General features: G+C 42.9%; 2 protein-coding genes and 1 long non-coding RNA gene across 5 annotated transcripts; 1 reads left to right on the top strand and 2 right to left on the bottom strand.

Annotated features, from left to right (window-relative positions):
- Positions 1–64,662: 64,662 nt before the first annotated feature.
- On the bottom strand, positions 64,663–71,111 carry C13H5orf15 (chromosome 13 C5orf15 homolog). Its single transcript, XM_056501999.1, has 3 exons — positions 70,673–71,111; positions 67,286–67,872; positions 64,663–66,251 (listed from the first exon to the last, which is right to left on the bottom strand). The coding sequence occupies exons 1-3, from the start codon at positions 70,773–70,775 to the stop codon at positions 66,120–66,122; spliced, it is 822 nt and encodes a 273-aa protein (XP_056357974.1). The 5' UTR covers positions 70,776–71,111; the 3' UTR covers positions 64,663–66,119.
- A 739-nt stretch (positions 71,112–71,850) lies between these two features.
- VDAC1 (voltage dependent anion channel 1) lies at positions 71,851–143,278 on the bottom strand. Of its 3 annotated transcripts, none has more exons than XM_056501997.1 (9): positions 143,165–143,278; positions 80,823–80,892; positions 80,228–80,277; positions 79,869–80,021; positions 79,726–79,778; positions 77,307–77,534; positions 74,192–74,342; positions 73,619–73,676; positions 71,851–72,788 (listed from the first exon to the last, which is right to left on the bottom strand). In XM_056501997.1, exons 2-9 carry the CDS (start codon positions 80,887–80,889, stop codon positions 72,697–72,699), a joined length of 852 nt encoding a protein of 283 aa, XP_056357972.1. In that variant the 5' UTR covers positions 80,890–80,892; positions 143,165–143,278; the 3' UTR covers positions 71,851–72,696. The 3 variants fall into 3 exon arrangements, with proteins under 3 accessions (XP_056357972.1, XP_056357971.1, XP_056357973.1); XM_056501996.1 differs by lacking the exon at positions 143,165–143,278 and adding an exon at positions 87,221–87,350; XM_056501998.1 differs by lacking the exon at positions 143,165–143,278 and adding an exon at positions 87,221–87,342 and having other exon boundaries at positions 73,615–73,676.
- On the top strand, positions 110,948–118,018 carry LOC130258532 (uncharacterized). The gene is made up of 2 exons (XR_008841519.1): positions 110,948–115,428; positions 117,510–118,018. It is a non-coding gene; the product is annotated as an uncharacterized LOC130258532 (long non-coding RNA).
- Positions 143,279–144,179: the final 901 nt, after the last annotated feature.

The raw sequence follows: 144,179 nt of genomic DNA, 5'->3' as shown, positions 1-144,179 counted from the left end.
GTGATGCTGAGGCTGCACAAGCCTTGGCACAGATTGCAGGGAGGTGGGAACTGGGTGATCCTTAAGGCTCCTTTCAGCCCAAACCATTCCATGATTCCACAATTCTCTCCTATGAGATGAGTACAAGAGCACTGAGGAGTGCCAGGAGGGCTGGTGGCTGGCTCCTGGCTCCCACAGCTGCAGCATCCTTGGGGACACCCAGCTTAACTCAAGGCAATCACATCCTCAGCTGAGCAATCACAGTTACTCACCAGTGGCAGCAGATAAACCCACCAACACATCCCCAAATCAATGGATTTACTGACAGCTGTGACTAACACAGCTGAACTCATCTGGGATATGTATTTGGGAGGTCTCCATGCAGAGGGTCACACAAAGAGCACCTGCACTGCCCTTTATTCCCAGATTGCTCCCAAGTCAACAGCCATCAGTGCTGGAGTTGGAAACAGAACCAGCTGGAAGAGCAATGATGCAGTCACTGGGAAATGCCAACCCAGTCAGAGCAAACTGCAGGTGAAGGGTTTGTTATTGCCAGTGGGGTGTTACCAAGGCAGTCAAAGACAATGAAAACACAAAATTCAAATAGCCTGTTTCCCCACAGACATGAAAATCACTCCAGTTCCATTATTAATGCACTTGGGCTCATTTATCAAGAATTTCAGAAAAATGAGTTCAAAACCAAGAAAATCTCCAGCATTTTTATGATAATGTCAGTAAAGTCTGTGGGATGGAAGATTAGGCTGCACACTGTGCTTCTTTCCCAGAAAATCCCTCCCCATCATTTTAGATTTTTTAAATCAAAATGAGGAGAAAAATGAGCTGTTGAAAGCATCAGTAAACAAAGGCCTCTACTAGTAGGCCTTTATCCACAATTTATGCCAATTTTGTATTTTATTTCATGTGGAAATGTAATGCCTTTAGGCCTCCAACTCTGCTACTGCTGCTTTTTACACTTTTACCCATTCAGACAATCATTTATTTACCATTTCCTTTTTTGTTTTCAATTCAAGAAGAACGTGTTCTTTTATCAGTTATTTGTTTAGTGTTTCAGTAAATTGATTTTTCCCTTTTATACGCACTGCACAGCTGAAACATGCAAATAGATGAATCCCATTCTGCTCATTTGTTTGATTTTCTCTCTCCACTTATCTAAGTTTCCAAATTCTCTTTCTGCACCTGGCAGCTCTCCTGCACCTCCCAATGCCCTGTGCCACGTGAGACCATCCAATTTTTTATGTACCATCCTAATTGCAGCAATGAAGAACGTGGATGAACTTGCACCTGCACACAACAGCACAATTCCCCCAGCCCAGAGAACTCAAACTGGGTGTCCAGAGAACTCACACAGCTCATGTCCTCAGCAATTTTCCCAGTCCAGCTCACCTCCTGAGTCTGAACCTGCCTCAAAAGCTGAAAGGTCAGAAACCTTAGAGGTGGAATTCTCCCTGAGCCCCACAGAATCAGCTCTTTATTTCCCTGCAGGAAAACAGCAAACTGCTATTTTTTCAGACTTTTCCTCCACCCATTACAGATGGAAGCACATATGTGCTCCTCTCTCTACTTTCCTCTCCCTGAGCCTGGCAGGTACCCAAGGGACCAAGAGGAGAGACTGGTACAGTGTGCTGGAGGGGAGGAAATAAGTGCATCAAGGAAAGTGTGATAAATCCACAGCTGTCAGGGAAAGGGTGCCCACAGCAACACACCACACAGGAGCAGACTGTTTCCATCACTTTCACAAAACTTGCCCCAAAGTGATAGAAAATGAGATGGAAATGGGCAAATTACAAAGCAAAAACTGGAATGCAAATGTCCTGACACTGTTCTTCACTGGAGTTTTCCTACAGATTTTCTCCACAACCTCAGGAGAGCTTGAGGAGAGAGCTGTTGCTTTCTTTTATTTCCTTTTATCAGCAACTACACTGGCTCAGGTAGAGAAGTCTCCATAACTCACAGTCTTGCTGAAGGCACCAGAGACACAATGGAAGCTAACAGGAGCCCAAGCCAAAAGGCTTTTTATATTTAATTCATCATCACCAGGTTGAAAAGCAAAACTGAATGCACACCCAGCACCTGCAGGGGTGGCCTTCATAAGGCCCAGCTCTGCACCACAACTCAGGGCTCACATCAGTGCCCATCCCTTGGTGGAAGCATCATGTTCTCCTCACCCCCCAGGAATCCAGTAGTGTGTGATGCACTTGGCAAAGCTGAGAAGCCACTGTAAAAATCCCCTTTGTAATTTTCCCCACTGAAGAGCTTAAGTCTCTTCATTCTGTTTTAATGGAGTAATTTGTCACCTGATTCCTTTTAAAAGTAACTAATATAGATAGATGGATTAGATGGTATGATGTGATACATAAAGAACAATAGTCCATTATTAACAACAAGTTTCCAATATATTATAATTTTGTGTGATTGATTAGAAAGTCCATTGTTTTACTCTAACATATTTTTAAAGACTTCTCAATATCAGTTCAAGATTAAAAAGTTAAAGGCAGCTTAATAGTCACTTCTAAATGTAACTTGAAGAGTACTGGGTTCAGGAGCACTCCAGATTGTTGCCTTGCTTCTTGACCATGAAAGAAAGAGCATTTTATTCCACACCCCATTTCAGTGTCACTCTATCCCAACTGCTTAGTCATCTAAAATCTTTCCCTAAGAACAGACAAAATAATCCATTTAGGAGTTAAATGGGTAGGACTGATCCAGTTGTACAATTTCTTCATTACTCTTTAAAGAGCAAATCTTTCCATTCTCTGTTACATTCAACAGAGATTCACGGTTTGAATCTGGTTTATAGATATTTTTAAAGCACACATTTGATCAGGATACAGGTAGCATTCCTCCCCCAGGACAGAAACACCTGTGCATCAGTGAACTGGTCACAAAAAATGGAAAGATAAATTCATCTGCACCAAAATACAGTCGCCTTGCCCATAACCCAGCTACAATCCTGAGCCACAGTTTTCCAGGGTCTTTCAGAAAGTTATTTATCCTACTGCAACAAGTCAGTTAATCTTTGTGACATATCAGCCCAGGTATTCAGCACATGCTGCACATCTGTGTGAAGAACCTTGTAGCAATTTCTGCTTCCAGACAAAATTTATGAACAAATTCAGCCCTGTCATTGTTCTAATGACCTTGATTAAACCTAAAGGAAATTGACTCTCTGGCAAAAATAAACATGTATTACAATAAATACTTTTTAACCTCTATTCTAATTCTGGCACTTTTAAATTTCAGCCTGAAAACCATCTCCAGTCCCTTTCATGAATTATGATTCAGTGGAATAACACTGCAAAAACAGCCCTGCACCTGGACATGATTATCTCTCTGAAAATTTTCAACCAACAACTCTCAATAAAAATTACAGAGCAGTCAGGAGTTTAAGGAGAGAAACGTTGGATAATGATTTTATATGATAAGCAGGAGCAGCATGGCTGCAAAAACCTCCTTCTCTCATGGATGTGGGACCCTGCTGAGGTGAACTGTGCATCTCCTGTGCTGCCAAGAGGCCAAGAAGGGTTACCAACCAAAACTCCAACAGGAAGATCACTCTGTTCTCTCCCCTCCTCTGCAGTGATGCCTTGGGTTTTAGCTTTTATATTTTTCAGAATCTCTGCTGTTTAGTGTGTAACTCAAACTTCATAGCAGGTATTAGTAAGTTCTCTTCACAGGGTAGTTGGACAAACCTATTCCTTTCTAGCCAGAGAATCAAGGACAGCTGGTACCCAAAAAGCAGAAACAGCAGCGAGGGAAAGGGGGCTGAGACTTCATAGCCTGGGGCTGTGGTTGGATAACTGACCCCAAGATGTAGATGAACCAAAACTTATAAAAGTGTAAAACTCATGGCCAGGATCCATCTTGGATTTGATTTGGGTGCAGCCCCAGCCAGGCTCTTGCACTGCCCAAGATGAATCCTTTCAATAAATTCCTATTTTATTCCTTTTGCTCTGTCCAGTCTCTGATCCAGCTCAGCCTTTCCAGGCAGCAGCAGGGACAAGGAACAGACCTTCCCAAGTGCCTTGTACCTGCACATGCACACACAGAATACCCAGGGCAATGGCAGAAAATGAGCTCATGTTTCAAAAGATGAAATTAATACACTGCCAATAGAATATGCAATTTCCTTGTTTATTGCCTTTCAATTCAATGCCATTGCCAGAGGTTGTCATTGTACCAACAGGCAGAAAATTAATTTGACATAGTTTCAAAGCAGCACACTATTAAGTCCCAGGGACCTCTCAGCTGTGCTGTTGTAGCCCAGAAGAGGATGAGCCCTTTCCTTTTCTGGCCTTTCCCATCCTCTCTCTTGCAGCAGTACTTTTCCCAGGACACTCAAGAAACAGGGACCAAGCAGACCTGGGGAAAATAGGTTTTCAGGCAGAAAAACCCAGAAGTGTGCAAAAAAAGGGAGAAAATACTTTCATCATGATAATATGCCAGATTTCTCTTCTGTCAAAGAATAAACAAAAATGTAGTTTATAGTCAGAATGTCTCTTTCAGTTCCTCTCATTTAAAACAAAAATCTGTATACCAATTAAGGCTACTCTCAAATCATACTTTTGGAGATAGAGAAACCCTTTGTTTTGGAAATGTCAAATGGGATATGTATTATTCTGATTAAACTTTTATTCTAAATTATACATTACAGATTTCCATACTCCTCACTTGGGCTTTAAATCATAATTTCATCCAAGATTAACTTCTCTCTGGAATAGCAGAGTGGGAATCTATACAACCTGTCTGCACACTTAGATCAGCATCACAGCATCTCTTCCAATATTAACACCCATTTCAGTCAGCTCAGAAATGTTCTCATTAGCAACAAAAAAAATCCAAAATATTGCTCAGCTGCTGCATAAGCTCCATGTTCTCCTGCAGTGCCCATCCTGGGTACCCACCAGCAGCTCTTAGGGGAAGGGCACAGCTGGACAAGAGAACTGTGTCTGAAATCAATGGCCAGATAAAGAGTCCTCTCTTTCCTGGTAAGTGCACAGATTACACTTCCAAGCATTACCATCAACAAGGAGAAATAAAAAGGAGTGTTGGGACAAGAAAGCCATGCTGAGCAGGAGGGGCTTAATTAATAGCCAAGCACAAAATTATCTCAGCAGATTTCAGCTCATTTCCATAGAAAATGCAGATTCTGCAGAAGATAAATAAATATAAAAAGCAAGTTTCTTTCTACCAGCCTGGTGGGGAGGGGTGTCCAGACCACCCTGCATGGGCAGCTCTACTCAGCCCTGCTTGACTCACAATCCAACATCAAAGCTCCTGTACTAAAAAAAAGAAAAGAAAACAAAAAGGGAAAACCACCCAGAGATGAAAGCTGATGTGATACAAATCTGTTCAACATTTAATGTTATTTTCCTATCTCTAAAATGGAATAAACAAGTATTTTGCAAACTCTGTGCAATCATGGTTGACAACAAAGATGAGGGGAAATCTGTCCTGAGGGATGATGAATATTCTGCCCCAAGTCTGTTCTCAGTACACAAAGCATTGCCAGTCACCATGAGCAGCAGTGATGCCCATCCTTTACTTGCTGCAGTTGCAAACATTTTGTCCTGGGTCACAGTCATTCAGACTTCAGGGTTCTCTTCCTTCCTATTTGGATCCTATTCAGGAACAAAAAACCTGAATTCATCCATGTTCAGACCAAAAAACTCCATCTTGAACCAAACTTGAAATACAGGGCAAAATTTTTCCTGCTGGTGATCACATTCAATATATATTTGTATCAAACTATTTATCTTCATTACAAAAACAATAAAATCCCAAACAATGACAAAGGCAAGAGCAGTGGGTTACAGTTTCTTATTAGAAGTTGAGCTTGGCCATAATGTTATTCATATGAAATCTGATATGAAACCACCTGGGTGTCATGATGTTCTTTATATTACAGTAAATTCAATACATTAAGGATGCAGAAAAATCTCATTTGGGACTGAAAAGCAGCCAAAAGTCTTTGCAGATTCCCCAGGAGCCAGGAAAACAACAAATCACAGCAGCTCTCCCAAGTGATGCAGAAGTTAAAATAATTCTGTGTACCAGCACCAGCATCTGTTTGCAGCAGCAAAGATTGCTTTACAAACTTTAATAAATGTAAACCTTACAAATCTCTCCTTATACAGATGGTTTATGGTTATCATTCCTCACAGGGGAGAGGGAAGGTGCCAAACACTGCATTGTGGATGTGGCACTGCCCTGCTGCAGCCAGGATCTGGACACAGCAGGGTGTGTGGGTGCAGAGCCCTGCCCCAGCTCTGCCAGCACCGTGTCCCCCATCCCTGCAGGGCCAGCAAGGCCCCTGACACAGCCAGCACAGAGTCAGAGCATCTCTTTGCAGAGCCATGACCACCCCAGAGCCCTCTGGACTCACCCCAGCACAGCAAGGGCCAGGACATGCAGCCTCTGGTACCAAAGACCTCAACGTGCAGCTTATCAATATTCATTATCAGCACACAGCTGACCCTAAATGACTGACTGCAGTGTCCAGCAGCCCAGGCTGCCTCCCTGCTGCCAGCCTGGAACACATGTCCCCTCACCCATGCCACAGGGGCAGCAGGGCAAGGATCCCATTGCCCCTTTCTTTGTGCTGCAGAGATTCTCATCAGCATTAAACTCACAGTGTTGTATTTGTCCCTCTTATCAAGAATTAGGGAGTCCAGACAAGAGGCTTATGGGCAGAACAACAAATCCAGAGCTGGCTGAGCGAAATGTCTGCCACAAGAATCCTTAAATCATCCAGCTTTCCTGAGGCTTTACATGCCAGTCAAATGCCAGCCCTCTCCCTTCCTTATTCTGTTCACAGGCAGAGAAGCTGTGCCTGCTCTCCTCTGCTCCAGGGACCACTGGTGCTCAGCCTTTTGTTGCTGGTGGGGAGGGTCTCCCCCCAGGGAGAAGGAACTCTACACACATGGATGACAGTGAAATGGCTTCAGCTACAAAAGGCATTTCCTTAGCACACTGGATTTCTTGGCAAACAGACAGTATCTCCAGGCAGAAGGAGCCTCTGGGAAGGGGTTCACTTGGGAAGAGCCCCAGCACAGCCCAGTGTGACATCACCCAGCATCCTCCTCCTCACAGGCCTGCTGTGCCAGCTTGGCACAAAGCACCTCTAAGGAGAGGTCATAAAATCCTGGATGCTGTTATACTTTCAGTTATGAAACAAGGACAAGATTTATACACCCAGCTGACCCAGGCCCATCACACCAGTTACATCCACCATGTACAGACTCCATACCAGCAAATTTGTGTAATAATACACAAATCATCTCTGCAGATGCCACATGATACACACCACAGTTGGCACAGTGTGGAGGAGAGGGGAAAATACAGTACAGAAGACTCTTGTTCAAAAGAATATTCTATTTTCTACATTTACACCCTTGGAGAGTGCTGAAGGAATGGATAAGCCACCTCTGAGGACTCCAATGAAACCTGGGGCTCTGAGGCAGCTGATGCCACCACCAAAAGCTGTGGCATCATTGAAATGCTTTGTCTGGTTTTGCCAGATATTCACAGGAAAGGAGAGTTGTCAGAAACATCTCAGCTGAGCCCTGCTGCCATCATTATCTGAGAGGAGACAGAGAGGAGGGGAAAAGCTTCTTTGCTTTCTTTGAAGCTTATTTATTCCATTGGTTATCTTATTAGAAAGGATAAATTTTTAAGCCAGTAAAAGCAGCTCCTGCCCTCTAATTTCATCCTCACACATGCCAAGTGCTTCTCTGGACTATAAAATCTTAAGATTTGGGGGAAGATCTTGAATTCTACATGCCCAGCCTATGCAACAAGCAGCCCCTGCCTCAAATTCTACCTGGTCCATGTTTATGGCATTAACAGCCCAGTGTTCACACTACTGCTAGTTTGGGATAGACATACAGCAAACACAGGACAGATTCCTATCATCTCATGTTCTCATCAAAGCTTTTGTTCTTCTTGTCATAGACTGAAAACCAGACTGAGAAATTCAAACTTTACTGGAGTTCTTCTCCTGGAGAATATCCATCCCTGTAAAACTGAAAATATATACAATACCTCCATCCTGGAAAAACAGAAAAAGTCAAAGATAAATGTGAACAAAACTCACTGTGTTCTGAAACACAGACCCCAGTATTTTACCTGTTATTTCAATTAATTCAATTTCAAATTTTGTATCATGCTGAAATATTAACTCAGTTTCACTTATATATGCTTAAGGTACTATAATATGTTTTCAAGTAATTGAAATAAAATATTTCATCATATTAAAATTTCAGAAATATAGAAAGGTAATAACATGATCTTATTGAAATAATAAAGAAGTTGTGAATAATTCACAAACTTTTCTTTAGTATTTGTCTTTCATCACATAATTGCATCTTTTAATTTCAGTTCTAGTTGCCTTGAAATGAAAAGATTTCCCACCAAAAGAAAATTCAGGTTCTGACTGGTTCTATAAAATTCATCTTGGGCTAATTTATTAAAAAAAAAAAAAAAAAAAAAAATAGAAAGTGGATCCATGTGAGCAATTATCTACATCTATGAGGCTTTTTGAGTGCTCAATGCAATTTCAGAGCATTAATTTGTTCAGCAATTACAGCAGGAAGATGTTGTCAGACCCCCACAGCAGGAAGGGACACAAAATGTATCCCTTTTTGCCAAATGCTTGTCCCTGAAATATCTGCTATAAATTATCCACTGCTTCCACAGTGAGCAACACCCTTAATAAGTGCAGAAAACCTGCGAAGGTTTTCAAAACAGAACCATTCAGAAATTAATGGGACTGCATCAAAGCCTCCTCAGTGGCACAGACATCTTTCCAGTGCCTAAAGGGGCTACAGGAGAGCTGGGGAGGGACCTTGGACAAGGTCAGAGAGTGAGATAACAAGAAGGAATGGCCTCACAATGACAGAAGTCAGGGCTGGACCAGGTATCAGAAATTCCCTGTGAGAAGGGAGAAGCCCTGGCACAAGCACAGAGAGGCTGAGGCTGCCCCATCCCTGGAAGTGTTCCAGGCCAGGTTGGATGGGGCTTGGAGCAACCTGGGACAGTGGAAATTGTCTCTGCCTATGGCAGAGAGGTGGAACTGGATGAGCTTCAAGGTCCCTCTGAACCCAAATCATCCCAAAGAGAGCCCCATCACTGTCCTGCACCCCCTGGCAATGGACTCAGCATGAACACCCCAGGTGGGAAAGGGAGATTCCTCCCTTCCTTTGAACCCACCCCACAGACAGGACCAGGCTCCCTGCCCAAGCCCCACAGAGACATTTCCTGAATGCTCACCAGCTGCCCAGCACTCCAGCACCACAAGTCCTGGACATCAATTTGGGTTCTTGTCCAAAACTGGACAAGGTAAATTTGATAATTTTGTCTTGTACAGACCAAAAGTTAGACTTGATGATCCTTTGGAGATGCTTTCAACTCAGGATATTGTATTATTCTGCAAACATTAACTTGCCTCAATATATTAATGCATGTGTTCTGTGAGTCACCTTGAAGAAATACTATGTTTGCTCTTACATATTTTTCTTTGGCATAAAATCCTCCACTTCTTACTCACTCAGCCTTGTCTGCCTTGCTAAAACATTATGTAGCTGAAATGCCTTTTGCTCAAGCTTTTGCACAAGTAATTTTAGTCATCTTCTTCCATCAGGTGGTTTTGTTTAGCTGGTGTTAAAAACTCACTCTGCAGCAGGGGAAAAATTCCTTCAGCAGAAATTAAAGCAGGAGTCTCTGAAATGTACCTTTCGTAGAAAAAAAAAAAAAAAAAAAACTAGACTTAGTGATAAAACATAATTCAGACAATTTTTGCTACTTTCATTAACAGGACAAATCCCAGTCCAGCAGTACAAGGTATCAAAGGGAAATTCATGGGAACTGTGGCAGAGAATGGAGCTGATGTAAAAAGCTGTTCCAACACAGAGAGGATATAAAGAAAAGTTTAATATTCCTTCTGTACCCTTCATCCTTCTTCTAAAGCATACCTGTTATCTCACAGCTGTAGAGTTCCCTGCCCCAGGTGCCTCTTCCATCAGGATTTGATGAGCAATAGTCCACCTTGCAAAGCCTGGCCATGGAAAGCATCACTGCACTGTTACTTGCCTTTCTCCCAGATTTATGGTGAAAGCCCAGGAAAAAAATATTAAGAGGCTCTAAAGCTTTATACAAATCACCTGAGGGATTCTGCATTTTGTTATCTAGGAATTAAGACATTGCTAGAAATTATTTTGTCTGGCCCTGTTGCCCACTGCGAGTCAAGTCTCCATCTCCACCAGGATGAGGATAAATAAGATCTCAACAGACAGCAGCCACCCCTTCACTTCCTGAGGAATTTTAGATTTATCATTACTACTTTTTTCTTGCCTTTGTCACCAGAGACTCATCCAGAAGCAGGGCACATCTCCAGGACCACACATGACAGGTTAGCATAGCAGCAAAACCAACAAGCTGTAAAGCCAATGCAGTAATGACCTCATTACAATTATTACACAGCATTACAATGCTCACTGTGTAATAATGCCACGTATAAATAACAGACTGCAAAGATCATTAAAGCCAATCAAAAGTATGGATTATCCCATAAAATCTGTTTAATGTCTCCTATATTCTGATACACTGTGAAAGAGAAACTCCAGTCAGCAGTGGATGCAGGTACTGGGCTTTCAGCAGCCTCAACTCAGAGGTTTCCCTCCACTCTTATTGCAATTTTTTACATCCTAAATCCTCCACGAGGAGGGGTGTAGCTGATGATTGTGGCTATATTTCTGCTGTAATCTCCAAAAAGTGTCAGATCCAGCACAGCTGCTCTGCCAGCCCCAGTCCCAGCACCCCAGTCCTGTTTGAGGAGCCCTGTGGCTCCCCCAGCCCAGCCTGGGAACAGCACCATGGGGATGTCTCTGCAGTGCAGTGGGAATGGACACAGTCACAGAGTCACCAGGGCTGGGAGAGACCTCCAAGATCTAGTCCAACCATCACCCCAACCCTACCATAATCACCCCTAAACCATACCCCAAGTGCCACATCCAGACTCCTGTTGAACATTTTCAAAGATTGTTATTCCACCACCCAGGCAACTTATTTGAATGCCTAATCACTCTTCCACTGAAAAAAAAAAAAAAAAAAAAAATCTTATATTCAATCTGAACCTCCCCTGACACAGCTTTCTCCACTGTTTCCAAGTTTCAAGGATAGAGATGAAAAGTTTTCATGATAATGCCCCTCTTTAGCAAAAATCTTTATCATCTAGGGGGAAAGCAGCTGCTTTTCATGTTCTGCATAACAGACTGCCAAGGGACACCAAGTTCCTAAATGGCTGTTCCTACCTAACCAACCCAAATCACACGTGCTCATTTTCTGCTTCTCAAAGACGTGCTTCATGATTATGTATCATGCCTGATGTTTCTATTTACAGTATTTCCCAATTAGATTTTATTTAGGTTTACTTACCCAAATATAATTATGTTTTTGCTTTAACTAGATGTGTTTACCCTGCCAATATGGTATTATGCATGCAAGAGAGATGGGCAAACAGGTGAAGAATAACTTGCCTCCATCAGCATTTGGCAAATCCTCTCCTACATCCACAAAACCTGCTACTATAAACAGATGGCATATCCTTCCTGCTTGAAGACAGACACCAAATCCTGCTCTGAAATGCCATGTTTGTGGTCTCACTTCCCATTTCACAACAGAACAATCTTTAGAGCCCAGAAAATTCTATTCTTTGCTCACATATTCTCTAAATGAGGAACAGGTTCAGCTTGCCTACCCCATTTCAAAACATCTGCACTAGCAAGAAGGCTAAAATGAGAATCTTCCAGGAAATATTTCATGTTTCACCTTGCAGATCAGACAATTTAAGCCATGTAGTATATGCTAATAAAAGCAATTTCTTAAGTTACCATTTAGTATAAGAAGCATCTGCTACAGGAAATAAATTCAGCAATTAAAATTGGCCATAATCTTACTATTTTTTATGTAATTTCTTATTTTGTAAGAACCACAACTTGTGCTGAAAACACATTTGCATTTTATTACCCCTAAATGTTTAACTACCATAACTAATGCTTGATTAATAAATGACTTGCTTCTGCTACTACTTGAAATCTCAATTTAGATATGGCAAATTATTTGCCAATGAATATTGGTCCTTCTCAAGCAGCAATACAGGGGGGAAAGAATCAAAAGAGGAAAACAGGTTTAATTCATAGTGTCTCTTAAGCCTCAGTCTATTGTTCCATTAAATGCTGGGTAAATCTATAATATTTCTAGGTCTTATTTAAAAGTGAAATTGTGGGACAAAAAAATCTTATCAAATTTATGTGACCAGTCTTCCACAGTTCAGATCTCAGCTGGACATATCCCTTTCAGAGGCTTCCTCAAGGCAGCAGAGAATTCATAATGCTTTTGGGGGTCCTGGAGGAACCTAGCCTACATTCAGCACCTAGAATCAGCCTCCAAGTGAAAGGAGTTTTTTTGTTGTTGAATTTTGGATTTGTTTGGTTTGGAACTTTTTGGGAGGATTTTCAGGTTTTTGTTTGGCTGGTTTTTCTTTCTTGATGTGGATATGTGGGGTTTTTTTAAAGACTCAGACACTATTTTCCCTCTTAATTTTTTTATTTATTAAACATGCCAATAACTCACCAAGTTAGTAGCTACAGAAGCATGAAGACTTTGGGACTAATTTGAATTAAAATGAAATATTTTGGTTAATACTTGTTTGCTTCCAACCCTTCACAATGGAGCCTTCAGAGGAAAAAATTGCAAAAAAAATTATGAATTGGACTTCAAAGTGTTAAAACAGTCTCTGGCAAAAGGCTTTACCTGGGGCTGCAGCTTTTTTCAAATGCAAATATGTAAGACATTTAACTATGCATGAAGCAGATCTCAAGTGCTTTCTTTTGCTTCAAATGTTCCTCTCCCCACATCCCATTTCCTAAATGCTTGTGCCTTTTAGGTGGCTGCTGATTTAGCAGCTTCAATTTGCTTTTTTTGGAGATAAGTGATACTCTGCCTGGGAGCTGCAGCACCACACCTGAGAACCAGCCCTGTTTCCTCTTCATGCTTTGGGTGGTCCACAAAGCCCAAAGAAGTAAATTTTCCCCAGGCCTGATCCTGTGCTATGTCAAGTTTGACTTTCAATTAAAATTATTTCAGCAGAGCTACATGGCAATATAGAAGAACCAGTGGAATAGGACTGAAGAAGCAGAATAAGAAATCTTAGGAAGCAGCAGAATAAATCTTCCAGTCTAGACAATTTTAAAGGAAAATAGTGCAGTTAATGGAAATCTCACCATGCAGCCAGAAAGAAGAAAGCAGAACTGACAGCTAGGAATCAACTATTGTTGTGTTTTTTCAAGGCATCAACAAAGGTTACAGCCTGCTGCACAGCAGCTGTGGACACAGCTGTCATTTCAGATTTGATTTCATAATATCTACTTTTGAATTAGACAGACTTCAACACTGATTAGGAGCAGGCTTTTCTTCTACAAATGCTTATAAGAAGTGCTTTCTCACAAATCATGCAGCCCTACAACCTTTTGGCTTGCTCCAGAGATACATCAAAAATATTCAGCCCCAAAATCACAGCCTTTTTATCTTGGCAGCTCCTTCCAGGTGCTCAGTACTCTGAGTTTTCCACCACTATCAATAGTGTTAACAACTAATACTCAGTAATTTTTCAGAGCTCCTTTCAAGCACTTCAGGAACTTACTTGTATGAAATATTAACCAAAAAAAAGTGTTCTGAAGTACTAATAAATTTGTCTCTCTCCAGCCTCTAACTTAGATGAAGAGCTGTACAGGGAATTTTCAGGTTCTCTTTAGGTCCTGAGGGTTCTTTGGGGTGTTGGTTGGTAACATCATCCCACAAACAAGCACCCTAATCTCACTGAGCCAACACAAGGAATAGAATCACCAGGACAGCCCTGAGCCACCACAAGTCATGGACATTCTCCATCCCAATATCCAGGGATATCCTAGCTCTGTGTTTAAGCCAGTCACTTCTCAAAGCAAACAGCCAGGCTGATAAATGTATTTAACTGCCTAAAGATGGAGAAAAGCACCCAGGGAGAGCTGCTGAAATCCTTCCTTTAAGTGAGTGATTCCAATTTAATCTCATCTGTGTGCACAAACTGAATGCCAGAGCCTGGCAGCAAAACTGGTCTGAAACTGAGAAAACCAGAATATTTCTGCTTGTGCCAAGAGTTTCCCTTTCCATGCAGGGCACCTTTGTCCAAGGTTAGAAAAGCAGCTCCATGTGCAGGTGATGCAATTTCAGTCACAATACAGACCATCCATTTCCCATTGACAGGGCACCAAGCTAAGGTGTCTGCACATTTAATTGAGATTAGGGTGGGAATTAATTATAAGATTAACAATCTCCAAAAGTGATGTCACAGGACAATACCCATAGCTGCAGTAGAGCTTACAAAGGACAGTAAGATAATAATAAAAAATGTTATTGGAGTATATGTGGATGAAAAAAAAAATGGCATGTGGTGCTTCTGGTATAGTCATAGTATGTTTTTTTAGGGATCAAAAATTCCTTTTAAGCTTAAAAAAGTGTGAAATATTTCAAAATAGGTACAAAAAAATTAGAGTGAGATTAATCTCAGGCAGACAGAAACAAGAGAAGGAAAAGAGTCATCAGATGTGTGAAGAGCCAATCCCACAGGAACAATGACAAAGAAAATTAGCAAGTAAAATTCCTCATAGTTTGTGCAAGTTCCTTTTTGTAATTCAGTAGGAATTATTACAGTACAAAATTCAAGGGGATAAAAATCCATTACAGCTCTTCTCTATACCCTGCTCCAAGGACTCTTTGTCAAAAAGAACTGTATTTTAATCTGTTTGCCAAATGTTGTCAATACAATCCTTTAATACAATACTGTGTGGAGAATTTCATGCTAGAAGGAATGTCTGGTGCATTATTTCTACTGTTTAGTTCTACCCCTCTTACACCTATGCACACATAATAGAGCACAGGAAGATAGCCCTACAAGTGTTAATAAACTTTTAATAATAAAGCATTTCTCCAGGCATCAAATCCTGTCCCTGCTGAAGACACTGGAGTTTTACCATTAACTTCAGTGGAACTGAGACACAGTCTCTGGCTATATATTTCATCTAAATTGCATTGCTGTTAGACTTGATTCCCAACAGAAATAACATTCATAAAACTCTAATACTCATGACCTCCAAAATAAATCCAAATACCTTCTTCTTGGGTCCACACACTTTTTTTTTTTTTTCCTCTTAAAGTACTACAGCAATTAAGAAAAATTATGGAGATTAATTTTTCTTCTTTTAGGCTTCCATCAGGAGTTCCCCTCTATTTTGAAAGCTAATCTTTTTCTTTCCAAGCCCAGTTGCAGGAAGGTGCAGTGAGACATGAGCTCAGCAGTGCCATAGTGGCTGCTCCAGCCTGGAACTTCCCTTCTTGGAGGAGGCTGAGCACATCCTCAGCTGGCTTGATACCAAAAAAAGCATTTTTTGTGCACAGAGCTGAAGTGCATAATAAATCATACCTTAGTGTTGCCTACATGCCAGAAGGTTGGATTTCCCCTTCTCAGTCTGCCTGCTTGCCTTGCCTGCTCCCCACCCACAGCAGTGCGGGGAAGCCAAAGCTCCAGCCAACATCAGGTTGTGTTTATGTCATACAAAGCACACAAGCTCACCCAAATTCAACACAACAGCCAGCACTTCTCTAAGGCAATGGCCATCCTCACCACCCTCTGTCCAAGCCACCAACCAGAGCTCCCTGACTGTAACATGAGAGACCTCTTGGGCTCTGTGGAAGCTACACACAGGTTTTGGGAGCCCCAAGAGCATGTCTGGCATCTCCTGATCCTCACCAGCTTCAAAGATTAAAGGCATTTTTAAATGTTTTTAATTGTGTGGAATGATGGGTCTATCCAACAGAGAAGAGCCATGACCAGGGTGTTCCAGTGTTGTGTCCCATCTCTCTGGTGAAGCACCAGCCCGTCCAACTCGCAGCAGGCAGCAAGCAGTGTTGGGTGAGATATTTTTTTAACAGGTTTTCTTTTGAGTTGTTGCTTGTAGGTGAATCCTAACTGCTTGCTTCAATTGTTCCTTTTACCATAAACCAAACCTTCTGGTCTGTTAGAAAATATTCTGAGTTTATATTCAAGACATTTGGAAATCCAACACATTTTCACTCTCTGGAAAAGAGTGAAAACCAGCTCCCCAACATGCAGAATTTTGCAATTTGCATATGAAATTAAGTTTTCATATCAAGTGAAATCTAGTTTTATATTTCATTTCTAAATCACACTTTCCTCACCTTCTATTCTCCCAAAGTCAGCAAGGACTATGTTCCAGACACCCACAATGGTGAATGATTACTCACCAGGCAACCCAGGTAAAGAAGGGAGTCTGGCAGGGTTGCAGGATATTGTGGGAGGCTGTGGATACCAACAGCAGCTTTAAACAAAGTACTAAGTGCTAAAAATGGTGAATTAATCTACATTAGTCTCCCTGCTTTACCAGCTAGACAGGTCATTTAAAGCTGTTGTATCTTCACACTACACTGCCAGCAGCACTGGAGATATTTTCACAATTCATCCAGTAAAGCAGTTGTCTTAGGTTGCAATAGAGGTTGTGACCAAAAGTATATATTCTATCACCATCTGTTAAACCAGGTGGGGCAGTGATCCTTATCTCTTCCACCACCCATCCTTCTTTCAGGAGATATCTCCTGTTAATGGCCATTGAGTCCCAGTGCATGACTGATAAAATTACATCATCCCACTGGGAGATGCTCCAGCCAGGGGAGGAGCCAAGCCTTTCCTACCCAGATAATAACTGAGATTTGGAACATCAAGGCAGCCTTTTTCCACTGGATTCCAGAGGAAAATCAGACCCTTTTACATCATCCCTGGAGCTTCAGAGGAAAACTGCACCTTCTCCAGGAGCACTGCTCCAGCTGAACCACATCTGCCACTGCAGGAGGATGCAGCCACCATTGAATGGGACTGTGCCAACACCCTGACTGACTGACGGGTGTCAGCTTGGATTCTGGCTCTGTCTGGGTTTGGTTTTTTTGGTTTTTGTTTTTGTTTTGTATTACTGTACTTTTATTTTAATATTTTTCCTAGTAAAAAACTGTTATTCCTATCCCCATATCTTTGCCTGAGAGCCCCTTAATTTCAAAATTATAATAATTTGGAGGGAGGGGGTTTACATTTTCCATTTCAAGAGAGGCTCCTGCCTTTCTTAACAAATACCTGTCTTTCAAACCAGGACAGTAGTACGCTCTAATTAATATTTCTTTGTCTTCTGCCTAGGCCTTTGCCCATTAGGTGGTGGGAAATCCAAAGGATATATGCAATGGTTATTCTTTCATTTTCATAGCTCCTAAACTGCTTCTCTATCTTATGTCAGTGCATAGGTAATTGTGCCAACATCTAAGTATTTATGTGCTTAACCAAAAAGAACATTTTAAAACAAGAATGCTGTTGTTTAGATGGCAACTAGAGATGCTGTGATCTGCAGATATTTTCCTGTTTTTTACAAGTAAAAGGATTTATTCTGATTTTATACACCCTCCCCACCTCACCAAACCCATGCACTCCCATAGCTGGCTCATGCTGTGGTTCTGTCTCCTCAACAAATTCACCCTTATTGTGAGTCATGGGCCTGGTTTATCTAACATGCAGACAGACAAACTGCAGATGGATCTACATTATCAGAACAGCCTTTTCCTCCCTCCATGTCCTCTCAGCTCCAGCAGTGGTAGCACCCAATGGGACCTGTGGATGAGCAGGACACCTCCTCTGCTGTCATAACACCTGGGCTGTGCATGCAGCAAACAAGGAAACCAATTATCTTGGGAAATTTCCTGCCCACACAGCTCAAAGACATCAACTGGGGCAACCTGCAGACTCAAACAAAAGCTGAATTCTTGTTTTCCCTCCTGAGGCCACTTTGCTCTCTCATGCGGGACACACCTTTTGTGCAATGTGCCCCTGGGGGCTGCAGTGATGGGTTAGCCAATCATACAGAGAGAAGAGGAATTTGATGAATGGATCATTTTTGGTGCACTCTGCACTTTTGACTCATAAATTCCGCAGAAAACAAGGTAAATGGAGCATAACTTATTAATGAACAGAGCCCTAAATATCAAATGGTCTGCTGTGAATCATCAGCACGAATTGCAGGGCCTTCACATCATGTTGGTTATCACATGCTGCAGTGGTTCTGTGATGGACAAACTCTGCAGCCTGGTGTTAAGTCATACAAGATAATCTAGGAAATAACACCCTGCTTTCTATAAAGCACATTACAGAGCCTTGTTTGCCCGACCTTCAGACTGTGACCTCCAGAGACAGCGACCCTGCAAGCCTCACCTTGCATTGCAAGCCTGAAAGCACCATTAAACCCATGATGAATTGTGAGCCTTGGGAAAGGCACATGAACCCTAAATCTCTCCAGAAAGCTGGGGGAAATTCAGACAGCTCTGAAGAGGAACACCAATGAAGTTTTTGTGTAGTGTCATAAGTTAGGAGCAACAGCTTTCTATCCTGCATCACTTCTACCCCTTCACTGATGGGTAAAAATGGACAACCCCTCCAGGTTTGAAGGTCTGCTGAGGTACAGATTAAGAAAACCACACTGACTATTCTGAGAGAGCACCATAGGCAAGGTAAAAACATGAAGAATATTCAATTTCCTCCTTTCTAAAGGTCATTTGTTTTTTTTGAGAGTTGAGAAAACAAAAAACAAAGAAGGAAAGAACAAGGAAAGTCATGCACCCAAGTAACTTCTCAAATTACCTCTATGAGCCCTAGATCACTCACAGAGATAGGTGTGAGCACACACATGCTGCACACACACTGACTGTTCACTGGCACAATGAAATACCTGGTCTGGTACTTTCCTCATCACCATTCTGGTTTGAATTAATGAGCTTGTTTCTGTGTTTTTTGGTGTCCTTGTCTGTGGCAGGGAGGTTGGAACTAGGAGATCTCTAAAGTCTCTTCCCAAGTCATGCCATGATTCTTCTTTCACACTATTGTCTCTGAATCTTCTGGAGTTAACTTTAGTGCTGTTACCCAATTTTCTTTCCTGCCTAATTTTTTCTTAAGAGTTTTCAAGCATTTCAGTGCAAGTCTGCCTCCTGGCACTGAGCTGCAGTTACCTGTGTGCTGTGAAACTATCTTTAAAGATTTCTTCTCATTTGTATTGACAGAAGCAATAATGATAAAAAGTGTCCACTGCTTTTAAAGGCCATTTCTCCCTGTATGTGTACAAATATGTCATCTTTCAACTGTCCAACCTCTAAGTAGGCTTGAAGTGAGTTTCTCCTGCAAATGCATCTCTTTTTGCAGGGATGGCCTATCTGTACTTTCCTTTCTTTCCTACATTTTTGCACGTTATCTTGTTCAAACAACCTGCCAATATTTCAGCCAGCAGATAGCAATTAGTACATAGAAGCAAAATGAACCACTACAGCTGGTTGCTGTGCTATAGGCAAAATATGCAATAGAAAGCTACTTTAGCTGAAATTGGTATTTAGAACATTTCTATAAGAAGGCTACAAAACTACCCTTTGATTAAGTACCCATAAGGCTTCAGTTGTACCTGCCAGGTAGAGCAATTTTCTAGAGACTATTAAGTAAAGCAAAAGCAGCTAGGCAGATTATTGCAATCTGACTGAAAAAGCAGCCAACTGATAAAAAAAAATACCATTGAAATCAGCAGAAAAAAGGATTCCTGTCAGAGGGAGCTGGGAAAGCACATTCCAAAGTCAGAACACAGTTACTCAAACCTACATCTCCCCCTTACTGATATAAGGGCATATTAGTAACTAATAGTGAAAAACACAAAATATAAAACAGCACAAATAATTAAGAGATTAGCAGCAATTAACTTACTATAGAAAGACTTTACTGCCCAACTTAGTGACTTTTATACAACACTGACCTTAGGTAGATCTCCCTGGAGATATTGTCACCACTAAAAGAAAAAGGGCCCTGCTCATTTTGTCATTTTCAAGTGAATTTCTCACAGGAGCCTGAGAAAATACAGTTTTCCTTAACTAGCTTGGCAGATGAGCAAGATTTGCTGCTAATTCCCAGTACTGAGGTACTGAAAGTGTTTTCTGCTGGAAAAATAAAGGAGCAAGGTAAGACTAAAAGTACTCATCTGCTTGAATAATGTGTCCTGTTTACTTTGGTATCCCCTTCCACAACTGTCCCTGCCCTCAGCAGCACCACCCTGACAGAAAGTAAAATGCTGTTAATGCATTAAATCAAACAGTGAGATTACACAGGCTGCCTCTCCAAGACAAAGTGCATTAACTACTGATAAATTCTACTTCCCTTCAAAATTAGAATGAAAAAGTCACTAGCCAATACTTTCAGGAAACAAATTACATCCCCAGAGCTATCCAGTACCTGTGCTCTGTCCACAAAACCCAAGCAAGAAACTGGATGTCATCAGCAACTGCTCAGTTTAGAGAGAGGAAACAAAGACTCAGGAAGACAAAGTACTCCCAGTCCCAGACAAAACTCTCTTTTAATGATAGCTGTTACCCTTAAATATATCCCTCCTCTCACACCTAAAGGAGATATATGCTTGCTCAGGAGCAGGGGGTTGGAGGAAGCCAGCGTATCAAGAAGGGAAAAAAAAAAAACCAAAACCAACACCCCAAAACACAACTGATCTTATTGCAAGTGATCAATCATCTTAAAGATCTCTTTGGAGATGGCAAATCATCAGAGGTGGCACCAGGGATAATTTACCATTTCTCCTCATGTATATTTCGGTGATTTTGGGAGCAGTCAGGTATGCCAAGATACATCACCGTGGTCCACTCTAAGGATTACCTTCATTCACTAGATCATGTCTAAAACACTAAAATGCAGATTTCAATAGCAGCAAATGCTGCCTGGATAGATGTGAGCTGCTGAGAGCACTCCTAACACAGGAATGTGGCATTCCTCTCCCCTTCAATATTAGCAAAGGTTTCACCACTCAACACAACAAACAAATTTTGAAAAACACTATTACTTTTCTTCCCCCTTTTGTATATAGAATAATGGCTTTTCAACAGGCCAAATGGGAAACTGTGTTAATGTGTTTCCATGGGCAAAGCTTGAGAACACTGTAAATTGCCTTGCTTAATGGACTTAGGAGTTCAGCTATCCATTCAGAATTTCCACACTGAATCAAATGGTTCAGGAAGTGCACACACACTTCTGGAGCTCTGTGGGTGTCATTATTTATGTCTGCTGGATTTGATGGAGAAAATGTCATTTGGAATGAAGGAGGACCTGTATCCAGCAGCCCTCTGGCAGAAAGGCACTGAGAGCCCTTCTCACCCCAGGGGACTGTGCAGATGGCCTGTCCCTCAGGGCTGTGCACACTCTCAGTCAACACAGAAAAAGCAGCAATCTAAAGCATCTGCAGGCACCCTCATCTGGCTCTAAACATACTGGAATGGCCAACAGCCTGAGTGCTTTTTGAAGAAGAAAATCAACTCATTTAACTGTTTCCCCACCACGGGCAGTGACTGCTCAGGACAAGGCTGAGGATGCACAGGGTTGTCCCTCACCCTTCACACTCGTGCCATGAACTCCTGGCCTGGCAAAGCCACTGTGAGCAAGGAGCCTGATGAGAGCAGAGGTTGTGCTGGTGGGGGATGTGACCCTGCAGAAGAGAAGCCCCTGGCACTAACACCTCTCACCCCTCTCTAAGCTGTTTGCCCAGGAGGAGACAGCCCAGGTGACAGCTTGTCCTCAGCCCAGGCTGGCAGAGGGGAACAGCCCTGGCCACTCATCCCTGCTCCAGGCAGCATCCCTCACTCCTGTATGACTGGGATGAGCTGGAGGTGAAAATCTCAGTTTGCTGTGTCTGCTTTGGGCTCAGAGCAAAGCAGGGTCCAAAGGTGATGTTCTTCTCTTAATAAATAAATAAAAGTGGATTTTTACAATCTGCTTTTATTTATTTATTAAGCACAAAAGTTGACATGAAAGCCCATGGAAAGTCATTGTGGCTGGCACTAGAAGGGATCTTCTCAGTTCTGTACATTCCAGAAGATGAGGGTATGAACTGGTGTCCATAGGGGGCTGCTCCCCAGTCTCCTCCACTTTCTGCTTCATGTGCTCAGGCTTGGAGAGATTTAGCACCACTCAGTGTCTTTGTCACACTGTGGGACAGCCAGGCACACACCAGCCCTGGGTCAGAGCAGCACAATCTGCCTGACCATGGGAGAGAGGCTCAGCAAACACCCCAAACAGTGGGATCACTTTGGGAGCTCTCAAAGAGTGCAGGAAAAACAAGGATATTTTGATCTGCATGCATGAATCCTCTGGGAAAGGAATATAAATAGAGGAAAGGAAAAAAAAAAATAGGTGAGCTAATGTCCTTTTCAACTTTTGTAAAGTATAAAATGCATCAGAGAAAGGTTCCAGGTCTGATTACTCCTGATTTAGAGAAATGTGCAGCCATGGGGACACATATGCTATGCTGATAATAAAATATACATGTCTGCAGCTGGGACCTACAGCATAACTAAAAGAATACTGAGAATACTCAAATCTTTTCCCTCCTGTGTACCTTAGCTGTTCAGAGGGATTTTTTTTTCACTCAAAATTAAAATGAAGGGGGAAAAAAAAAAAAAATAATAACACTTCTAGGATTAGATCCTAGAAAAACAGATTCCAGCTGGGAGCTCAAGCACCTGCAGAGACATATTTATAAATGAAAGGACTGACATGACTTTAAATACAGTGTCATCAGAAACTTAATTATACAGCAGCAAGACTCTAATTGGAAGTCACAGAGCAATATATTGGCTTTGTCATGTGGTTTGATCCTCTCCAAACTGCTTTCCCACCGTTGTTTGTGTTATCTGTCTCAGGTTTGAACAGAGTGATTGTTTGCAGGCTATGCTGGGATTAACCCTATTTATCTTCATGGGCTTTGTTTCCTCAAACACAGACTGCATTCTCATGGATTTGTTTCAGTGCTCCAGGAAATCCTTGGCTTTGCCTTACCCAGCCACAAGGTGTGTGTGTGCTGGCTGGAGCTAAGTGTCTTGGGCACCCAAAAACTCCAGGTTCAAGTCAGCATGTGTATCCCACTAGCAAGAGGAGGGGAAAAAAAACCACCTACCTGTGATAAATCAGGTAAATCAGCTTGAAAGTTCTAACACCTGTGTAGTTTCACACTGAAACATTAATTTCTGTAATTACATTTTTACAGAATAATTGATTTTAGTGTGTTATTATTCCAAACTGAAAATAAATGCTTCTGGAGAAAATCTTGAAATAAATTACTGAAAGAACTAGAAGTCCATCCTCAATGCCCTCCACATAGTCACATTTTCATTTGAGGGAACAGACAGAGTTATGCAACATCTTTCTCCTTTGGACTGTCTTGGCTCCTGATCTTTGACTAAAAATACAGTTGAGTTTTCAAATTTAATTCCTGCTTTAAACTGAGTGCATATGATTTAAACATCATTCATGTTCCACCAACTTGTGTTTTCTTAATCCAGGTGTCCTTTTAGTATCACTGACAAGTAGATACAAACATTCCAGATGGAGAGGACATCTATAGTTTTCTGACATAATTTTCTGATTGCTCAGCCTGATGCACCTGCTGCCTGGGAAGTTCTCCCACTGTTTTCCCTCCCGTTTTCCTGCCCTTGCCCTCCCTCCTGCTCACCCACTGCAGAGCTGCCACCACCTCTCCAGCCAGGGCCCAGCTGTGCTCCCACTGCTCCCCTAACACCTGGAGGCTGCTGCCTGTAACACCAGGTTTGAAACAGAACTGCAATTACTTGAGCTGGAAGCTTGCAGCCCAGCTGATTTGTCCTGTCATTTAGAAATCTGCTTGTTTCCAAACACACAACCCTCTGGCAGGGGTCCAGGCAGCACTGACACTCCTGTGCTGCTCACAGCATCTCAAGTGAGATTCTCCACTGCTAGAAAAAAACAACAGTGAAACTGATATTACATTTTAACCTAGGGGTCATGAAAAGATGAGACAATATATTCACTCCATTTCAGATAGCCTGAAGGAATGTGACCTTTTCCCTATCATTTATAACCCAGACAGCTGAAACGAGCACCAAATCCAATTATGGTGTATTTTTATTTGCCTAATCTGCCAGCAAATGGCCTTTAATTTTAAATTTTCTTAATTCTGGAAATCTGCTCAGGCAGAACTGGCAGCACAACTCACGTTCCCTTCTGCACAGGGAAGGGTTTAATGACAGCCCCATGCAAGCTGCCACTTGGTTATTGCCCTCCTGGGCCTCTGCTCATCAGTCCCTTACTTTGTAATTAGATACATATATTTTCTTTGTCTTCCTATTGGATTATGAGGCATTTAAGGCAAGTATCTTCTTTCTGAGCTATGAATGTACAGTATCTGGCAAAAGCAGAGGCTAACCCTTAGCTGGAGCTCCTAATCACCACAGTAATGAAAATATTTCCTTTTCAAATGTAAATTGAAGACTCAGCTCTCCAGTACCTGCAATAACCAAAGGATATATACCTCAAGTATAGCACAAATGAGTTTAAAAGTCAGGTAATTTAAGCTAAACACAATATGCTTTTATAGTTTATGTATAAAATTAAATCATTGATAAAACCACACTCCTTGGTTGTGTCAGCTTTACTGACCACATGCCCATGGAAAGGCTCAAGCTCATGGCTTGAATGGAAAGCATTTCCTTTTGTTTCATTTTTGTAGACTTCTTTAGGAACATTTTTGGATGGGATTCCCTGCCTTTTTCCAAGAGAAACAAACAAAACCAAAAAACCCACACCCCACAACAAACAAAAATCCCCAGTAGTGATGGAAGATGGCCAAGACAAGAAACATTTCAGGCTAGAGCTGTGTAACCCAACTGGCCTGGGATTATAAACAGGTTTGCATCCTCCTGCTAACAAGTGCTGTCCTAAATTTATCAAATCAGGGGCAGCAGCTTCCTGAAGGCTTCTCTCCATCTCCTCTGTACATGGCTTAGCCATGAGCAGGAGGGAGAGCCCCAGCCCTGCAATACCAACAAACTGAAGGATTAACCCCTCTGTCATCAACACCTTGGGAACTGCTTCCTTCATTTCACAGGGAAGTATTTTAGGCTCGTGCCTGAAGACTTGAGGTGTACATGTAGATGTTTGCACTGTGCCAAAGCCATAACATACTAAGCAGGATGTGAAAGAATATTAAAGATACACTGAACCAGATATACTTTGTGATTTCACAAGATGCAAGACTACTTAAACCAAAGTCAAAACACAGCCAACATTGGAGCAACAGAAACTAACTCAGGCTCAGCTCTGGGTTCAGATGCACCAACAGCTATCTAATCAAAGAGGGGTTTTCCCCAAAAAGCAGCCAGCAAAAACTTTGCACAGATTTTTGCCTCTAGCCCTTGGTTAAAAAAAAAAAAAAAAAAAGGAATTATGTAGTCTTTTAAAGCCATCCATCAAACCAAGTCTCATGAAGGGAAATAAATATTAAGGCTTGGGAGTTTTGCTCAAGCAGGGACTAATACCTGTCAGCTTGGACAAGCTTTAAACACCTCATAAAGCACCTAGCAGCTTCAGATACATATTTCTGCTTTAGAAAACAGAAAGTATTGGATGCAAATAATATTAAAAAAAAAAAAAAATCGAAAACCATTTCAGCTCACCAGACCAATGCATTTGTTAAATAGCCAGATAAGTTACACAAACAGGGAGACATATGTGCTGATTTGTAAGGTAGGACAAAATTTACCATGTAGTGATTATACAGCTGGTTAATTTTAGGGAGAAATTAACTTCAAGAACTTCATCTTCTTATTAAGAAAAAAGAATGCAATTATAACTTTGACATGAAACAATTTATCCCATACTTGGTACTTCTTTCTGTTTGTTGGTTTAATGCCTCAAAATTATTTATCTTATTATTCACCTCTATGTTTATTTTTGAAGAACATCTTTTTGTGCCTTCAAGCCACTTTACTCATTAGTTCTCTGGAGTTCATGTCCTATTTCATTATGTTTTAATCTTTACAGTTGTTAATTTGTATTTCATTTCCTGTACTAGCAAAAAAAATTACTAACAAAAAAAGATTATAAATATTAATACAAGTCAACTGATAGTCATCCAAGAAAACATCTTGCAGCAGGAGCAATTACCTATGTTTGAGGAAGAAAGCAGCAATTCAAGTAGCTACAGAAACAAAGCACTTCAAGTTGAGGGCACAGCACCTTCTCAGAAGTGGAGACTGGGCCATCACAGAACAGCACTTTCAATTAGCAACGACTTGCTGAAAAGAGAAGCTGCCCAGAGCAAAAACAACACTTGTTGGGAAATCAGGAGTCTAAAGCACATCAGAAGTTGGGTCTCTGCATCATCTGTTAAGTGCAAACAACTGCTTAACACCACGGCCATGACACTGGCTTACAAATATTTAGAAAACATAAACCAAGTAAAAAAAAAAAAAAAAAAAAAATCCTGCACCAGAAAAACCAGCAAAGCAGGTAGGTCCACCTTCTCTTTCATCCCTGGCTCCTAGCATTGCATCACAGCAACTTCAGTTTCCACTTTAGGAGAGTCACACTCAGCTCAGAACAAGGGAAATCCTTTCAACTCACACAGATCTGGACCACTGTTGTGCAGGCTTTGAGCTTTGCTTTTGCTTCCCCAGGCCAGTTCAACCACCAGCAGAAAAACAAATCCTTCCCCAGCTCCAGAAGTTATCCCTTAGCACCAGAGGATGGTGTGGTTCTGACCACGGATAATTATCCTTGTTAGATAAATAAAAGGCAGGATTGTGAATACACCTTGGTTTTAACAGAAGAAAGCACTTAGTGACTCCTAATGCATGAGTGGGACCCCAGCTCTGCCTGGCTCGATCATTAACCCCCTGCAGGTGCTGCAGAGGATTAGAAGGGAAGAGGGCAGCAGGGGTTGCTCCTTAAAAAAGCTCCACAAAAGAGAAAATGAAAGCTCAGGGAGTGCCATTTGAACTTGCCCCGTGTAACTCTGCTTCCTGGCCTCACACAAAGCCCCTGGTTGAGAAAAGGTTGAGTGGCAGAGAACCCCATAAACTGAATTTCCTGGCTTGGTTACTGTTCCACGTCCCCAGCACACAGTGATGGTATCAGTAAAGAAACAGCCACATGGAGTGATGAAGCAGGATTTTGGGCAGAGCCTTATAAAAGTTTGGTCCAGGCTTTCAGCTCCTCAGTGTTTGCAAGAGGATTGACTCTAATTCCTCACACTTGTGAATTTGTAAAAGCTCCACCAACTTGCAGCAAACTGCCCATCTAAAGCCATTTCTCTGAGCAGCTCCTGTCCATCTGTCACACCAACCTGCCCTCCCAGACATGCAGCCTGCAGGCAAAGTATGACAGCTAGATGGACTTAATACTCATAAAAAAAATAAATTAGGCTGCTTTTTTTTTTGTTGTTATTTTCCTGTCCAGTTTCTCAGCTTTTCTGTGTTTCCACAACTGTTTTGGTAGGGACCAGAACCCTCCCACACTCACACAGGGGAGCTCTGCATCCACAAGGAGATATGATCAGGACAAAATGTCCCTACTAAAATTCTGAGGACCCTACAGGATTGATCCTTGCAATAAAAAATTAAGAGTTTAAACCTGGAATAACAGAGCTTTTCTTGATGAGAAATTTGAGATGATTTATTTCAGTCATTAACTTAGATAAACCTTGGAGGTGACCTTTTAGATAAGCATAGTCCTCACAGAGTTCCCTCTTGCAGGAACAGGAAACCATTTCACAGGCATTTCAACATCAAACTTATTCTGTTAACTCCCCCTGCCCCCATGACTGGGAAGAAAAGAGAGGGTGAAAGTGGGCAGGGAAGAAGTCCTGCTGTCCTGCAAAGCCATGGAAAAAGACAGAACAAGTGTGCTGTGCCAGTGGTGCAATTTTCCAAAGAATGGAAAAAACAGGGCTGGCCCAACAGGGACAATAGCAACCTCCCATCAGAAATACTCCTTATATCTTTAAAGGAATTAGAATTGACAGCCACATAGTGAGAACTGCTGCTAATGAATTCAAATAAGGAAGCACCCAGGAATTAACTGGAATTTTACAGCTGCAAATTTCCTGCTGAGCAAAGTTAGTCTCACATCTGCCAGCTTCCTACAGATAATATTCCCTCCCTGTAAAACAGGATCTGTACCCAGCACATCTTCCAGACAATCTGGCTTCCCCCTGTGCATGTCCAGTGCTACAGCCTGTCCCAAGGGTTGTCACCCAGCTCCACTTCTACCAGCTTTCTCAAGGAACAGCCCATGTGTGGGGAGAGTCTCAGCAGCTTTAATGAATTTTCACATCCTTTAAAACAGATTATCTTCTTCTTGCCAGAAGAACTGAACAAACTCTCCTCTTGCTGGACAAAGTGTAGAGCAGCCTCTTTACACTCGTTTGAGTTTTGCTGGGGTTTAGAGTGATGCAGCCAGAAGCAGAGAGGCTTTAGCTGACACATTAATTTTGGCAGAGCTGTCCCAGATTCTGCAGCAGCTGCTCTGATCCACGTGTGAGAAAAACACACAAGAAAAAAATGAATCAAAAAGGTAAAGGTGTCAAACAAGATGAAACAAGAACTAAACAGAATCACCCATCCAAGGTTTAGGCAGCAAATCACACCATCCCTGATTTATGATTTCTGATCTGTGTTAATTCTTTTTTTGCCCCTTCCCAAGCTCTTTCAAGGAAACCTGGCACAAGGCATGATGCAGTAGTGCCATGCACAGACATAACACTGAGCAGCAAACCAAGGCCCCCTCTCTGACCAGTTTAAATATCAAGAACATCATCCATCTTGATCACACTCCTTTTTTCTTTCTTCCTGCCATCCTCTCTTTTTTCCTCCCTATTCAATCTGTTTCCATAGAGTGGGATTTTAAGCTGCTGACAGCAGTCCCAATCCTTCTTAACCCCATCCTTCCTTTGTTTCCTGCTGGCTCAAACCCATCCCTGACTGGCTGTTGTCACTTGTCTTGCTGTTGACTGCAGGCTCTCCAAGACAACTTTCCTGACCGTGTACTGGGCTTAGTGAAGTCCTGGATCATGGCTAAGGCTTGAAACACTAAGGGACTCTCAACTAGAATAGATTTCTGCAGTCATAACTTCTGTCATAAAAAGCACCTATTTTGTAATCACCATGAAATTCTCCTTTTTCACTCCTCGCTGCCATGATAGTGCAGAATAACACCTCACAGTGCAGAATTACACCTCTCATAGTGCAGAATTATACCTCAGCAGTGCTTTTCTCTGCTCAGGGTTAAAGTCTAAGTTGAATTCGCTTTGAACCATCTTCCCTGCAAGCTGGTGGGATGATGACCATGATCCTCAGCAGATGGTGTGGTTACTGAGGTTGGTAGGAAGCAGCTGCAGTCCCTCCCCATCAATAACAGTCAAGCACACGGCTCGACTTTGGCTCCCAAAACAATCATTAGTAATGATGCATCAAAAAGTTTTTTGATGAGTGAATGATAAAAGTAAACAGGACATGGTAATAATCAGGCTTTATTTATAGCCAGGTAAAACACCGCTGTTGTCAATTTTACAAAGTGACTTTGAAGGAACTTTCTAAAGGGGATATTGACACTGTTTTCCCCCCCCCACCTGCAAACAACCATAACCATTATTGATAGCATTTCTGGAATGGCAGGTACGGAGAAACGGAGACTGTTATTTTGTGTCAAAATTGGTTTATGGTGCCATATTTTTCCCTTGTTTAAGGCAGCACCACTCATTCACAACATTAAACAATGTGATTTATGGACTTTAGCAGAGCTTACTACATTTAAATGTTTTAGGCATTTCATTTTTACAACATACCTTGTTCCAATACAATCAATGTGCTTTTTTCTCAGGCTGTGATAGGAATGCAGTTTATGTTTTATAGCAAAATCAATATAAGAATTAATGGGTGACGAACAAAGTAAATTGTAAAAAGTGCAGCGAGGTTGTGAGATCTCTTTTGCTATATTGATTCCATTAGCATGAGGTTGCCTGGTTGTACGCAGTTTCATATTTGATAAGCAAGCAGCAGACCTCATATTCTGTGGAAGACAAAATGGGCAAAGTTCAGCACTGGAATAACTATTCCAAAGTCATTGAGGTTAAAGCAATAATGGAGACGAGCCAAGGTGGTTGCTGAAACACAATGAACTTCAGAGGCAGCAGCCATAAACATCAGATGGTCACAAACGGTGCCACTGACTTTTATTAAAGGCTGTGATACTTGAGAGATGACATTCTTGGCTGTTTTGTGCTGCTGCGTTCTATGTGTTTTAATTAATTCCGAAAAATGATGAGAAGAGAATGTTACGCTCAAGTTTTTTTTGCTAATAGATGAAAAGCAACATTTTTTTAAAAATGCATGCAACCTAGATTTCTTGTTAGAGACAAACAGGGAGGAGCTGCAGCAAGCTACAAGCAGTGTAACCTGGAACTGATTTTTTTTTTCCTTTGACGTCTTTTCACTTCTGAGGTTTACTCTTACTCTTGACAAGGGTACTTGTGCAAGGGAAAAACTTTCCTTGAAATATCTCTGGAGTCTATCTCCCCATGGAGACTCATAGCAAAGCTCATTCCATGCTCTCCCATGAGCCAGGTGACAGAAAGCATCACAGCACCTTGTATCTGTGTGTCCCATTGTGATGGTTTTGAAAGCAAAACCAGTGAGACACTCCAAGTCAGAAATACAATTTAATAGGGGAAAGAAAGAGAAAAATAAAATACATGGAATAGTACAAAAGGAAAACCACTGACAGAGTCAGAATACAACTTGACACCCCGCTAGTTTGGTGGTGGTAGCAGTCCAGATGAAGTGGTCTTGTAGAAGTAGTGATCCTGTAGAAATGCTGGCAGTGATCCTGGTAGCTCTTGTCCTCTGGAAACCAGTGGGTAAGGGCAGCTTTGGTGTTCCAAATCTCAGTTTTTATCTAGGAAGGAAATGTTTGTCTCCTCCCCCTGGGTGGAGCATCTCCCAATGGGATGATGTAATTTTATCAGTCATGCACTGGGATTCAATGGCCATTAACAGGAGATATCTCTTAGAGGAAGGGTGGGTCATGGGAAAGATAAAGAACATTGTCCCATCTGGTTTTAACAGATGGCCCATTAGCAGAGGATACCTCACACAGAAATAAGAGTCACTGCCCCACCTGGTTTCAGCAGATGGTGATAGAATACAGATTTTGGGCACATCTTTACATTGTAACCTGGGACACCCATGAGCAGAGCAGCAGCACCCATGGCACCAGTGATGGGTTTCCAGCCCCATTGCTGCTTTCCCTCTGCTCTCCATCGCCAGCAGCAAGTGCAGGCTCCTACCAGGGCTTCCAAATCTGTGAAATACAGCCTGCCTCCTGCAGCACTCACAGACATAGGTTTGTGGAAAACTAACAGAGTGGGATCAAACATCTTTCCAAGTGTCCAGTTGTCCCAGTTTCAGCTGGAGGAAAATTACTTCAATCCCAGCCAAGACTAAGACACCAGTTAACTCTGATTATTACTTCACACTCCAACTTGTATTTCTGTTTCACAATCTGTACCAACAAATTGCAGTGATGCCCTTCCACCCTGAAAAGCATCTATAATCATTCTTATTCCAAATAACAGATTAGATGCATCTGTTCATGTTGCTACATTACTTTTCAAAGCTGTGACCAAACAAAGCAATTACTGTTCAAATCAGACTCTGGATACCTTCCATAACCAACAGTAAAGCATTCTGGGGTGCTGTAGCATCTAGCATCTGTTTCTATTTTCATCTTTTCCCTTTCCTTTGGGAACTTCCTTTTCATTTCCATAACCATCAACAGGTTTTAATAGAGCCCAGGAAACAGGTCCAAGAATGTTAGCCATGACAAACATTTTCTGCAAGAATATTATCCTCCAAATGTTCAAAATCATCCTTACATGGCAAATTTTGTTCCCTCTTTGTTGTGAAAGTCTGAAAGTTTATTGCTTTTCCGGATGTACTTGGAGAAATATAATTTAATTATATTCTATTTCAAAACAAATTGTTGATACAAACTCGAAGTGTCAGTAATTAGATAATTTCACAGTGCACATTCCACTGTCACTGTCATACCTTGTGACTGTTTAATTGAAGAGTCCTTCTAGCATTGAAGCTACCCCAGTATTAAATATAATAATAGATGGTGTGATTGGAAAGGTTCACCCATTGCTCTCATATTTAAAGTAATGAGCTCTCCTACTCAAACATGGAGATTTAGATGGCAAGGAATAAAATGGGCAATTTCTGGAGCAAAGCACAGGAAAGTCTGCAGCACATTCTAATTTAAAAGAAGTCACATTTTTAAAATGTTTTTGTTTTCTGGTTTACTTTTTTTTAAGAGAGCAAGATATGCACATTTTAAAAATTTTAAAAAATTATTAAAATTTTAATTTTTTTTAAATTATTCTATTAAAATATTGCAAATTAACCATCTATATTTTTATCATACCTGATTTTGGTTCCTTTCCAAAGCTGTTTATTTTAAATACACAGAGCACTGCTTAAACCACACACAACCAAGCATAGTGATTGCCAATCCATAGCATAGGATCTTACAATTCTAATGTTATTCAACAAGACATGGACTAAATTTAGGCTCACTCAGTGAGGCTGCTTTGGGGAAGCACCAGCTGAAGGATCTGTCAGTACAGGGTGATCTCAGCCCTGAGCAGCTGGAGCTTTCAAAGGAAAGCAGAAGCATCATTATGGCCTGGATAATACAGCTGGTTTACTTTCAACAGCCTTAGCTTAGCAAAGTGTTGAGTAAATAGAATTATCTATTAAAAAAAGTCCCCTTTCTATTGCTGGAGTCATGCACTACATCTGGAAATTAGAGGGAGCTCCTTTAAAAGCTTTAGCTTGAGTTCACTTACCCTAATGGAGTAGGAGCCAAGGTCTGTATCTGAAATAGAGTGCTTCAAGAAATGTGTTGCTGTTTATTAAGAGTGAGATGCCTCTAATGACCACAAAGAAACACAAGCAAGGAAAACACATTCCATTTTCAGACACAGTTCTTCAAAATGCATTGGGAGATGTTTATACCCTACATGCCAAGATTTATCCCTTTTATTTTAACTTAGGCATTCATTTGAGCAACAGAGCTAATATGGCTTTATTTCTGGTCAGCAAAATAATCTAATGCCAGGTTCTAGAGGCAGGGGGGATAGAGGCTCAGCTCCTTAATGCCAGGGCAACCACTCTCCCAACACAACCTCAGCATCACAACATGTTCAGAAATGCCCTTGCATTTTCAATGGCTTTTGGTTTTGTTTTGGTTTGCTGCATCTGCTGCAGCCAGCCCCTCTTAGATGCCAGCTAATAATCTATACATCAGCAAAAATGCAGAATAACCATATTCACCCTGATTTTACCTGAGGCAAATTTTCCTTCACTCCTTATTGGTGCAGCACTTCCAGGGATATATCTCTGAGCCTTCAGCTTGTGATCAAATTCAGGTGAGGCTGGTCAATGGATTTAAAAGGACTTGGGCAGGAGGTGATGCAGGAAGGAACAAAACACACTCTCATATGCATTAAAAAAATAGGCCTGCAAGGGAAAAGGAATCACAATATAAAATACTCAAAGGATGGTTACAATAACAGCTATCTGAATATGCAGGATGTCTCTGCAGCCTCTTTTTCCCTTAAAGTGAGTAAAGAAGCTGTCAGATAATGGCCAAATAAATTGGTCAGTTTTATCAGCCACAGCTGCTGGCCGTGCCTGTGAAGTGCAGCATAAGCTCTGCTCCAAGACTTAGGAAGCACTCCAAAATTCAGTTTGTTCTCCATGAGGCATGCTGGGATCTGGATATCGTATTTCACTTTTTAATTAAAATATATTTTTCACTCCCTATCTACATAAAGAAAAACAACATAAAAGTAATTGAGACTTCACATTTCATATGTCAAATCATGATAGCTTTTCTTATTCACTGGCATGCCAAGTAAGTACTTATAGCAAGATTCACCATCAAAAAGCAAGCAACCTCCTTTCCAAGGATGACGGAATCAGGCTTAGATAAAATAGGAACTAACTCATGCTCAAAATGAATCCTTATGTCAGGCTGCTGCACCTTTGCAAAGTCCTTCATCTCTCTAAAACCTGCCATACTTCATTATAATATATGGGAAAATGCAACAGCTGCTCCAGGCATTTCACAAAAATTACTTACCAAAGCAGACAGTATTCAGAAATTAATGCCTTTAGTACCAGTGATCAGGACTGAGCCATATATTGCAGGTTGTAATTTCAAGGTCTCATTTATTCCTCCCAGGTATCAATATTTTGTTGCAGCCTTTTTGTGGAAAGCTTTTATTTCAGGGGCTTTTCTGCCACTAATACACTGTTAAAAGGAAAAGCATAAAAAGGAAAGAAAATAATTTCCTGCACTTGGAAGGCACTGCAGGTCAGAAGGGATATGGAACCACAGAACATGCTGAGAGAGCTGGGCTGTTCAGCCTGCAGAAGAGAAGGCTCCAGAGAGACCTGAGAGCCCCTTCCACTGCCTAAACAGGTTCCAAGAAAGATGGGGAGGACTTTGCACAAGGGTCTGGAGTGACAGGGCAAGGGACAATGGCCTGACACTGACAGAGGCCAGGATTAGACTGGGTGTTAGTAAGAAATGGTTCACTGTGCAGCCCTGGCACAGGATATCCAGAGAAGCTGTGGAGTCAATCCTTGCAGTCCTCTAAGGGGTGGATTTCACAGGGGTCTAGCCCCAAAACAAGTTTTCTTTTCATACACACAAACATGAGCAACATTAAAAATGAAGTTTCAACACGTGTTTATTCTTGCTGGGATTTTTAACACCATTTCTAGTGTTGGGGGTGGGAACTCCACTGCCTTAAGATAGTGATTTCTTTTAAACCAGTAAGTGCAAAACTTACCATAATTTAAAATGTACCTGCCTCTGCCATGATGCCTTGTCAACTGCAGGTAATCTGGCAATTTATGCTATGCAAAGTTAGAAAATACAGGAATGAATGGTGCAGAAATAATGATTAGTGTAGTAAGATTTTGAAGAAACCTGAAACCACTGCTGAGGAATGCTGAATCTGCCTATTACCTCAGCTTAATGGAGCACTTTCAAGTCTAAACAATTAATTTTCTGGAGATTTTCCACAGCTTCCTGAAGATCAGAGCACAGTCACAAACTCCCAACACCAACCCAATTTCCTCTCTGCAACAGCTTTTCAATTAGTCTAGGTAGAGTAAGTGTAGAAAATACAGCACTTAAATCAATCTATATATCTTTACAAAACTTTCCAAAAGCAAGTAACTGGTGTCAAGGTTGGATAAATCATAAAGGAGAGTTACTGTACTGGATCTAAGATGTTAGATACCTTTTCAATTACTGACATTTAATTTCCTTATTATTTTCATTTCTTAGTTCCACCTCATTTTGGATATATTCTTTTATTTCCCCATTAAATCTGTTTAGTTCAGAGCCATGATCAGACCATATTGAAAGTCTGTGGATAGCCAACACATCAGACACAAAAAAAAGTGATTAGAAACCCCACACTTAGCATGCTCTGTCTCATATCTCCTGAAAGGTTGTTACCATAAGTGCAAAACCAATGTGGCCTGACACTGGTTGGAAGAGTAGGAGACATAAAATGCATGAGTTATTTTTCACATTAGGTAGCAAACTGAGTTCTTCTTTAACCAATTAATTACCTTTGCCTGTCAGGAAAACACATTGCTATGAAAATTAGTATTATCTTTATTATGGATGTGTCCCTGAAGATATTGATGCACTGACATATCTCCATGTAGGAGGCCTGCAAACAGTGAAATAATTCTACCTTGTGAGCAGATGCAGGTTTTGCACTATCACCAAGAATTTATTATGTAGTTTAATGGTCGTTACTTAGCATCATCTGCTCTTTTTATGTATTCTCTATCAGCATACCCATTTTCATCTTTCAGCCTTATAATCTAATGTACATGAACAAAGAATATGTGATAGCTAGTGGGAATATAAACCAGACCTAGCTGGCCACAGGCAAGGCAAGCTCAGTTTCCCTGGCTCAGGTGAAGCAGACTCAGCATAATGTGTATTGGTTACATGACAAGTTAGCACAGTGCCCAAGGGAAGGACAACCTGGTACTTAAAACAAAGCAGGATCTGCCTTATCTTACCAGTTTATGGATACTTTCAGACACTTACATGCTTTTTGCTGTGCCTCAGTTCTCCCCTCAGTGAACAAGGACATCCAAATAATCACAGAATGGTTTGAGTTGGAAGGGACATCAGAGACCAGCTTGTCCCATTCCCTCCTCCACCAAGGGCAGGACACCTTTCACTGGACCATCCAAGCCACATCCAGCCTGGAATTGAGCACTTCCAGGGATGGGGCAGCCACAGCTTCTCTGGGCTCCCTGTGCCAGGGCCACAGCACCCTCACAGGGAAGAATTCCTTCCTCAGATCCAAGTCTACCCTCTTCCAGCTGTGCAGCTCTCTCCTTTCCTGGGGGCTCCATACTCCAGAGCTGACACTGCCTGACAGAAGTATGAGGTGGAAAAATATCAAAATTTCCTTATTGCTGCTGAGACTGCAGGTCCCTGTGTGAGAGCTGAGTATGGCATGCAGAACATCTGCCCCAAACAGGATTCTTGCTCCAGAACCAAGATAAAGAAATGGTCAGACCCGTCTCTGCCACAATCTGCTGCCATGGTACATAGAATAAATCATTCATGTTTCAGAGCAGCACAATATGTATCACAGTGTTAGCAGCTACCTGTACACACACAGTGTTTCCTCATTCGAGTTTTTCCAGCATCCCCCTCCATCTGAACTCTCTGCAGTTAGTTCTAAAAGATTTGTTGCATGTTTCTATAAATTTCCAGCCCTTACTCCAGACGGACTGAATTTTTCCTTTGTGTAGATCACAAGTACAAAGAAGATTCAGACTGACTTTAAAAAAAAAAATTGAGATTTAGGGCAGCAGAAATAAAGTCTCATTGTGAATTCTCTACTGTACCACCAGGAGAGGTAAAATACAGAGAAGAGCTGTTGGACAGAAACCCCTCCACTCTCCCAATTCATGGGAGATCTTACTCTGCCTTTCAGCCTCAGGTTCTCCAAGTTCTAACCCAAGCTCTCCCTGCACTCCCTAAATGCATATTGAATTCCACTTTAAATCCCACATGGAGCAGCAACAGCTCTCCAGGGATGCAGCCTAAAAGCCCTCACACTACCCTTCCTCCAAAGAATGCATGGCTGGGAACAGGACACCTCTTCCTTTTGAAATCCATTCGAATTCTTGAACTGGATGCTGCTGGGGAAAGGCAAATGCAGCCTCAGTTACCTGTGGTGGCCCCTATTGCTTTTAGATCCCTGTGACCCCCAGGTTTGGTTCCTAGTTACACCAGGTGCTGGTGCTCCTGTGAGCTGGTGGTTTCCCTGGCTCTGCCAGGCATCCTCCTCTCCAACACCTGCAGGGACAGTCCCAGCTGAAGTTCAGCCTGTGACAGCAAGTTCTCATAATGTGACCCAGGTCACTTTTGAGCCTAGTGCGTTAGAACTGAAGTTAAAAGGGGAAAAAACAGAGATCATCTGAAATAAAAGCATAACTAAATGATGTGTGAAAACTAAATTGCCATATCACAGCTTAGTGCCCAGCCCAGATCTGGGTATTATGGCACTTATGATACAACAAGCCATTGGCTCATCAGCAGCATGACATTTAACTACTCTGCTGACAAACATAAATCTACTCACCACTATTTTGTATTATTAATTAGGAGAGGGGAGCAGTATTTGTAGCATATACTGGTGGCTCATCTACTGCCTAATGTGATAGGTTTTATTTGGCTTGAAAAATCATCTATTTAAATTGTGCATCAAGGTCATAATGCATGGGTAGTTTCACTCACCGTGGCATTTTGATGGTGGCTGTGCTAGGTGGGAGCTCATATGCCATATCATTATTTCCCACACATCAACTGGAGAGGCAAATAAACTTTTGATTCATAATGGGAATACAATGCAAGCTAGCTGAAAGCCTGCCTCCAACAGCTTCAGTTAAAGGTATTAGGAGTCAAGGTACAAGCTTGCAGAAGGATAACAAGATAAATCTACTCACACTCTACAGAAATATCTATCACTATTCCCCAATAGTGCTACCTGTGTATGGATCTGATCAATATTCAGTATCACCTCTGCTTTACCCAGAGGCTGTGCAATATGCTAAATTAGCTTTTTCTATTACCATATCAAAGGTATGCTTGAAATTGAACATCACTGTAATTTAACTGAAATTACAGGCAGACCAGGTCTGTCTTGATCAGTTTGCAAACCCCTCTACATTAATCACATTAAAGACACTGCAGATGAACAAATCAGCAATGCAGGCAGAAATCTGGCTGTCTTGAGGAAAGTCCTCAGATGCCCCTGACACTGGGGACACAGGGAGGCCTGAATGTCCCTGCAGATGTCTGTGGGCCATGCCAGCACCATGCTGGTCCCACTGCAGTGTCCCATTGCCCAGCAGTGTCCCACCAGACACTCCCAGCACCGAGTCCTCACCCCGACACCGAAGGCTGGTCGCAGGTACACTCACTGACCATGCACTGAAAACACCTTCATTGCCCCTTCAGCAACTGCTTCAGCAATCCATCTTTCTGACAGCTGCCCCAGCTGAAGGTGGTGGCACTGTGCAGTGGCTCCAGCCATGCAAAGGGACAGGCTGGCTCAGACCTGGTGTCCCCAGCACAGGGTGTGGGCAGCTGGAAGGGCAAGGACAGGAGAGTCCCTGCATCCAGCTGAGCTCAAGCACCCACCCCTGAAGGATGAGGCACATCCAGTGCCCCTCCTGACCACAACAGGGGTTTGGTTCCTGGTTCTGTCCATTTCTAGGACAGGAGCTTGTACCTTTGCTACCAAAAGTTCTCCAGTCTTTGCTTCCCACCTTTTTCTTGGCCTCAGATATTTATTTTTTGGTAGAAATTTCTTTTTTCTTTCATGGCTTTCTTATGCTCAGAACCTCCCTGATTTTGACAATCTTCAAATTATGTCCTTAAAATAAACCTGACAATCAGCAATATATAAATTATAATTTCCTTCTCCACATGCTTCAACTATTATCTTAATCAAGCAATCATGTCACTTCACTTGTAGCCCCCAATTATCCAAGTCGTGCCCTGTTTGTATTGTATCATCCTTCTGTGATGGCACACCAAGCCATCTGCAAATCCTCAGGGCTAATGCAATCCTGAGTAATTAAAGATTTTCCTGTTCTTTTGTGCTGCAAGAACTGATTTCTAGAGCAATGACTACTAGATGACATCCAGGTGATGAGAGGGCTTTCTTTATACATCCATTTTAGCTGACCTGTTAAACAAGACCTAAAAGAAGGAAAGCATCACTCTGCTAAAAGCAAGAGGCCCAGGGTACCACTTAGTCTTTAAAAACAAACTCTAAAATCAATGTCCTTGCTGGAATTACTCGCACAAATGAAGGTGGCAACAGTCAAATGTTTTTGAAGACATTTTAAAAGCAAAATTTCTCTGTGGGATGCCCATACACTTGCCTGGGACATGATCTTCCAGCTCCTCAGTCCCCCTGCTCTTCATGGCCCTCAGCTTCTCAAACTACCCATGGGATGGGCATGCATTGTCCTGGGACATGGTCCTCAGCTCTCCATACTCTGAGCACCAGGAACAGAACACCTGATCAATGAAACACACACTCCTGATTCTGCAATCACAGCTGACCACTCAGACCTGGAACTTTCACACAATCTCTGCACAGGGAGAAAATTTCTGCCATGGAAACACCCCATTTATATGCCTTGGAGCCAGCCCACCTGCCCACCCAGCACCAGCCTCCCTCATGCATCATTAATGAGCAACATCAGTCTCCAGTTTGCAGTCAGCTAATTTGCTCTCACAGTCATGATTCCAAATATCACACGAGTAATTCATCAAGTTATTTTAGCTGTAGTTAGATAAGCCCATTAGCTATCATAAATTTAAATAAATTATCCTTTTCTCACACATGGAGGTGCAAGAGGCAGAGCACCTTGGCAAGTGAGATACACCCCTCTGCATTTTTGGTGACATGTACAGTACTGGGTGGCTCAAATCTGTGTGGAAGTGCCCCCAAAGAGCCCCTCTCTGCTCTGCAGCAGGGAACAGGGGAGCCAGCCCTGGTCACTAGCCCTGGGTCACAGGCACGCTTCACATGGGAGGTCTCAGCCATGAGATCTCAGTGGCACAAATTTCCAGAGCTGAATGATGAACACAACCCCAAATGGAGAGTCATTGCTTAGTCCTACCCCTCAAGAGCTCTTGGCTTTCACTCAGACATCTTATTTCATGTACTGAAGCCAAACACCCTCTTCCCTCACTTGCTCACTCCTTTGAAAGAAACAGCAACTTTGATTTTACAGCAACTCAAGATTTCAGGCATACATCATCCCTCATGCTTTGCATTGCAGGATGCCATTCATTTGAAAGTCTTTCTTTCTCCCCTGCCTTTGAGAAACAAGGTGTATCAATGCCAGAGCCCTGGGACTACAGAAGAAGAACTACAGCCAGGCAGTATCTGTCACCATCACCACTTGCTTTGACCATGGGGATTCACTTTGCTCTAGAGAAGAGGAACAGCTTCATGTGACCCCAAATTCCTCTGAGGCTTAGCCTCCCAATAAAAACAACAGAAGAGGGTGAGACACTGCAAAAAACACAGCCTCAGTAGGTGTTATAAGCACTGATTTTCATAAAAGCAACCTGGTCAGGAAGTGGCATTTCACAGATGTAAATCACTCCTGACTTTAAACACGCCTGGTGAGGAGCACCCAGTGCTGTGAGGGGTTGTCACGACAAGTTAGCAACTGATTTTTGCAGAAAAGCCACAAAGGTGTTGTATTTATTGCAGCAGGATGATGGTAAACAACTGTACATAATATAAAAGGAATCTAATTTTAGTTGGCGGAGAAATGAAATTACACCAGTCTTAGTTTAAATTGCTGGGATGAGGATTTTTCCAAAGATTTTAGATGAAGGTGCAGAAAATCAACAGAACTGACTGAGATTTATAATTAAAAACAGAAGGAAATATCACACTTTGGGGTTTCTGGGACTAAGACACCCACTGTCTGTTAGGGGTTAGGATCAGGTACTGAGAGGCAGAGGTAAATTATCTAACATTTGCCTATGATGAGACTCTTCCAGCATCTGATATCCACCAGCATGAAAGTGAGTCAACATGGTCTGGAGTGGAGTCACTCAGGCATTTTTTAACATCCTTGCCTCTGCAAGGATGCTACCACCTATGTGAGGGAAGTGTTTCATTTCTTAACATCACTGATCTCAACAAACAGTTTTAAATTAAATTCATGCAAGTTCAAAAGGAGCTTACTTCCAAATATTGCTCAGGAAGCACAGAGAATAAAAAGGTCCTTTTCAATCTAATTGTCCAATTGATTTAAAAAAAAAAAAAAAAAAAGGCAGCAAAGCATATGAAATCTCTATGAAAGGGAATTAGCCTGTGGGTTTGGATTATTCCCATTTCTGGAGCAAACAGAATGTTGGCTTCCTCACATCTGTGGGCTACACAGACAGATTCAATAACCTGAAATATTATGGAGCTCTTCCTTCCCATTCATTGTTACACATAATAGGCTGCAGATAAGCAGGCACATCAATCATGGCAAAATGTTCTTTAATCTTTCCAGGAGGGCAGTGAGGACCTGCTGCTCAGCACGGGCATTGATAGGGTCACCCTGTGGTCTTGGCTGGAGCTCCAAATGCCAAAGCAAGAGAGAACAGTCCTGGTGCTGGGTGATCTCAGACAGAGCCACCACCACACTTAATCTGGGCTGGAAAAACATTTACAGCTCCCTAAAAGTAGGAAATGTTCAGGGACTGGCTCGGCCACAACGCTGCAGACTGAGCAGCACACTGCTGCTCACAGGTGCATTCTAATCCCTTCTGATAATTCTCATTTTTCCAGGTCCTGTTTTTGCCATTCCCTTCTCACTCAGGTCTGTCCTTCCCTAAACTTTCCTGTTTAACCTCCTGTCCTTTCTCATCCATAACTTTCTGTCCCAAGATACTTCAGTTCCATCTGCCCAGGAGAGCTGAGAAATAGGGCACAATTTTTGACCTTGTCCTCCATTTCAGCTCCCCTTCTATCCTTCCACTTGTACCAATCTCTACTCACAATTATGTTTAATATTGCTTCCTTCTTCTTAGGTACTGGATGAAAAGCTTTCCTTTCATTCCCACAGTGCTGGAGGCACCCAGTGGTGCTAAGAACTCTGTCAGCAAAATCCATAACACCTTAAGGAGAGAAATGAGGGTGAGAAGTCCAAAACAGGGTGCCTGTGTCCTCACACAGCAATTAGTAGGCAGAAACAGGAGCTGAGGTTTTACCCCTACCCTGGCACAGACTCACTGCACAACAAGAGCCCCCAAGATCTAAAATTAATCTCAGACCTCACCAGACTATGGCAAGACCCAGTTAATAAATATTAGTGAAATGCAGAGATCCCTGGATGAAAACTGAAGTTGTAGACTGCCACGTTTCATTAATTTCTTATTATCTTATAAGGGCTTCACTGGAGCCCAGAGGGCTGCATGAATAGTGCATGAATCTGAAGAGTTTTGCTGTCATCCTCACCTTCAGCTTGAAAATGGGGCTTGTGGGAAGCCAGACCTGAAGGATGCCGTGGCTGAGGATAGAAAACATGCTCAGGAGCTGATCCTGGCTGTTGGGAGGGGGCTAGGCTCTCAAGTCCTTTGAAGTTCAGCACAATGTAAATAAAAATAATTTTATTAATGGGGAAACCCTTCCTGAAGTTGGAGTGAGCATGTCCAACACAGGAAAGTGTTGGACTGTGCAGGTAAAGCAGGAATGGTCATGGACAAGATAGGAGGTGGCAGGAGAGAAGAATGGTGGTTTTTAGAAGATCATGGAATCACAGAATCATTAAAGACCATCAAGAGGACCAGTATTCAGCAGACATCTTCACCCAGCACCTCCAGTGACCCCAGCTCCCATAAAAGATTTCTTTTATCTTCTCACTGAGGAAGACAAAGTCCCAGCTACTACAGGGAAACACTAAGGTTGGGATTTGCCTCTTCTAGGAAATCTGTTTTGCTTCCAGATCAGATGGGATCTGGTAGGAAAACAGCACTGCCACAATTGGCAATGCATCACACTGACAAACAGGTCATCTCTTATTGCATTACAGAGGCTTCCCAACTCCTCCTCTCATCAGCACAGGGTAACTCTCATTCATTTTTAAGCACTTCACCATTTTATTTTAAAGGAAAATTATCTCTCTTGTTTAGCTCAGCAGTCTGAAAGTTCATTTGGCTGAAACATGGGACCATCTCTCACCAGGAGAGATAGCAGCAACCCAGTTCTGAAAACAGCATTTTAAATCACCACTGGCATTTATTTTCTATGTATAATAGTACTGGTATCAGTTAATCTGCTTAAAACCACAGTGCTACTGCAACATTCACATGGAGAGTGTGAGGAGACAGTCAATAACTCTCACTTTCCCACCAAATCCAGCACAGCTCTGGTACCCAAACCCACACCTACCCACATTCTGTACTCTGTATTTTACAGCTGAAGCCAAACTACCTGCAGAGTGCTGGGTTCCAGCTGATCCAAGCAGGAATGCTGGACAGTGTGGAAAACACCAAATTACAGATCCTGGCTTTTGCTGTTCTTGGCACTGTATATTTTCTCACCTGCAGTTTTAATACTTATTCTATTTCTAAAAAAAAATCTGATTTTTACCCTCTCTTTTCTCCATCAGTGATCTCAGAATCATGGGAACATAGAATCATAGAATGGTTTGGGTTAGAAGGGATCTTAGAGAACATTTCATTTCAACCCTCTGCCATGGGCAGGGACACCTTCCACTAGACCAGGTCTCTTCAAGCCCCATCCAGCCTGCCCTTGAACTTCCAGGGATAAAGCAGCCACAGCTTCTCTGTGCAACCTGTGTCAACACCTCCAGGCACACTGGAGATATTTCTAATATCCAGCCTAACCCTGCCCTCTGTTAGCTCCAAGCCATTCCCTTCCCTTGCAGCTGCTGGGCTGCACAACCCACAGCTCATCTCCAGCTGCTTCCTGCTACAACACACAACAGGAGATGCAAACACCAGCAGCACAGACTCAGGGTCTGAGGGTATTTTTGGGGTGCTGGTGGCACTGGGTGGCACATGGTGGCACTGATATCTGTTTGAGGCTTGGAGTAGGATCAGGGCACAAGCTGGAGGAGCAGGAGGTGTTGCCTCCTCGACAGACATCAGTAGATCTCTCCTTGTGTTCCATGTGCAATCCCAGGCAGAAATATGTGTGTAACTTGCTACACAAAGCCCTTTCAGATGTTAATGGCTGAAGCATTACAGGGCTGGTCTTGGTTAAAAGTCACTTGATATTGCCTTCCCTCATTTCACTGCCTGCTCCTGCTCAGCATTGTGTTTTGGTTTGGCCCCTTATTTCAGGGCAAAGCTTTTGCACTTTAATAAATACAGAAGCTCCTCAGACTGCTGCAGTCCGTGAAGTGCAGACATTGATGAACTTTACATTACTGACAAGGATAAACTTTTCATTTTTCTACAAGACCAGGGGATCTTACAACCCTGAAAGGTCTGCAGAGTGTCAGAAGTGCAGGGCCACACAGCAGAGCTACTCTCCTTCCAACTGGCAGAGAGCATAAACCCAAAAGAAAGCATCCCCTGATGGCACTCACCAGCCTGGCTCTGAAGCCAGGCAGAGCTCTGAGCCCACCCCAGTGACTCTGCAGTGGCTTTGGCAATTGGAACAACAAATTGGAAAGCAACAGTTTGCTTTCCCAGCTGACATTGAAATAACTTTGCAGCAAGCAACCCACAGACACCCCATGCTCCATTTACCTCCCCTGAAACAGAAAGACTGTGCAAAGCACTTTTCTCCATCCAAACAGATCATGGAGATGCAGTAAGCATCTTTGCTTCCTAATTGAAATCATATATCACTTACTTAAGTGATACTAAATCAGACACAAACATCACTGGCAATTCAAGCATTAATAACCAGGTCCTGTGCCAACATAACCCTCACAGCTTCCCACAAAGCCAGCCCCACTCTGCTCCTGCCAGCCTGTCCCCACACTGCTGCTGGGCACAGTGATCCCACAGATGGGTCTTTCCCTCAGAGGTCATGCATTTTAATTTTAGGTGCCAGGAGAAGGCTGCAGCTGGGCTGTGCCTCCTGTGGGACCAGGGAAATGGGCAATGCCACGAGCCTGGTTACTGTTCCCAGCAGCTGGGGGCTGCAGGGCATTCCCCTGTCAGTCCCAGGGCAGAGCAGCCTGGGGTGACCCAGATTCTCATCTGGGAGAAGCAAACCACAGCCTGCCCCAGTAACTTCTCACATGGGGACAGAGCCACCCCAACTCCCTGTCCTGTGCAAATCCCACAAGTCATTGAATCACAGAATGGTTTGGATTGTCACTTTAAAGCTTATCCAGTTCCAACCACCCTCCATGGGCAGGGACACTTTCCATTAGACCAGGTCACATCACTGTAAAGCAACTTTGCCTTGTGGGAGCCATCCAAGAGATTTTTATCCAGGCTGTTCTGACCCACAGCTCTTAGAAACTGACTTTATTTCTTTTTTTTTTTTTTTTCCTTAAACACCCAAAAATATTTTATAATTAATTTTTGTACTCACTTGTTATGAAAGTACTCTTTTGTGAGAAGTGGAAGTTCACCTTTTAATGAGCTTTTGTGCACCTCATGGATCTCTCCTTTAATGATTCTCCCTCAATGCTGCTTTTGACAGATCATATTGTATCATATAGAACACACAGAATATAGATCATACAGGATACAGACCATATAAAATCATAGAATTATTTGGACTTGAAGGATTGGATTTGATTAGAGATCACCCAGTTCCAGCCCACCTGCCATGGACAGGGATGCCACCCACCAGATCAAATTTCTCAGACTCCCATCCAAAGCTCCATAGCTTTAAACATAAAGGAAAAATCATCTTGCTCTCACAAGAAGATTTTGGATTGCTTTCTCCTTTAATCTGACTTTTTGTACCCCAGCAAAAAGGAGAGCCCTACACATGGTTATGGACACAGCTGAGTTAATGGGCAGCTAGCAATTAATTTAACCAACTTTTCCTTTTCAAAGAGGTGCAGTCCCCTGCCCAGCCTCTTTTCACTGAAGCTGCTGGGAAGAGCTGCCAGTGGTAAATGGAGAGCTGACATCATTGAGCTCCCCCCCTCCTCTCTCTGCTAGTAGAGATGCCTGATAGTTTACCTGTCCTGTGTTCTCCTCAGCTCAAGCCTCATATCAATAATAATAATAATAGTTATTATGAATAATCGCCGTCAATTAACTAATTTACAAGACTATTCAAATGGTCTTCGAGCTGAAATGTAATTTGCTTGTTACTCACTCAACTGTCTTGCCCCTGTGCCAGAGGAAATCCACTGTCCAACTTCTGTGCTGCAGAAACAAAGCAGTTTTCCCCTAACTTTGATTTTCATTTCCCATTCAGCTATTAGAAGAAATCCATTCATCACAGCTATAGGTTTCCCCTGTGCAAACCTTCAGCATTTAAAAGTTTTTGACTGAAATATAACATATTAATGGAAGGTGTGATTGCACAGCCCTCTGCTGACCTTCCATAGTCTGAAATTGCTTATTTTGCTAAATTTATTTGTTACCCATTTATCAATCTAAATCTAAGGTGGTTTTAAAGGTCATAAACCAAACAGCTACTGAAATATGATTAAGGAATATGGAAATAAATTACAAACTCACAATGTTATCCCTTCCTGTGACTTAGAGGCAGAAGCTTGGATGAAGTATGGGAACTTTTTTAACATCTTAAGTATTTGGGGATTCGTCTGCCTCCGGAGAGTTGCTCAAGCTCCGTTAATAATGTGATGCTTTGTGCCTACTGAAAGGAGGATTAGAGGGGCCAAGCTCTGGGTCAGAAGCAGACTAAGGAAACCCTTTAACTTTCCTTAGAGGGAAAAGTCTCTTCTTGACGACCAGACACATTGGGCTGAGAACTTCCTTCCCACTGAATGAGTAGGCAGTTGTTAGCATGTGCAGCTCCCAGAGCATCTCCAAAATAGCTAATGGAGCATTAAACTGCCTTAACTCTGCAGGATTAGCATGAAACAGGCTGAAGGTTATAGGAAAAATGAGCAAATGTTTTCTGTCTGGAGGGCAGAAGTAAAGGGGAATCTTCACATGAGGCATGTTGAGCAAAGTTGGTTATGATAAAATAGCCAAAACAATTCAGTGGTGTGCACCATAGTGAAGGAGCTGTGCACAACTGGAACTGGGGAGAGGCATGATCAAACTGCCCTGCATGAGCTGCCAGAGGAGCCCTGGAGACAGCATTGGTGCTTAGACAGAACTTATTTGGAGTAATTAGATATGAGACAAACAGCAGTGGTCTCACACCCTTGTCCAGCTGCTATCTTACTTTCTTTGGGTGTTCCACAGAGCAATGCCCTGGTCCTGCCCTGCCATAGGGTAGAGTGTAATGGTTTTGAAAGCAAAACCAGTGAGAGGCTCCAAGTCAGAAATACAATTTAATAGGAAAAAAGAAAAAATAAAATACTTGCAATAGTACAAAAGAAAAGCCACTGACAGAGTCAGAATACAACCTGGCACCTGCTAGTCAGGGTGGTGGCAGCAGCCCAGATGAAGTGATCTTGTTGAAGTAGTGATCCTGTAGAAAGGTCTGGTTGCTCTTGTCCTCTGGAAACCAGTGGGTAAGGGCAGCTTTGGGATCCCAAATCTCAGCTTTTATCTAGGTAGGAAATGTTTGTCTCCTCCCCCTGGGTGGAGCATCTCCCAATGGGATGATGTAATTTTATCAGCAAAGTGCCTCATCAGAATTGGCATTAATTCCTGCATGTCATAGAAACAATTTTGACTTCATTACCAGAAGCTTCAGTGAAATGACTGTTCAGCCACTAGTGAATTTTAATTCTTGATGAACCTCTAATTGCTTTGCCCAGCAGATGTGGGTAAGCACACACAAATGTCTGCATCCCTACAAAAATCAAACACCACCTCCAGAAGCACCATGCCATTTTTGCTCAATATCACTTGATTTCCCAGGGAGTATATTTCCATGTAGCAAGAAAGAACTTTTTGGGGTTTTTTAAGCAGATCTACAAAGACAGAGCTCCAGTGCTCTCTGGCAGGAGTATTGCAGGTAGCATTAGCAAATGATGCAGCCTGAGGTGCAAAATATGCACAGCATTGTTCCTGAGCTGTGATGGCTTTAAGCTGTTGATTTTGGTGCCTTTTCTTTTCCCTCTGGTCTAAACTGATTAATGAATTATTAATAAAAGATATGTGCATAGCAGACAGACACCGTTTCATAAAGACCTCTTTAGAGAACTGTGGGAGGAAGGAAAAAATAAGCAAGGCAATAAAAATGCAAGATGAAAGCAAGCAGCAGTCTTGTGAGTGTATTATAAGTAACAATAAACCCAACAGAGGAACTGGAAGGCAAGTACTGCCTGGCACAGCCCCTGTAAGTGGCTGCTTAAATGGATTGATGAAAAGAATTAGATGTACCAACACACTACAGCAGCCAGAAATACAGCCTTGCACATCAGACCAGTAATATTAAGATGTACACACAGCAAAGTGTTCTGATTGTTTTATTTCTGGATTGACTCCAAGATAAAGAATCCAAAGATAAAACAGAGGGTATGGAAGATGTCTTGTAGCAGTTAAGAAAAATAACAGGGCTTGTGACTCACTTGGAAAATCCTATTGATCTAAAAAAGCAGTTCTGCTGGAGCCAGGGCAGGTCCTGCTTGTGTTCAAAAGCCTGAGCTTTGGGGAAGATTTCAGCTCACCTGTGAGAGGATCCCTCTCCTTTCCTGATTCCCCAGTGCTCAGCAAGGACTTGAGGTAATACTTCAGCCTTTCCTCAGCCTAAATCTCTGAAAAGGATTTTCTCTGCTGCCTGTTTTCACTAATTTGCAGAAATATCATCACTTCAAAGCCTCTACTATAAGAAAATAAGGTTAAAATGTGTTAAGAGGTTAAAGAGTGGTAAGAAGAAATGATACACCCTCACACAAGCATGGGCTCTGCAACCACAAGTGTTGTCTCTTTAGGAAACCAAGCTAAGAAACTAAATTGGTGCTTTCTGCGACCTGGATCACTTTTGTCACTTTTAGCCAGTTTTTAATTCTGCACTCTGCAGATCCAAACTATGTGGAAGCTATTCTGGGTGTAAGGAACTGGAAAAGGACCAGATGTCAGAAAATTGATTGAACTGACACAGATCCAGAAGAATGCTTCACTGGATCAGACCCAGCTTTCAAAAGATATTTTAGCAATTTCTCCAGTTCCAATTAGCAACTGATGTGTAATGCATTGAGAAAGCCTGTGGTTAAAGAGTGTATTCCTATTAACACACTTATTACCTGCAGAGTTTAACATGTTGTCAGCTTAAAATTAATCATAAAAACTATATTTTAAATAAGGGCCAAGAAAAGGAACAAATAGGCATAAACAGAATTTTACTGCTATCCATAATAGAGTTGCAGGGAAGAAAAAAAAAAAAAAGAAGAGTTAGAGAGAATACATGGCCATTCTGAATTATATGATCACAAAATTATGTCTTGATTGACTCTTGGCTTTAATACTTGCATTGTTGGCACAGTTGGATCACAGAATTTCCTTTGAATACATTAACTTTTTTTTTTTAATTATCAATTTTGAAGTTATGAAATGCCTTTCTAATTTACTACACTGCCATTTACTGCTAGGGAGCTGACCATTTTCCAGACAGCCACACTGGGAGTTTGTTCTGGACTCTTATTTTAAGAAAATTAGTTGTTTGAGTTTTAGAATAATGCTGCTGGAGGGCAGCTGGGAGAGATGGTGCAAGTGGGGCAGCAACATCACACTGGCTGTTGAGGACAGCTTTGTTTCTCAACAACAGCTCTATAAGGAAAATAAAAAGAGATTACTCCCTGTGAAAGTTGCATGTCAGAGAGAAATTATTGCCCAGAGAAGCTGTGGCTGCCTCATCCCTAGAAGAGTTCAAGGCCATGTTGGATGGGGCTTACAACAACCTGGGATAGTGGAAGGTGTCCCTGCCCATGGTAGGGGATTGGAACTACACAAGACTCAAGGTCCCTTCCAACCCATTCTGTGACTCTGTGAAATCAGAATGGAAAAATTTATGTAAATTTTGAGACAAGCAGCTGGAAACTAGGGCTTAATCCTGACCTCACAGGTATGAGTCAGTGAGACATCCAAAATACCAATGTTTTAATTTTGCTGAGCACCTGCTCATGAGCTGCACTGGACATGGAGCACACTGGGCCTCTGGGTCCTGTCCAGCTTGCACAAAATAAAATGAAAACCTATAGGTCTCCATCCTACCAGGCACCTGAGCCTCATCCTATCACCAAGGAGATAAAGAGCTGGACTCACATCCAAGACACCATTGGATGAACTATAAATACGATGGCCCATAATGGTCCAGGAAAAATGGTCCCCATCCCCTGTGAGGCTGATGGACCTGAATTAAGCATCACTCCCATGAGCAGATGGAGACCCAGCTCTCCCCTCCACCACAAGCACTTTGGGAATAACCTCCCTCCAGCACCAGAAGAAACTCAGGTTTGAAGCAGCTGCACCTGAAACCCAGCCCAAGCCAGCAGTGCCCAACAGCACTGCCTAACTTGGCTCTTCTCCACCCAAAGCCTGCACACAGGCAGGAAGCTGGTCTGCAGAGAAAACAGCCCTCAAATGTGGGTTTGGGGCTCAGCTCAATGAATGACGGCTGTAAGTCAAGATTCACACAGTCCACGGGGATTTTTTATTTTTTAAGTCTGGAGTTACAGGAATTCATAAGGCTCCTGACTTAAGTGTGTTAATTTGATAATGCACCTTCTTCCAGGTGAAATAATAGCCACACCAATTAAACATACAACTTCAGATAATACAAGGTTCCAAGACAAAAAGTGTTCTACCTCACTGCTGAGATTTTCCATTCTACCAGCAATTTGATTGCCAAGATCACAGTAGGACTTGAAATAATTAATTATTGACATTGCAATCCAGAGCCTACAACAAAGCTGTTCTCTTTGCTGGAGATCTGGCAGCAGGAGAAAGCACTCAACAGCTCTGTAAAACATCTGGACAGGGAGCTCAGCCCACAGCACCCCCATTCCAACAGCCACTGTCCTGGGAGGCTGGACCCTGCCAAGTGGGAGGAACAGGGCAGTTATAAGGGAGATGCTCCAAACTACATGTTTTTGGTTTAATAACAGCAAGCAGCTTGCAACACATTTGGCTCCCAATCATATGTATCCCAGTTGTCTCGTTAAACATTTTGTGTAAGTTTAGAGACTCAGCTTTTGTATATGTTACTACTAATTGCCTTACTCCTCAGCTGTGCAACAACAAACCACCCTGAAATACAGTTTTCTATTAGCACCAGACAGGGATTAACTAATTAGCAAAAATATATATATTTTTTCTTGAGATAACATTATAGTATATATTAGATTAAAACTCAAAAGCTATATCCAAGAAGGACAAACTTTTCCTTTACTTTTTTTTTTCTTGGGTATTCCCCAGTCACACATTTTCTTTTCCTCTGTCATGTCTCAAGAATAATAAATCACTAAAACCAGACGTGTGTCCAATTAAGTAATGAGACATTATTTAATCTCATCTTCAGGGATCAAAAAGAAAACTTACCTTCTTCATTTACTTATTAACATCAGCAGTCCACTGCTCACAATATGGGACATGATGCCATTTCTGTACCTGTTGGTTTAACCAACAAACTGAAGCAAAGCTTTTAGCTGGAAAGAAGCCATGGTTTGCCTAACAATAGTTCCACAGTTCAATAACTCAGAGGTAGGAAGTGCAGAGGAAAAGAAGAAGGTGACAGTGTGGTCCAGATGGGCTCATGCCGTGGAGGAGGCAGCAGTCCTGCCCTGGGGAGAGCAGGACGGTTCAGTGAGGCATGAAGGCATCCCTCCAAAGGGAGCTCAAGGTGCAAGGAAAAGCTGAGGAGCTGTGCTCTAGCCTAAAGGGGATGACTCCCCAGGGAATGAGAATATGACTGGGTAGGACCATTAATGAGCACTGGTGAGCCTGAAACTGCCAGACTGCAAAGCCTGAAATCCACGAGTGACTGCTCCCCTGCTCTGGGAGCATCTGGGATTAGGCATGGCCTCTCCATGCACCCTCTCACATTGTTGAGCTGGGAATCCAATTTCACAGACCACACAGACTCTTTGAAAGGAACTTGTCCATATTTTCTTTAAATCAGCCTCTGCACTGATCCATTTGCAACAGCTGCCATTTTGTCTCCCAGATTCATGAGGTTCAGAAATTACAGCTCAGGAAACAAGCTAAACCAAAACAAATGGACCTAAAATATCTTCCCAAATAGAAGATTAGTATCTTTTTCCACCATGGAAATCACTAGCACACATCCATTAGGTCTAAACATCAGGCTTCCTTCACAGGAACACAATCAAAAAGTTCTCCTGGCTGGCAGCAAACTCACCTCTTCTGTATTTGATAATACCTCTTCCTTATGCACAGACAGGAGAAGGGTAAAGAATGGTATTATCTCATTACTGACACTGATCACAGTTTAGGCACTAAATCCTGCCTAAGAGAATATGCCTCCACATATTCATAACTTCCCTTTACATGAGAAGAAACTATGATTAATCAGCAGCATAGGGAGCCACTGTCCTGTGACATTCTGGAGAAGACCAGAGCATCCCCTTCTGGTTTCATGACTGCAGCCGACACTTTCCAGAATTTCATTATGATCTTATTAACATTATGAGATCACGGGAAGTATATGGAAACAGGCAGAATATTATTATTATTATTAGTATTAGTATTAGTATTAGTATTAGTATTAGTATTAGTATTAGTATTAGTATTAGTATTGTTGTTGTTGTTTTGTTGTTATTGTTATTTTCATTATTATTGTTATATTACTAATGCTATTTCTATTGCTATTATTACTATTTATTATTATAATTATTATTATAATTAATATTATTACTATTATTATTGTTGCTATTGTTATTGTTGTTGCTACTACTACTTCTATTATTATTATTATTATTATTTATTTAATGTACCCACAACAAATCAGCTCTCTTACATTCCAGGGCTCTCCTTTCAGTTTCCTAATCTCATCATGAGTACACACTTGAGTCCTGTTCTTCCAGGCAGAGCACCAAACCAGTAAAACATACTGCATCTGTGAACTGAACCAGCAGCCAGCTTCTGTGGGACACATATTCCTGAGATTCCTAATGTTTGGACATCTGGTCTTTTGGGGGTTTAATTCTCCATTGCTCTGTAATGCTGTGCATCCATTCACATGCATGTCAAACATATGCAAGACAGAAGTGAGGACTCACTGCTGCAAGAGCAAAGCCCCAGGTGAATTCAATCCTTTAAAAGTTCCCTTGGGTGCTCACTAATACTCAAGGCCCTGTCTAGCATTGGGTTTTGTTAAGTTTTCTGGCAGCCTGGCTTTTGAAACTTTATTACTGCATGCTGGGTAATGATTAAAATGCTTGACTTTCCATGGTAACATTACCCATCTATAATCTTGTTTCTTAGTGAGATCTGAGCCAACTGTACCAGTAATTTCCTTTAATAACTATTTGGTAATAACTCTGCCCTTTAAACTCAAAATCTGAGGCAACACATGATTGACAGATATCGTGGCTTTCAGCTAATTAAGTATTCTGAATACTCAGTCATGTGAGATTTTTAAAATGGAAATAATTTTAGTTGCCAGGCTCCCTGTGGCAGCTCTGCCGTTACCAAAAGCTCTGGCAGAGCCCTGGGATGATGCTGCTGAGCACTGGAGCTGCTCTCCCTCTCTACAGTGGGGGCTCACCAGGCTCCCTCTGCCTAACTGCAGCCAAATGGAACTCCACCCTCAATTGCACAAAGCACTTAAGCATTCTGGGTTAATTAGTTACAGCAAGGATGATCTTCTAGGCAAGCAATGTGCTATTCCTTGCAAATGATGCTGCCACTGAAGTGTTAATTCCCTTCGAGGATTAAGCTGCCTGGGTATAAATCAGATGCTGCAACCTCCCCAAAATACCAATTGCCATGCAAAGATCACAGTCAAAAGCAGCAGAGCAAAGTGATGAATTCTTTGCACGACGTGGATAGGCTTGGAACACTTGTGAGATGCATCACATGGGTGGGCTGAGAGCAGTTTAACTTTGTTTTTTTACAGTGTAACAGCATGTTCAGTCCATCACAGCTCTTGAGTGGAGTTTGGACCTTTGGACAGCTATGGAATAATATTATTTGTAGTAAATTCTAGAACAGCAAAGGCAAGGCACGTGGCCACTTTGCAGGTGTCAAAAAGGATGAGCTCTTGAGTTTATCACAGCTTCAGCCCCACTGCTGTGACTGCTGCTCTTCCAGCACAAACACCTTTGTATACCTTCTCACATACCTGAGTACTTGAAAACCCACCTCCAGCAGAGATGATTTGTTATGATAAATCTCAACCAAATCAAGCATTTTGCCAAGAGCAGTTGGAAAGTGCCCATGTTTTTATTACCTGCACATTCTACATATCCCACTGCCACTGTTCAGTAATAAATTTATTAATAGCTCATATCAGCTTCCTACCTCAGATTGAGAGAGGGTTGCAGCTGGAAAAGACATCTGGGTGGACTGGAAAACACCTACTTAATTGAACAGCCTCTCTCCCAATGTAATACAGAACAAGTCAGGTGCTGCTCACAATTTTGGTGCAAAGCATCTCATCTAGAGCCCCCAGGACAGTCATAACCTGGAGTAGCCCAGGGCTCTGCAGACACTTGGCTGGGCTTTGAACAACAGCTCCCTAGAAAGAGAAGTGAGCAAAAGGGAAAAACAAATAAAACAAAAAAAGGGACAAAAGCTACATTGTTGGGGAAAAAAAGGATTTACAACCTCTGCAAAACTAAAACTGCTCACTTGGCAATTGAGCCTCAGGAAAGTTTTAGCCACCCTGCACAGAAGGAAGTATTTACATCCTTTAGTCACAGGATGCAGGTGGTGATATTCTGGAGATTACAAACAGATTGTAGGCATCTTGCAGTTTTATTGCTGTGTTATTGCAAGGAGATGGAGGTACATGACAGCATACCTGCCCCAGCTGGGGCTCAGGAATCAGAAACAAGCCCTGGAGGCTGCAGAGCAGCAGCAGTGCCAGGATGGAGCTGTGCTCCAGCCCCTGACTCTCCCAGGGATCACACCAGGCTATGGCACGTGCAAGGTTTGCATCCTGCTGCTCAGTGAGGATGTGTGGATCAGCTGCACAGAAGGCAAAAAAAGGCTTATCTTCCAGCTTGGCATCAAATAAAATACATGTAGCATCAGGCTGTTAATGAACACACATCACTGACAGGGCTGCTGCATAATTTATCACCACAAAACCCATCTTTCTCCAGAGTTTTCATAATTCTCATATCTTTATTTATAAAGTGGTAATCTATCTAAAAAAAAGGGAAAGGCAAAATTTTAAATATAAGCCCTAAAATGTAGTGAAATAGTGAAAACTAAGTGAAGAGGAAGGGATTCAGCTACATAATTTTGAAACTTTCAGATGTCAAGATTTCCTGAAATTCAAAGTTTGGGGCAATTACACTCTGCAAATGAAGTCTAAACCATGGTCTATGAAGAGGCTCTGCTAGAAGTGCTGGAAGCAACAGACTTCTAGTGTTTTCAAAAGCAGAAAATATTTGAGGGTTTGGCTTTTTCCTTTCTCTTTTTTTTTTTTCTTTTTGAGGATTGATGGTAATAGGAGATGCATTATGTAAATAATTTCTGTAGTGAAGACCTTTATCCAACCAGCAATTTCCACAACAAATTGCTGGTATAAAAATCTGTAAATGCCCCACTTAGGAAGTAGAAGGAATTGTGACATTCAAATATTTTCACCTGAAGCAAAAAGACAATCTTTAGCAGACCAGAAATGCAACGAGCTGATTATGTCCCCAGAGATAGAAGAATGTGTTTGGAAAAGCTTTTAAGTATCTCAAGGGCAAAGGGCTATTTGAAAACCAACATGTCAGTCAGACATTTTGACATGAAAATTCTGGTTCCATCAGCCTGTCTATAGTAAATATTTCAAGACAATCTGCCCTGAAATAGAAAACTGGCTGCTTGGTTTGAATGCCCTCATCTCTGCTGGGTTCCTCACAGCAAGCTAAGGCTCAGCAAGACCAAGCTGTGCATTCCAGGGACTGGGCAGAACAGAACCAGGCTGAGGGAGCTGAGAGCAGTGTGGGGAGGTTTGCTGGTGCAGCAGAGAAACCCTCAGACCCACAGACTGGATCAGTGTTTATGCAAGATCCACCTGCCCATTCCAGCCCTGAACACTGATGTGGCTCCACCTCTGCAAGAAGACTTCCCTAATTCAGCAGGGAATGTAGGTGCCACTTCCCTCAGTCAGAAGGGCACTTTGAGACATGGTTTGCAGCCAGTGCCATGAATGGAGGAAAAGGAGTTGTTTCCTTTTAGAGAAGTGGCATATTTTCCTCCTTTCACAGCTGGCAGCTCCCACCCATACCCCCAGCATCCAAGGTGTCAGCAGGGAGAGGGCAATAAATCACATTCCCCCTGCCCTCAACCCAAGGACAAGCAGCCAAAACTTCCCATGATTTTCTGCACTTGCTTTTCTTTACTTTCTTCACTTAGACAGCATGTTGCCCCTCTGCTCCTCACCCTCTGAGGAGCCTCCTGAAGAAACCACCAACATTAATCTCAGAAGCAATTCAGACAGAGGGGGGAAGAGCTCTGTAAACCCAAACAAGATTGAGACCATCTGGCAAAAAGAAGCAAACCTGTTAAGAGACCACTTTGTTCTTCCTGCAACGTCAGCACAAGCTGTCAGAGGCATTTCATTAGGAACAGCTTTCCTTTGCAGTGCTGCACACAGTGCTCAGTTTAGTTTAGGCTTTTTTTCCCCTTCAATATTGTTTTGCTTGTTGTACCAAAGCTGGTGGGATTGCTTTTGAAGTAAGTGTAATCCAACCTGAGAAACAGCATCAGAGCCTGCACCATCATCTCTAAAGCCTCAGCCAGCAATTACCCAAGCATCTGTTTGCAATTCATTGTAGGGAGGGAATTAAACAGCACTCAAAGCAACAAGAAACGGGACAGAAATATATAGAAATTTTTTATCATTATCTTTGCTGATGATGTTTCCACCTCTGGATCATGTTTTATGTTCTAGGATTGACAAATTACAGAGAAATAAAGCAGGAAGTTAACCTGAAGGCTTGGTGGGTGCCACCACAACACTTTTCTTTTACTTTTTGTGATTCTGATTAACATTTAGTGGGAAATCTATCATCTTAATCTTGGATAAAGAGGCATGCTAATGGCTGCACCAATTTTAGTGACTGTTTTGACTTTTATATTTAATTTTATTTTTTGAATGGAGCATAAAGGGGAATATAAGAAGGACTATCAGGCTTCAGAGGCACATCAGAGATTAGCAGAACTCTCCTCTGAGTGCTCCCTGGTGGGAGTTACAATCAATTTTAACAGAAGTTAATTGCTGCTGTAAACATGAAAATGGATCAGCAATACAGGATTGACTGAGGTCACTCTGGGATTGTGGTTTCTGAGGATGGGGATGGGAGACCCTCTCCAGCTCTCAGCTGTTAGGCACAGAATAACTCATCTGTGCATCTTCCACAGCCCTCAGAAGGGTTCTCTTGGCCCTTGGTGGTGGCTCAAGAGCCATTGGAGGACCCCTGGACCACTGGAGCATGGAGAGAGTTCAGGAAGGAGGATGACAAATGGATACTGCAGGTGATGCACAATTCCCAGCGTAGCTTGTTGGTCTGGAGCCTTTTCCAGCACTGGGCACTTTTCCTTCAGTGCTGGGGAAGGAAGGAGGCCTTTACTGCAGATCACCCCAGATACAGCAGCTGCTGCAGAACTGAGAATTTTTATGTTTCTCCCAAATGAAGAATTTCTCTCCTGAGTTTCTAAGACACCTTTGCCCAACATCGCAGCTCCACGAGCATTAGCAATTCCCATACAACTATTGCACGTGTGCAATTGGAAGGAGAAGTAACTGAGCCAGTAATCAGGCAGGCAAGCAATTTAGAGACATAAAATAACTGCTTTTCAGACACTGGGTTCAACAGGAACGAAGTATTAGCAGTGTGCATGTAATTAATCGATTAACTGGCATTTTGGTGATGTATTTCCAAATCTGTATTTACTCAAGCACGTAGCAATCACTTGTATCTTGCTCTGGAAAAGGTTAGGTGCTGTCAGGTAAAATTCATCATATTAAATTCCTATAAATAGCAACAATTTTTTCATTCTAATAATTTCTGCTCCCACGCAGTAACATTTAGGGAGATTGGTGTCTTTGTTTTCCAATGTGTTCCTCTTGCACAATACTAGAAATATATGTTAGACTGAGGAAACAGGTTTATTTTTCCCTGAGTTAGAGAAGAATTGTGTGATTTCAGAGCTGGAGGATATTTTGCTGAGCCCCTGATGAGTAAAGACAGTTTTTATTCTTATTAATTTATTACAGCTGAGATGGATTAATACATACATAAGAGCTTCTAATGTTAGAGACACACATTTATCAGAGCAAAACTAAAAAATAAAGGCCTAGGAATGCAATTCTTAAGAATAAGATAGAATTATTTAGATTGGAAAAGACAATGTAAGATGATAGAGGTCATTACTCCAAGGAAAAAAACTCTGTTTCTTGAGGATTTTTTTTAATAAAATAAACTGAGGTTTTTTAAAAGTAAGTAAACACCCCTTAACACCCTTCCACATCTTGGTTGCCCTATGGGCTCATGCTGTCTGTCTCAGTGTCAGTTTTGTCCAAAGGAATTTCTCCTAACACTTACTCTTGAAGTTATTTTGCATTTTTCCAGCCCTTTGCCAGGTGCCTTCCATGGTGCAGCCACACTCCCCCCTGCTGGCTGCTCCAAGGACTGGCTTTGAAAAATAAACTATTTTAATATCTGAAGTGTTTATTTTTCTTCTGGGTATTACTTCGAGAAAAGTTGTCCTCAGCAGTTATGGTTTTGCAGCTCCAGCAAGGTAAGCTTGCTTTCCAAATAAAATACCATCCTCTGCCCCAGCATTGAGTTATTTTTACAACACAACTTTTATTTAATAGTTTTAATGCTTGCTTGCCCAGGCAGGAGCAGGCAGCACTCCAGGAAAGTGCCAGAGATGACAGAAAGATCCTTTTGTTCTCACAGCCACTGCCCACCAGCAGCAAAATACATCTTGTTTGTGCTGTGATACCCAATATATTCACACTGAAATGAGAAAGGGTGATCATAGAGGCTGGAAGTTAAAGAAACTGCCCAGTTTGCTGTCCTGGTTCTCTTTAACAAGCTCTTTCTGCAGATCAGTTCCATGCAGACCAAGGATGATGTGAAAGGACATCCTTCTCACAAACCACTCAGCCACAGCAAAGGACTTCAAACAACACCTCCTTCCCCAGTCCCTAAACTGCTCCCTGGATAAACTGCACACCTTATGTTAGGCTAAAATTATAAGAAATTGCACAAAAGAAGGTTGTCTGTCAAATTGCCCCCGAACTGCTAAGATAACATGTCACAGAGCCTTTCTGTCAGTTCGTGGTACAACCCAGTCCAAACCCTCTGTACTCAGGATCAAAGACAGCTTTTGTTCTCTGGGAATCACCTATTGCAATGCAGTGAATCTTCCCCAGGAATGATACTGAAAATGTGATATTACAACTTGGAAGATTTTGGCTTAATTTCTGCATGATGCCATCATGCCCTTTTTTCCAACCTTCTTTTCCTCCCCAAACAATGTGGAGTATAATTCCCCTTTTCTGAACATCTGGCACTCCAGCTGTTAGGATTCACAGTTAGCATGCATTAGAAATTAAAAATTATTTCAGATTAACTGGTAGAATTTGTCAGCTAATACTAAAAGCATAATTTTAGATCTTGAAAAAGCTTTGCACCTTTATAAAAGATAATCAGCTGTTCCTTGCCCCAGTGACTGCAACTCGAGAATGTTCACCCTGTTACTTTGGAAATTTAACTATTAAAAACAAGCATGAGTTAAATTGAAAAGATATATCTAAAGGAAGTCATTAGGGCTTGTTACAATGGAAAAAATATGCTATTTGGGTACTTTCAATGGTTTAATTCACTGTCCCAAACTTGCAGAGGGGGGAACAGTTATGGGGAGAGCATAAACATTTTCCCCAGGGACAAAAAGCACTTTCATCAGTCTTCACAAGCCACCATGTGACACAGCAAGATGGTGCTGGAGGTGCTGACAAAATACACAACATAATCCTACTGCCTTGCAGAGCCAGCTGATAACGAGGGCCAGCTTTGTGACCAACAAACACAAGGATCCCCCAATTCATGTAACCTGAATTTTAATTATTTCAGTAGCCTGGGTACACCTGTGAAACTCAACTCTTGTTCTTAACCCCATCAGCTTCCTTAAATACCAACATTTCAACATTGTTTACAGAATAGTACAAAAGGACTAAATCTGGTTTCACTTAATCTTTAATAAAACCTCAATGAGTGCACCTCAATAAGGATAACAAAATCTACATATTTTATTTTTAATCAAGATAGGAAATAGCATAGATCAGTGATTTTCAGTGTAAATAACAAGGCAACAGACCTTGTAATTAAAAATAAATTTTGGAAGGTTGCTAAATGATTTTGATAATGACTTAAGGATCAATTATGGAAGAGATGTCATTCTTCCCTTTCTAGTTAGATATATTGGAAACAGTGAAGCTGAGAAGTTCTGCTATTAACCTTTTTTTTTATTACAAGGACATTAATATGGTCTGTAACAGAAAAGTTTGACAAAAACCAGTACAGGGACTTCTCTTTAAAGGACACTTGATGGTTAAAAAAATATTTTAAAAAAAAATAAATAAAAAAGGTGCAAAAATGATGTTGTTAGTTTTGCTGCTTTGTGGAGGCTGGGCTATATGGCCTTGAAGACTACTGCTCTATGAGTCTTACATGAGAATTTAGCACTCCCATAAAGCTACTCAGCCTTGTAGGAACAAAAAATGCAGCTTCAGTTTGGATTTGGGACAGGACAGGGAAGCTGCACAGCACAGGGGATGCTGTGGTGTTGCAGACCACACACACACCAGGACTGCCATGGGGCAGCACCACCCCTCAGCTTCCCCAGAGAGTCTGCTCAGAGATTTAACCACAAGAAAATGTCCACAAGGAACAATGCAAACCAGAAGAGACCCCAAATACTCAGCTTGGCCTCTCAGCAACAAAAATCACAATGCTGAGACTGTAGCAACCATCACTAACCTGGTCTCTACTACAGTGTGAAATGTTCTTATTTGGGCTTGGCTTTATGAGACAACTTAGAAATAGTTCTATAATCACAGAATACCAGTATGGTTTGGGTTGACAGGGTTGAAAGATCATCTAGTTCCAACCTCCTCTGCCATGGGGCAACACAAGGTTACAGGAAACCTTGATGGTAATGATGATGTAACTAATGAGAAACGAAAATGAGTTTGCTGTAACTGAACAGGGATCAGCCCCACATCTGCTCTCAATGCTTCCATCACTTGCCTTGAGCCACCTCTGGCACTGGTCTGGCTGCACAGCCAACCAGCTCAGTACCCTAAAATGATTGAAAATCAGCCCAGGAATAAGATTCAAAAAGAAAGAGGAATTGTTTCACCAGGATAGGAACCCACTTACCTTCCAGAGCAGGCAGCATGGCAAGGCAGGGACAGCAAGAGCCTCCCCTGGGGCTGTCAGGCTCTCAGTAACCCAGGTCCTGGCCAGTGCTGCCCACAGGACCTCCCAGACACCTGCAGCCTTCACTCCCTGCCAGCAGCTCAGCTAAGGAGCTCGCTCTGCTGGGAGACCCTGCTCCTTCCCTTCCAGAACAGGAACACCTGCCAGATAATAAGTCCTGCCTATCACCCAACCCCAGGAGACTTCACTGCCTCCAAATTTAGGCAGAAAATTGAAGCCTGAGCAAGTACCTGCTGCCAGCCAGTTTTCTCTTTACTCAGTATGACAGGTTTCCACCAACAATAAAAGCAAATCAAATCTCCCCCACTGTGGCTCATTGCAGGTTTCCTAAACTGACCATAACTTGGAAAACCACTGACCAATGTTTTTATTAATAGAGGTCTGTGTGAGAGACACAGAACTCTCTCTCTCTTTTCTCTATCTATTATTTTTATAGCATTGAAATTCATTTAAGATATGACATTTTTCATCTCCACCTTGCAAATTAATTTCCCATAACTCAAAGCACCCTGCTCAGATAAACCCTTCTATCTTCACCTTGTACACAGCTGAGCAGCAGCCAAGGACAGTTGACTTAGAGCTGAATAATATGCACTGGTGCTAAATGAAAATTAAACCATTAATATTTTAAAATACCTGATTTCCTGGATAGTAAAAGTGAAATGTATCATTTGTTTAAACTATCCTACTCATGATTTCTTTCCTCATTTCATAAAACTCAGCCACAAACAAGAATCTGCATAAATAGAGCTTGAACTTTCATCTCAGGAAGTTTAATCAGAAAGGTCTTCAGGAATATTTTATTCCTTTTATCAGAATATTGATGGAAGTGATAATTCACCTTAATGTGAGAAAGTTTCCCTTCTCCGCTAAAGAAATCCATCAAGACATTTTTTGTTGGTGAGATGTGAAATAAATCCACTTGCTTTTTCCTGTTTGATCTCAGCAATTCATGAATTTTTGACTGCCTGCTCTTATTTTTCCACAAGCAAATTCAATTGAAGAAATTAAAGCCCAGTAGTTCAGCCCTGATTGCCCCATCAGCAAATGGCTCTGTTATTGCACAGTGGATGGCACATGCCACCCTCTCCTCGTGCTGCTAGAGCCCTTGTAAAACCAGATCAGGAAAAACCTTTCCCCTTTTATCAGTGCTATTAGGCAACGGCCATTGACCGCCCAAGTCAATTCAGCAAGCACTTCCCTTGCTCAGGCAATAGTCCAAAGGCTGAGAATGAAAAAATATCCTTGGAAAAAAAAAAAAAAAAAGTCAAAGTCATTGCGTGCATGTCAAACCTTTCACCTGCGCAAGGGCGAGGTCCCTTCTCCACGGGAGAACGACACACAGGTGAGCCAGAGAAACAACTCGGCACCACCCCGGGCCAGGGCGGAGCTGAGATCGCCACTTGCCAACCTGGCTTCCGGGATCACCTTGCTGCAAATGCAGCTGCACTTTCCCATCCACGCAGCAGGGACTGATGGCAGGGTGTCTCCTCCAGGACACGGATCACCGCTGCTGACTGGCACTGCAGCCTCTGAACGCCGCGCATCAACAATGGGCAGGTTTCAAGAATACTGCTATTATCGTGACAGTGTCATTTGCTGAGATGGATCCACAAACTTTGCTGTGATCAAACCATCTCCTCGGCAACTTGCTGCAGTAACTCTCAACATGACAGAGACAGACTCATCACAAGTCCTTAAAATAAATTAGTATCCAATTAGTTACCAAACATCTGTTTAGGTAACTCCCCAAACTAAACCCACTGTTTAAAAAACTTCAAGGATTTCAAATTCACATTAATTCCCTTGGAATTTAAAATGATTCTCATAAGCTGCTTTTATTATCATTAATGAAAAACATAATTTTAAAAAAATTTTCTATTTTTAAGAAGTTTTTCTTACTTCTGTGACAGAGGATGTGCACCACAGTAGAGCAAGCCAAGAACAACTGTTCATCTTAAGTGCTTGAAGTATTTGAGTGAGGCAAAGCTGTAGAAGACATGTGCAAACCATCATTTCATGACCTCAAACGTCACTCACCCAACACAAAAGGTTTCAGTCCTGGTATGACTTCACGAGCAAAAGGCTCATAATGTGATTTTCTCATCCAAGGTAACTTCATGAAGAGCTTTTTCAGAGAACAGCTACATGGGCAATTCTGCAGAGCATTGATTTAACTCTTACAGCCCAGCCCAAAGGAGCTGCAGGTCATAAGGCCTAAATACTGAATAAACGTTGCACACCTGTGGGACAAGTATTGTCATTGCACAGCTAAACCTACAAGCATTTTAAAATGTGCTGACTGCAAAACAACCTGGTTTACTGAGCTAAACCAGACCTTTGCCTTCTGTGAACTTTTTAGGGAATGCCATTAGCTGTGTGCATTCCTCCTCCAGAAATTAAGTGGGTTTGTTGTAAGGAACAGTTTAAAACCTGTAATGATTAATAAATATCTCTCCTTAGAGACAGCCTATCTTTCAGATCTTGACCACACCAGTGTTACACTTCAAAGTAAGTATGTTCAGGTAAGAATTTCAAGTATCTTCCACAAGAATTATAGACTAAACAACTTAAGCTAAACAAATCATGTTAAAGAATGTATTAATTCTCATAGCTTAAAATCTTTAATTTAAGTCTTGCTATCTATCCTATACACCATTTAACAGATGCATATAACAAACCTTCAAACATCCAGTATGGGCAACAGAGAAGATGGTTTTGAAATGGTTTCCAACTCCAAGCATAAGCAAGACAAGTTCTTTATCATGAGTTACTGTACAAAAGCAGTGAAATAGTTGAGATAAGAAACACAGGCTTATTATTGTAATTTATTTTAAAAACCTTATTCAAAATATTAAGTGATACAAGTCCAAATACAATAAAAATTACTGCAAGAAAAGAGTTTTGGGATATTTTGTTTGTGCTTTACTTCCTGTACTTATAAAAAGAATGCATATAACAGTAGGATATAGAACTTTTAGCATTTCATTCCTAAGACTGTACCATGCCTTCAGACTCCTCATGCCAATAGGCATGAAGCTGATTTGTTTCCAAATGTTACATAACTACTTGAATACCAAGTCATTAATTACAGGGTTCTGATTCACCATTATTTACAAATGTATCAGTCCGAAAACTAAATCACAAACAGAATGTACAGAAAACTAAAATTTTATATTTTACAACTCATGAAAACATAAATAATGGAAGTACAAAACACAAATTAAAAATAAAAAAGAAACAACTGAACAAAATCCCAAAAAAAACTACTGTAGCAGAAACTTGATTTACACTAATGCATTAATGTTTGTCAAAAATGAGAGTGCACTGTCCACAGACTGGTAGCCCCCACACCTTTACTTTCACCATCTGTAACCTGGGTCAGAAAAACAACCAAATAAGTTATTCTAACAGTTTCTCCCATTTATAATATAACAAATCACATAGCCATTTCCCAACTGTCTTAAAATTCAACAGAAAGCTTTGATGTATTGAAAGCCTGTCAGCTATCTATATATTAGTAAGATTATTCAACAAGGCTTGTTTTCTACTCATTAATTACAGAGGCAGTGAAGTAGTCATAAATAGCATCTGAGAAAAAAAAGGACAGTCAAGAAGCTGCATACCTTCACAAACACCCTAAACATTTCAGGAAATATATGGTAAAAAACTTCTGAAATAAAATGGATTATATATCATTATTTTTAAATTATTTATAGCATGAACACATACAGAAATTATTAAATTGCCATTCTAGCTATTTTGCCAAAATAGGATCAAATTATGAAACAAGAAAACAGAATCAGAAAAAATGAGATTAAAGACTTGCAGCATCAGAATTTAAGCATGGAAAAAAGTAATTGTATTTTAAGTTTGCAATATAGTGGAATTTGTGAGCCATGTAAGTGATTAGAAAGGAGATCATTAATTTGATTTAGTGATGCCAAAGTCATTAATTTATTAATTTATGCTTATTTTTTTGTAGTATGACTATCAAGACTGCTCCAGACAGAAGGGAATGATGCTTAACGAATGGAAAGAGCACTAATTTATTAAACTCTCTGTCTTTAGAGTTGATATAAAACCTGACCAAAGTAGCAAACAGATGGATCATGCCTTTGATCTTCCATGAGATTTAATCTCCAAAACATCCAGGTCAAAAAGAGTACATCTCATTTCCATACAAGCAGCTTATTTAGAATACCTGAATATCTTTACACAACTGGCAGGCAAAGAGTGCTAAGATAAGCTCAAATCCCAGTGTATCAGAAGACGTAGTCATTGGTTATTTTCAGGGAAGGCATCGCTTCGTTGACGTTTTGATCTAAGCGATGATATTCCACTGTCCTGGAGCACAGCCCATCCCTCCACCTTCGGCTCTGCACCAGTAAGAAGATCTGAAGAAAAATGGGACAACTTAGAGATGCTGTGCAGAAACATTCTGAGTTTGATAGACAGCTTCACAGTGGTACTGACATCATTGGTTTCACCTCCCATGCTAGTGAGGGCATTACTATGGCAAAGATAATGCATTTTTTAATCACTTATATGAACTGCTCTCTGATAAGTTTTCAAAATGCAACAGTCTTCAACATCTTCCCCTATAAAGAACTGGCAATGCACATTACAAATAGGCTACTGCACAGTAAAGAAGGTTTTGGGTTTTTAGCTGCTTTCTTTTCAGAGTCCTGCAAATCCTCACCCAAATCAGTGTTCTCCCCAAAGTAAACACTACACTTTTCTCATATCTAAAAAATAATCTATGGTTTAATGCAATTTTGTGCATGCACCTCTATTGTGTCTGGTTAGGCAGAAGTTAATTTTTAACCTTAGGAATATATTTTGGAGTAACACAAGTCAGGCCATTTTTGAGACACAGAGTATTAATTTGTACTGAAGAAACATTTACCTGAAAATAGTAACTTAGTAGCTTTTCTGTTGCTAAAGGTTTGTAGTTACACTCTCAGAATGTCTATGATATTAAGACCATATAAAGTGACTATTAGAAGGATTACTACAATCATAACAAGAACATTCCCACACCATTTGCAACTAAACCTCCCTTAATTTGTTGTTTTCCCGTGCAGAAAAAAATTAGTTTCACCCTTAGTTTCACCCCCACTTGACTTGGTTCAGATCTCCTTTAGAGAACTCATGTTGTGCACTGCCTGTGTCCATTACTGTACTAATTGATTACTGGTGTTACCAATTAACTCATTTTCTTATAATACATGTTTGATTCAAGTCCATTTTCATTATGCAGATAAAAATGACACTAATGATCTGCATATTGGTATCACCACAAGACTAAATGGTCAAAAATTTCATTCTTCAAAAAGCAAAGTTCCTCTTCTCAAAAATGTGTACAAGGGAATGCAACTTTATTTTAAACACTCCAGCTGTTTCTCTCAGCCTTTCAGAGCACACCTACCTTCCTCTTATTGTGATAGGTGACATAAACAACAGCTACTAAGAAGGCAACTACAACCAGATGAAAAAAGAAGTGGCTGTCTTCTTCTTCATCCAACCCTGAGATAGAAACAGCTTTTATCTTCTCATCAAGGGTCTTGATCTCCTCATTGTAATTACTGATGGTGTCAGAGTTGTCATCTTCTGGCATCTCTAGAAGGTCTGGATTATATCTGGAATTCGGTGTCATTTCGTACGCATAGTCATCTCCATCTGACTCCATAGCTTCTTTTATGATGGGTGGGGAATTACTTAGTGTGTCTTTCAAATCTGTTAGAAGATCTTCTTCCTCAATTTTAGTATCTTCAGAAGCATCAACATCCACCTGTGATACTGGACTAGCAGGGACAACAGGTGACAAAGAGTCACCATTGGGTGTAAGTGGCTGTCCTGCCACCATCGAATTGATTTTGGCTGTTGTTGGGAATGCCTCCTTTCTTGCTGAGGTTAAACTCTGCAAGCTGTCTGTCAAATTTTGGGATCTACTCAGTGTTTCATTCTCACTTGTAGAAGAAATATTTCTTGTAAGCATATCTGCTTTCACAGGACCTGAGAAAAGGATGAGAAACATTCAATACTATGCACAAAGCACTAACTTCTCTGACAGAAAACTATTGCCGCAAATTTCCTTCATAGACAAGAAATCATATGAAGAACACAGCCTATGTCACACTGCAAACTTTTTAGCATTCACAAATAGAAATACACACTCCTGCACTTTGCAACTTCCCAAGAAAAGTCTTGAGTGGGACAGGAACAAAAGGTTGGAAGCATATGCCTTTCAGATTAGTGGGGAAAAGTGTCCCTGAAAAACTAGCACACCTGACTTCCAGGCCTAAGAACTTCAAAGAGATGTCATCCTTCCCTCTGTGGATTCATGACGTGTGTAGAATCATACATGATTAGCATTATCTCCATTAGCAAATTCTTCCTCCCACAGAATGAGCTGAGGTCTACAAAGGAGGAAGTTCTCAGGAAAGCTTTTCCTGCAGTTAAGTTTTTCATCTTTCACCATTGCATGTTTTACCAACAAAAAATGAGAAGATGCTGCAAAGTCCCCTTCCATCAGTACACAAGGTCCCAGCACCTCTTCCCAGGCACTAATTTTTATTGAATTAGTAGACACTGAAACAGATTTCCAACCTTATACTAACTCAAATGAAACTACTAAACCACCGGTTAAAAGGAAACATTGCCCATGTTCCTGGAGGAAAGTCTTTTGTTGGCAGCAGTTATTATAATGAAGTAAGTCAGAAAGACCTGTAACAATGCACCCTCAGGCAAATTCAGCATCTCTCCAATGCTGGGAGGGCTTTGCAGAACTACATAAAAAACAAGGTGAGCATTAAATCCAGATGCAGAGCCCACTATCCCTTTCCTGTATCCAAAGGACAGTAAAAAAAAAAGATGCAGAGAGAGTTTAACAGCCAATTGTTTTAAACCTAAAACGTAGCAAACTATTCATATTTGCAGCACATCACTACCAGATTCAAATCCAGAGGCACCTTAAAAAATGCAGAATAAATTTTAGACTTTCAGCATGCATTTTCATTTAAACTGGGAAACCATACTTGCCATATTTTTGCCTGCCAAACTAATTTTTCATTTTAGAAAAGCAACAATACTTTCATTAAACACTTTCAAGGCTCACTGGAAAGTTACAGACTCTAGAAACGAAGCATTCAACCAAGTGCTTGTATCAGGTTACTTGTAAGTAAAATATTATAGAGGGGACACTGAATCACGTTATTCATGAAACTTGTATATTTGCTGAGGCTCAGTTACAACAGAGCTCTTGTTTACATGGCTCATTTTTAGTATGAATTATTCTTTAACCAACCATGAAACACAGAAGACTCAACTCATCTCACATGAAGAAGACACCATAGTGCCTATCTGCTGAAATTCAAAGTCAACCATTTCACATCTAACTCACTTATTGTTGCTGAAAAAACTACTTGTCTGAATTATCAGAACAACATTAACTTGTTCAGTTCTTAGCTAGGACAAGTTTAGGGAATTCTGAACTCTCCTCAGGTTTAAGCCAGCTAGTTGCACACGTAGAGATAAATATGAGGAAAGGCTGTTGCAAGGTAATTTCATATTTATGGCTAGCTGGCATATCGTGAGGTCAACCTTACTGCTACCCTCCCCAAACAGATAAAAACTGTCAGTAATAGCTAAAACTGTTTGAAACACAAACAAGCATATTTTGCCTATAAAACTGTCTTGCATCTGGCCTTACACTTCATATCATTCTTGAGGTTTTAGAAACATATATGCTTAAATGCAACTATTGATGCACCTTCAGACTGAGAAAGAGAAATTTTCTATTATTCCTAAAATATGCTTGTTTTTTTTTTGTTTTAATAGCAGCTGGAAGTTCAGCAGCTAAACCACAACTGATTTATGATATTTACCCCAAACTATTTGGCACTGTAAACGGTGGTTGCACTGTTTACAATTACACAACACTGTCAGATGATTTTAAACCCAGAGATGCCTCAGCTTCAGAAACAGATACTAATGTTCAATCATGGTGACAGAATTAGCAACACAAACACAGCACATAAAAAATACATCATGGCTAAAACTTACTTCCACGAAAACTGCCTTTAGAAAGCAAGTTGTTTCATGGCTCCTGAAGTTAAAAACTCTCAATTTCCCACAGGTTTCTGTCCCAAATTCTTACTGCCTACCCATCAGAGCAGGTGAGGGGCAACACAAATGGAACTGGAGTGGAAATACTGACAAGCACTGTTTGATGGATCAAATAGTTACTTTTTTTCCTTCACTAATTCCTTTCTCTTCACTGCCCAGCCTGTACTCCATCCAGAACAAAGAGAAACTCACTGCCCCTGCAACACACATTTCTTATTAGCCTTTGGTTACAGCCGCCTGTAGTTTTAAGGGGAAGAAAGGAAACACTCAACTAGGAGTCAACTTGCGGAATAACATAAACTTAATTTCCAAGGGAGGGGAGATTAAAACCAGGCACACAGAGTATAAAAATCCCAAGTCTGATGAATGAAGTAACCAGCCAAACTGCTCTTCACAGCAACAAAAGCGGTGCACACCTGGCAGGCGGCCTCCCTCCCCCGCCCGGGCGCTGCCCTTCCCCTGCGCACAGCCCAGCGCTCACTACACTGCCCCCAGCCCACCCCCGGACAGCCGAGAGGCCGCGGCCAGGCCCGGGGCCAGGCCCGGTCACCTCACAGCACGGCCCGCGCCGGCCGAGGCCGCACAGCGCTCCAGGCCCAACCGAAGCCACCGGCGGGGCAGACCGGCGGGGCGGCCGCGGGCCGCGCAGCGCCCGCAGCCGGCCCCCCCCCGGCCCCGCGGCGCTCACCGGGGGAATCCTGCCCGCGGGCCGCCAGCGCCCAGCCGCAGAGCAGCAGCAAGCACAGGGCGCGCCCCGCCGGCCCCCGCCGCTCGCCGCCGGCCGCCGCCATCTTGGCCCCTCCACGGACGTGGCGATGGCACCGCCCCTCGTGAGGCGGCCGCGCACGCAGGGGCTGAGTGAGCGCGGCGGTGTCACAGAGCCGGGGAACTGCGGAACGGGGGCCACGGGATCGTGGAATCGCACAGTCATGGAGGCAGCAACGTCGGGAGACTGCTCAGTCCGTCCAGTCCAACCCTCCGCCAGCACCGCCGCTGTAACCCCTAAACCGCATCACCCAGCGCCAGATCCGGGCGCCTCTTAAACCCTCCAGGGCTGGTGACCCCCGCACCCCCTGAGCAGCCGGTGCAGTGCCGGACCACCCCGACAGTAAAAAGGTTTTTATTAATATCTGATCTGACTCCTCCCATCTCAGCTTTAGCCGAGTTCTGGTGCTCTCACTGCTTCCATCTGCCAGGCTCCCGAGAGCTGACTCCACACGGTTCTTTTGGATCGGTGATGTCCGGAGGGGTCCGGCAGTGCTGGGTTAAATGTCTGAGGTAGGAAACACGCAGGGTTAAATGTCTGAGGTAGGAAACACGCGGGGTTAAATGTCTGAGGTAGGAAACGCGCAGGGTTAAATGTCTGAGGTAGGAAACGCGCAGGAGTGGCTCCCGGAAGAGGGAAGTCCGCGTTGCCCCATCCGTGGGCTGTGCTGCGGTGGCTCTGCCCTCGCTGGCTGTCGCAATGGCCCCGGCCCGTCGGGCACATCCTCCTGCCACCCGCAGCCACCCACCGCAACGGCCCACGCGTGAAAATACTAACGAACAGCTACTAAAGCTGATCCAAGCTCATAAATGTTCGTTGCCCACACTTATTTTTTCATACAGAGGTAATTCACTAACCGAATTCTGTAATAAAAGACAAATAAGTGATGTTAGCTTGTTTTATCCAAGACACAAGCACATGTGTAATGTGCAGTCATCAGAACTTAGCACTAAGAACAGTGCCACATCTGGAATTTAATTCTACTAAGTATTTTTGGTTTGTGTGGTAAAAGCATGTCCCAAGACACTGTCAGTCTTCTGCTGGAGCCACAAGTGTAGATGAAATTGTTTTCACAATTCATATAAAGACAGAGTAGAAGATGACATTTCAATATTTTATTCAAGTCAAGTTTGGGGGTTTTATCCATTTTTAGTAGTGTCAAGTACAGCATTTTGGGGTCTAGTTCCACACAAAATGGAAGACTCTCTAAAAATGTACCCATTTAGTTGCTAAAAAAAAGTGGTAATAAAAGAAAACTGGTTTAGAATTAGTGATGCAACTATACGATTGCAGTTGCAAGACTCTTCCCTGATTATGTCCATTTTAAAAGCTTTTCCATCAGTGCAAGGGGAAGGAACCACAACACAGGACAGGCAGTATTGGCTGAATCACATCAAACCTCCTCCACAAGGACTTCGACAAGGTGGACAACCTAAAGCATTCTGGAGACAGCAGTAGGTGTGGGATAACCAAGTAAGACAAAGCATTGATGAAACACATATCTAAAAGAATAAATTTTAAAATCCCTTTTTCAGACAAGTTTGCACATTCCCTCATTGACTGAAACCTTAGGTATCAGAACATTTTGCTTACACAATGAACAGTACAATATAGTGGTATGCAATTCCCAGATTTTATAACACATTAACACATTCCTTGTGCCATCAATATATTAGTAGAGGTAATCAACACTTTCCTTCTTCTTATCACATGGCAGTTGACAGATGTGAGGAGCAATTACATAAAGAAAAAAAGCTAGGATTTTTTATTCATGATTTTGTCTCCACTTCTTTAACAACGTAATTTTTAAAGCTTAGCTGTCTTTAGCCAGGACTAGCAGGACAGATAGTAGCAACACTTGCACCCCAGACAAAACATTGAAAGGTACACTATTTTCTGAAGGTAGCTATGCTGTATTTTCAGATTAGCAATTGTAAAATCACTCCTTATGCTTCAAATTCTAATCCCAGACCAAGTTTGTGACCCCCTGCATTGACATTCTTGCCATCCAGCAAAGCTGACAACGTCAGTTTGATACCTGCAAAATAGAGAAAAGGGAGAGAAAAGTCAACTTAAAACTTGGAATGAGCTTTATGTTCAAGAAGTGCCATGTCTGTTACTGCTTTAATTTATTGGGTAGCCAAGTTAATGGGATTTGGCAGCTGGCCTTGGAAGGACTGGGCATTTTAAAACAATTTGCAGATAAGAAATCTTTCTGAATTATGAAATTTATAATAAACCATGATGATAGATTCTGCTTTTTATCACACTGAGTAATTAAAGCTCTGAGCCAATTCACTGCTGCTGGTCTACTGATTAATCTAATTCTAGAGTCCAGAATTACAAAAACCTGGGACCTTGATACATACTCACCTTTCTAAATCACTTTAAAATCTGGGTATGAAAAAGCCCAAGCCCCATCTGCTGTAATATCTCATGTCAATCTGCTCAGTATTCTGGCAGCAGATTTATTACACTACATTAAAACCAATTTTGCAGCAGTAAGATTGTCCTCTTCCAGGGCCAGGGGACCTTGGGAAAGTCACATTTTTAAGAAGAATAAACTCAGCAATAGGAAGCCTCTGAAATACTAAAAATTTAGTTACTTATCTGTGACACAAATAATCACAGACATATTTAATATCAACATGAAAGGCTATCTGACTGGTCAGTGGACAATGGTCCAATAATTCTGCTTCCAACAGATATCCAAAATTAACAGGACAGTCCCTAGAAAAGTTCATCACTGGCTTGCCAAGCAAGAGCAATCTTACAAAACCCATCATACTTTATCACCAAAAAACTTCTGATATTTCAAGATTAAAGTATCACTTTACTGATTCTGACTTTTTTTCTGCAGAGGCTTACCTGGCTTTAAAGTCTGAGTGTATCCTAACCCAATCAGACTGGAGTTGTTCACTTTAGCCTTAAAGAGAAACAATAAAGCATTATTTAGTAATAAATAGTAAATTTAGTAAATTATTTAGTATCTTTTTTCAAAGTCCTCCATGCCTGAGAATTATGCACCAGGTTTTAAGCATGTAAAGATTTCAAGCTTTAAATCCCAAATAAATCCAGAGTTAATTTTTCTATAACTTAAATCTCAAATCTCAAAGAATCTACAGTTATTGTAGAAAAGAATGGTTTTATTAACACAACTTTAAATTTTTTCCAGACTGACACAAAAACAGTCTCAAAATAGTGCCCAGTAATACAATAAAACATTCCGTGTCTCTCTTGGAAAATCCAAAACTGCTGCACAGCTGCAGTTTTTGCAGCTGTGCTCTCAGGCTGCAAAAACCAGAACAAACAGACCCATGTGCCAACTACACAGCACAGAACTGCATCAAGGCCATGCTCTGCTGATGGAAAGGCTGCTTTCCATTCCCATTACCAGCACATATTTTCAAATGCATATAAATGTACATGCACAGGACTCACAGAAAAAGAGGCATCTGGGTCAATCTGGTACTTGGCTGCTATTCCAAAGCGAGTGTTGCTATTTCCAGCTGTCCAAGCAAGATTCACAGCAGTTTCCAGTTTATCATTCACCTTCTGGTAAATGGAGCCGCCAAATTCCGTTCCATCATTCCTGGAAGGAATGCATTAGTGTAGTTTTAAACAGCACCTCAAAATAAGCATCTTTTATTTTTCCAGTAAGAGCTGCATTTGCACAACATTCACTTACACTTCATTAAATATCCCTGCAATAGCTAAGATAGAGACATTAGGCCAGATTGGTTATGAAGTTATTTTTAGATAATTTCAATTCATTGCAGTTTATTATATTTCAACAACTTCTGAAGCTGAAAAAAACCATGACAAACTACCAAAAATTAGACCAACAATGACAGCTTCCAATTTTCCCTTTCCTGTAGATGGAGTCTTTGTAGTAGAGAAATTTATTTTTCCCTGCGTGTCTCTGAAATAATTATTTTCCCTGGCAAATGTCTCCTTGTGCCCTGAGGGGGTTGTACCCCAGTCACAGAGCCTAAGTCATCCCAAAACTGCCATGTCAGCATGCTTTTACCAGACACAGAGAAACTGTATCACAAGGGAAGATGCCAATTTAATGTGCATGTCTAAAGGCTTTTGCAAATGAATTCCATTTGCAACAATCCTTATGGTACATCTGTGCTATGATCTATGGACTAGAAACAGAAATGGAACTAATTTTGCTTTTCAGAGAGCACTGGCCCATAGCTGAATAATGAGCAGCACAACTTCCAACTACTACTGCTCCCAATGTCACACAGGAATAAAGTGTGGTAAATAAAAGGCAAAACGTTAAGAGCATGCAGATCATAAAAACAAGACCAAAAGACTCCTAAAGGCCTTGCACTCCTCATAAACCAGTGAGCATCAGAATTTCCATTTTTGTTTATTTTCTTAAAGAAAGGATACAAACATTGTGTAGAAAACAGGCTTTACATCCCAGGAAGATCTGGGTTTTTTTCTAAACTGTGAAATAACCTGGTTCCAATTGTTAGAGTACACCAGACCTTTAGTGATTACAAAAAGGGGTAGATTTAGGATCTTTTCCCTTTTAGCCCCTTGGTTCGATATTCTTTAGTTCATAACAGTTGCACAAACAGCAGTAATAGGCATATGCCTATTTAAAAGTTCAAGCAATAGCAACAGCCTTTTAAATTGTTAGAGCAATTCTTCCAGAAAAACACTACTATACTTACTTCAGATAAGACTGAAGCTCACATTAACTGCATGTGCTTGGCTCTCAAGAAAAGGAGGGATTAAAAAGGGCTGAGGAGAGCTGGTTATACAGGCAGATTTTGTGCAAGGTTCCCACACAGCTCTGTCTTGACCTGCAACATTAGGGGGGGGCGGTCTGAGCTATGCTTAAAAAATGAGGAAAGTCATATTTAAAACTAGAAATTATCCAGCCCTACCTCCTTTGTTTTTATTATTAAAGAATAATACTAATAATAATAATAATAAAATCAACCTCTTTTTAACTCTAATAATAATAGAACTTCTTTATGCAGATAAAAGCACTTTTTATGTAGATTTAAAAAAAAAAAAAAAAAACAAACACTAGCCCACTATGAAAATTAATATATTACGGCACCCTTAAGGCAAGTAACTTGCTAGGGTCCTCAGCTGTTTTGTGTAATGCCAGGAACAAAAAAAACATGCTCAAGCCCTACCTAGTTACATTATCTGCTTTGCCACAGCATCCCAGTGAAACACTGACCTGTGCAGATGTCAAAACCAAACAGCCTAGTGAGGGGAGTTCCATACACAACTCTTTCTGGGATTATATAAAAGCTCTGACATGTTTTCAAAGCTGAAATACATCAATCACCTAGCTAATCTATTATTAACAATAATTATTATAAATAATATGAAGATTTCTATTAATATCTTACATCTGTGGTTTTGTACAATAACAGCAACCTGAGAAACAGACCCTTGGGAATAGAAGAAACAGATCTGAGCCCCTGCTGCTGTTAATTTCTGCTGTTGCTTTAATTAAGAGTAATAAGAACCAGCATTTTATAGTGAAAGCCAATAACACAATGTTTTGAACTGCGACAGCACAACTAAGTTGAAAGTCATTGTGGTTGAAGGAGTAACTTCTAACTCCTGAGTGGAAGGGGGACCCCACATAATGTTTTGATGGAAGTTTTCTGCCAACATTTTTGTGCTTTGGCAATCCTTCAAACATACTGTCTGGGCTGTGGGGGTTCAATTGTTCTGTAAGGCAGCAGGAGCTTCCTAAACCGGATTGCTGCAAACAGCATGAAACAACAGAAGGCTTTGAAGAAGTAGCTCTACAAGGCAGAAGGGTTGTTCAGCCCCCAGATGGAAACAGCCTGGAATAGCTGTGCTACATGCAAAATACCCAATTACCCAAGGCCACAGAAAGGGGGGACCAGGAGAATGGATTAGGGATTGCCTAATCTTAAAAAACTGTCTTCCCCAAAGACGTAAATTGCCTTTTTAGGAAAAACAGGAGACGGAGAAATTAAGGTTTTCATGGAATTTGATGCTGGTTTCCCACTTTGATACATTCAGAAAAGACAAATACTTGTGCAAATAGATTATTAGAAGTTGTAATACCAAATAAACTTTTACACCATATCCCTTCCAGAACTAAAACAAACCCAGTTCCTGTCTCATCCAGTCACTCCCTTGTTCTTGTTCATCCTCTGATTAACTCTGCTCTGCACATCAAACTACTGTTTTGTTTGATGTTGACAGGTGTAAAAGGAAAACATTGCTTTTATTTCAGCTTTCACAAAGAATATTTTTATAACTTTTTTTTTTATTAAATCACTAATGGATTCTAATAGTCCTTATTTGCTAGACAGACACTGGACCCTTGGGTGCTTAGTGAGTTCCAGTTCCTCACCCACATAATTCAAAGAAAAGCTAATGCAGCTGAAAAAATACAGTCTGACATCTTTAATGAAGAATTAATTTCAAATTCACCATTCCCTTGTTCACCATTGCTGAACCTCTGACCCTTTCACTTGTTTAGTAAGCAGATAAATCCTTCCAAATTCCTCTTTAGTGCCTGTCTGCCAGTACTTACACATTAGTATGAAGCTGGAATTCATCAGTCTTATAGCCAACAGCGAAGTTGCTCTGGGTTACTCTAGACTTTGCTGTCTCAAAAGTCATTTGGTAGCCTGCCAGCCACCCCTCGTAGCCAAGCACCAGAGCTCCACGTATTGAAGGGCCCGCAATATCAAAATCCATGTCACAGCCAATGTTGATGTGTTCCCTTTTGTACCCCGACTTAATTTTAGCACTCTTTTTCCTAAAGAGAAAAGAAAAAGATCATGTCTTTGCAAAGGTACACCTGTAGGTAGCAATTCCATCATATCAATTACTTCAACTCAGTGTAATAGCTCCTGAAGACAATGTGTACATCCCTGGAGAGCCACATGTCACCTTCTTAGTGTTCACCTTTACGAAATCCTAAATCAGCTACAGTAAATTCTTTGCAAATGAGCAATAAAATGTGGTATGGTACCTTACAAAGCACTTTGGACTGTTTTCTGAAAAGCAGCTACACACAGATGGGAAGTGACAAAACCATACCCTCATCTCCAACTGATACAATGGTTTTGGAAATTTGGAAGGAATGGAAACTGTAGAAGTCCACAGTAGTAGGACTACTACTACTACTACTACTACTACTACTACTACTACTACTACTACCACCATCACAAGCAAGTAGGACTTGCTTGCCTGTCCCAAGCAAACAACTTTTGCCTGTCCCAGGCACACAGTTTTTAGACAATCCTAGTGAATTGGGTAATTTTATTTACTGTGACAGATATTAGGAAATCACTACTTTGCAATTTCCTGAGGGAAAGTCTCTGCTGGCACGCAGGCTGCTTCAGTGGCTCTGACATCCCCACCATCCTTATGGTACTTTGTGAACTTTAATGGTTACAGCCATTTACAGCCACCAGAAAGCTGCCAGGTTAAGGCAGAAATAAACTTTCCTGAGTTGCCTGTTTATTTTTATACTATTGGCCAGAACAGTATTTTCTCATGTGTCCTTAGGTTGATTTACAGCAAGAGTGCAGACCCTCACAAGGCCAGAGAATTATGTCTAGTATATTCAGCTACTCTTATTTCAGACTTTTTTTCATCTGTTTTTACAAGTGTCTTCTGTTTTTGACCAAATCTTTACCAAAATCTTTCTGGAAAAGTCAGGCTAATTTGAAATTTCAAATCAACCTTTCATGTCAGCTAGCAAAAACAACCTCCAAGAACAGACAGTATCAGTGCTGTATCAGACCCACACAGAGACTGATCTCTTTTTTATTACCATTAGCTCAGACCCAGGAATTTCTTGTGTTTTGCAGAATCAGAAATAAAGTGCAGGAGTGCCAAAAGCACTCATTTGAAACTTCTGTAAAAGGTACCTCTCTCACCAATGTCACAGGGACAGAGAATAAGAACACTGAGTGCTCCAAAAAATGACTTTACCTGCTGAAAGATTCATCACAGTCAGTAAGTAATAAGGAGAGGGAAATGAACTCTCACATTCAGACATGGTGCATCACTGTCAAACTAAGCCAGGTCACAGCAGGATTGAATCTCACTCCATTTACCCACATGTAACAGTCCTCTCGAGGCAATCATAACTACAGTGTCTGTGGAGTGCCCAAGAAATAGTTCTAGACCTGTAACATCATTCTTGAACAAGGTTTTTCCTTTTAATTTCTCTAAGAATCCTAACAGTTAAGAAATAATTATAAAAATCTACTTGAGATTATTCTAATTAACAAAAATATCTCATTAACCTAGAATAAGGAGTGGACTGAAAGCAGCTGACAGTGCAGAACACCAAATGTGAAAGACAGGGTGAAAGCTCCTCTGGGACTATTTCCCTGAGAGCCTGCAGTGCAGCCTGCTGCTCTGGAAGCTAACATGCAGAGTGTTTTGACTCACTGGCAGCACAAAGATAATCAGGGGAAAAAAATAAACCAACATCTAGACCTACAGCTGCTGCTTAATCCCTGTGGCCGACATAAAACACGGCATCCAATCACTGTGGCAGAAATATCCCCCACCACCAAGGCATGCTGTGGCCTGCAAGAATTCAGATGATAAATTCAGCTCGGGACAAGTGCCCAGTTCTGGTCAACCTATCAGAGCTGTGGCCAACTGGCCCCTAGAGCTTGTTAAGCTTTGCATTACAGCTGACTTGTTTAGTGCTTTTATTAAGGCAGCAGCTCGTCCTCTGAAATGGCCAGAAATACACAATTGAGCCAAACCACAACTTTTTCTTCACTCTCTAATTCTAACTACAATTTTCAAGCTATTGTGTTTGCTTGCTATAGTTAAGGATTAAAAAGGGATTATTAACACTAAGATGTAAGTGAGATGTACATGACTTCACCCTACACAGGCTGATTATTACCTGTCTCCATATCTCAGGACAAAAAAAATTAAAATGTGTTTTTTGTCACTTTAGCTTACTCAGTTCTTACCCAGTGTTAGGAGAGAAGGTGGAGTCAAAGGTCAGCTTCAGGCCACGTGCAAGCTGAACAGAAAAGAAATTCACTGGTTGGATTTCTAATTAGAGATGGGCGGAATTGAATTTGCAAATTGCTTTTTTGGAGCCAAAAATTACCTGATCTTCAAGCGTAATCTCAGTGCCTAGTGTGTTATCCGTGTTCCACTTTTCTGTGAACATCAATCCATATTCCACCCATTTGTATTTTGTTTCCAAACTACCACTGACTTTGTTTGTTTCTGAATTTGCAGAACCTGAGCTTGTAAATTCCTAAAAGAAAAAATAATTTATACATGTAATATATGTATTTGTCAATACCTACATGCATGCAATCCAGAAAATTCTTATACTTGTAGAATGTATCAGTAATTATAATTTGTCAAATATTAGTTCATATAAATACAAATATATTTATTTTAAAAAGAAATACACAGTAATCACAAAACCACCACAATGTTTTTGATTTCCAAACTCACCAGTCCATTTTCAGATCTTGTTTTCAAATCAAGCTTTATTAACCCAAAACCTAGACAGTGAGTAAAAAATATAAATCATATATATGCTGATTTGAAAAGCATTTCTAAATTATTTCTTAAAGCTCTCTTCTAAATCACCTGTGAACTACTAAACAGTTAAACCAAGGGCACAGTTATCAAACCATGTGTTTCTAAGAAGCAGCTTGTGCTCACTTCAGATAGCACTTGACTGATGAATCCTATTGACCTCAGCAATACAATTGGGACCAAATTATGTAATAATACTTTTATTCACAGTGAGCAGCATTCTGTTCAAAAGCAAACTACTGCCATCAGTGATCCTGTTCACCAACACAAAATATAGCACAGAATTTTCTCTCAAACCAACAACAGTTCTATGGGGAACAGGAAGAATTTTATCAGAAGAAAAGTAAGTTAACCTCCCTTTCCAAACAGCAAGGGCAATGTGAAGCTGTGATTCTGTGAATTCTAATGGAAATAATTGGAGTATTTTTCAGGGGAAAGTAAAAAAATCCTAACAGTTTCAGGAATCAGGTAGCCAGCAAAAGACCAAACTTATTTTGGCTTTATTTACCATATCCCTTGGTGAAAATATCTCTGGCAGATTTGCCCAGGTCAGCATAAGCAGGTGGAACAGCCATTTTCTGGAAAGGAAAATTTAAGAAATAACAAAAGTAAACTGCAGTGTTCGGAAACTTACTTAATTCCTTTAAGCAACAAGGAACTTAAGCCCATTTCAGCCTCTTTCATTTTGTATCCCCCACCCACCACTTAAATACAGCCTGAAGAATGCAGCTATAGCAAACATAGTATGTGATTTCACTTTGCTTGGGAGCCAGCAGCAGCAATGACCATGTACTTGCCACTGAGAATGTGAAACAGGCTGCAGGGCAAATATATTTTAAAATTAAAGGAACTTCCCATGCCTTTCTGAAGGGTTAACTGTTGTTTTCTTATCAGTGTAACTACATGAATGAACTCAGGGTTTTATCAAACCATTTCTTGGAAATGTTTCTCCTAATGGATCTCTGCATCCTGTTGTAAAGCATTAGGGCCCCAACTCATTAACTAAGGAAATGTAACCAGAACAAGCATCTACCATCAGGAACTCTTCCCCTAATTCAGAGCAGCAAATGGATAACATTTATGTCAGCAAAATCAATAAATGGTCATTCTGATGCTTCCGTTTTCTTTGACTTTGCTATCGCTACTAATGGGTTAAGACGTCTCCTTCAACATTGACCATTAAGTGCTTTTCTGTGCACCTGAGAAAAAATGAGCTTGTTGAGAAAAGTTCAGACTGCAGGGAGGCCACCCTGTGAAGTCAGGCCATGGGGAAGGCAGCCACAACCCCTCTTCAGCAGCAAAATGCAGAGTGGAGCTCCCTGCAAAGGCACAGCCCAGTGGTGGGGACACTGCAGGGGCAGTTCCTCCACTGTGTTGTTTTTCTTAGGGATGCCCCCACTGCCAAGGTCCTCACCTTCCCATCTTCAGCAGGCCCTGACATCTTAGTTCAGTGGCCTCATGCAAAAGAGATAAATGCGTGCCATTTTCTCAGCCACTGTGAAAACTTTCTCACCATATGCAGAGGAGAAAATAAGATCCTGAGAGGAACAAACCAAGTGAATCTCCTTTCTTATCCAAGTACAATAATTTCTACTCCCTTATTCAAATAAGGTCACTTCTTTAGGGGAGACAAAGTCAAGCCATCTGAAAAGGTGTACATCTTCTGTCTTTGTAGACAAGATTTCCAAATTCTACATAGCAAAGGGGATAAATCATACTTATAAAGCTAATCCCCTCAATACCAAATGCTGCACGAAAATTCCATATTCACAAACTTTTTGGCTATTCAAAAGTACTAAGCAGTTTACTACATGTACATGCAAATGCTTAAAAATCTGCCTGACATACTTACTCCAGAGTATTCAATGTTAGCAAAAAACTGCCTGACATTCTTACTCCACAGTATTGAATGTCAGCAGAAAATTATTCCTTTAAATCCCACACAGATCTGCTCTGGACACAGGGGTGCTTTAATATCTCTCTGGCTGCAGACTGGGATGTAGTTCTCAGGCAAGCTCACCACCCCATGAAGATCAGATAGAGACTTTCAGCAGCCACTCAGTGCCCCAAGCACTCTAGACAACAAGCTGGTGCCTGTTAAAGCAGGATATTGCTATTGCATAAAGGAAGAATCCCTATCCTAGAGGAACAAAACATATCTGGTGGCTAAATAAAAGCAAACAGTCTCTTCAGAACATAAAGTAGGATATAAGGACATATGCTATGATGTAGCTTCAGTTTCAGACTACTTGGGTGCATGTCATTTCTTTCCAGTTATAGTCCAAATTAAAATGCATCCCAAAATACAGAACTAGCTAAAGAGTTTTGTTTTTTTTTTAATTCATATTCCAAAACAGTTTTAGCTTCTTATATTGGACCTAAATTTCTCTGCTTTGAGTTTGTTTTGTGAAAACATAAAAGCAGGGATTTAATGTTTATACACAAAATCAGCCTTAAAAAGGGGGGAGAAAAAGGAAAAAAAAAATCCAAAAGCATAAGCAGAATAAACCCCTAAGAAGGTATTACCATATTTGTGTAATTCCTCTCCTCCTCACTGAAGTCACTAGAAGCAGATACAATGCCCTGCTTGGAAATCACCACCCAAAGTCAGGCAACACTCAGGAGAGGGATGGCAGGAGTCACTAAGAGCTGTCTGAGTACAGCAAATGCTTCTACCTTGCAAGAGCAGCCCAGCCCCATGAGAACCCTCTGATGGATATTGCCATTTAGCATAATCAAAAATTTAAAATATTACAAATCTCTACACTTGAAAAATGAAATAAGTATTGCTTTGAAAGATAATGCACCGCTCTGCCAGCTGCGTCTTGGAATCTGTTAGACCTATTTTATCAACAGTACCTTTCAGTCACTTCATAAAATCAAAATATTTTCTTCATAAATGAATGCTGTATGCTTTTGGGTTGGATTTTCTCAGTCATGTTTTTCCCTTCTCCAAACCCCGTGAAGCCAGGTTTTGTTCCCTGATGCCTGTGTATCATGTCTGGCTGTGGCCAAGCTCATCAGGTGCATGAGCTGTGCCAGGCTGCTCCACTGCTGCAGTCGGGGCCCAGAACAGTGGGAGACATGAGAGCTCCACTTAGACAATTACTGTAATTAGGGGACAGCACTGACAGCCAAATCCCTGCTGGTTTTAAGGCAAATCATGTAACACACACAGAGCAAGGTGTTTAAAATTGCTGAGTGTGGAAAATGCTAGGAGCTGTGTACTTGGTGGTTAACCTTGCTGTTGTCAGCAAGAACAAAACAAAAATAATTATTTCTGTTTGCACTGGCTAATAAGAAGCCTCTTGTTTAACAGATGGAAAACAAAACTGATTACATCTTGTGCGAGTACAGGTTGTAAGACAAGCATGCTTAGCAGGGATTCAAACTCTTAAAGGATCAAGGAATGGCCATGGCCAAGTGCCCTTGCTTTTCACCAGTGGGATCCCTGCACATTAACTCAGATTATGTTTGGACGGAAATGAATTCATTGCTTTTATCCTTGTCCAAGTGAGCAAAGAGCTCAGTGTGACTATGGACCTCAATGCCTGCACAGAGCAGGCCAAGTTGAGTATCTGTAACATGGTCTCAGCAGGAAAATATTTAGGTTTTCTTGAGTAAAAAACACCATAGCACAAGTGATGACTGAAGAAAACCTGAACTGGGGACGAATAAGCTCCAAGTGCTGCTGTGAGCATACCTCCAGGAATGCCTGATTTATAAGTGCCACAGGGAGAAAACCAGGAGCTCCCTTTGGAGCTGCAGGTCCCAAGAGGAAGCCCCAGTGAAGACTTCATTACAGCAAGCCAAATTTGAATATTTTCCAGTGTCACAGATGGAAAAGTTTTCATTCTATGATGCAGTTCTGGACAATTAAATCAAATTCAGTCCAAAAAGCAGCAAACCCACAGGGTGCCCTGGCAAATACAAGGATTGGCTGCCAACAAAGGAAAACTCATCTCTGCTTGAGAATTGTCATACATGCCTAGGTTAAAGTTTCCCTGCACATATTTATCAGCTTTATGATATTGACATAGGGAAAGGAACAATCTAAAAATTTAAGATAAGAATCAAATCCATTATAAGAATAAAATTCCCATGAAGACAGTGGAAGTCTATCAGATTCAAGGCTGAAAAAGTAAAAATGTATCCTTATGTAGCCACATTTTTTCCCAATAAACCTTACTCATGTACCATTTCTTGATAGTAGTAGTAGTAGTTCTGAACATCCCACCTCCCTGTCTCCAAGCATGAAAAGATGCTACTTGCAGGGTGGACATATTACAGCTGCTGGGAACATCTGGGAGGGACAAACAATATTGGGTTATGCAAGCAGGTCCAGTCTGTCTGCATGGGGAAAAACCCACATGAGGGTCTTTTGCTCCAAGGTTACAAAAAATACTAATTTATTTGTCATTTACCTCCTTCATTAAAGGAAAAATATTTCCTTGGAATGAAGCAGCTTTTAGGTGCCTTTCTGGACCCCCAGGCTGGGCAGTGCCATTTCCCAGCCATTGTGTCAATACACCACACAGGATGGGGCTTTGCCCTCAGTCAGAGCACGGCCCAGCTCCCTCCCCATCCCATGGCTGGCTGGAGGCACCAGTTCCACTTGGCACCAGTGTCCCTGTACAACATCCCAGGCTCCCAGGGGAACTCGGTGCTGGCTCCACACTTTGGATTTAATGGTCCAGATCCCAAATCCCTTCAAGTCATGCCCGCAGTCTGCTTCAGATCAAGTTCAGCAGCCTCACTGTGCAGAGGCTTAAGAACACACCTGTAAATATATGCACAGTCACACAGAGGTCAAACATCAAGTTGGGCACAATCACAAGGCTTTTGAGAAGCCAGTAAAAGCACGTGGTTTGTAAATACTCAGCATTATTAGACACAATACTGAACAACACTTTTTGTCCCAACTTGCCAACATCATATAACCATGCACCATTATGACTCAAAATTTAAGACTGGGAGTCCACAATTTCTTTTGTTGCAGGCATTATAAAGCTGTGCAGCATCCCTGTGACACTTGCAGGATCCCAGCCTTCCTGCTGGAGCTTTGCTCTGGAACTGCATGCATGATGGAGCAGATTTAAAGAAGGGTTTATGCAGTACCTCTGGAGCCCAATAAACAGTAAAGCATAAAGGAAATAAACCCCTTTAAAGCAAATGTAAATATTATTATTTAGGCTATACTAATTATGGAATTAAAGAAAGAGACAGCCTGCTCTTAATTGTATGGGTATCCATGAAGAACTGCAGTGTTGTATGGCAAGCCCTTATTAAACTATCAAATGTAAAGATCAATTAAATGGACTTGGGGGATATCGCAGCTTGTTGTAGCTACTGCAGTTACTAAATTGCAAGGGAAGAACACAGTCCCTACATGTTAAATTAAACTGTTTCTGTTAAATACCTGCAGAGGAGGAGAAGTGAAGTGCTGCTGTCCCACCCCACGCCACCAGCATGGCAGAGCCCAGGTCAGCACATGTCCCAACAGTGCACTCAGGAAGGGACATGTCCCTTGATCCCAGCCCCACTGCAGGAACACCCAGCACCAGATCAATGGGGATGAGTAATTAAAATGGAATTTTGTCTTCCAGCACAATGTGACAGCTCACACGGAAAAGGAGCATCTGCTACACTGGCGGATGTGCTTTTCCCTACCTGCAGCAGATGCCAAGCCCACAAGGGCCTGAGCTGTGCATCCTGCCTCCATCCCAACAGTGTCAGGGGTGGGGACACCTTCACACCCCCATACACACACCCCAAAATGTGGGCAGGAAGAAAAGGTAGATCAGTGAAACCTTTGATGGAGAGTGCTGGGGGGAGGCATTATTCTGGAATGTCACTGCTATAGTCCAAAAGCCCATTTCTGACAAAAATTCACAGGTGAAATGCCATGAGAAAGGTGATTATTCAACCACCCACTGCACCCAACAAAACAAACTGCAACACATCTCTATTCTCACTAACCCATCTAAGAAACAAGCTGGGATCTGTTTCTACTGGAATCACTATAAATACTCCCCAGAGACACAACCCTGCATTGGTCACTGATGATGAGTCAGCTCCACTCCATTTTCTGAAAATTCTGTTACCGTTGGTTTTTTTTGGTTTTTTTTTTTTTTTTTTTTTGTAAATACCTAAAGACTGAATGACTCAAAGACTTTTTCTCCCTCCAGCAGGAGTTGCTCGCAGCAAGGACTGTGACAAGGCAGAATCGAGGCAGCTGCTGCTGGGGCCCCACGGTGCTTGGTATGCGAGAGGAAAGCAGAGACATGGGGATTTTTAAACTGGCATTATTCCCCACAAGTAAAAAGCTACATTCTGAGAATAAGCAGAATAAAATGGAAGAAGAAAACAGTTTGCCTGCTTGGCTTGAGGCTTGGGGTTTTTGGTGCAGATCAGAATGAATTTGGCAACCCGCAAGAAGGATCCCGGGGGTGCGGAGGAGCGAGGAGAAAGGGACGTCAGAGCCAAGAGGGTGCTAAACCCAGCCAGGTACAGCCACCTTCGACCTTTGCTTCCCGGAAAGCAGCAGAGCGATGCCGCTGGCTGAAGCGCTCGTCAGCAGCCGCACGCCCGCCGTGCCCCAGTGACCTTTCCGCTCCCGTCACGGTGCAGCGAGCGCGGCCTCCGCCGCGGCCGGCGGCATCCCGGGATGCGGCGCCGGGAGCCCGCTGCCCGCCGCCCGCGGTGCCCCGGCAGGCCCGTGTGTCGCAATGCCCGGCATTACGTAAGGACACAGTTTTATCTCCGTCGCGACGGGCCGCGGGTGGGCAAACCCGCCCCGGGCGCTGCGGGCTCCCACGCGTGACCCGCGAGCGAGTCCCGCCGCCCGCACCGCCCCGCGCCGCGGCTCGGAGGGGCGGCCCGGGATCCCCGCCGGGACAGCCCTACCTGCCCCCGCCGCGGGAGCTGCGCGCTCCGCTCCGCTCCGCCTCGGCCTCCTCCGGCGGCGGCTGCCCCTGCCCGCTGCCTCCTCGGGCTCTGCGACGGCGGCGGCTGCGTGACGGCGGGCGGGGACCGGCGGGCGGGGACCGGCGGGCGGGGACCGGCGGGCGGGGACCGGCGGGCGGGGACCGGCGGGCGGGGACCGGCGGGCGGGGCGGGGCGGCAGGCGGGGCCGCGGGGCCGCTCCCCGGGCACGGCGCGGGGGCTGCGCGGCACCCCGAGCCGCAGCGGCACCGGCACAGGGGAGCGCACCGGCACACGGGGACAACACGGGCACAAGGGGAGCACACTGGCACACGGGGACAACACGGGCACAAGGGAGCGCACCGGCACAAGGGAGCGCACCGGGACACGACACCGCACCGGCACAAGGGAGCGCACCGGCACACAGCACCGCACCGGCACACGACACCGCACCGGCACACAGCACCGCACCGGCACACAGCACCGCACCGGCCCCCGGCTGCGGCATCCGCGAGATGCACCAGTGCCAGCCCCGATACGTCCCGGGACATCTGCAGCCACCTGGGTACCACAATCCCCTGCTCTGCGAGAAACGACACGAAGTGGCTTTTAAAGGGTCCTTCCAACCCAAACTACACTGATTCCATGAAAGTACCCATTTAGTCTGAAATAGCTAAATTAGAATTGCCTAGAATTCTCTAACTCCCTGTTTTGTTAAAATTTCCATTCTCCATATCCTGGTTGAGGCAAGAGTGGTGGGAAAGGAGGAAGGGAGAATTTGAAAGAGGATCTGTGAGCAGGTGAGGCTGTGTGTGATACCTGGTGAGTGTCCAAAGGAGCTGTCAGAGGGTCGGGGGTCAGCAAGAGTCCCCCCGCGGGGGCTGACTGAGCGCCGTGGAGAGCTCCCATGAATTAGGGAGATAAGGTCTTTCCTAAGTCTCCCTCAGACACACGAATCAGCCCTCACAGCTCACAGGGAAGCTGAACTGGGGCCAGGGCAACACTCTCCTGGTAACAAAAGGTCATGCAGGGAGTGCTCTGCTATCGGAGAGGAACCGGGGTGGAGCTGGGCCACTTTCAGGATGAGATATAAACCCAGTCCTACACTGTTGGAGGTCCGTGGGACACTCAGAGCATCACCCACAAGATCACGAGGGGAATCTTCTCAGCCAGGAAACTGCTGATGGTCTGGCTGGTCACCCGTATGCCCCCACCACACAAGGGATGTCTGTATTAAAAAAAAAACATTGCTGAGAGTTTACATCTCACCCACGGGAACGTTTGTTTAGTTTGTTTTGTTTTGTTTTGTTTTAATTAGTTCTTTCCTGCTCCTTCTTTGCACAGTGGGAAGGGATGGTGATAGGAGATAGGTTCCCTGCTTGTGCCCTTACCTGGCTCATGCCTTTGTTTTCCCAACAGCATTTCTCTGAAGGGCACCACTCCCACGGGAGGCAGGGCTGCACCCGAGCAGGTGAGCGCTGCCTGCCCCAGCACAGCCCAGGGAAAGGTTGGAGTCATCCAGCTGAGCACACACACAGCACTTGGGAACCTTGGTCAGGGTTCAAACTAAATAAACCCTGCAAGGAACTTAATGTTGAACTGAAGTGTATAAATGAAGTGGCTTGTGGAATTCAGTGGGATCTGAGGAATTTCTTGGCATGACAAGGTGGTAGAGAGGAAAGGATTGTGTGTAGCCACATATAGCCTTTAGAAAGGCGGTTGAGGCAGCAAAAGGCTGAAGGAATTGTGCTGGATACCAAATCCACTTTAAAATAAAGTGTGCAGCCTGCCACCAGGTAGGAACCCATGGAAACAAGAGGTCCCTTTCAAATTTGGGAAGTTTTTGCAACCACAGTAACTTTGTTGATCCGGGCACCGCTATGACTGTGGGTGTTGTGACAGAGTTGCGATCAGGGTGAAGCGTCAGCTCCCAACACCCTCTCGGCTCTCGCCCTGGCAGCAGCTGCTCCTTCTTTTCCTGAATCCTGGGGCTTGTCAAAGCCTACCCTGGATTTTGCTCACTGTCCCATGAGAAAACATAGCCCAGCAAAAAACCAGCGGGCAGCTTTCTGCCGGGGTGCATTGAACCTGCTCCTCCAGGAGTCAGAGGAGCAAGGGAGGTGAGGGGGCTGCTGCTGCAGAGGCAGCAGGACCCCGGAGTGGAGCAGGGACACAGGGCATTCCCCATCATCCATTTGGCTCACTCACAAGGGTGCATTTTCACCCCGAGCAGCAGCTTCTCACCCTGCCCCTCCCAAAGTGCAGCCTCAGCTCTTTGCCCTCTGCAAAGGTAAATCTGACAGCAGTGAGTGTGATTTGTGGAGCTCTGTGTCCCTGCCTTGCTCTCTCCCCTTGCATCATCCTGTTGCTGCCCCAGATTATCAAATATATTCTTTTATTACCTCTGAGCATAAAGAAGTATTTTATTACTTGCAGACACGCAGAGATTGCAGCCTGTTCCCTACAGCTTTTCTCTGAGCAGCCAGACCTTGAAGAAGATCCAACCCCTGCCCCACATTAATCCCTTCCAGCCCCACAGGCACCCACAGGGTTATTGGGAGCTCCTTGGAGTATTGTTGGCTGAGATTAATTTTCACAGGCTGCCTCTGCAGTAGAGGCTGAGTGCACAGAATTGTTTAGATTGGAAAACACCAACTCTTAACCCAGCACTGCCAAGTCCACCATTAACCCTGTGCCCAAATGCCTCATCTACACAATTTTACATCCCTCCAGGGGCTGATGCTGCAGGTGGGCTAAGAATGAGCAGAAGGAGAACATTTTTATTATCTGTGAGAGATAATTTTTCATTAATTTCTGGAACATGCATCTACCAAAAGATGGCAGCAAATCTCCTCATATGGAGTTGGGTATCAGTGTCATCTGCTCTCTTGGGTTCTGTTTTTCCTACATATTATGAACTGTAGATTATTCTAGGGAGTGCCAGAAGAATAGGAGGATTACACTGGATGTTCTCAACAGATCAAATCTGTGCTTGTAACTTCAGTTTTAAATTTTACAAATTTCTTTTACAGTATAAGAAATCTCCAAAATGCTCTAAATGTCAGTCCCCTCTCTTATTTTGGCAGTTCTTGGTTTTTAATAATGCTACAGCTTAATTTGTTTTAACAGCTGAAAATGGAACATAAGGGAATGCATCATAATAGATTTGACTAACAGTAATTCCACAAATAGTTCACATACAGGCTCTGTCTAAATGTTCCTTTTCCATCACAGGCTTTAGGTCTTGAGCACTCAGAGCAGTTTGTTTAACACCAGTTTGCTGGAGAAATCTGGAATTGCCCCATCTTTCATTATATAAATCTGTCAGTCAGAGGATTATTTTTAAGCTCTGTTCTGCATCACTGATGGATATAGCCATGACCCTGGTTCTGATACTATTCATACCAAATTAGCTGGGAATAAATCAAAGTAAGAGTCACTGCAGGTAGCAAAATGTGGGCTTCACTCAGCTCAGGTGACAGTCCTGGGGCTGGGCTTGCAGCTTGCAGCTTACAAAGCAAACCACAAAGTGTTTCATTCAGGAGTTTGTGATAGGAGGCATGGAGGGATCAGCCCTTCTGCATTTCAAAGTATGCTTCTGATTCCATTTCTTCATTAAATGGGACCAGTAAATACTACTTTTATTAATTACTTTTACATAGCTAAATTGTGCAAAACTGTCATTTCCTTCAAAAATAACTTACCTGCCTAAAATAAAGCTGTGAGAAGAAAATTGCAGCTTGTGAATTCTACATGAACAGCTAAGTCTAATTCAACTGCAGTTTCATTCATATCACATAACATGTTTGAACAGTGGAAAAACTCATTAGCCAGAGATCCAATATGTGTTTGTTCAATAAAGTTTGATTTGGCTCTCTTTAATAACAAAATTGTTTTCAGCTTGTTAACTTGCAAGGAATCCATTCATAATCAGTCAAGAACATGATGATGGAATCATAAAATAAGCAAGGATGCCTCACTGCTGGGTATCACACTATGCAAACATGTCTTTGTGCCTCTTACACTTATAAACTCAACCCAGGCTGTGCTGCTCAGAGCCAAGCCCTCTCTGCCTGCTGTGCTCATGTCAGAGACTTGTTTCCAGTGCAGAAAACCCGGCACTGGGGATGCTTACACAGCTCTGATGCTCCACAGAGCATCTCTGTGTCAGAATAAACAATTTTTACCTGGGCCAGTGTAAGTGGGCAGCTGCTGGTCTCTACAAATGAGCAGTAGCAGCTATTTGCCACCACCAGCACAGCCCTCACACCCACCCATGTCACTGCTCCCTCCTTCCCTGTTCTCTCAATGTGACACTAATATCTTTAATAAAAACTCTTTAAAAGAGTTGTGCAGTTTTAACTGATTATTTTCACAAAACACAGTGGACCAACTAATCATGTAATTTATCCTAGCGGATCCATAACATCTGGGCCAAGCAGCCAAGAGAGCAGCTGTGGCAGCCAGGACAGGCTGAAGGAACTACAGCCTCACACAGGGGGAGGGACGAGCTGGTTCATAATGTGGACTCAGCTCAGAAAGGCTGTTAGTTGTTCCTATTCCATTTGTCCACTCTACCACCTGCCAGGCATTGTTCAGCTCCTTAGCCAAGATGTGGCCCCACAGAAGGTTGTGTTCTGCACTAGCCAGATAAACCACCCAGAGCCTGGTTTTCCCCAGCACAGCAGGCTCAGTCCTTCATGATGCTGAAAAACCACTGGAGATGGTGCTGAAGGGAAAAGAGGTTATTAATGGGATTCTGTCTGTGGATGCTGATCAGCACATTTGTGGGGTGAGAGAGCCCTGCTCAGGCTTTTGTCCTGGCTGCACCCAAACATCCTTCATCAACACAGGGAGTGAGCTCTGCCAAGAGAGCCAGCCCTGGTTCAACACACTGAAGAAAGGATGATCACCATATATCTTCTAAAGCAGCACGTGGCAGGCTGAGCAGTGATGGGCACCCTGACCAGTGTGCCCACCAGGACTGTGCCACACACCCTGCAGTGGGCTTGGGGCTGGGGCAATGGGGGGAACAAGGGTGTGAGAAGTACAGACAGGGCTGTATTGATTTTTGAGGAAGAAAGCCGAAAAGTAGAAAACAAAAGGGGAAGGCAATAAAAGCTAAACTCCTACAGCTCCTTTTGATCTTGGAAAGTAACAGAGATTGACCTGACATTATTACACCCCTCGCTCTCTCCCTCTGGGTTATGTTTTTATTTCCCTGAATCAGTAATGATCAAAGCCAAGAGCCCCTCCATCACCGTATATTTTCCTTTTCACACCAGACAAAAGTTGCAAAGGCTGTGACACTTTCTCTCACGCCTGTGCTGGTCCAGTGGTTTGCTTCAAACAGAGCTGTTTGCAGGAGCAGGACTCCCATGGTCACAGTAACCTCATCTTCACACTGCAGGGGCAAAAAACCCCCACCCAGGCAGGGGAGAGGGAAATGGTGCATCCCCTCCTCGTGGGGTGTGACCTGACAAAACAGATGTCAGGGCTTTTACTTCAATTGTTTGGGGAGAGGTGGAAATTCGGTGTGTCAGGTAAAGCTGGAGTAGAAGCCTCCTTGAAACCAGAGCATGGACAATATATGCACAGGCAGATAGTAATGGGGAAGGGAGAACAGTTTTAAACTAAAAGAGGAGAATATTGGATTAAATGTTAAGAAGTAATTTTTCCCTGTGAGGGTGGTTAAGCACTGGCACAGGTTGCCCAGAGAAGCTGTGGCTGCCCCATCCCTGGGCTTGTCCAAGGCCAGGTTGGATGGGGTTTGGAGCAGCCTGGGATAGTGGAAATTGTCCCTGCAAATGCAGCTGTAGCTGCATGTCCCAATGAAACAGAACATGTGCGTTTAGACTACAGTTCTTTAAATTCCTCCAGGTTAAACTGAGTGTACAGAGAATTTCTCTAAGCATTGTGATAACTTGTTTCTGCTGTTGCTGAGTGGATACAACTGGAATTAACACTGAAGAAGACAGTGGAAACCACCACTGGACTTGGAAAATAGAATAATTTTTCCTGCTTATGTGGTGTAATAAATAGGGTCCATTAAATCATTGGATATCCTCAATAGGACAGACACAGCCCTACAGCTTTTCCCTTAGAGCTTCTTCCCATGGAGCAAGGGAACCTCTGATTCAGGGAAGAACAGCCCCTGCCAATGAGCTGCACTCCCCCTCACTACTCCAGAGAATCAAAGCCCCCATGGAGAGGGACAAAAGGGGGCCAGTGGTTTCCCATCTCACTGAGGGTTTAGACCCTCCTTCACATTATACAGGAATAGCCAGAGTTCTCATCTCTATTCCAAAATATATGGGTTTTTCTCTAAAAAAAAAAAAATCAGAATATCAGAACTGGCCAATGACTGACAGACAAGAAGAGTAGAGATACGACAGCAGAAATTTGAGAGGAAGGACAACCCGGTCAAGAGCCTGCAATAGAAAAGGTTTTCACAGCTCCTCAAGCAAGTCCTGGCATCAGATTAAAGCTGGGTATCAAGTACACTTGTCATCCCATCCCTGGCAGGAATGGGAGTGCTGCATTAGCACAGGACAAATTGCTGGTTGTGATAGAAGCTGGGGGCTGCTCTGGGAAAGAGAGGTTGTTTTTTCTGGAAGGCAAAAGGAGATGGCTCATCTGTGAAGGAGTGTTCCTCAGAGGGCACAGGTCCTGCTGGGGGACCAGTCTGGCCCATACTGCTGAGAACATCTGTCACCAGATTCCTTGGAAAGGGGCTCTTTACAATTCACACTTCCCAGCCAAGGATCTCATGGAAAGTGCTGCCTGGGAGCTCTCCTTCAACCTTCTTTATGCTTACAGAAATGCTTAAAAAGAGATTTATTCCTAAAGAAATATCTTCTAGACCTGGTGATGAGCATTGCTGGTTGCCTTGAGGTCACCCTACTGAGCCTTGCAGGTAGGAGAAGAGGGTGACTTGAGTCAAGAATCCTTAAAACTTCTGGTTTGGTGTTTATACAAAAATAAAGGCAGGTGCAGGGTAAAATTGGTGCAAAAGATCTTACAAATTAATTCCATATGGGAGAGGTGAGGGCTTCTCTTCCAGCTCAGAGGGAAGATCAGGACAAACTCTCCACCTGCTTGGTCAAACATGGGTGAGCAATAGTTTAGATGCTTCACTGCACTCAGCTGAGCTCAGCACAGCCTTTCCATGGATCCCAACAGAGTTTGGAGCAGGTAAGACTGTTTCCCAAGCATAGCCAAAGCATTACCCAGTGTCTGGCACTTCTGCTGAGGCTGGGAGCAGCCCATCTCCTGGGAATGCAAACCTTGGGAGGTCAGCAGATATTTGCTTTCCTTGCTGCATCCAGCCTGGATAAAGTTCAGGAGCAGGACAGCAACAGCAGCTTGCAGAGCATGATGTAAGGATGTGGATTTCCTCTTCTGGAAGAAGTTCTGCCCTTTGATCTGTTCCACCTTAGAGAAGGAAAAGGTGAATTTCCTCTTAGTCCTGAGATACACGAGTCACCACGTGGAAATACCCTTAATTGTGAAAGAACAAGGCAGAAGTTGACAATAAACTCAGCTCCCTACACACACGTGCACATACACACCTCAGCCTCTATTCCATTGGCTGCAACTAATGGTACCATTTTCTGGTCTCTTTTGATTAAAGAGTTTTATTTCTGTCTCTTGTTGATCTTTGGTTCTATACTTTGATTGAAAGCCTTAGTGAAGGAAATTCCTCCATGAGTTCAAAACTTGCCAAGCCAATAATTCTTGTGACAAAGGTCCTATTTGGCAGCAGGTGTTAACAGAAGCCCAGGGCACTTTAGGAGCATGTTTGACACTTGGTTTTAGCAGCTTCAGGCCATAACTTAGATGCATGTCACCCCTGTAGTGACAGCAGAGGGACAGACATCTCAGGGGAAGGACCACACAGTGGGACAGCCACCACCCTGTTCCCTGCCAGCAAAAACCATTAGACCACAGTTACTCTCCAGTTGTAGGCTTTGATTGCCAATATTTTTGCAAGCAGAATTCATAAAATGTTACTTAAAGCAATCCTTTATAGAAAGACAGACCTCATAAAATATGCTAAGACCTCTTTATAATTATTTTCTTTAATTTATTATATGTTATTTCTTGGGTTTATATTTCATTCTCATGAAGGATGGCAAAGTAAAAGCTCTGTCCTAGTGCATCTCTGGGATGGTAAGGGCAGGAGCAGGGAGGTGGCAGAACCACTGGATAACAGAGTGGTATCTAGTGGGGTTATAGGGCAGGTTTGGATGCATTAGATGCATTCTGCTGTCTGAAGCAGCCACAGAAGTACAAAAAAATAAAACATTGAAGGAAGAAACCTCACTGCTAGGTTTAGCCTCTGCTAGTCAGACAAGAGCAGCTCACATGTGCCATCTAGTGATGCTGCTATTTCATATAGTGGGAGTTCTCCAGGCAGGACCAAAAACATTCAGCAGGACTGGAGGGTGCATTGCCACAAGGATGGCCACCAGCAGAGCTGTACAGACAGCCCCTGGCTGCCAGTGCAGCCCTCTCCATGCACAGGCTTAGGACTGATATGAACCTAGAGCCAAAAATAACCCAAATCACATTTCCCAAATACAGTAGCAAGGCTTGTGCCAAATCCACATATTCCTTTGTGTACATGTACAAAAAATATACTTGGTAACAGCAGTATAACTAAATAGCCAAGAATGAAATAATAACTACTCTATAACCAGATTAACTAATAACTTGGAGCTGAATAGCACCAGTAGAAGGCATCAGTGCTTAAATCTGAGGAAACAACAAGATTTTAAAAAACATGTTAGTTGAAGATGTCCTGGGATCATGATCAGAGCAGATGGGCAGATCAAAGCCCTGGCATTGTGTAGGATTTACAAGGACAACGTTCCAGAGGCAGCAAATGAAGGGCAGACATTTTCCATTTTAATTACTGGAAGTGGGTTTGAAGGGCACTGACTGAAGGAGGATGTGGGAATAACCATTCAATTAGAAATGGAGATGCCTTTTTGCAGTATGCTTACTGCTGCATTTGTCACTGGGATGAAGAAGGAGTTGTGTGGAGTTTCCCATCTGAGGAGATGAGCCCAGAGCTGCCCCAAAGCCAGCAGCCTCTCTCCTGCCACTGGGCTTGAGGCCATTTGGTGTCACACTGGTGAGGGCTCTCACTGTGTGCAGAAGAGAGCTCGGGGGGTGAGCAGCTGCAGAGCAGCTCCAGCAGAGAAAATGAGCAGGGCAGGATGGAGAGTGACCACAGCTGCAAATGCAGCTGCCTCCTTGGGACTGCATGGCTGGGCTGGGGCTGTCACCCAGAGCAGTGACACACTGAGGGCACAGGCACTGACAGCCCAGGCTCTGCTGACCCCAAACTCTCATTAAAGCTGAGACATGAGTGTTCCGTGCCCAGCTTTTCCATATTTGCCAAGAACATCTCCATCCTTCATGCTTCTATTTACCCTGCTTGATTGCAGAATATTTTCAACCTTTTTCAAGGTAATCGTATCTCACACAGGATGGTTGTAGCCACCTCCTAATCCAAGAAATACCTTTCCAAAGCATGAGATACAGGGAGAGGAAGGGATTGGTGTTTGCCCTCACTGCAGGCAGTCCCCCATTGGGAATCTGCTCTCTCACACTGTCTTCAGCCTCTCCAAGGGCTTTCAGGGATATTGAATCTCAGATATGTGTCCTGACTTTTCCCTTTGCTGTTTCAAGTCCTGCATTGTGCAGATCTGCAATATGAAAGACACCCCAAGATCCTTCCCAAGCTGTTTGATCCCCTTCTTCTTCATTAGTAAGATGAATGGTTCAGCTCACTTTCAACCCCCAAGTCCTTTCCCTGAAATAACTACTGATTTTATCTCTCATTTCCCTATACACCTACTCCCATATTTCTTTGAGTTTATCCCTGAAAGCCCCTAGTTTTTCTTGATCACTTTTCATGGCCTGCAGCTTTTCTTTTAACCTTAAGAGCATTGTTTCTGGCGAGACATTAAGGTGCTCACCAAATGCCAACCTAAAAGCCATAAATAATACCCCATTTGCATTCATATTTTGATAGTTCCTTCATCTCTGCTGCAATGGTGTCTTTCCCTGTCTGCACCCTCTTGGCCCAGGCTGTGTTCCTTCACCCCAGCTGGGATCACACCTTTCCTCTTTCCATCGTGGGTTATTTCACCTGTTACAGTTGTCCCTTCAGTGCAGCAACAAGGAATATTCCTTCACTTGGACTCCAGCCTCTCTTCTTCACTTTCAAAAATCTCATCTCCTGGAGAAGATGATGGAGGTTTTGGCAGCCTGCAGACTCAGAGATCATTTTGCATACTCCCAAGAAAGGATGCTGCTGTCTCCAGCAGTGGCTGGTGTTCCAACAGCTGTGCTGCAGGGATGTTCAACCTCACTCTGAGTTACTGCAAGGCTTTAAATGCACCAAATGCATTGCAGCTGGCTCCATGTCCATAAACACCCACCAAGAGGAGCATTACTTGAATACCTTAAGCTGCAGACCACAGCTCTGTAAAGATTTAGCTTCAGCAGAGCCTACTCCTTTTTTTCCCCTGCTTGACTTAAGATCTGTCCTCTCCCAGGTTTCCATCACCCCACATGTTCCAGCCTAGGATATGTCACAAGGATATGGCAAAATCAGATATCTCCTGGAGGGTAAAAGGGATTAATGGAATGTCTTAAAAAAAAAACTTTGATTACCAGCTGATTTCATCAGGTCTTGTCCCCTTTTAAATAAATTTCAGGACTTCAACAACAAGACTTGAACTTTGAAGTGCAGGAATGGGATTAAGAGCAGCCATAAAAATGAACAAATACCTCAAAAGTTATGGCCAGCACCATGTATCTTGCCAATTACCAGCTAGTAGAGAGAGACGGGAGTTAAAGAAATTAAATCATTCCCACTTTAGGACCAGTAAGATTTGTACTGCCAGAAGCACACATTTGATGGATATCCCTGTAGCTGCTCTAAATTTAATCTTGTAATTGAGAGATTACAATTTAGAAATTCCTCAAAGAGTAAAGCTCCCATTCATCACTTCCAAAACCATGGATGGTGTTTCCCAGGTTGCAAACTCTTCCTTCTTTGAGCCTGCAGTGTGCAGGGGAAGAAGGCAGAAGAAAAGAAAAAACTTAATTTACTCTGTTATTACTATCATACTTTCTGAGGATGGTTTTGGATGGATACCAACACCAGCCCTCATGGCCCAGCCTTCCTGGAATGTCCCCTGTGGCAGCAGCATGGCCATGAACACATGCAGTGCATTATTCCTGGAACCCCAAAATGGAAACAGGCTGTGAACCCAGCACAGATCACACACCTGGTGTGTGATCATTAACACTTGGTCCTTTGAATCCAAGTTTGACACCTAACTTAAGTCTGTTTTGCTCTTTCTTTTAGTTCATTTGGCATAAACAAGCTCATCTGGGGCAGCACAGCAGCTCAGAGGTTGGCCTATTCCTGTTCCTGACTCCCCTTTCTGTCCAGCTCAAAGACTCAAGGTGCAGGGGAAGCTTTTGAGCTCTGCCACATCTGCACTCTTCACTTCTCTGCTCACACTCAGCCAGCACACAGCAGTGTTTCACCAGAGGCCATTCCATGAGTACAGCCCAGGCTGAGACTGAGCAGCTGAAGCGCTGGCAAGAGCCACAAAAAATTCCCCAAAACCCCTGCAAGCCATGCAGCCAGCAGAGCATAAAAGCCAAGGTGCAGAGCACTGCTCACACCCATGTAGGTCACAGGAGACACAGCAGAAAGTTTTCCCTTCATGAAAGAAGAAACACGTGTTCTTTATGTGGCAAGGAACACTCAGCTCTTGCAGCCTTCTGTGCAAAGTCACATTCACAACATTTTTCAGAAACAGTCATGAAAACAAGGGGCTAAAACCCTTTAGCTTTAGGGAAAGGAGCTGGGGTGTTTGGGGGGGTGGTTTTTGTTTGCTTTTTTTAAATCAGACTAAGAAGAAATAATTAGTTTTAATAATGGCTGTTTAGTGGGTTTCTTGATCAAAGGCAGCAGTGTCTGTGCAGAGATCACTTCTGAATGTCAGGTCTCTCCAGCCCCCAAATAATGTTATTGCATTGGTGAAGTTTTCCTCGGGCTAAGCCTGCCAGCCCCAACCACAGGAGCTGGCTGGCAGAGGCATGGTGTGACTAACCTGGATCCAAACCCCTGCTCTGGGACAGAGCAGCCAGATTGGTGCCAGCTGGGCCAGGGGAGGTCAGACAGTAGGGCTGGAACACTGCTGGCCAGTACTCTTGCTGTTAGAGCTGGGATTTTTTTTTCTGGGTTAGTCTGATTGTCCTACAAGTTTAGCCTCTCATAAAAAATGACTTAGTGGCAGATTTTGCCCAGTCTCCTGAATTTCCCCAGTCTCCTACAGACTCCCAAACATCCTCTACAACCTCTAAAATCAGGGAAATCAGTCATAAAATCCTACTCCTTCACAGTATTGAAAAAGAAAGGACAGCAATTTCCACCTGCAGCTCTTTGCTGGCCTCAGCTGTTAATGCTCCTACAAGCAGGGGCAGTGACTGGTTGAGCTGGGCAGGGATGGAGAGGGCTCCAGAGGACAGCACTGACAGCAGCACATCCAGGCTATGAGCACCATAAGGGGGCTTTCCAAAACAGGGACACCAACAGGCTGCAAAGTGCCCCCACATTGCCCAGCACCACATTTATGTTACTTTTTTAAAAAATATTTTAATTTTTTTTTTCTTCTAATAGGAGCAAAATTAATTCCATACCAACAGCCAAACTACCTGCAACTACTTCTGACACTGGTAAAAACCAACCTTGTGGTTCTTTGAACATTTCCTTGGCTTCTTCCTGAAGCATTTGACCTACATCTTCCTCCTATTCTTCCTTTTGCTTCTGTATATTCAAATTAACTACTTAAAGGAGTTTTTTGTTTTTCTGGGCTTAACAGTAATACATACTCTAATGATACAGAGAAAAGCTTCATAGATCAGTTGTGTTCAGCCTGTGACATCTGCCACACTCCTTATTTATAAGGAAATCCTCCTTTCCCTTTAGAGTAGCTCATGGGTTGTTGAGGCCCTTTTATACTGCACTAGTCAGACTGCAGATCTTAACTGAAGCTTAAATGGTCTCTGCAAGCTGTAGGAGCTAATGAGCAGTCTCAATTTGATTTGATCAAGAAATATTTAAGCAGAGCTGGACACATGTTCCATCATGTCTCTCCCCTGGACTGGGTGGCACCAGGCACCACTTACCACCAGCTCCTGGGCTGTCCCTTCTCCCCTCTAAGCCAAAAACACCCAGCAAGCCAGGGAGGAGCAAGGCTTTGCAGCTCCAGGCAATGGAAGGGGCATTGGATGCCCCTGCAGAAGCAGCAGCATGGGATGCTGCCTGTGACCATCACCCACCGCTGCTGCTTTTGCCAAGCACTGCAGTCAGCAAGCACACAGCTGCACCATGGCAAAACCTGCTTCCTACATGCTGCACAAGAAGCAGCTTCTGACACTCCCAGCAGGAGCTGCTGCTGCTCACACCATTACAAGTAAGCAGTTTGCATCAGTGGCATGCATGGCCTTAAACAGCCACCAAGTGTTACAGAAGCATTTCAGCTAATTAGCAAAATCCACATTAGGAAGAGCAAGTTCCTGCTGTCCTTCCTGTTTCATTATGAATACAAGATCAAGAGGTTAAGGTCCAGCCTACACCTGAACACCTTGGCAGTCTGTCCCCAGGCAGTGTGAGTGGGGCAGTGCAGTCCCAGGGTCAGACCAGAATCCTTTCAGAAAGATATTTGCTGCAAACTTGCAAACTCTGGGTTTCTTATTACAGACACAAGCCTCCTGTGACCTCAGTAGCAGCCCCATTTGCTGATACACAGAGAGGTGACCTTAGCAGGTGGCAGAGCAGGGTCACAGAGTCTAAGGAAAGGAGATTTGAACTTCTAAGCACACCTGAGAAGTCCAACCCATTTCCACTGCTCAAACAATGTGACTCCAAGCTCAGCCAGGGACAGAGAAGGGATTTAGAACAAGAAGGGCATGATCTTTTTAGGTGCTTCTCCCAAGCTACTTCCACAAGGTTGAAACAGCCAACACCACAAAAGCCATGAGGAGCCTTTACTTTTATCCTTTATGGGAGAATGATTCCCATGAGAAGATTGTAGGGGTGGATACTGCCCAGCCCAGACTTGTCTTTAGGTCAAGCAGTGGGTGTCATTGCCTGTCCAGTAAAGGTATCCCACATCCATAGCAGCCTTCAGCTGTGTGCATGGCAGTCCTGCCTATCCCATCAACTCACCACCTATGAAGAAAAGGTAAAGTTTTCCTGGAGCACAGAGTGACACTTTTGGACCCTCCTCTCATACACAGAGGGGAGTTTGTGCAGCTGTTTCTGCAGACAGAAGCAGGAGGTTGGATTTAGCCAAGCAAGCACTTTGCTATGCCAAGAACATTCTCATGTGAAATTGGTCATGTTAGTTTGAGCTCAAAGCACAGTACAAAGGATGTTGGTTTGGCGATGAACTCCTTGTCAGGTTACTCAGTATTCAGAATCTTGGACAGGAGAGCAAAACTACAAACTGTTTCTTAAAGAAAAATGTAAAGTGCCATTTTATTTTGATGTTTCAATAGTATTTTTTCAAAATAAGTGATGCACTTGGAAATACACACGCTTCAGAATCCTTTTTATACTTTGCAAGTTGTTGTTTCTTGAGAGAATTCTGATTCTATTGCCCAGCAAAACAGATAAACTTCCTTGTGCATCTTGATCACCTTGCCAGAGCACAGAAGTTTCCATGGCCATTCCAGGGATCCTGACATTGTGGTGATCACACATTCAGCCAGTTTGATCCCCATCCATACATTCATTAAAGCTTGTAGGTACAGCTGAACAGTGGATAAAGCAGAGCAGTGGAATTGCTATCATTTTGCTTATGAAAAAATTATTTTTTAAGGTATCCTTAAAACTGGAATTTAGGTAGTCCTCAATAAGACCTCTATAAATCCCCTGATTACCTGCTCTTTGCTGACTTTCTCACTGCCAATAATTATTGTGGTTTACCCGTCTCCCAGCAGAACCTTTCTTACTTTCCTAATTAAAATTCCATTGTGGGCATCATCTAAGAACTCACAATCCAAAAAACTCAGACCATTGCACAAAACAGATCCAACTCATCCCTAATGTAAGCCCATTGCAACAGTCAACAGCTACACCCAAAACCAAAGTACCAGAGCCTGTGAATAGCTCCTGGGCTCCTCCAGTCTGCCTTTCTCCCACTGGGATTGCTCTCTACCCAAACTCCCTGGGATTTATAACAATGGAGTTTTCAACAAACTAACCTGGGCTTTAAAGATCTTGTTTTAAGGTCACATCCTGATGATTCATCTGTATTTTGCTTCTCCCCACCCTTTACTGCCTCTCCACACACTGCACTAATAAATGGTGACATCCCCGGGGTTGAGTCCCACCAGCACCACAAGCCATGACCACCTTAAGCATCTCTTGGCTAAGTTTGAGATATTTTACTGGTTTAACCTTTCTTCTCCAACACCCCAAATATTTCTGCCCTTCTCACAGTGCTTAATTAGCTAAGGAAAAGCTCCAAACCCCAGTGATGCCCAAACCTGAGCACAGCCACTGATGAGGAATATGTAACATCATGTGGTAGTGGGTAATACCATGAAAATGCCCATTTGTTGGGATAACTGAGATTCATTCCAAATTCATGCCTAACATGGAAACTAACACACCACCCTAATGCCAATTATTAGCTTCAAAGGCAGCAGCACAGACTAATGCTGTAGACAGATAATATCAGACATCCCTATATTAAACAAACACAAATGATTTAATTTCATTCAGATTCACCTGGAAAACTCTGGGTCTCCCATATTATTGTGCTGGTTCCCCCCTGGGAATAGCATCAGCTGTGTTCACCCATCCCTGTTCCATCCCAGATGTCATTGCAAACCTGGGCTGGTGCCACCACCTTGACCAACAGTCAAGGCTGTCAATGCAACGTATTCTAATAGCAGTTCCTGACTGTATTAAGGTGAAAATAAATCTCTTGGGGAAAAGATTTTCATTTCAGAGATTTCAGAGATTCATTTCATTCATTTCAGAGGTTTAAAACCCCAAACTGGTCTCTCACCCAAGTTACAGTGGGTTCTCATCTGATTTTGTATTAATAAAATGAGCATCAAATAAGTTTTTTGGACAGTAAAGATGTAATGTATCTTTTGGATCAATCCAATTTTAACAAGCCATTTTTTTGTTTAGGGGCATTTCAGTAGCTCTCAGAGACCTTCAACTAGCTTGTTTCATGGAGTAACAGGTTGCAACACATTCTGGGTATCTTGTGGGTGACAGGCAGTCTGAACTGACTAATTTATGTAGGTCCTGTTGGAGAAACCACTCAGGTCAGTGGGAATTGTCCAGACTGAAACCAGCTGTTTGTGCAAGCTTTTATATGGGCCTGGCCCTTTTCAAGATTTAACTTGCATTTGCTCTACTTCCTGTCAGAGGACCAGATGTTCTCAACTACTTGTGTTTCTGGATCTTTCTGTTCTGTGAACAAAACATCCAGGGAACCCACTGCCATGGCCAGTGTACCATGATGAGCTACACAGGGTGATGAGGAACCATGCTGGAGTCCTGCATGAAGTCCTACTCCATATGGATTATGTGGAAATGCAAGGAAGGAGCACAGTGCTGTTAAAAGAGAATATCTGCATAATGTGTATTTACTTTTCATTGCCAAGAATAAATTCCATGAATATTTTTAGGTGCCTTTTCCAAGGTTTTTGGCTTGTGCTCTTTACAAAGTGACTTTCAACACAATCTTGTGCATCTGTTTTTATTCATTAAAGAGTTTGTTTCCTCATATGATAAAAACAAATCTGGCAGCTGAAATATCTGTGGAGAGCAATAGCAGTGCCAAGAGATCATCAAGGCTTTTGCAGTTTGAGGCTGGATCTAGACTTCACAAAATATTCCACAACCTTTTCTCCTGTTTCTCAGCTCAAATTTCATTGTAGCAGCTACAGCAGTGCCTTCAGCATCCAAAGTATGAGAAGAGAGTGCAAATTCATGGGCAATTCCAACAGGATGCAGGCAGAGGTGTAATACTTCCATAAACTCATCAGCTATTCAGCTCTCCCATGCCAAAGCACTGGTTGTAGGAAACTCTCCTGCTATGGGCATTAAAGAAATGCAGTCCCATAAAAACATGTAGAAGGTTATATATAAAGAGCTGCAAAACCATGGAGTTTTGTTTATATTCTCTCTTGATGCATCCTGTAGAATTCTGTATGAGTCTTATTGCAATGGTTATAAAGCCAGCAGAATCTTTACAGTCCCAGTAACTTTCCACAATTCCCTCCAGTACTTGGATGTTAGGGGGACTCTCAGGGGTTGCAGTATATGTTAGGAGTAGCTAAAATCTCTGGATACCTTTATTCACATGATATAAATCCTTAGCTCTAAGAGCTAACTTGGAGTGAAACTCACCATCAGACAGTCAACACAAATGCTGCATTTCAATTAAATGATCCTTAAACTGTGAAAAGGGTATTTCCTATGTCTTTGGCAAAGCAGCAAATTTCACTCTGACAGAAGTAAAACCATCAGCTAAGGCATGTACAATATAGCACCTAGACCAGCCCCTGAAACAAGTGAGAAATATTTCCCATCTTCTCCCAAACTGTGAATTGATATTTCCGTTGCTAATCTAACGTCTTTCCATCAGTCACACAACCACTTATGTTGGTTTTGACCATATATTTTTGTTGGAGTTTTTAGAGGACCCTCAAGGAACTACTCAGCCTTATCCCTTGGACTCATTCTAGAAGGGATGTGTAAGAGGAATATTTTCATTATGGGGAGTTTCCTATATTAAGACCCAATTAAATGCCAAGCCTAAATGTATAAAGCCACCACTTGGAATAGTCACCAAGACAGCAAACTGTAATTTTATGTTTCAGGATCAAAGCAAAATGCACCTTTCCCAGTTGATAAAGTTAAACTTTATACCAGACAATGAAACCTAGAAATACCTGCTCCTAAAGAGGGAGCAGAAGCATATTGTGCAACACATACACCCAGTGGGAAACAACATGAATTGCTCAGAAATAAACCATTCACAGGACTGATTCAGGGAACAGTATGGAACATGGAATACCCTGCAAATAACTGCCAGGACCTTGGCTGAGCACAGGCAGGAGCCTTCTTGCAGAGATGGGGAGGAGAGCACACGTGGCTCTGCCAGCCAGGGCAGCATTCCCCTGACCAGAGGGCGTGCTGGACCACCCAGGGCTGTGGCACAGGCTGCTCCCTCCCTGGAGCAGGGACAGGAGGAGCTGCCCGTTTCCAGAGAGGTGTCAGTGTGAGCACAGACATGCCCAAGCCCTGCCTCAGCACAAGGTGGAGCACACAGGTCTGTGCCCACCTTGCAGCCACCTGGGTTGTGATCCTGTCCAGGACTGCTGCTGTCCAATCAGCCCACTGTCTTTGCTCCCTCCTGATTTAATTTCACAGTGAATTGCTGGGAAGTCTAAAATACATCAATTCCATGCAGGTTATTTTTAAGCAAATTATTGGAAAAAAGCTGAACTGTAGTTTAATTGATAAGCCAGGAATTGGTCAGTATGAAATCCTGTCCATTTAATTGGTAAGCCAGGATTTGGTCAATATGAAATCCTATCTCCAAGTGCTGGGAGATGACTTTTTTTCCTCCTTCATTTCACAAGTACTGTGGCAAGAAAGCTTTCTAAAATCATAGAATAGTTTTGGAAGGTACCTTTGAAGATTACCTCGTTCAGCCCCGTCCATAGGCAGGGACACCTTCCAGGTTGCTCCAAGGCACATCCAGCCTCACTTTGTGGACCCAAAGCTTCCTTGGACAGCCTGTGCCAGGCCTCACCACCCACAAGAGGAAGAATTTCTTCCAATCTAACTCTGCCCTCTGTCAGCCTGAAGCCATTCAGTTTGTCCTCTCACTCCAAGCCCTTGTCCAAAGTCCCTCTCCCGCTCTCTTGGAGCCTCTTAGGCACTGCATGGGGCTCTAAGATCTCCCTGGAGCCTTCTCTCCTCCAGACTGAGCAATCCCAGCCTTTCCAGCCTATCCAGAGCAGAGATGCTCAAGCCCTTGGAGCACCTTTGTGTCTCTTTCCAGCATCCACACATCCTTCTGGTGCTGGGGGTGCCAAAGCTGGGAGCAGCACTGCAGCTTGGGTCTCAGGCAAACAGAGCGGGGGTAGAATCACTTCCTCAACTGCTGGTCAAACTTTGGATGCAAACCTTGGCTTTCCAGGTTAAAAAGGCACATTCCCAGGTCTTGACCAGCATTTCATCCTCCAGAGTATGACAAGAAAAGAAGTTTTGTCTGATTTTCCTTATTTTTGAGTATTCAGAGACCAATGGGGAGAATTAATTGTGGTTTTCCTCCTTGGGTTTGGGTTTTTTTTAATCAGGTTTTGGTCTTTTTCCTCAGTCCTGACTGATATACAAAGCACCATTGCACACACTGTTTTCAGTGATCCAAGCTTGAAAGTCCTATTTCTGCCAGTCCCAGAAAGCAGCCCCTTAAAACACCCAGCTGAAAGCATGTCACAGCAAAATGCATCTCTTAACACATCTTTTGACAGAAAGGTTTGTTATGTGAACTCCAAAGCACATGAAAACATTTTGCCTTCACAAATCTCAGCAGGAGTCACCTTATTTTTGTTTTCACATCATAAAATTCTGCCAATTATTTTTAAACAGAAAATGAGCCCAATTAGGAGAATGAGAAAGGAATAGTCTGAGGACTGGCACATATGAGTTTGACCCACACTGTCAGAACTTGCATGTAATGGTTGAGGTCCATTACCCATTTGTGCAAGTCCTGACTGAGCCCTTCATGCTCCAGCTCTCCCTGAGATGTACCCTGGCTCTGTGGTAATAACAGCTCAGCTGAAACTAAGCCAAAGCCCCAAACTTCCTTTCACAAAAGATGCAAAAACAGATCTATAGAACACCTGTGTAAAACATTATACCCCTTTTGCTTTGCTTTTCTCATGGGGCATGAAGGCAAAATTTAAGTCTTTGTTTCTCTATAGAGGAATTCAAAATGCACCAGCTGGGAGACTCACAAACTCAGAAGTTACATTTTGGCTTTAAGCACCTACTGCAATGAGAGCCAGACAAGGGAATCCCTGGTGCTGGGTCCAGAGAGCCCCACCAGAGCTCACTGCACTTGGCTTTCAGTGAGGAATGGTGCAAGGGGCAGGGATCAGAGTTCATTGCCAGCAATTTCAGAATTTAAGGTGACCTGTAGGTGGATTTGGCCTTTCCAGGAGCAAAGCTGCACTGGAGGGTGAGTGTGCCTCGATTGCTGGGTGAGCAGGAGCTCCCCTTCTGCACAGCACCCACAGCACCTGGGATCATTCAACTCTAAACTGGCCTCCATGTGCTGACTTTTAATCAGAACTGGGGTCACTAAATATTTTGATTGGCAATACCCCAGAAACAGGTTTCCTGAATACAATCACTTTCTTTTTATAAAGTGTGTCAATAAAGGGAAAATGAACAGCGAGTTTTGCCCTTTGAAGTTGAGATTCCAAGGTGAATAAATATGAATGTGCTATCAATGCTGTTAAGCATTCCTCTCAAATACCAAGGCAACATAATAAAAAAGGCCATTTTTAAGGTCCCCACACCTTCCCCAAGAAGAGGTCTCATCCCCTCCCAGCACAAATGCACAGAGCCTTTCCCAGGGCAGGACAGGAGACAGGAGGTGCCCCAGGGAAGCCAACAGCTTTACCACAGACTTCCACCAGGTTGTAGCTCCACCTAACCTGCTGCAAAACCTCAGCATTAACAGAACAACATAAAGTCAGTTAACACCTAAACTCTTCCTATATTTGCACACATTCCACTGCAGCTGAAGAGAAATTCATGTATATTCTTGAAAGAAGAACTGGCATTGATTGGTTTGGGGCACTCTTAGAATAAGCTTCCAATAACATATCCAACCCTGGCTCCAGTAAAACATCAGTAACACTATGAAAGATCTGTCCTATATGTCACATACACACAATATAGACATAAATTCATAAAATTCCAGTTCTTATACCTTAATTCAAATTTTGACCAGAACTCACACAGTTCTTGCAGCAGTTTGTATCAAATGATCTTAGAAGGAGCAGTAGGTATCTCCAAGGAAGCTATCTGCTGTTTCACTGTGCTTCATTAGCTCCAAGCTCCAGCCAAGAGCAAAACAACAAAAAAAACCCAACAGTTAGCTTAATTGGTTGAAAAGCAGTCATTTTCATTTTCTGTTCTCTGTGAGGTTTATGCTCCTGTGTTTTCAGATGTGGTTACCTTCATTTTTCTTAGGCCAGCTCCTTATTTGCTCTCTCCCCTGCTCACAGAGCAGTTGTGAACTGGAGAGGGAAAGGGATAGGGAAAAGCATCTTTTAAATCAAAAGTTAGGAAACCGAAAAACCACATGAAGTTTTGCTCAGTGCTGTGGATGAGACACAAGCAGTGGCATTATCTGAGGTTTCAGGGCTGTTCTGAGCCAAACCAGGGCAGCACACAGGCCTCAATGGCATTTCATGAGGAGATTAAACTCTCCCCAGACTGATCCACTCACTCCAGCTTTGCTTGCATAAAGTCAAGACCTTTCAGTCCTGGTGGTGGTAGGTGCACTGGTGGTAGGAAAAATTTCAGAGTGTGAAGGTGTCTCTGCACTGAGCTGCACACCCAAGGATGTACATTCAGGGCTGCTGCAGAGCAAGGGTGCCCTTCAGGGGCTCTTCTGAGGCTGCCAGATAACCCAGACTGCACCAAAGAGTCCAATTTTGCCTTTTTCCTCACTGTTTATATGGTTCCTTCCTCTCTCAAGCAAGAGAGTGCCTTGCAAGCAGCTCAGCTCCCCAGGGCTTTGCGTGGTGTCTGTGGGAATGGCAGAGACACACGGATCCACCAGCTCAGGCTTTGCTTTCACAGTGGAACTTGTGGATGGATTCCTCGGTGGTGCACACACTGTGGCCCACCAGTGACTCACAACCAAGGAAAACCCAAACTAAAGCTGCACATGGGGGTAAAAAACAAGCTTTAAAGTTACATTATTATGTATAGTGAGTGGGTCTATAGTGCTGAAAATCATTTCCAAGAAACCCACAATGCCAGGCAGAGTGCCACAACCCTCTTCCTGCTTATTGTGCCTTCTCAGCCTCAGTAATGGGAAATTTCTGCTCTGATTAATGGGTCCTTGTTTATTAATGGGCTTGTTTTTCTGCCTGGAAACAACCCCTCTAGAATCAAGGCATCATCACACAAGTGGTGTCACCCTCCAGCTCTTGCATGGGAGCAGCTCTGAACACATCAGCCCCTTGCTGGGACACCACAGAACCCACTGAGGGCTCCAAGGACAGAGCAAGGAGGGAAATCCAGGATAAACACACAGTATTGCTCATTTCCATTTTTTTGACATTAGACAGAAAGGCAAGAGCTCATCTTTGATCATGACATGGAAATGTCTCACACCTGGGGGGTGGCACGGAGACCTGAGCAGTGAGCAGGACATGCCTTCACAGTTTCCTTTGTAAACTGAATCAAAACACTAATATAATCATGGTTGTATGATTAACATACACACACACACCTGATGTGTTATTGCCAGTGGTTATATTTTATCTGGTCACAACCCACAGCATCTCCACTCTGCAATAGCCTGAGTGTTCAACAGCAGAAAAGTCTCACACAAAAGGGTCTCTTTTCCTCAAATACCTCTAAACACAACCCTCCAGTTAAAAGCTTTCAGGTGGGGTGGCAGCTTTATCCGGCAGATTTTCCCTCTGCTCCTGCTTGGGAGCAGCAGTCTGGTTCAACCAGCTTTTAGCTTGGCAGTTGGCAAAGGGGGGTGATAAGGGGAGAAATGAATGGCCCCGGGGCAAAGCCTGCAGGGGGACAGTGCAGCAGCTGCCCCACAAAGCGAGAGGGAGATGCCACTAGGTGGTGACAGCGCCCACAGAAATCAAACTTCCCAGGAGAGCTCCCCGTCTCCTGTTCCAGGGCACTGGGGACGTAAAATACCGAACACTGAAAATAAATGGTTAGTGCTTCTTGTTTGTAAGGAGTGAGAACTAATGTTGGTGCTGTGGGCAGAGCACCACTACTGATGAATAGAAAAGTGAATTATTTCACCTGCTTGGTGTGGGTGTGAAATGAGCTGTTTCTGCATCATCAATACAAGTAGATAAACTCTGTTTATCTTCATTTCCCCACGCCCTCTCCCTTGCACCTCCAAGTATAATCTGGGCTGTGGGATCCCCCTGACATTCCCAAATGGAGCTGATCATCTTCCCTGGAGTGACTTTGGTTTCTCTGCCCCTTGTGCCAGCACAGCAGGAGCCAAGCTCTTGGTTTACAGCACATTCCAAGTAACACCTCTGCAGCTTTATGGCAGTCCATTAAATTATCTTGAATTCAGTAAAAACGGTGGTTACACATAATCCATAAAATCTATAGGGGCTGATAAGCAGGAATTGGATTGTACCTGGTTACCTTGCTTTGTTTCCTGTGCAAATACTTGTGTAAGAGGTATTTTATCCTGCAAAAGCCTTCTTTACCACTTTCCTGAAATCAGAGTTGTATGAGAATGAATGGGTTCACTTACCTATTTCACCTAAAAGTGTGACACATCATCAGATACTCATCAGATACTGGATTTGTCTTTCATTTTTTATTAATCACCTAAAGGGTGCATTCAAGAAAATGTAAATTTTTCAATAAATGGCGGTAGAGGAGAAACTTTTTCCTGGCATTTAATTATCTTTTTCATCTCAAAATGAAATCAAGAGCTCATTTACATCTGGTTGTCTTGTTACTGTAGAGCTCTCATCAAAAATTTGAGAAGGAGCCCAACTTGAAAAAACCCTACAATACCCAGATTCTGAAAAAATCTACGTGCATGTCATGACCTGCTCTTTATTATACTTGTGCTTCCTCTTGACTTGCTCCAGAGCAGCATTTAGCAAAGCTAAAGTGATCCCATCATTACCACAGAGCAGACAACAAATCCCCTGGGTTTTCATCTGTTAAGTATATCCATGGCATGATGAGGAGACTGTCTGGAAAGGACAGAGAACTTAGAGAAACAGTGAGAATATTTGCAAAAGTACAAGAAAAATAATGTTGTTTCAGAGATGGAAAGACAATAAAAAACTGTAGGTGTTCTGAAAAAGAGGAGAGTTACTGATATGTAATTAATATCTGACTTGGGGCTTTGTTTAACCCCTTCTTGATCCAGCAAAAATGTTCTCCTCTCTCCCAGAGTGCAGCCCCATCAGTCAGACCATGTGAGCACTGCAGGCCAGGGCTCTGCACTCAGGAAGACAAGAGGGAATGTAGGTGAGCTGTGCTGAGCCTCAGGTCAGTGCAAACCAGAGCAAATCCCATCGTTCAGACCAGTACCACAAACCACACTCTGTGCCCATGGGGTGCATGGGGTGCCTGGGAATGGGATGCAAGGGGAGCATGGCAAGGCTTCCTGCAGAGATGGAACACTCTTAGAATCACAGAATTGTTTAGCTTGGAAAGGCTGGCTAATATCAAATCCAATCAGTGACACAACACTGCCAAGCCCACCACTAAACCATGTCCCAGGTGCCACAATTACACCTTTTATAATCCCTCCACAGGTGGTGACTCCACACTGCCCTGGGTGGCCTCTGCCACGGCTTGGCCACCCTTTCAGTGAATAAATTTTCTTTGATATCCCATCTAAACTTTCCCTTTGATCAATTTGAGGCCACTTCCTCCTGTCCTTTGCTTATTGTTAGTGACTGACCCTGCCTGGCTCCAGCCTCCCATCAGGTAGAGTGAGCAGATTCCCCTTGGAGCCTCCCTGTTCTCCAGGCTGAGCTCCTCCAGCTCCATCATCAGGCTTGTGCTCCAGACCCTTCCCCAGCTCCACTGCCCTTCTCTGGACATGCTCCAGCCCCTCATTGTCGAATTTGGTGATCTTAAATGTGATCTTTCCAATCTTAACAATTCTTATTCATCAACATCTTTCTTGTAGTGAGGGGCCCTACTGCCCAACAAAAAAAGCATTTACAAAACCACAATTCAAGAGCATGTAGATGGGAAAAGATATCTTCCCTGACTTGGCAAACAGCTGTCAAGTGCATCTGCAGAGGAGTTTTATCTTTTCTTCATGAGTGATGCTCAAGCACATTAGTTAGTGTTTAGCCCCAAATGTGTGTTTTGTCAAGCTGAGTTCTCACATGGGAACACAGACACAAACCAAGATATTCCCACTGCAAATCCCCTTCGCTTAATGAGAGCACAAATTTTATTCATTTCTAAACAGTCTTCTCTCTTTATTCAAAAATCACTCATTTCTAAATGGAAAAAAAAAAAAAAAAAAAAAAAAAGCCAGTGAATTTTTTAACAAAAAGAAAATCAGGTTTCAATTTTACAGTGAGTGTGAAGTACCCAATTTTCACTTTTATTAAACACTGCATTTACTTGCACAGCTCTTCTCTTATCTGGGCTGGTGAGTGACTGGAAAATCAAGGGTTTGCCTTTTCCAAGGCCATATAACCCCTGACAGCAGCTATTGCCAATGCCCCAGGTTAGCACTGGGCTCCCTCTCTGGAATGAGGTGGGATGCCCTGAACTCTCCCGAGGGACACCTGACATGGGTGTGTCCTTGCACAGGGACGTAGGGAGTCCCCCAGGATGGAGTGTCCTCAGCTGCCAACTCTTCCTCTGGTGGAACCACAGACTCGGCTGTGGAGAGTATGGCTATGAAAAACTACTCTGCTAGAAGGTGCAAATAAAAAATATCTCCTCTCAAAGCCTTGCTCTGGTTTTTTTCTCACCTGTACAGGCATTTTTGGGAAAACTGGAGACCAAAAGACCACTCATGTATGGAGCTATCTGGAAACAAAGGCAACAAAGAGCTTGAGATAGGAAAGGAAATTGCTTTCCCTGTGTTCCAACCAGGGAACATTGGCAGGGACAGCAGGGGGTTTCCTGTGTGATATACCTTTGTGTTCCCCACTTTGTGCCAGCTGTGCACTGTGGGCTGTGAGCTGAGAGCCAACTTGCATCCCAGACCATGGGGTTCTCTGAATGCCCCTTTTTCTCACTGTGCTGCTGTGCACAGCAGGAAGATGACCTTGACAAATTTCCTGATTGCTGGAGGTGATGCCCAAGCTTGTCCACTGACACAGCAAACATCAGGGTGGCTTTAAAACCTGGTGGGAAAATAGCATTAGTACTAATTTACAAGTGGTTAGTTGGTGCTTGAGGTCAAGGTGCTTGAGGTCAAGCTGCTCCACTCTTCTTGGGGAAGCTGGGGTGGGAAAGAACTGGTTCCCCCCCTTTGGCAGCCAAGGCTGGGGCCAAACAAACACCTCATGGAGGCAACAAGAGATTTGGGGAAAATGCCTTCAGTGTTGTGAGATCAAAGGCAGGGTGTCAGCAAGAGCAAGCAGGTGCTGTCAGATGTGCAGCCCTGTCCTGGTTTCCAGCACTGTGCTCTCAGCCCCAGGGCCCCAGGTGCCCCAGGTGTCAGGTGGGGACAGACACAGTCCCAGTGAGGGACACGCTGCCATTCCTGCCACGGCCAGCAACGGAACTGCTTGAGAACAAACTGCCTGTGGTTAGGGCAATGGAAAATATGCAAGAACCTTCTCTTCCCCAGTGCACACTCGCCCTGAGCCTGCTCCACAGCTGGTGCAGGGCTCCTCCTGTGCTTCACACCTTTGGGTCCCAGCACTCCCCATCGTCCCTCTGTGTGCAGCTCCATGGACAAGGAGATTCCATGGCTTTTATTCCAACCATTAATCCACATCACCTACATCAGGGTACACTCCAGAACTCCCTTCAGGACCACCTTGATGCTGAGCAGATGCAGGAGAAGCCTCGTCCCCATATCAGTGAGGGCAAACATCTCTAGTTTGGAGAACACTGCTTTCCATCGTGGTCAAGAAGAAGTGAGGTTCAGTTTGTAACCAGTATAACCAAGATGACAATTACTTTTCCAGACTTCTGAAAACAGAAATAATTTAAATATTGCATCATATAAGCAACCTGCTTTTCGAGCATAGGCCTTTCATTCCTTCCCAAACCAGATGTGCAGTGGAAGATGACAGAGGAAAGAGACCACCAAACAAGTGTTTTCTACAGACACAAAGTTTATCTAGCCTTCATTGAAATAATCTGCTGTATCCCAGTAGTGAATGCTGCAAATTGACAATGATTTCCATGTTTCCCCGACTTTCTGGCATGCATATGGAAGTGTGTTGCTATAAAACATAGGCAAGAATTTCAGACTAATTAAAGGGATTTTATCTGGTTAAAATCATATCTTTCTTTTTTTTTTTTTTAACAGACATCTCCTTGCCTGTGTGTTCTAAATAACATCTTAATATTATTAGAGTTCTACAAAGCTAATTTACATCATGCCGTTTATTGTCTTCTGTTTATTTTTGCATGTCTCCCTGTACAGTCTAGTCAGCCCTACCTTTCTTCCCCAGAACTAGAAAGTGCAAATCAATGGCATTTTCAGACTCTCTCGCCCCAAAGCAGGAGACAGGATGGATCAGTGGTTAGAGCACTAGACAGAAATACAGCTCTGTGCTGCCAGCATCCCGTGGGATCCTGGAAAAGGTGCTCACCCGCTCTTTGTCTGTCTTCCCCAGCTGTAAAACACCATTTTCCTACCTCACAGGGCTGTCCCAAAGCACACAGCATTTCTTTTGAGTGAGGTAACGAAGTGCAGACATAGCTCGTAGCCACCTCTGTGCCTACCACCACTGTTTATCAAAAAAAAGCTACAAAAGGACTGAGGGGAGCTGCCTACTGTAATTGTAGGCAGGAATTAAGCTGTAGGTGAAACATCTGACTTTGAAGAAAGGAGATACATGAAAGTGTGCTCGAGTCCCTGGGGTGGAATGTAAGTACAGCTTTCCCAGCAAACACTCTGCTCCAAAACTGGAGTAACTTTATTCAGGCATAAATACTGTGCTTTAAATAGCACAGCAGTGCCTTATCTGCTTATCTCAGCTATTAAGGAACCCTTTGTTTCCAGCAGATTGCCACTGGCCTGAGTGATGAGCTTGTGACTCCTGTGGTGGTGTTAACCAGAGCAGGATTCTGCACAGCAGCCAGGGATTCTTGTTTTTCCTGGTGAAATCCTCACACGTTGCAGACAGCCTGGCCAGGTGTGGCTGGAGCTGCACAGAGGAAAGGGTATGGGGAGAAAAAAAGATTGTTTATGGCCTTGAAGACATGAAGCATCTTCTTCCCAAATGTCCCAAGTCATGGCTTAAAAAGGGCATCCCAAGGCAGCTGACCCACCACAGGGCAGGCTGTAGTTTCTCACGTGTCTCCCTGCCCTGCTGCCCAGTGTAAAGCAGGCAGGTACCAGAGCATCAGAGGCGAGTCCTGATCCCTCCTGAGCTCTATTGGTGTCCCCAGTAAATCAATACTGTTACCTTATATAGCCTAAGAAAAGTTCTGGAGCAGATCTGTTTTACAGGGAAAACACTTTAAAACACTTTATTTAATTCAACCCATTGTTCCCTCTGTCTTCTGTATTATAAATATGATAGGAAGAAACATGAAAGGGTATTGATATAGAGTTTCCTGTTTCAAACAGATAAAATCCAACCCAGAGTGCAAAAGAATTTCCATCTAACAGCTGATATAAACAAGTAATCAGGCAAGGCTGGCCCTGCTGCAATTCTGGCCAGATTAGAGGAAGGGAGCAAAGGTAACACTCATGTCAGACCCCATAGGACTCACCTGGGAGAGCACCACCCAGGCAGGCAGGTAGGCTGGGCCCAGGCAACTGCAGCATGCAATGGCCCTGGTACAAACATGAGCTATAACAACAAACAGATTTTACAATGGCTGAATTCCCAGAACTTGGCTGTGTTGGTAGAAGCCAAATCTACTGGCACATTGCAGGGAGTCAGGAGCTGCACTGCTCTTTGGGGCATGATGTTACATTCTCCACAGGCCCATTCAATCAGTTTAAAATCCTACATAAGTACCAATGAATGTGTTCACCAGAGCTGCAGTGGATGCTGGGTTGCATAAGCTCCTAATGCACGTGCTCATCTCTAGCAATGTGAACCATTTGTTTTCTAAAGGTTACAGAGTGATCAGGTCTCCTGTTTGTAACAGAACCCTTCAAAAAGGACTGTATTTAACTGTTTTCTCCTAGATACACAGGCTAGTAGCAGTGATCTGTCATTCAATTGCTAATAAAATAAAAATACACCCCACTGTGCACAGACTGGTAACAGCAATACCTACAATTACTGGGCAAAGCCCAGTTTGCCCTAGAACACTGGTTGGTTGTAACAACTTATATTTACCCAATTTCAGCTCATTGTACCCCCTCTCTACAGGGATCTGCAGCACTTTCATGAACATGGTGGTGCACATGGAGCGTCGAGCTGCCTTTGGGAAATGTGAGCACCAAGAGCTGATCCATTCCATCAGTAACTCTGGTGACACTGGATGGCTCTCAGGACCAGCCCCTCTCTTGCCACCCTGAGGCAAGGAAACCCAGCCAGGCACATCTGCAGAACCACATTCATCACCAGCATCCTCTGAGCCAGGATCAGCCCCGGGGAGCTGCAGGCACTGAGTGCAGATCCCGTGGATAACGCGGGGCTTCAACCAAGTGGACACGTCAGGATATTTTTCAAAGCAGAAGGCAAATAATTAAAAGCCTGTAAATGCTCTAATACTCATTTCTGATAAGAGATGCTGATTTGAACCGTGGGTACTCATTATTCAGCAGGATGTTGGTTACAGCATGACCTTAGCCATGTAGCCTACATCCATGTTTCTTCTCTGAATCAGGAAAGCAACCCATAGCTGGAATATCATTGAGATATTAAGAGTTAAAAAGAAAATTAGAGAGCAAATATTTCCTTTACTGAGCACAAATGATTCTTTTCTTCTAGCCACTGGTTTACAAGCATTTAAGGCAGAGATGGATGGACAGAGCAGGAGGTGACCGCCTTTCCAGGCCTGCAGCTGCTCAGTGGGAACACACAGAGCACCAATGCAGAGCTGTACAAATATCAAGACAGTGCCACTTTTTGATTGTAGGTTTTATATAAAGTGCTTTGGCTCCTGAAACAGCTACTGGAAAAATACATGGAATCAAACTCAATCATCTGGGCAGAAATCCTATTGGAAATATAGAAACAAAGAGATAAAGGGAAAACAATGCAAATTACTGAAATGGTCTGCGTGGTTTCAAGCATGGCAGGTGGTTCCCAACAGCTGCTTTACCTTTTAACCTGGTATTCCTCAGGGCAGCTCAGGGGTACCCACAATTGCATCTGCCATGGCTCACCACCAAGAAATTCCATGACACCTCTTTGACTCTTCCTTTGGGAGCCCATAACCATCATTCCAGCATGTGTCACTCACAGTGAGTATTCCTGCTAATCATACTGTTATCCAGCTATTTGCTTTGAGAGTTTTATAAAAGAAAAACAACAAAAAAAAGAGAGAACAATTATATTTCACTTTATGGACATATGGACACTTTTCTGTAACAAGACTTTTCCAGATGTTCCACCCCTTGAAGATGTAAGCCACAAAAGCACGTTTTATCATGACATAAATACAAAGCAAGATGAAAGTCATGGAACTGCCTGTGTGTTCTTTTCTTAACACAGCTGTATTTGAGTTGGGTCTTTGCAACTGTCAAGCATAAATCAAATGGGGGAAAACAATTCTGAGAAGTCATCCATTCCTTGACAGAATCAGTGTTTTCTGTCACAAGCGTTAGTCTTTGTCAAGAATTGTTCTCCACTCTAAACTTCCACTTCCCACATTCATGGAGAGATTAAGTTAAATGTTATAAAGCATTTCCAAGACTGGACTGGAAAGTTCTGAAAGTTGGTGAAAGTTGCTACATTTATTGATCTGCATTATGAAAGATTAGGTAATGACTGCTGTGTAAGGGGGAATGCACATCATCTGTAATTTCTAATTTCTGTTCCCAGACGTGCCAAAACATTCATGAGTGGCTATGGCCAAATCACTGATCCAGGCATGAGGTTTTTTTCATATTTTCTGGAGACATGATAATTGATTATTCAGGTGTTAATTAGATAATTAATTAGTTCAGGTGTTAGATGAAAATTCCTAATCAGTGAACACGAATAATTATTTGGTTTAAACTTTCCACATGACATCGCTAGAGCCCTGGCAAGCAGGATATTGTATAAATGACAAACAGGCTGAAGTGATAAAAAGTGTTACTGTGTAAGCACAAAATTGAGCGGTACCAGGAGAAAAGGCAGCCAGTTTTTTCTGACATTTCCCAGGCAAAGCACAGCTCGCAGTGAGCCCTGGGCTGTGCATTACCTATATCCTGTATGAATGAATCCCTTTCTTGTGTGCTTGTTCAAAGCCAATGCGTCCGTTTCTACAGAAGCACCCACAGGATCACCGAAAACCACATATTCATTTCTTGTTAATGTCAGCAATGACGTACCAGAGCGCATACTTGTTTGTCCTGTAGAAATACAGGACTTCCACCGCTCGAGCATGAGCCTGCTGCCTAGTGCCTGTTCAGATACCAAAAAAAAGAAGAAGAAAAAAAGTTGTTGACATGAGAGGAAAAACCAGGTTTCCTGTTTGAACTCTGACAGGTACTGGAAGATATGAGTAACATCAAATCTTGGTCTGCTCTAAAGGCAGTCTGTGGTCAGGGGGTTCTCACATTTGTTTGTGTGGAACAGCTTTGAATTGTTTGCAGATACCGCGCAGAAGAAACTCAGAGATGCTTATCAGGGCGCAGGGCCTGTTATGAAATATGTGCGTTTGTGAGTAGGGTAAAGGAGATCAAAACGGCTCCAGATGAGATGCCTCACATGCTGTAAATGTGGTAGATGCTACCGAGATACCTCCAAAAATATCACATTGCAGTGTTGTCGAGTACAGGCAGTGGCCGCCCTTCTTTCCATTTGTCACTGCGTGGCAGGCGAATGGAGTTTGGGGGATTTTTTTCCAGATCATTCTTTGGTTTTGTGTGTGTGTCTGCCTGTTCAAATTAAAAACTTTCCTTGGTTATGATTTTCACTAACAGAACTACTCAAAGTGGTTTCTGAAGGGGAAACCTGCAGCAAGGACAGACAGGGGAGATTCTGTATGAGTGGTAGAGAATATTCTCCAGCAGGAAGGAAAGTGAATAGACCTGGATGGGGATGCAGGAGGCAGAGCTCTTGGTGAACCAACAGGACAGGACTGGACCAGAGCACCCAGCCAGCTCTGAGAGGGGCTGGTGAGAATTGTACCAATTGTAAGAGACTTCCCAAAGAGCCCTGCCAAAGTGATCAGTCAAAACTGCAGCCACAGCCCCATCTCCCCCACAGCACAGCCAAAGGGATGCTGCTTCCTCCCATGGCAAAGATCAACCCCTGAAAATTCCTCTTTACCCCCACCTTTTGGGCAAAGTCTAACCAGCTGACCAGACACTTTGCCAGGAGCTTGCCCTCCAGCCCAGGACTCCAGGTGTGAAGAGCTCAAAGGGCCCTGCTTGATCCCATCCTTGTGACAAGCAGCTCTCCAAGTGTTCAGATCTGTGCTCAAGCACTTACACTGCCTTGACCACCCCAACATCACAGTACAGCACCTTTGTATACAAAAAACTAAGCCTCAATTTCCCCCACAGTCTAATGCAAAACATCTCCTTCAAAAACTCTATTAAAAGGTCTCCCAGAGCCCTGCTAAGCCCAGGTCACATCAGGGAACACAGCTCATTCACAGCTCCATGTCAGCTTGATGAGTATTTTAGAGCTGCTTCAGCTCCCCTCAAAACTGTGAATCACAAATTGATGGCATCAGAGCTCTTGTAGCCCAAACTGAACCCACACAAGGAGCTTCCAACAAAAACAGAGGCAATTCTGCAAACACTTCTGAGGAAGGGAACGTGGTTCTCCAGGAGGAGCATCCTCCTTGGAGAACACTAACACCTTGATCCATTACCTGGAAATCACCATGTCCCTTTCAGCCCAAACCATTCAGGGATTCTGTGATTTTATTTTTTTTTTCAACTTTTCCAGCTCACATGTGTGAGATGCTTCTACTGCAGTCAATGCCCTCAGAAAACAGCTTTTCATTTTGCAGGCTGTAATACACATGGCAGTAGATTGAAAATTAAGACTATTGAATCAATGAACAGAACAATTCTGCAGAACAACTCCAGCCAGTTGTGGCTCAATTACAAGATTTATCTGGGCTAGCCATAAATCCATTTAGCTTGCAAAAGCCTTTCTTGAGCTACTTGTAGTAACTTCTAATAAGCTTGAAGCAGAAAAAGCTGCAAGTTCCTTACAAACCTGGTGCATGGCTCAAGCCCTCAGAGTACACGACTGGAGGATCAGAAACTCAGTAAATCATTTTCCACTTAAAATACTGAGCTAGAAACCTGTCAGATAAACTGATTTTTTTCTACACTAATTTTTGTAAACCTAGTGGAGTAGTAGGAGTTTTTCCCCATGATCCTGGATGGATTTTGCCAGGTGGGTTTTAAGTGCTGGTTCTGGCACAGAGGACACAAATGCAATATTAGCAGCATGTTCCCAATGGTCTCATAATGAAATTGCCCTGGTTAACTTTATACCTGTGTTAAGAGCTTCATGAACCACAACTATAAATCCTCCTGGCAACAAAATCATTGACCATTTACTACTTATTTGATGATATCAGGATTAAGCCATTAATTTTTTTTGTAGTAATTCATACCAGTGTCATTCCAAATGGACTTATATAATTAAAAGATGAAACCTATCTCTCTCAAGAATAGGAAAAAGTCTGTAGAATCACAACTAGAAGTAACATTGAATTAATTCAGTATTACATGATGGCAATGAAAAATATTGAAAAATGGGAACCTTGATAGTTTATCTATGGAACTTTATAAATTTACAAGAGTGAAGTGTTTGTCTTAAATACTAATCTATGGCAATTTTTAATAACTTTTGAAGTAAAACTCTTTGGAATAACACATTACCTTTGAAATAACACAAGATCTTTGTTCCTTTGAGTCTCCAAGGACTGATGTGAATTATTACATACAAGGTGCTTTTTCCATCTACTCAGTCTTGTTTTAGCAAATAATAAGGCCAGGTGTGCTCATAATCTTGGTATATTTTGAATATTAATGGCAAATCAGGAAGATAATCAAAATTACACAAGAGATAATCTTAATTCAACTGTTAAACATAATTTTTGTTAATTACATTCTTTTAGTACCATTTCAATAAGGAATTTTCCCTTTTTAACTCTTCATGTTTAAATGCTGTTACCAAATATTTTCTTATTTGAGTAAAATAATTTAAAAAGTCCTCTTCATCTCACTTAAATTTCTTCTTTTCAACTTCTCCTTTTATTGTGGATTCTGAGAGAGCTAATAAGGTGCAAAAAGAACTCTGTATACTCTGAGCAGAAGCTTTATTTCTTATATTCAGACTTTCCTGGTAACAAACACACAATATAGTCCTGCTCTGAGAATCCCACCATATCCCTCAAATTCCAGCTCTCAAGTGCCACACCCTGCATGTGCCTCCAGCTCTGAATTAATATTCATTCATCAACAATATTATCTGATTCTATGTTATCAAATATAACATGTAGAGGTTGAGAAATGAAATAATTTGTTGGCTTATTAAAAATAAACTAAAAATTTGAAAATATATTTTTAACAAAAATATTTTCAAAGTGCCAAAATCTTTCTGTCTTTTTCTTTTTTTTTTTTTTCTTTTAATTCTATACTTTCAGAATATCTAACCACAAGCATTTGAGCAAACTAGAGAAAAGAAACTGTTGGTAGTGTTCTGCACGTTTCAAAAGGCAGCAGGATATACACACAGTTTATGTTTCTATCTATAGAGAGCTGCAGGCAAATGTACAGTGGAACAAAGATAGACATCAAGATATATTTGTACCTGCCACTTGTGTGCCTGCATGGAGATAGATTCTTAATGAGATAAGTAAACAATGGAAACTTTTAAAATTTGTAGTTTGAGTGGGCTTAGCTTTGTGTTTCTCTCTTACCTCTTCAGTAATAATTTTTAATGTGCTTTTTAATGTGAATTACAGCTGGGGTTTAAAGCAGCACACTGGAGCATCAGTGTTTCTTGGACATCTAAAATAGCCTCTGAGAAGGAAATCTAACACATGGGCAAGTACACAAGTAAAAAGGTCAGATCCTTCAATATAACATATAGTTGTGTTTCATGTTGTGCAAAATCCAAATTTTGAGTGTTCACTAGGAATGGAAGTGGGCACTCAGATGAGGCCAGCTTGGTATATTCCATTTTATGTCTTTCTTCAAACTTCACTGGAGCTGTAAAAGCTGCACAGATTTTGTGGCAATCCCTCACTTTATTTTATTCCAAGCTGGAGGGACAATATAATGCAAGAAATAAAAAAATAATGCCATGATTAATTAAAAAAACTTTGCTTTTAAAAGAAAAAGGTTACTCTCAGGTTAAAAACACCGTTTTTCAGTTGATCAATTTCTCTTTCCTAGTAAATGTTTCTGTGATTTTTTTTTCTTTTCACTTTCATGGTCTGTGTTGTGTAAATGTTTTATTTTTGGCCACAACAGAGGCTGCATGTAACACCGTGGTGTGTTCCTGAGGCTGCTTTTGATGCCATTTCAGGATTCTCTATAGTAACACATTTTTGCTAATTTTACCAGCATCAATTTTATCCAGCCTATGTGTGGCTGGTAAACTTGAAAGTACTGAAATTCAACACTGGGAAATCACCATGGGATTTATTGCCAGATTTCCACACTGACTCCTTAGTAGCTGGAAATCCAGGCTAAGAGTAGTAATTCTGTCCCTTCAATACAGTCCAAGCCTGTAAGTGCCAGGACAAAGCTTCCACTTCCCCAAACAAAACAAAAGAAAAGGCATAAATTAATGAGAGAGCAAAGTGGGATACTACAATCCTCCTCTAAGTGCTTTGTGTGTGTCAGGATGATTCCAGGTTTTTGGTTAAAATCCACACTATCTTAATGCTCCAGGGTGGTACAACTTCACTTTTTTAGCCTTCTGGTCATGATCTCTCTCCCAGACAGATTTCTTCACATTGACTTTCTGCTCTCAATCCCAGTTCTCACTGAAACAAGTGCCCAAACCCAGATCATGCCTTACCCATAAGATGCCATGTACAGCACAAGATTTCCCAGACAGTAATGTGCACATGTATATGTGCATTAGTAAAAAAACTACTCTGAATGCAAACTTTCCTGAAGCCTTTGATGACAGCAACAGAAAGTGGGACTGCAAGTGCTGATGCGACGCTGCCTGCTCGCATTTCTCATTATTGTAACGAGCAGTCTACAAGCTCTGGAAACCAAGCAGGAGACAGGGACTTATTCTCCTGCAATTGCTACCTGCTGCTGATAAAACGTTACTGCACAGACAAATTCTGCCCTCAGACTTTATGTAAACACACAAACACTTGCAGGCTCACAAAAGGCACCAACAGCACGGCTTTTAATAGTGATTAGAAGGACAAGGCAAAAGGCAGAGCAATTATCTGTCTGGGGAAAATGCTGCATTCAACCATCCTCATCACCCAGCACCTTTAATTGAATGGCAGCAAAAGGTGCAAGTAAAGAGGACAAGGGAAAGGATCTGCATGGCACTGGGTCCCAAAGAACTCATGGTTCCATCTTCTCCACTGCCCACAGAGCTGTTAGTCCTGCACTGAAAACAACGGGCAGTTTTCTCTGTGGAAACCATGATGTACTCTGAAACAGGAGAAAGTTAATTTTCAAAACAGAAACCCTAAAAGGGTACAGGACAGCACACACCACCTGAGGTTTCAGGAAGCCAGAAGTTTGGTTTAGTTTTTCTAAATTTGTTGTATTTCTGTTTTAGTTTTATTCTGTTCCACCTCTTCTTTCTCTCTTTCAAGTCCTGTGTTATCATTATTATTCAACTCAAAAGGGCTTTCCCTAAACTTTTCCAATCATCCTGTGGAAGGCTCTTTTTCTAGAGCCCTAGAAGTTACTACAGAAATGTATTTTCCTCTCCTATCTTCACAACCTTTTTGCTTCAACACTCTAGCTTTTCTTTCTGTGCCTCTCTTTAACAGCCCTCCACATGGCCACAAGCTACCAGAGTTTCCATTGACTTCACCAAGCTTTGGTTCACACTTTCTGTTTGAAAGTTTTCTCTTCATATCCCTCACCGCAGTGCTTCCTACCCACACAGAAACTTCTTGGTGCAAGCTGGAAATCTTGTGTGGCTGTGGCTCTCAGGCTGCTCCCAGTTCCCAAAGAAGGTAATGCTTTAGCCATCAAGGGGTTCAGTAACTCCTGATCTGAACTGTCCATTTAAAAAAAAATCAACCATAAGAAAAGCCTCAGATTTGATCATATTTAGACAAAACTGTTGGGGGTACTTGGCCACTTTTTGCCCTGTAAAATCTGAGTGATTCTTCTGTGTCAAAGTGGCTACCCCCACTTCCCAGGGCTTCTGGGTATCCAGACATAGCTAGAGAGTCAATCAACACCTCATTATCACGTTGGTTCAACAAAGATCTTCAGGAAACTCAATTTCCAGATAATGTGGACATGGAAGCTTTTGCAAACACAACAAAGAACAAGAGGAAGAGCGACATGATCTTTACAACATAAATAAAAATGGATGAAGTCCAATATGGACAGGTATAAATGAAATGAATATGCACAAATACAACCCTGCAGATATACCCTGCGAAAGGGTAACTCCAAACAAGAGCCAATAATTGTACTTTGTTTCAGAAAAAAAAAAATTGAATATGCAGTATTTCCTGTAGGATACACAACAAAATGCAACAGCTGTGTTCTGTGTCATTGTGGCCTCAACTGTGCCACCATCAAGCCATTTTGAGGATTCAACTTTAAGAAAGATTTGGAAAACTTGGAGAGAGTGCAAAAATACAAACGCTAAAGAGAAGAATTATCAGACAACCCAAATATATGGCTCATGAGAGAGGACTAAGAAAACTGAGGTTGCTGAGCTCAATGAATGGGCCTCCAGCAAGGGAATGACATGACCACAGACTCTGAAAGACTTCCAAGCAAGAAAATATTTGATTGGGCACAGTGTCCACAGGGAGAACGATGGACTCAGATTCTGGCAAGAAAGATTCGCATTAGATACCAAGAAAACCCTTTGACTGAGAGGAAAGCAATGGAATCAGCTGACTGGAGAGGCTGCAAAGCTCCCACATGGGAAGTCATTTAGAGCAGATTAAAGAGTTTTTCACCTGAGTGATGAAGGCAGCTTTTCCTGTAGTGGTTCAGGGAATTGGCCAAAAGACATGAGAAGACCTTTCCCTGCTTATTAGACAGCTAACTAATGGTTAGATTCTCCAGCCAGATCAAAGTGAACACTAAACCAAGCACAAAGCAACTTCAGACCCATGGATGTTGTAATGATACCATTTTCTAAATTTTTTAAACCCTCAACAACAGTTAGTGGCCAACCTTGCCCAGAAAGTCCACGGAGATGACTCAATTTCACTCTGCTGAGAGAGATCTGTGGTGGGAATAGGGAAGAATTCACACTGATTGTTTTCACTTCAAGTTGAAGGGTTCTCTAGGAACAGGCTTGGCTTGTGTGAGAAGGACAGAGCACTGTTCCACAGGATGACCTGCATGGCACACGTGGGCTCGTATTTTCTTTTGCAGCCTCTGTCTAACAACAACAGCAAAGCACTGGCACTGCTCTCAGATCTTTCATCATCCTGCTCCCATTCCCACCGACCTTCTGGCTGTCCCTTACCCTCTCCCACCACCTTCTGAGCTCCTCAACCAGTATAATATTTGAGCATTAAGGACATTAAGGGTTTGTCCCTTGTAGAGGTCATTTATGAGATCAGCATTTCCAAGCACTAGGAGACAGGAAGAAATCAAGTAGTAGAAAAATCAGTAACAATAATTGCCAACCAAGCAGTAGAATTGGACTTTCCTTGAAGAAAACAACTGCTGTCCCAGGAGCTCCTGCCTTACACCCCCATCCTTCCCTTATTTTCTCAGAATGGGCCAAGGCAAAGGTAAACATCAACAGAACATCCTGCACTTCAAGCAGAAGCTGGGCATTGTAATCATAAATCCTGTCAAATCCACATGATCTGATGATGATTTATCCCAAAGGAAGGTGTGGCCCATCTGATGGGCCATACTCCTGCTTGCAGAGCATATGGTTACATGGTGGGACAAGGAACTCTCTGGTTGTGAAAACTCCCTAAGCTAAGAGAGTGGGACCAGACAGGTCTGTACCCAAAACACAAGCTCCATGCATTGTGTGGATTTGGGAATGGGAGAGAGAGATGGCAGAATGAGCCATTTAGAACCCACCATAAAATAATATTTATAAATGGGAAGCTGTTCAGATCAGGGCTAGGAAAATAATGAAGAGCTTGAGGAAACAGGTGCTAGAGGGAAGATTAGAGTAATTACACGTGTATCTTTGACCAAAGGAAATGGTGCAGAAGCATCTGACAGCTGCCTGCTTCACATGGTGGGGGGAACAGGTGAGATGGGATAGAATGGATATTTGGGAGCAATTACAGGAATCTTAATAAAGAGAAATTTAGACTCAACATGAGGAAAGAAAATCAAACAAGAAATTAGAACATTAAGTACTTTGGTAATTCGTAGAAACTTCTTTGCTGGAGAATTCAAAAGCCAGTGCAATAAAGCACTATAGCAAATATTCAGCAAGGAGAATAGTCCTTTGTGAAGGACAGAAATTGTCTTGGTGACCCACTAATGCTTTGCCAGCTGTAAGATCCAGTGCTTTATTTATACCTGACCACATCATGAGATGCAATGAGGTTTAGTTCAACACCCTTGCTTTTAGGAGAGCCTTTCCTTGATATCTCTGTTTCCACATGAGCTGTTTTTGATGCAGCTCCACGAACCTGAGCTGTTGTGCTCTATTACAGGACCACCAGGGCCAGCAGGAGCCAAGTAGGAGCAGTGTCAGTGAGAATGGCAGAGAGCAGGGAGAGCTGCCCTCACCCTGGCAGGGTGAAACTCCAGAGCAGGACATGCCATGAGGTTGTTCTCCTCATTCCAGAGTTTACATCTACAACACAAACACCATGGTCTCAACCAACATTTATTTCAATAAACACTGGGATAGCTTCCAAAGGCCTGTTGTAGGCAGTTATGAAAACTAACCATTGAGCCATTATATAAATGATCTTCCAGGCATTCATTATTATGGTCAGTGCTGGAAAATAACAAGACTTTGAGGGGCTTCCACAATAGTAGAGTGTTGTTTGTGATCCCAGAGGCTCTATTCAAGCACATCAGAACTAGTCTAAGCTCTGACTGAATTGTGAGACACTCTGGGGTTAAAACCATTATTGCATTAAGATTAAATACATCTGTTATGAACAACTCCTCTGCTTTGCATAAATGATTCAGTAAAGACTCTTAGAAGGATAATTGTTTTCCTCAGGTTATTAACTAGAATTTTCTTACTTTTTTTTTTTTTTTTTTATACTCCTCAGAATAATTCTTAAGGTAAGCAACTCCTAATTGTGCAAGTATTGCGTTAAGTGGGATGCTCTATCCTGAGTATCCATTCCTGGATACTATTTCATTACCAAAAGTCATCCTTGCATTAGGAAATTAATTTTATATTTTAATAAACTAAAGCTGGTAGTTTATCTATGGAAAACATTTTTTTAAAAAACCCTGGAAATTATGTTCTGGATATCAGAGATTACGTCAAAGCGTGAAATAGGTTTGGAACAGAACAGAACACTTTGAAAGCAGCAACAGAACTAGGGATTTGAGCTTTGTCCCTCGAGCAGGGATGGCTCCCTAGCTCAGAGGTTAAATCACTTTGCAACTATTGTCTCTTGGGAGAGCTCTTTCTTTAAAGGTCCAAGATGAATAAACAGGAATAAGAGTCTTATCCTAGACTAGTGGTCACTCTGAGCACCGCTGGAGCTCCCCAGCCCTCTCCAGCAATCCGACACTTCTAAGCACAATCTGCGGGGACGGGCGGTGAGGAGCGGCGGGAGCGCTCCGCGGGACCGCGCGGGGCCGGCGCTGCCCGAGCGGCACCGAGACCGGCACCGAGCGGCACCGAGCACGGCACCGAGCACCGAGCACAGCACCGAGCACCGAGCACGGCACCGAGCGCTGCACCGAGCAGCGGCACCGAGCACCGAGCACCGAGCACCGAGCACAGCACCGAGCAGCGGCACCGAGCACCGAGCACCGAGCACCGAGCACAGCACCGAGCACCGAGCACCGAGCACCGAGCACAGCACCGAGCAGCGGCAGCGGCAGCTGCACCGAGCAGCGACAGCGGCACCGAGCAGCGGCAGCGCCTGGAGCGGCCGGCAGGGGGCGGTGCCGGGAGGGAGAGACGGAACCGAACCGCCGGGAGAGATGGAACAGAACCAACAGGAGAGATGGAACAGAACCAACAGGAGAGACAGAACAGAACCAACAGGAGAGATGGAACAGAACCAACAGGGAGAGATGGAACAGAACCAACAGGAGAGATGGAACAGAACCGCCGGGAGAGATGGAACAGAACCAACAGGAGAGACAGAACAGAACCAACAGGAGAGATGGAACACCAACAGGAGAGATGGAACAGAACCAACAGGAGAGACGGAACAGAACCGCCGGGAGAGATGGAACAGAACCAACAGGAGAGACAGAACAGAACCAACAGGAGAGATGGAACAGAACCAACAGGAGAGATGGAACAGAACCGCCGGGAGAGATGGAACAGAACCGCCGGGAGAGATGGAACAGAACCAACAGGAGAGATGGAACAGAACCAATAGGAGAGATGGAACAGAACCGCCGGGAGAGATGGAACAGAACCGCCGGGAGAGATGGAACAGAACCAACAGGAGAGACGGAACAGAACCAACAGGAGAGATGGAACAGAACCAACAGGAGAGACGGAACAGAACCAACAGGAGGGATGGAACAGAACCACCGGGAGAGATGGAACAGAACCAACAGGAGAGATGGAGCAGAACCAACAGGAGAGATGGAACAGAACCAACAGGAGAGACGGAACAGAACCAACAGGAGAGATGGAACAGAACCAACAGGAGAGATGGAACAGAACCAACAGGAGGGATGGAACAGAACCACCGGGAGAGATGGAACAGAACCAACAGGAGAGATGGAGCAGAACCAACAGGAGAGATGGAACAGAACCACCGGGAGAGATGGAACAGAACCAACAGGAGAGATGGAACAGAACCAACAGGAGAGACGGAACAGAACCAACAGGAGAGATGGAACAGAACCAACAGGAGAGACGGAACAGAACCAACAGGAGAGATGGAACAGAACCACCGGGAGAGATGGAACAGAACCGCCGGGAGAGATGGAACAGAACCAACAGGAGAGATGGAGCAGAACCAACAGGAGAGATGGAACAGAACCAACAGGAGAGATGGGACAGAACCACCGGGAGAGATGGAACAGAACCGCCGGGAGAGATGGAACAGAACCAACAGGAGAGACGGAACAGAACCAACAGGAGAGATGGAACAGAACCAACAGGAGAGATGGAACAGAACCAACAGGAGAGACGGAACAGAACCGCTGGGAGCAACGGAACCGAACTGGCGGGAAAGATGGGACAGAACCGCCAGGAGCTACAGAACAGAACCCTTGAGAGTGATGGAACCCCAGGAACGCCGCCTTGTCCGGAAAGCTGCGGCTGCCCCGTCCCGGGAGGTGCTCGAGCACAGGCTGGACAGGGCTTAGACCAGCCTGGTCAGCTGAAGGCGTCCCTGCCCACGGCAAGGGGCTGGATGAGATGGGCTTTAAGGTCCCATCCAATACAAGTTATTCCACTATTTTATCCTAGCTCGGGCCAGAGCACATGAAAGCCACATGGCACTGATTATTATTTTTCCTTAAAGGCTTGATCCAGGAGAATCACTGGAATATACTTACTAGAACAGGCAGTATTCCTCTCTCCCCCAAGGAATTTAGAGTTAGAACATGGTTTGGGATTCCAGGAGCATAGGGCCCCAGCTACCCCCACCATAGGCATCATCCTGGCTCCCAAGCAGCAGGCTGTGGGCAGCAAAAGGCTGTGCATAAATCCTGCTCCTGGTGCTTTTTCCTTGTATGGAATGTTTCCAGACAGATTGGATTGGAGAAAGAGAAGTATAGGATAAGACTCTTTCTTATTCCTGTTCATTCATCTTGGAACTTTAGAGAAAGAAGGGATTTAGTCTCTGAACTACTCTGACAGGCTCCAGCACCCTTCCCTGTGTTCAAGGGATACTGCCATTTTACAAAAAGCCTGATCTGTCACAAGTGGAGAAGTCCTACAAGTTTCATCCCTTCCACAGAGGCAGAACTTTGCCTACTCAGCAAATCCAGCCAGGGCAGAGGTGTTAAATAACAACCCCAGTGTCGCAATACTCCTGTCCTTGCTCAATTGTCAGCCAACCTTAGACACTTCTGGAGCCTGCTGATGCTTTCCTTGTCAAATTTAGCCTGTCCTAGAACTTGAACAGCACAAGGAGGTGTCCTGTAGGACTCTCAAGAGTCTCATTTCTAACTTTTAAGGGTCACTGGTTGAGTAGCCGTGAGGGATGAGACAGATAACTGGAGATGCCAGTTCCTCTAGTGGCCACTGGAGCTTTCCCACTGGAAGCCCAGAGTGGCCACTAGTCAGCATTGCAGCCTCTGACAGCAAGCACATTGTTTCTGCTATGTGGACAAACGGGTTGGACTAATTACCACATATAATCATCATTATTTATGCTCTACAGACATCAGAGTTTTGTCTTTAAATGAATTTATAGAGGGGGGGGGAAATCACGAAGCTGAATAATCCCTATAATTATATGCTTCAAAATCCTGAATGGAAGAAATTAGGGGACACAAAGGAACTCATAAACTAATTATTCCTTGTTTTGCAGCTAACACATTTCTATGGTAACCACTATGGTCTTCGAAGAAATTAAATGATTTTAAATCAGTTCATTGGAAAAGTCACCCAGTAAAACCACAAAACAAAAATCTCTCAAGTAAGTCTAAAGATGAAGGAAGAAAGCATGTATTCTCCCAGCTGTGGATTACTAGAGCTATGAAACTGTAGATTTATTAAAACCACTAAATAGGTTCTCTCTTACATGCTATGTGGGAGCTTGGTGCATATGAGCATAGGCACACAGGAATATATGAATATGTGGGTATAGAAGAGAGAATTTCACCTCTTGAATGTACCATGTGTCAGTATGGCCAAGTGAATAGAGCACAAGAATGTATAGGTTTTAATAGTTGCATTTTGTGCTTCTTTTTCTTTTTACATTGAAAGCTTCACCTTAGTCCTTACAGAACCTCAGTTTCCCCTACACCACCTTTTTGTTAAATATTTTTTTAAATGTGGAGTGTCCCAACTTTGCCTCTCCCATATGTGAAAAAGTACATTAGGTAGGCAAAAAAGGCATATAATTTTTGTAGACCCACAACATGCAAAAAGCAGTGTAGTATTTAATAAAGACCAAGTTTACGCATTTTTCCTTTTGAAATACAGCAAATTAATCAAAAACATCCACTTAAAACCTAAACCAGCCTGTCACCAGCTTCATATTATTTAAGTTTAGCTCAGGGGGTGCATTGCCAGAGGAATAATTCAATCAGAATGGGCCATGAAGCAGGCAGGCTCTGGCTCTGTGGGAGGTTCAATTCTTCAGGCTGTGCAGAGCTTGTAGCCAAAAAAGTTCATGCACACATGCCTGACTCTTCTTTTGACCACAGCACCAAAAACAGTGGCTTCCCCTATCACATCTGTGGCCTTGCTGGCAGCTACAGATAAAGGAGGTAACTCAACAGGCTCATTTGAAGGGATCCTCAGGGTTCAGTTAGGAGGAAAGTCCCTGATGTTGTAGCTGAGGAGCAGGGTTCAGACTCTTCACAGAAGTCAGAATTCTATTCCTCCCTTTCAGCTCTGCTTGGCACTTCCACTGTCACCTTCTCAGATGTCTGCCTGCCTACAGGGCTGTGACCAAAACAGGAACTTTACTGCAGAAAACTAAATTGAGTGCTGTACACAATCTGCCTCTCTCTGCTTGGATGAGCTGTCACAAATAGAAGAAATACCAGGAAACTTCAGCATCTCAGGCTGCACAGTTCCCTTTTGGATTACTTGTTACAGAACAGCTATCATCAGCTTTACCATTTTTCTGGGATAGTTTTTTGCCCCATCTTTGCAAGGATATAAAGACAAGGCACACATCCAGGCACAGTCCAGCAAGATTCATCCTTGCCTTTGATTAACATAAGATTGTTATTATTCTTAATAATAGCAATAATAGTTCCTATTAAAACATCCTGCTGGCTTTGGAGAACAGGTTTCTGTTTTCCTCAGGTTCTAATTTTAGAAGCTTATGGGGACTATGTAAACATGCGAGCTGGAAACAAACAAAAGAACCATATAGATTATTTGCTGGAAGCTTGGGTTGGGTGGTCAGATCCAAATATCCCACTGTACTGAAATCACTGCCCTGGGCTTCCATAGAAGAGTGCAGTACAGGGGTTTTTTGGGTCTGGGTGGACTACTGCTGAAAAGAGGAGCTTTCCCTTCTGCTTCATTGGGAAAAGGCAAATCTGGAACAGACAAAGATGTACTGAAAGCCATCAACACTGGGCAGATGATATCAGACTGGAGAAAGGCAAAGAGGATGCACACAGCCCTGTCTAGAACTTCATCACAGTAAGAGAAACCTGCTCTCATTTGATGCAAAGCTCCTCAGCTCTCTGTGCCAAGCTGGTTGTGGCCCTGTTCTGCACCTTCTCTGCCAAATAGTTGTGCCTACTGCTGCATTTAGAAAAAAAAATATAGTGACAAAATGTTCATTTTGCATTTGTACTAACAGCTTTCTTCAAAAGATAAAACAGCTTTTCACACACTGAAGTGGATCTCCAAAGTCCAGCTTGTTCACATCTCATTCTTCTTTTTCATTAATCCAGAGGAAAAAGCCCTACATGACAATTTGCATCACACTTCTAACACAGAAGATCTGAAATACCTTCACAAGTTAGAGGTTTTTGCATTTTGATTCTACAAAGCACTTCAGCAGGAGCTTAATTTACTATGGGTAAGTGGTATGTGGCTCCAGTGGGACTATGTATCTGATTAAAGAATAAATGTAATTTCTCTCCAGATCAATGCCATAATTTACTCCTCATTGAGTATCAGATAGATCTTTATAGTCTCTTCAATAAACTTATGCAGGGCAAAACACTAAGTGAGCCAACTTAGGAAACCATGCACACACTACTGGAAATCTATACCCGGATGTATATTAACATTGCTGTTTAAGTATTTAATTTCTATTAAATTTCCTAGTCAAATAAAATCCTTGGTTCTTTCCCAGAACTCTATATACAAAGCTCATAAAAGCAAGCCTCAGCTTGCCCAATGATGTCTTGACAAATTTCAGACATGCACACAGAAAGAAAACAACCCCACCAAAGAAACCAAAAAAAACCAAACAACAAAACCCCAACCAATCAAACAAACAAAACCAACCAAACAAAACCCACTCACTTATCAGCTCAGACCCTTCAACAGGAACAAAGTTTCAAGACCCTGGGAAATAACTTAAGGAATTTAAAAGAATACAAGAATTTTGTAAGCCAGCTATAGCACATAAAATTAGATACTGGGGTTGCTTTTGTTGATAGTTGGTGCTTTGGACACGTGTTCCTTTATCTGCACTTCAGGGACTCTCATTCACTCATCTCTAAAAGTTAACACATCCATCAGAGGAATGATTTAATGGCCTTCACAGCCAACAGTGACCCTACAGGAAGAGTAAATGAGTATGTGTTTTTAGCTGAAGGCAAAGGCATGTTTTGCACACATGATGTCACTCTTGCAACTCAGGAAGAACTAATTGCTTGGCTTGTTGTAAAGTCTCCTGCTCGTTGGGTTCCCTTGCAAATTACAGTTGTCTGGAGAGCTGCAGCATGTCATCAGCACACAACAATGTTGTCTGAAGCGTAATTAATATCTGTCTTTCTTTTCAAGTTCCTTATTTACCCTCTTTCCCCCATGACAAATATGTTAATGACCTCTCCAAAACCCACAAGTTGTCATTTTCAAAGAGCCCCTGTCTTTCTGCCTTGAGCTGAACACTTTAGATTAAATCACGGTGAGCCTGTTCTTGCCCCCATTAAAGCTATTGAGGGTTTTGTCAGTGACTTCAGTGTAAGCAAACTCTCACAGTCTGTAATGGGAGCAGGACCACAGTCCTATTTTGCTTTGCACCTTCAGCTAAAGGGAAAAAAAACAAAACCAACCAACACACCAAACAAACAATAGGCAGGGATTGCCATACCATTTCACAGGATTTGGAGTTGAATTAAGTGTCCAGAGCAACATGAAGATCATCAGATCAGCCAGTCTCATGGGCTGAGAAGTTTGTGTTGGGTTACAGGGTCTTAAAAGGCCACTTGTTCTGCCCTTGGCTTGGATTTTGGAAACAGGTTTTATATTTTTGAGGTTATTTTCAGCAATATTGACTGCTTACCTGGTTCTCTGTTAGTACTTATCTGCAAAGGGTGAAATACTGCCCAGAGTTTAATACCATTGCATATTAAAATAAACATATAGAAGATTTATTCAGAGTCAGCAATAAATGTATTGGTAGTCCAGACCATTACTGGGGAACATTTTGACACCAGCTTATGAAGTACTACTCACACTCATAAAGGGCTTGGATAATTCTGAATATGTGTCCATTTTTTGGTTTGTGACCTTACAAATGAGTCAGGTTTACAAATAATAAATGCATTTACACTAAGACCAGAAACAGGATCTTCTGTATTCAATTATCCACATCTGTATTCTACCTTTTTTTTCATTTACAAAATCCCCTTACTAAATCATCTGCCATACAGCCGAAAACTCTGTACCACACAAAAAAATTCCTATTTCCACTACTACTTAGCTATTAGTTTCAGGTGTGAATAAAGCATTTCCCTTTCCAATAGTTAAACACATGGCAAATCCCCAAGCTGCATTTATCAAGTTTTCACATGTTTCTATCCCTCCTCAGTTAGCAAGGTAGAACTTCTGGAATTCTTAACATATTACTAATATGAATGCACTGCAGGTAGAAACTACAAGATACGTTATAAATTTCTTTTCTTCTTCTTCTTCTTCTTCATCTCCTTCTTCTTCTTCATCTTCTTCTTCTTCTTCTTCTTCTTCAATGGAGCTGAAAAATAGCCCTCCTTTTTCTATTCCAAGACATGTGCTATAACCAGATTTCAGCTGAAGTGCCCCTCTTCTATTGATCTAGAACTTTGCAGACCCTATGAGGATCACAACTGGAAGCAGATATTCATCTCTAATTCCAGCTCTGCCTCAGTGGTGATGCATTTGAGAATGAATACTGTCCCCAAAGGACTGTGCACTGCTGTGGTCTCAGCTAAGGAGGGGCAAATTTTATCTTGACTGAGGTAGAGCAGCATGAAGCAAGCACAGTACATAAACATTGCTGAATGACAGGCAAAATCCGTTTCAGCAGAATGATTATTTTAAATGACCTATATTGATTCTCATTCCATCGTGATTTAATGTTTCTTCAGCATTATGTAAAAACCCTCCTACATTCATCATTTAATAACTATAACCCCCACTGCATTTAAAAGCATGCATACATTTATAAAGTCTGCCAGACAAGCCCAGTGGATTTTAATGATCTTCTCTCCTAGCAATAAGTGGAGAGCTCATAGAATAGGGGCTGTGATTCAGGATTCTTGGGTTCTGGTCTTCATTTTGCAATACCATGGCTGCCAAACTACGCTTGACACCTCTGTGCCTCAGCTTGCCTGGTTCATAAATGGGCCCAGCAACACCTGTCACAGGCTGTTAAAAGGTTGACTTAATTGCTGCTCATAAATCATATTGAGAGCCTTGAAAAAGAGAAATATATATATATGCAAAGCAGGTGAGATGTTGCAATAGAATTGCATTGCTTTCAGATACACTGTTTAAAATTAAATTCTTGGAGATTCATACCACTAGTATCACTTTACAACCCATTAGCATTAAAGATTGCTTCCAGAACATTCAAAATCTGCCTACAATGTTTGTGCAATTCAAGACATTACTATGACACTCACAGGGGAAAACACTGGAATAGGGAAAATTTTCCCTATCCATGTCCTATTGGAAGTGGAGTGAGTTCTGCATTTGTTTCGAGGGCCACGGGACCCAAATCTATTCACCATTTCTAATCAGCCTGCAAAAGCAGCACTGCCACTTTATAAGATACAAATCCTACATTTAATAGCTCTGTTACAAACAAATGCTTCCCCTCCCTCCTCTTAACAAGCACTTGGGTGGGTGAAAGATTTAGAATTAGGCACCTTCACTTTGGGAAGTGCTCTGAGATCTGCCAAGTACAAAGTAGACTGTTAAGATTACCACTTTCACTTTGATTTCTTTTCCCCCCTCTCTCCATGAATTACTTGCTATCAAATCCAGCTGCTTTGAGGACAAGAAGCAGATCAGGAGGTTAGGAATGAACACTGTGTCTTTCAGGGTGTCATCCACAGAAATGGAGCTTGCAGCAGTAGAAACAGGATGAAATAGTAGAAACATAGAAGAAAGCTATGAAATTTGGATTAGATGAGAAAATCGCTATTCAGACTTCAATGATTTTAAATTCTTCCTACTAGAAAGACAAGGGAATATTACAAACTTACAGTCCATGCCCAGAACACTGCAGAATCCAGTAAAGCTGTCTTTTCTTGGGCTTTTGGCTCAATTTCAGCTCTAAGATAGAGCCTAAGTAGATAATTTCTGTGCCTTTTCCGTGTTGCAGTGAAGTGACACAGAAAGCAATAAAGATGGAGGGATGGAGGTGCCTACAGCAATGTGACTCCATTCCTACACCTCTCTCCCACTGCTCCTGTGGGTTGAACACTCCCTGTGCCCCAGGCCACGTGCATGACCACAAGTGGACCTTCGGAGGAGAGAGGACTTGAATCCCTGCTAGCTGTTCCATTCTGGTATGATTTCCAACCACACAACTGTGACAAAACCCCAGACAATGAGACTCATCCCTCAGCCCTGCCCAGGGTACCAGGGATCACCAGCTCCATTCCCAGTGCAGCCCTGTCCAGCAGGAATGTGATAGATTAGTCTTTTCTTTAACCCTTTCAAACTGAACTATTTCTGGTTCATGCACTGGCTGTGCCTGCTCAGGGTAACCTGAGGTTTGCTGTGGTGTCCCTGCCCATATCTGGGGGTTGGAACAAAGTGATCTTTGATAGTCCATTCCTACCCAAACCATTCCCCTTGAACCTTAGATGTCAAAAGTTATGTGAAGGCCTCTTAACATTTAACAGCTCAACATTTTAGTAGCCACTTACCACCAAATTAACAAATCAAGCCACAAGAATTCATTGTAATTTATTTCATGCTTGAAATCAAAAGGAGAAGCAGTTACCTGGATTACCCAAATCTGAAGCAACCAGATTTTACAAGGGGTCTGGATGCTGAACAGAGCCATCAGTAGGCAGGAGATCGTAAATAGGGAAACAGGTAATATAAATAATCAATGACTGGAGAATTCAGCCCCCATTTGGGGGCAGAACACTGAAACTATAATTGCTCCTGCAACTGATGAATGAAAACAATTACTCATTTTATTTAGGCAGTTGTTAGTCCTGCCAACACAAGTTTACGAAAGCCATTAGTCAGACTGCTCGTAAAATGAAATAATAGAGAGATTTGATTTTAAAAAATCATGAAATTATAAAAGAGCCCCAAAATGGATAAAGATGTTCAGGCATTCTTTTCCTAACTGGTTCAGACAACAGGAATATTTTTTCCAGGTTTTCTTTGTACTAATGAAAACCAGAACTATTACTATGATTTTCCTAATGAGATAAAGAGCAAGCCACGAATTGGGATTGGAGGAATTAGGACTTTATAGCTTCTCATATGGATAGGGATAAAATTTAGGAATCTGGAGCAGTGCAGGCCTGGGCAGAGGCTGCTGGGACCAAGGCTCAGCACCTGCCAGGGCATGGCCACACAGATGTTCAATGGCTGGCTGTAGAAGGAGGCCAACATGAGCACAGAGGGGCAGGAGGAGGGGGAATGGCTGGCTCAGCTTCCCCTGCAGCAGGATGGAGGGGCATGGCTGGCTCAGCTCATCCTGCAGCAGGATGGAGGGGCATGGCTGGCTCAGTTCATCCTGCAGCAGGATGGAGGGGCATGGCTGGCTCAGTTCATCCTGCAGCAGGATGGAGGGGCATGGCTGGCTCAGCTCATCCTGCAGCAGGATGGAGGGGCATGGCTGGCTCAGTTCATCCTGCAGCAGGATGGAGGGGCATGGCTGGCTCAGTTCATCCTGCAGCAGGATGGAGGGGCATGGCTGGCTCAGCTCCTGCAGCAGGATGGAGGGGCATGGCTGGCTCAGCTCATCCTGCAGCAGGATGGAGGGGCATGGCTGGCTCAGCTCCTGCAGCAGGATGGAGGGGCATGGCTGGCTCAGTTCCTGCAGCAGGATGGAGGGGCATGGCTGGCTCAGCTTCCCCTGCAGCAGGATGGAGGGGCATGGCTGGCTCAGCTCATCCTGCAGCAGGATGGAGGGGCATGGCTGGCTCAGTTCCTGCAGCAGGATGGAGGGGCATGGCTGGCTCAGTTCATCCTGCAGCAGGATGGAGGGGCATGGCTGGCTCAGTTCATCCTGCAGCAGGATGGAGGGGCATGGCTGGCTCAGCTCATCCTGCAGCAGGATGGAGGGGCATGGCTGGCTCAGCTCATCCTGCAGCAGGATGGAGGGGCATGGCTGGCTCAGCTCCTGCAGCAGGATGGAGGGGCATGGCTGGCTCAGCTCCCCCTGCAGCAGGATGGAGGGGCATGGCTGGCTCAGCTCCTGCAGCAGGATGGAGGGGCATGGCTGGCTCAGTTCCTGCAGCAGGATGGAGGGGCATGGCTGGCTCAGCTCTCCTGCAGCAGGATGGAGGGGCATGGCTGGCTCAGTTCCTGCAGCAGGATGGAGGGGCATGGCTGGCTCAGTTCATCCTGCAGCAGGATGGAGGGGCATGGCTGGCTCAGCTCCCCCTGCAGCAGGATGGAGGGGCATGGCTGGCTCAGCTCTCCTGCAGCAGGATGGAGGGGCATGGCTGGCTCAGCTCATCCTGCAGCAGGATGGAGGGGCATGGCTGGCTCAGCTCATCCTGCAGCAGGATGGAGGGGCATGGCTGGCTCAGTTCATCCTGCAGCAGGATGGAGGGGCATGGCTGGCTCAGCTCCTGCAGCAGGATGGAGGGGCATGGCTGGCTCAGTTCCTGCAGCAGGATGGAGGGGCATGGCTGCCCCTGAGCCTCCTCCTCTGCAGCACTGCAGGGACAGCTGGCTCCTCAGCCAGGGCCCATGGTCCTGCCAGCCCCACAGCACCAAAACCAGCGAGAAACACTTTGATTCTGGGCATTTAACCAGCCCAGGCCCTGGCAGGAGTCTCCTCAGCCACTAAGACAAAGGCTGCCTGCAAAGAGCAAACAGATATTTTATGCCCCAAACACTCAGTGCCTGAGGGGAAGAGGGGCAAGAGAGGGTCAGCAGGGCAAGACATGCAGGGGAATGGGACAGGACACCTTGTACAGACCTCAGGAAGGTTCACACTGAGCTCAGGAGATCCTGTGGCATTAGTGGATAAACTCATCTTTCCCTTGCTTTACAGTGGTGTGATCCAGTATCAGAATTGATAGAGAGGCTAAGAAACTTTTAATTTCTCTCTAACTTTGTACATGCAACATCTAAGCTTCATTTTTCTAGTATGTGAAATGAAAAAACTTATTCCACTGCAAAGTACCTTAAGAGCAGTGGATATGAAGATCTTCATGGATTTGCAATCAAGGGAAAAACCCAAGACAGACTAAATCCTTATGTACCACCTTGGCATGTGGAGAAGATCAAGTAGTTCATTTATAAGAGGGGCAAAAATGGGATCCAGTTGTTCATTCAGCAATTAAATTGCTGCTGAGGAAGAGACATTTCTCCAAAGCCATTAAAAATTACAACATGCATAGAGTTTGAGTTCAGCATAATATGGGGTGTCCCAGGTGCCCTTGACCCTCATGCACATATTCTTTTTGTACTCCTGTTCAATGCACCTCAAACCCTCATAACCTAGATATTTTTAATTCTTTCTAAGGAAAAGTTACAGTTAAAGAGAGATTAATAGCATGAAAAGTTTAATGTGGTTAATGATCATAAAGAGAAGTCTTCTACAGAGTCTAAAAAAGACTAATTAATAAGTAAAAGCATCTCAAGATTCTTTGCTTCAGCTAGGCTATCTCAGATATCACAACAAATACCTTTAAGAAAGATGCTTCATATTATTCCGCCATTTCTAAATGGTGGGTACTGCTCAAAAATATCACTCCGTAAGTTATTTCTCTGGCTGGATTTCCATATGTCATATGGTTAGTCATAGAAAGGAGTTTTTCTGCCATCCTTCTGTTTGAGTAAGTCCCTGTGAATCTCTTTTGTCTGCTTGGATTGCCAGAAAGAAGCACTGAATCTCCTCAGAAGTGTTTTAATTGGCTCTGTGGGAACATGCTCTCATCACTCCCCTTCATTCTCTAACATATCTTTCCAAAATCATAATGCCTATTTCTCTAATTACTTTATTTGGCAGCCTGAAAATAAGGGTAATTACAGTGTTCTCTATTAGCTTGTAAGGAGGACAGAGGACTAGATAGTTTAGAGGAAGGAAAAATCAGACCAGTAGGTCCTGGTTATACTCAAATGGGAATTTCCAGAGGAAATGTGTGGTTACCCATGAAGGACTTCAAGAACAATTTTCCTTTAAGCCAATAGTGAACCAATGCAAGACAACAGAAGCTCAGTGACAATGCCACATTCCCAAAGGAGATGCTGAAGAAATGTCATTACCACATTTCATGTTCATTAAAGATTTGATGTCAAATGAAAGGTGTTAACCTTGGAAACCTGGCCAGACTCCAACATAGATAATTGCATTCTGCCTCCCTGAGCAGTTCTCTGCAGAGTTCCAGCTGGACATTTCAGCCCTTGAACCATCACATAGCCTTGCTGTGAGTGGCTCAAGAAAAGCACTGTGCAACTCAACAATATTCTGTGTCAACAACTTGTATTATGGAGATGCAGAACTTAGAGTGGTAGCCAGTCATGCCACAGAAAAGTTATTCGGGTTACTGGGCATCACTGCAGCCCTTTTCCAGCCAAGCATCCCTAGAAATGCCATGAAACCTACAGTGGGACAGACCTTCTGAAAAGGAAGAAATATTGTACCTTCACTCACAGTGTCTTGCTTTGGAAGAAGCTCATAGAGACAGGGGAGGGTTGCTGTTCTACTGGAATTGTTCAAGTTTGCATGGTGTCACTGTTTCTCATGGAAGCAGTCCTGCTTGGATCTGTGAGTTGTGGAAAATTTTGCAGTCCTGTAACACCACTACCAACTGTGAACACAGCACTTGCAGCCTGGCTGCTGGATGCACATTAAGTGCTGCAGCACTGAGACCTGCTCTGCAAGCAGAGCATTTACAATTCCAGACACACTTACAGGGAGGATTCCCTAGAGGCAGATCTGCATGGCTGGGCAGATGCTCCTTCCTCCTGTGTCCCTGGGTACACATTCTGGCCCTGTCTCCATTCCAGGAGGGATGTGTACGTGTATGGACAGCCACCCCACACACACTGATTTCATTTGCCAGGGTGTCAGGGCATGCCTGGGGATGGGAGCTGGGCTGCACCCCCAAGGAGTGCCCAGTGGGTTTTTTGTGGAACCAGGGCAGTACTGAGCTGCAGCCACTGAAACCACTATCTGCTTTCAGAGGGAAAGCAAAAAGCAGCACTGAGAGTATTTTGCATGAGCTTCCCAAGGGTTGATGAGTTTGTTATTATTTTATGCATCTTTTCCTTACAAAAGGGAATCATATTTTAGCTCAAGCAAACAGGATTCCTGCGAGTTCCATACTGAAAAATATCATCTACATGCAAAAAACCCAATGCAGAGACTCACTGAAGTCTGTCACAAGCTGATTTAAATGCAAGGGACTTCAAGGACTGCACTCTCAAACGTATCACAGGAAATTATTGTAAAAGGAAAATTATTGACCATCCTACAAATGCAGGAGTAGACAGAAATGCATCCTTATTTATGCAAAAACCCCTAAGCCCATCTGATCTCATATTGATGGCCATTCTATCTTAGATTCATTTTGTAAGGCCTTTAATAAAACTGTGCAATAACCAGAGCTAGGGATGACAGCCTATGTTAAGTTCCTGACACTGCAAAGAGCAACGTGGATGATATTCAGAAATTTTCCCAGTGCTCAACACTGCTTATCAAATTCCCTTCAAGCATTCATCACACCCATGCAAATAATTTATTCTTCCCCTCAAAAGCTTTGTGTTTGATCACAATGACAACTTACTGCTTCTGTTCTGCATCACATACATTATGGAGCTGCACAACCCAGAGCAAGAGCTAAATCACATTGAGGGAAGTGTTGAGGTGACTGTCCATTCGTGCAGTCCTTGCACACAATTAGGTCTCATGAGCTCACAAAGATTTAGTTATGTCAACAAGGCTTGCAGAACCAAGACCACACTGTTGAAAAAATGAGTTGTTAATCCTGAAAAGGATTAACACATTAGGAGATAAGAAAATGCCTAGCTCAAGATTATTGTTATAAGTACTTTGATTATAAACTACATTTTTATCATTTAGGAGTCACTTGTCCTGCACATACACATGCACTAATAATTTGTCTATTTAATCTCTGTGAAACCACAAACAGGTTTTAGAATCTGCTGATCAGGGTAAGAAGTCTGTCAGAATAGCTTTAGCAAATAAAAGAAATGCAAAATACCGAAACATACCTAGAGGACAGAGTCTCCTGACTGAGTAGGGTTGTAGGCTGAGACCCAAAGAGCTGGTAATTTGGGATGGAATAGCTTTTACAAATCAGTCAGCACAGAAAGCCAACATCACACAAGTTACACATTTACCAGGCAGTGTTTGACAGCAAGAAACAAGCTCCAGCACAGAAAATTTCTGTGTATTTTAAGCCTCCATCCCAAACTGACTCCTCATATAATTCATCTGCAGGCTGTAATTTACTAAATCCATCTGTTGTTCCTACAGCTTGTTTTCTGGAAATTTTGCATTTCAAGGGTCTGCTTGTTAGAGAAGGTCAAAGAGTAATGCAGGCCCTTTCATTTTAAGTGACTTGAAAGAAAAGGAAAGGAAATTTATATTTAGAAATAGCAATGATTAACTAGGGGAAATATATTACAGTATTAAAATAAACTACATAGAATGGCTCTTACTTCCAATTAGGCTGACTTTATTTCATGAAAAATATTTATATACAAATATAAAAAGCTGGGGAATGCTAACCTATACTAAGATGAAAGCATTTCATTACATAATTCATGTTTAGCCATTAAAATGGGGAATCACATTTTTACATACTTTTCCTTTTTGTCTTTCTAAAGTCTCTGCTTCTGTGCTTTCTTCTCTAATCACCAAAATTTTCACAGCTTCTCCTTGTTAGCAAAGTGCCTATGGCAACTGCACACCTTCCCCATCTCCATAGCCTTCAGAGAGGCACCATCTGATGCTACTGCATCATTCTGGATCAGAACAGGTTCACCACAGAATTAATGAAATAAACTCACATACAGTTTAAAATTGAAGGTCTCAAGAGCTAAAGTCTGGACCAGGGTCCACCAAGATACACCCTGTATTCCTGTATTGGACAATATAAAGAACACCAAAGCTGTTTTAAAAACACAGAGGAGGGCTGTGGGTATTTCCTGAGCACACCCCATTGACTGTGAAGTGCTGGTGGTGCAGTTCAGAGCCATGCAAGCCAGCTCCAGCCACCTCAAG

The sequence above is a fragment of the Oenanthe melanoleuca genome, chromosome 13 (genome assembly GCF_029582105.1).
Source record: "Oenanthe melanoleuca isolate GR-GAL-2019-014 chromosome 13, OMel1.0, whole genome shotgun sequence".
NCBI lineage: Eukaryota > Metazoa > Chordata > Aves > Passeriformes > Muscicapidae > Oenanthe > Oenanthe melanoleuca.
Note: the sequence above shows the minus strand (reverse complement) of the source record. Positions and strands in the feature narration are given on the sequence as shown.

Excerpts from the sequence above, each read along its gene's own strand:
- VDAC1 (XM_056501997.1), bottom strand. The coding sequence starts at position 80,889 with ATGGCTGTTCCACCTGCTTATGCTGACCTGGGCAAATCTGCCAGAGAT. Across the intron at positions 80,022-80,227 it reads CAAGATCTGAAAATGGACTG|GAATTTACAAGCTCAGGTTC; the intron begins GTGAGTTTGGAA and ends TTTTTCTTTTAG. Across the intron at positions 79,779-79,868 it reads AGATTACGCTTGAAGATCAG|CTTGCACGTGGCCTGAAGCT; the intron begins GTAATTTTTGGC and ends TTTTCTGTTCAG.
- C13H5orf15 (XM_056501999.1), bottom strand. The coding sequence starts at position 70,775 with ATGGCGGCGGCCGGCGGCGAGCGGCGGGGGCCGGCGGGGCGCGCCCTG. Across the intron at positions 67,873-70,672 it reads CCGCGGGCAGGATTCCCCCG|GTCCTGTGAAAGCAGATATG; the intron begins GTGAGCGCCGCG and ends TCCTTTTCTCAG. Across the intron at positions 66,252-67,285 it reads CCTATCACAATAAGAGGAAG|ATCTTCTTACTGGTGCAGAG; the intron begins GTAGGTGTGCTC and ends ATTTTTCTTCAG.